Source organism: Engystomops pustulosus, chromosome 7, assembly GCF_040894005.1.
Source record: "Engystomops pustulosus chromosome 7, aEngPut4.maternal, whole genome shotgun sequence".
Classification (NCBI taxonomy): Eukaryota; Metazoa; Chordata; class Amphibia; order Anura; family Leptodactylidae; genus Engystomops; species Engystomops pustulosus.
The window spans coordinates 70,100,676-70,229,504 of NC_092417.1; the positions used below are offsets into that span (position 1 = coordinate 70,100,676).

General features: G+C 42.5%; 3 protein-coding genes across 6 annotated transcripts; all 3 read left to right on the top strand.

The window, feature by feature from the left end:
* Window positions 1-10,293: 10,293 nt before the first annotated feature.
* Window positions 10,294-21,420, top strand: ATXN3 (ataxin 3). 4 transcript variants are annotated; one of them, XM_072116581.1, is made up of 11 exons: window positions 10,294-10,450; window positions 12,102-12,266; window positions 12,675-12,719; window positions 14,582-14,667; window positions 14,813-14,879; window positions 16,736-16,823; window positions 17,239-17,368; window positions 17,654-17,823; window positions 18,961-19,084; window positions 19,192-19,265; window positions 20,370-21,420. In XM_072116581.1, exons 1-11 carry the CDS (start codon window positions 10,427-10,429, stop codon window positions 20,459-20,461), a joined length of 1,065 nt encoding a protein of 354 aa, XP_071972682.1. In that variant the 5' UTR covers window positions 10,294-10,426; the 3' UTR covers window positions 20,462-21,420. The 4 variants fall into 4 exon arrangements, with proteins under 4 accessions (XP_071972682.1, XP_071972684.1, XP_071972685.1 ...); XM_072116583.1 differs by lacking the exon at window positions 10,294-10,450 and adding an exon at window positions 10,455-10,505; XM_072116584.1 differs by lacking the exon at window positions 10,294-10,450 and adding an exon at window positions 10,613-10,768.
* An 8,057-nt stretch (window positions 21,421-29,477) lies between these two features.
* Window positions 29,478-70,806, top strand: TRIP11 (thyroid hormone receptor interactor 11). Its single transcript, XM_072116605.1, has 21 exons — window positions 29,478-29,697; window positions 32,871-32,935; window positions 33,017-33,127; window positions 34,785-35,051; window positions 36,038-36,106; window positions 37,228-37,393; window positions 37,931-38,266; window positions 42,641-42,681; window positions 42,752-42,850; window positions 43,978-44,157; window positions 45,137-48,121; window positions 48,758-48,898; window positions 50,594-50,787; window positions 51,368-51,531; window positions 52,468-52,571; window positions 55,219-55,318; window positions 66,368-66,449; window positions 67,642-67,756; window positions 67,835-67,960; window positions 68,045-68,183; window positions 68,757-70,806. Exons 1-21 carry the CDS (start codon window positions 29,559-29,561, stop codon window positions 68,966-68,968), a joined length of 5,835 nt encoding a protein of 1,944 aa, XP_071972706.1. The 5' UTR covers window positions 29,478-29,558; the 3' UTR covers window positions 68,969-70,806.
* A 2,336-nt stretch (window positions 70,807-73,142) lies between these two features.
* Window positions 73,143-110,312, top strand: FBLN5 (fibulin 5). Its single transcript, XM_072116610.1, has 11 exons — window positions 73,143-73,446; window positions 85,923-85,977; window positions 87,032-87,083; window positions 90,110-90,355; window positions 94,575-94,697; window positions 101,672-101,788; window positions 102,110-102,229; window positions 104,339-104,461; window positions 105,777-105,903; window positions 107,694-107,889; window positions 109,621-110,312. Exons 1-11 carry the CDS (start codon window positions 73,433-73,435, stop codon window positions 109,780-109,782), a joined length of 1,335 nt encoding a protein of 444 aa, XP_071972711.1. The 5' UTR covers window positions 73,143-73,432; the 3' UTR covers window positions 109,783-110,312.
* Window positions 110,313-128,829: the final 18,517 nt, after the last annotated feature.

Genomic DNA, 128,829 nt, shown 5'->3' on the forward strand with positions numbered 1-128,829 from the left:
CCCCTACCAGGAAGAGAGCTCCCCGAAGTCCTTATTATATACTGAAGGGAAATGAGTCAGTAATGCCCTCTGTTCCCTATATAAAAGAATAGAGCGGAGCTGTCACTATTCTAGTCTGTACAGAGGGATAGAGCAGAGCTGTCACTATTGTAGTCTGTACAGAGGGATAGAGCAGAGCTGTCACTATTCTAGTCTGTACAGAGGGATAGAGCAGAGCTGTCACTATTGTAGTCTGTACAGAGGGATAGAGCAGAGCTGTCCCTATTCTAGTCTGTACAGAGGGATAGAGCAGAGCTGTCACTATTGTAGTCTGTACAGAGGGATAGAGCAGAGCTGTCACTATTCTAGTCTGTACAGAGGGATAGAGCAGAGCTGTCACTATTCTAGTCTGTACAGAGGGATAGAGCAGAGCTGTCACTATTCTAGTCTGTACAGAGAGGGATAGAGCAGAGCTGTCACTATTGTAGTCTGTACAGAGGGATAGAGCAGAGCTGTCACTATTCTAGTCTGTACAGAGGGATAGAGCAGAGCTGTCACTATTGTAGTCTGTACAGAGGGATAGAGCAGAGCTGTCACTATTCTAGTCTGTACAGAGGGATAGAGCAGAGCTGTCACTATTCTAGTCTGTACAGAAGGATAGAGAGGAGCTGTCACTATTCTAGTCTGTACAGACGGATAGAGCAGAGCTGTCACTATTCTAGTCTGTACAGAGGGATAGAGCAGAGCTGTCACTATTCTAGTCTGTACAGAGAGGGATAGAGCAGAGCTGTCACTATTCTAGTCTGTACAGAGGGATAGAGCAGAGCTGTCACTATTCTAGTCTGTACAGAGGGATAGAGAGGAGCTGTCACTATTCTAGTCTGTACAGAGGGATAGAGAGGAGCTGTCACTATTCTAGGCTGTACAGAGGGATAGAGCGGAGCTGTCACTATTCTAGTCTGTACAGAGAAGGATAGAGCAGAGCTGTCACTATTCTAGGCTGTACAGAGAGGGATAGAGAGGAGCTGTCACTATTCTAGTCTGTACAGAGAGGTATAGAGAGGAGCTGTCACTCTTCGAGTCTGTACAGAGAGGGATAGAGAGGAGATGTCACTCTTCTAGGCTGTACAGAGAGGGATAGAGAGGAGCTGTCACTATTCTAGTCTGTACCGAGAGGGATAGAGCAGAGCTGTCACTATTCTAGTCTGTACAGGACAGAGAGGGATAGAGAGGAGATGTCACTATTCTAGTCTGTACAGAAGGATAGAGAGGAGCTGTCACTATTCTAGTCTGTACAGAGGGATAGAGCAGAGCTGTCACTATTCTAGTCTGTACAGAGGGATAGAGAGGAGCAGTCACTATTCTAGTCTGTACAGAGGGATAGAGAGGAGCAGTCACTATTCTAGTCTGTACAGAGAGGGATAGAGCAGAGCTGTCACTATTGTAGTCTGTACAGAGGGATAGAGCAGAGCTGTCACTATTCTAGTCTGTACAGAGGGATAGAGAGGAGCAGTCACTTTTCTAGTCTGTACAGAGAGGGATAGAGCAGAGCTGTCACTATTGTAATCTGTACAGAAGGATAGAGCAGAGCTGTCACTATTCTAGTCTGTACAGAGGGATAGAGAGGAGCAGTCACTATTCTAGTCTGTACAGAGGGATAGAGAGGAGCTGTCACTATTCTAGTCTGTACAGAGGGATAGAGAGGAGCTGTCACTATTCTAGTCTGTACAGAGGGATAGAGAGGAGCTGTCACTATTCTAGTCTGTACAGGGGGATAGAGCAGAGCTGTCACTATTCTAGTCTGTACAGAGGGATAGAGCAGAGCTGTCACTATTCTGGGCTGTACAGGACAAAGAAGGATAGAGCAGAGCTGTCACTATTCTAGTCTGTACAGAGGGATAGAGAGGAGCTGTCACTATTCTAGTCTGTACAGAGAAGGATAGAGCAGAGCCGTGACTATTCTAGGCTGTACAGAGAGGGATAGAGAGGAGCTGTCACTATTCTAGTCTGTGCAGGACAGAGAGGGATAGAGCGGAGCTGTCAACTATTGTAGTCTGTACAGGACAGAGAGGGATAGAGCGGAGCTGTTACTATTCTAGTCTGTACAGAGGGATAGAGCAGAGCTGTCACTATTCTAGTCTGTACAGAGAGGGATAGAGAGGAGCCGTCACTATTCTAGTCTGTACAGGACAGAGCGGAGCCGTCATTATTTTAGTCTGTACAGGACAGAGAGGGATAGAGTGGAGCTGTCACTATTCTAGGCTGTACATAGAGGGATAGAATGTTCAAAAACTGAAGTGAGAAAAAAGATAAAAGGACATCTTTTATTTTTTAATATACATTTATTCAACTTTTTTTTTTAATGTGGCACAAACCTAACACTCGAAACGCGTAGGAAAATCCTCTGCCATGTCTCCTGTAATTTTAATATGAAGAAATAAAGAATATAATGCTTTTTAAGAAGTGCCGCGACCCTTGCTTACTTTGGATTACTTCCACCTGCAGTCCTGGCAGGCCACGCATACAACACTCTGCAGGATTGAGGATTTCCTTATGGTTTGTCATCCATGTGGTAGGTTTCCTTTAAAGAAGACTTATTACCATGTTAAATATGCTTTACTAAACTTCCAGTCATGTAGAAGGCAGTGTGGTCATATTGGCTGTAGCACAGCGAGATGACACTGCATAAACCACGGCTTCAGTATCTTCAATGACACTGTCTGCTGCTGATGGCACAGTGAAGAGAAGTGCCCCTGAAGCAAGCCCTCACATGGTGGGAAGTTCCATTAAACAAGTTTACCATGGTGATTTTAAGCACTTTTTGCAATCTTCTCTGACTTTCTCCCTTTGCTGTCACATGCTGCCTTCAGGATCCCATATGGAATAGAATCTAAGGGAAAGACAAAAACACACACAATATTACCAGCAGGCATAGAAGTAGATTGTTGGATGGGAAAAATGAAAGGGGTGTTTCAGTGTATCCATGGCTGTATTAAGACTTGATGCCGCCGTAGGCACTTACAGAACTTAGGCCCCTATTGGTCTAATCAGGTCATGGCTTTTTTCTAGTAGAGGCCTCCCATAAAGGACATCTACCACAAGGATGAAGGATCTTAAACCAAGCACACTAACATGATGGCATGTGCTCCCTCTGCCAGGATCTGTTCTTTAAGCTTATTATGCTCTTAGGCTTTAAGAATTATGCAAATGAGCCTGAGGGGCTCCAGTCTTCATTAGCACTGAGCCACTCAGGTTCATTAGCATAATTGTAAAAGTTTTTTTGGGTAAAAAACAGGGAATAAGAAGCTAAAAGAGCAGATCTTGCCAGAGGGAGCACACAACAGTATGTCATGTGCTTGGTTTACAATACTTCAACCTGGTGGTATATGTCCTTTAAAGGAAACCTACCATTTGATTTGATGCAGTATGAAGCAAACATACCTTGAGACTGCTGTAGCTACACTGATGCAGGATCATATCTTGGTTAATCCCTGTGCTGAGTGGTTTTGCTGATAAAACATATATAACATTATAATTAAGCTCTGTGGCTTCTATATCTGCTCTGGCACTTGCTTTGCCGCTTCTCATAGCAGTAGAGTTTCTCTCTGATTGCATCATCTCCTGCACTTCTCTTCCTGCCAGACAGAATAATCAATTGCTGCACCATCCCCCAGCTGCTGCGTATGGGTCATTCAACTCAGGTTGATTAGTGCTTGACTAGTCATGCTTTACTTAGCAGCCATTTGCCATGCCAAGCTCCCATGTCTGTCCCAGCTTTCCCAAGGTGCTGAATGGTATAATAGTTTTTTCAGCAAAATCACTCAGCTCCGGGATTAACCAAGATATGATTCTGCATCAGTGTAGCTACAGCATTCTCAAGGTGTGTTTGCTTCATAATGCATTAAATCAAATGGTAGGTTTCCTTTAATTGAGCGTAGCCCAATTCTTGTTTTATTAAAAACTTTTGCCCCCCCTCAGATTGTTAGATAAAAGTTTTATAACCACTTATGCAAATTTTCTTGACGTGCTACTGGCGATACCGCGCTCAGCATATAGTCAGTGCATTCGATCGGGACAGGCGAGTATTTCAGCTTTGCTCCCACATATAACACAAACCAAACCACTGTTGTTTGGGGCATGGTTTCTTTTTTTTGTCTTTCATAGTTAATGATGACCAACATTTTATAATAGAAATAAAATGGTTAACGAGGGCGTGTCTGCATTTTTATTTCAATAAAAATATTACAATAAATGTGTAATGGGTCACTTAATATAGTTTGCCATAGTAGTGGTGCTGTCTAGTTGACAGTGCTCATTAGTAAGGGGTGATTGTCGTGTAAATCCGCCAATAAAATGATGGCAAACGGTATTGCCCATACCATTCCTCCAGTACCCATCGCCACCAGGGGTGCTGGGAAGATTCAGTTACAAACCAACACCTGGCCATCTTAAGACGATCAGGTAGTGGGGTGGCTGCAGTCTGTCATTATTGTGCTGGAATAGCCCCCTAACAGTGGGCTATTCCAGCTCAGTAATGGCAGGCTGCTGCTTTCTTGTATTGGATGGACCAGGACAGAGGGACAGGAATCCTAGAGAGTGCTCATTAAAAAAAAAAAAAAATCTTTTGGAATGCAGACCAGCACCCTCTTAGACTCCACCCCCGTATCTGGGGGTTAGAGAAGATGACACGCCCTACCATTTTTCAGTGGCGGCCATCTTAAGACAGTATATTTCCTTCAAGTCCCTGACAGTTAATTGCCTATGATTCTACACTGTAGGCTGGTTGTAGGATAGCAGCTGAGTCACCCTTGAGGCGTCTTTGCGGATGTTCGAGATAAATGCCGGCAGGTGAATATTTTCACCAATTTCAAACATTTGCTAAGAGTCTTGAGTGTGCAACGCTGTTTGTTTATTTTATTTTATTGTAAAACTTATTTGATCTTGACAATTGCAGAAAAATTACTAGAAAAAGTGTTGCAATGTCTCTGGTACCTGCTTTCTGGAGTTGAAAGAGTTAACCAGGGTGAGATCTGTGGGCTGCTGTGCAGCTGGGCTTTGCCTTATCTATGTCTGTGAGAAGTGGCCTTGAAGCACACAGAAAGCATCTGTGTTGAGTGGGGAAGACAGAGCTGACAATCTAAAAAGACGTAAAGGAATTTGCTTGTGATAAGAATACAAAAAGACAGTATGATGTGACGTCCTCCTGTGTACCCCACTAAGCAAGACTAAGCAAGAACAAACCCCTAACTGTATTACAGAGCCTATGACTGACTTTTGTTCCTTTTTGATTAAAAACCAACACAATTGTACCTGACTTCTGTTTGAGACTTGGAGTCTGGCCAGCACTTTATAGAGAGCACAGAACACTGAACTAGAGATGGTTGAGAGAATCTTATATGTCTAGATGAGATAAAGCGGAGACCGGTGTTAGCAGACTAGAGACGTCTCTGGCAGACTTGTAACGGAAAGCCAGGAAGAACAGAGACTAGTTTCATAGACCACGTGAAAGTGAGACTGAGAGAAAGTTGGGTTCCGTCGACACCCAGACCCAAGTGGGCGTTACGGGGAGGAGACATTACTGAAGTGACTTCCCACACTCTAGGAAACGTAGATGGCCCCAACAGGGCGGGACAAGGGGGGTGGTAACGGACAAGGATGTCAGCAAGAATAGTCCCCCTCTTCCCCCGGGGACTATTCTAAGCCGGGGAGACTCGGCGAAACATGTGTCGGGACACTATCTATGCCCGCAGCCACAACTTAGGGAAAGATCGATAAAGGGACAGATGTAGTAGCGATACTCACAAGTAGTGAGATCGCGGTTCAAGCTTATATCAGGACCTACCATCAGCCTTGTTCCTGTGCACGCATGTCACTGTAGATCAGACAAGCTGTGCAGTGCTAGAAGAGAGGAGACGCGGTGTATCGCTCCACCGCGATCCCCTCATACCTGACAGCTGACACACGCACACAGCGGTGTCACGCTTGTTATAATAAAGATTCTTAAACATCACCCGTTACGAGAGAATTATACAACACTGTCCTAGATTCCCACTACCGAATTTAAGTGGGATTCAGCTATTTCACAGAAGGGATTAAAGCAAATATAAGGGGACTCCCACCTGTATCTATATCCCTAGGAGTTATTCTGTAAAAATTGTGGCTGGGGCAACAGCGTAGCAATGAGACACATGCTTCGCTTGTTAGGTTATGAATATTGAATAAGAGTATAGACTCTAGATTTTAATATAACAATAAAAGTTAATTTTTATCACACTCACAACTTTTCTTTCTCCTATAACCTCCCCTCCCCTTTTTCTTTTCTGAGATTATGCTATTAGGTGGTGCACACCGTGAGTGCTTGATCATTTGAACACATTCGTGTATTCAAGTAAAAGTTAAACCACACACAATTTGGTAACTCTACAAGCCAAGGGCAAGTATGTGGCTGACGGGATGGCGAAGGCAGCTGCACAGATGGAGCCCAGAGACTGTCCTGAAGTCTCAGCGGTGAGTTCTGAGTTAAAAGTTTGATCCACAGGTGTTCCAGTCCCCGGTGGCCCGAGAGTCATCAGAAGTGAAGGGAGTGTGGAGGAAAGCTGGAGCGCAGATGCCTATGGGACCTGGATGCTGGAAGAGAGGGTGTGCCTGCCCAGAGCCCTGCACCCGACAGTAAGTCAAGTAGCCCACGGACACACACACACATCCAAAATGGCCATGCTAGTGCTCAGAAACCATAAGTGGTTTGCCCCGGGCATTACTACCCCTGTCACTAGACTAGTGAAAGCCTGTATAGTCTGTGCCCGCCACAACTCGGGTAAGGTGGTAAAGACCCCACAGAAGGTGACACCCAAGCCGCTGTATCCCTTCCAGAGACTGCAGATGGATTTTATCCAGCTACCAATAGTGGCACGTAGGAGTATGTGCCTGTGTGCATTGATCTCTTTCCAGGGTGGCCAGAAGCTTTTCTCATGACCAAGGCTACTGCCAGAGCCGCAGCCAAGAAGGTGGTGAGTGAGATTTTTCTGCAGGTTTGGACTTCCGGAGACCATAGAGTCCAGTCGCAGAACCCACTTCACTGGACAGGTAAAGACCCGAAACCTTGTCCCTCCTGGGTGTAGAACAGGCCCTGCACACCCTTGCCCTTCCCATGTTAGTGGTGGGTTTGAGAGACTAAACGGCACTTTTAAAGGAAACCTACCATTTCAAATGGTAGGTTTAAGCTGTAAACACCGAGCACCAGCTCAGGGTGAGCTGGTGCCGGTGCTTAGTTTCGTTAGTGTTAAAACCGCGGTATCGCGGTTTTAACACTTTTTAAACTTTATAGCATAAACTGCTTCGGCGCTGCGTGCGCACGATCGTGCACGCGCCTACATAGGAAATGCCGCAGGTGTTGCGTGCGCACGGTCGCGCGCAGCGCCGAAGCGGCTTCTGCTATAAAGTTTAAAAAGTGTTAAAACCGAGATACCGCGGTTTTAACACTAACGAAACTAAGCACCGGCACCAGCTCACCCTGAGCTGGTGCTCGGTGTTTACAGCTTAAACCTACCATTTGAAATGGTAGGTTTCCTTTAAGTTAGAGATCCGGGAGGCCATGGAAGTAATAGGGAAACCATGGTGCGAGTGCCTTCCTGCTGCCCACCATTCAGTTAGGACCACCCCCAACAAAAAGATGGGATTGTCCCCCTTTGAAGTATTTTTTGGCTATGCACCCAGACTAGGCCCCTACTTCCCACAGACCCTATAGCTGATGGCAGGAAACCAGGTGGAACATGCCATACAGTTGAACCAGGCCTTGGAAAAGGTCCGCAAAGTGTTTCTGATTCCTTTTTCAGATCCAGACAGAGACCTCAGGACGCATAACCTGAAGCCTGGAGACTACGTGGTGGTAAAGAGACACCAGAGAGAGAGTCTGGAGCCTCGCTATGACGGTCCTTTCCAAGTCCTGCTGACCAGTGCCACTTCTGGAAGCTAGAGGGAAGTCAGCACGCTTCCATGCTTTCTATTGTAAACTTACTCTTCTTGCTAGCTGGTCTCTTCTGACTGACTGTATGCTCAGGGACACCCCAACCATGACTATCACTGTATCTATAGGGCTGACCAGGATGCCCCCAGGGTAGGAGACTTTACCTACGGTTGGTGCAACAAGACAATGACCTTCTATAACACTGACAGCACAGGTAACCCTGTATTAGCAATGTCTGATGTGTACTGGATTTGTGGGGATAGGAGAGTCAGGTCAGGCCTAGAGGCTGGGAAGGTGAGTGTACTGCGATAACACTTGTGCATTCCTTCCTCGTGATCCCCAGGGATAAGTTTGATCAGACACATAAAGAAAAGGTAGAGAATCCCAAAGGATTCAGGAGGTCTGAGAGAAGCACCTAGATGACAACGTTTATATAGATACAGTGGGAGCACCAAGGGGGGTCCCAGATGAGTACAAGGCCCACAATCAGATATGGGCAGGTCTAGAGTCCATTATTCCCCAGAGAGCTATGAGCAAAGATATTGGTTGGGTTAACTGGTTGTATTGCAATCAACAGAGATTTGTGATTGTATCCGAGATGCTTTCCAGAACCGCACGGCTTTGGACATGATCCTTGCTGAGAAGGGAGGAGTCTGTAAGATGGTGGGAGTGGCTTGTCGCATATACATCCCGGATGACATCGCCCCCTATGGATCCATTACCCATGCTCATGAAGAGATTGAAGGACTGTCCAGGGAACTCGAGAGAAACTCTGGGGTGGACACTTTGTCCTTCACTTTGTGGTTGGGGGATTGGAAGGGTTTCCTTTAAGTGGGGGTGATATTGGGGATTGTGATTTTGCTCTCGTCACTTATTGCGTGTTGTGTGGTCCCCCTCATCAAGTCCACCATGTCCCAGATGGCCGTCCCGGTGTGGAGGATACCGTCTTGTTGAAGAACTAGCCTGTTAATAAACCCATAAACTATGGAAACACAATTATGTAATTTGAGTATGCAGGCCTGTAACCCCCAAGTGACTGGCCTCCAGGGGATCTGGTGAAGAGTTAACAAGTCCAGCAGGTAAGGGTTTAGCCTACCTGTGGGTACCTGGAGTTTGAGGAGGTCACCCTGGACAAAGTTACAGGCCATGCAAAGCTCAAAAGGGGGGAAATGTTAAAGATATTACACTGGACTCAGACGCCATCTTACGTATTGTCGGACATTTTAAAGACTCAGCATTCATTTCATATAACTTTGTGTAGTGATAACTAAGTTTGGGTGTTCCCCTCAGCACACAAAGACTTAGTGCTCGCTAGCACCACCTAGTGGAAGGTATCCAGGTGAACGTCTGGACATTTGGTTTATGTGAAGACAGCCAATGGTTCTACATTCCTTTGTGTGCTTACATCCAATAGTGTTACATTTCCTGGGTGAGAACACCCAATTATAGTTGCTGCTTTCCTAATTACACGCCTTATGTAAAGTGCCTTATGGTTTTCTATAAATGTCGGTCCCTCAATAAACTTATCAGTCTTGTTTGCTAACTTCCTGCAAGGACAGGTCTTGTCTTTTCTTTCAAGTTAGTCAAATTCCAGCGCTGGACACAGACTCATTTAATTTGAAAGTCACCTTACAATGATTAGGGGTTTGAGCCCCAGATAAAAATCTATAAGAATACTTACCTGCCCCAATTAACTGTTATGGCCTCAAGAAAATTTGCATAAATGTTAGATAAAAGCTTTATAACAATCTGGGGGACAGAATAATTGGATTATACGAGATGAAAAGAACATGCCACCTTAGTATGTAGATCCGTGATGGCAGGTTTCCTTTAATAACAACAACATGTCCCAGCAGCAGCCTCCCCTGAGAGAAGACACCGCGCCGGGGGTTGGGGGACACACTTGCACCCTGCAGCCATCGTTGCCCCCCCCCCCCCCTCACCAAGCCCCCTGCAGCCATCGTTGCCCCCTCTCACCAAGCCCTCTGCAGCCATCTTTGCCCCCCCCTCACCATGGCCCCCGCTGCCATCATCACTCTTCTCATCATCCACCTGTACCCACTATCCACCCACCATAGCTAACTGAACCGTCCCAAGCTTTGTATGTGCAGCCAGCATCACCCCACCACAGCATTTAGGCTAAATACGTGCTGTAAGCCTTAGACTCGATCGGACATTACTCAGCAAAACAGAGGCTGAGAGAGAGCTCCTCAGGAGCATTTGGCGCCACCATGTGGTCACATGGCTCATTGACGTCACTGGGTCCCTCTAAATTATAGGATTTAGCCGCTACCAATTATTCAACTCGCTGACGTCAGACGCAATAATCGTCGTTGTGTCATGTGATGAAAAGCCGGTCATGTGATCATCTCCGAGGCGAGCGTTCCACGTGTCCCGAGTCTTGATCTACGATTGGACAGTGCGTTGCCGGCACTTCCGTGACCTAAGCAGGAGGGGTGTGGCCGGCAGCTGAGACAAATAAACATGGAGGTGATCTTTCATGAAAAAGTAAGTTGAAATCTGTGGGTGTCGGTAGCTGTGGGGGAGGGGAGGAGTGATTCAGGTGAGTGATAGAGGACTATCATACCAGTAGTCTCGTCCCGGGTGTCACTGGAAACCAAGAATAGCAACAATCACTGGAGGCAGAGAAGGCAATGGAATATTATGGAGCCATAGTGTTATCCTATAGGAGACGTGTGACATCACAGCCATAGAGATGGTTATCCAGGAGACATGTGACATCATAGACATCTATATATTCGGTTTCTATACGGGAGAAGTAGGACATCACAGCCATGTAATGTATATCAGCACTATACTGGAGAGGTATACATATATCATTATATAGATGTTACATCAATCATTTATAGTTATACAATTCTATATTATATATATAGTAGTAGTATGGCACCACAGCCATGTACTGTATATCAGCACTATACTGGAAAGGTATACATATATATCATTATATATATATGTTACATCAATCATATATAGTTATACAATTCTATATTTTATATAGTAGTAGTATGGCACCACAGCCATGTACTGTATATCAGCACTATACTGGAAAGGTATACATATATATCATTATATATATATGTTACATCAATCATATATAGTTATACAATTCTATATTTTATATAGTAGTAGTATGGCACCACAGCCATGTACTGTATATCAGCACTATACTGGAAAGGTATACATATATATCATTATATAGACGTTACATCAGTCATATATACAATTCTATATTATATATAGTAGTACTATGACACCACAGACATGTTCTGTATATCAGCACTATACTGGGAAGGTATACATGTATTTATCATTATATAGATGTTACATCAGTCATATATAGTTATACAATCATATATATAGTAGTAGTACTATGGCACCACATCCATGTACTTTACATCAGCACTATACTGGAGAGGTATACATGTATATATCATTATATAGATGTTACATCAGTCATATATAACTATACAATCATATATTATATATAGTAGAAGTATGGCACCACAGCCATGTACTGTATATCAGCACTATACTGGAGAGGTATACATGTATATATCATTATATGGACGTTATATCAGTCATATATAGTTATGCAATCATATATTATATATAGTAGTAGTATAGAGTACATGGCTGTGGTCCCATATAAGCACTATACTGGAGAGGTATACATGTGTGTGTGTGTGTATATATATATATATATATATATGACATTACATCAGTCATATATAGTTATGCAATTATATATATTAGTAGTATGACACCACAGCCATGTGTGTGTTTCAGTCATATATATTGTTTATACAAGACATGTGAGACCTCACAGCCGTACAAGAGATGTGTTATATTTGCATGTCTAATAGTATCATACAGAAGAGTGATATGCCAAAATATACAGAGACTTACTGGAGGTGCGTGACCTCACAGCCATGATTAGTGTATACTATATTTTATTATGTGTAGCGTTAGTGTTACTATACAATATTATTATTAGAAGTAGTAGTTTAATGTATTATTATTTTTACGTTGTTTAGTGTTGCTGTATACATTGTTATCATTGATTTCCTGCTGCTCTGCCTCTGGGTTCCCTTAATAACTTTTACACCCCTGATGTAATCTTCAAAATGTTTTTCAGCAAGAGGGCTCCCTTTGCGCCCAGCACTGCCTAAATAACCTCTTGCAAGGGGAGTACTTCAGCCCTGTGGAGTTATCGTCCATTGCAATGCAGCTGGATGAACAGGAGAGAATGAGGATGGCAGAGGGTGGGTTGACCACCAGCGAATACAGGACCTTTATGCAGGTAAAGACTTAGCCATCTGTACAGATACCAGGGGAGGCCTCTTGATCAGCCCACACAAAAATTATTTTGTGTCTCAAATCCTACTTAGACCAAATACTTCTGACATCTGGGATTTCGTTACAGTGTTAGAGAATATAGGAACATCTGTAGGGGAAGTGTATTTAGTGAGGGCATTATACTTTTTGGGGACCTCAGTGGGGCAATGTACTGTGTAGGTTCATGTGCTTTTCTCTCAGGTTGCGAGGTAGAAATGGGCCTAATACATGGATTCCCTCTGATATATTATCATTACTATTAATATATAGTCATATTATTTTTTAAGTGGAGTGGAGGGATCCAAGGTCTTTCTAAATGTGTCTAGATGAATACCATGTTTATACTGATCATTACATGTTTTCGTTATTGCAGCAGCCATCTGGAAACATGGACGACAGTGGATTTTTCTCCATCCAGGTGAATTTTTTGTGCGGGTGATCATAGTAGTTCTGTCTTTCATAACATTCCAAGTTTCTTATATCCCTTTCCCAAACCTTCCATATACCACCTGTGATAGTGAGTGCAAGTCTGGAGTGTAATACACAATGTTATTTGGGATAAATGCAGAATAGATAATATATTTTGTGTATACAGTGGCTCCACCATAAGAATACCAGTAGTGAGTGCAGCTCTGGAGTATAATACAGGATGTAACTCAGGATAAGTAATGTAATGTACTTACACAGTGACTCCACGAGCAGTATAGTGAGTACAGCTCTGAAATATAATACAGGATGTCATTCAGGTTCAGTACAGAATTAGTAATGCATGTACTTTGCATGTAATGCATGTACTTTGACACCACCAGTGGATTAGTGAGTGCAGCTCGGGAGTATGATACATGATGTAACTCCATATCGGTACAGGATAAGTATGTATATACTTATTGTGACTGCACCAGCAGAATAGTGAGTCCAACTCTGGAGTATAATACATGATGTAACTCAGGATCAGTACACAATGGGGCACATTTACTAAGGGCGTTGTGCCTGTTTTCTGATGGACTTCTTTTAGGTTTAAACTGCTTGCACAGGTATTTAACAAGTACCTGCACCACGTGACCTTTTGTGGTGCAGCTGCACAAGGCACCATGCGACACAAATTAGGGGGTGTTCCGGTGCTCAGTCGGACCGGTGTTCCGGTGCTCAGTCCGGTGCACCGGATTTAAAGAGAACCTGTCAGGCAAAATAACCCCCCTAATCTAAATAGATTTTCATAAACTGCCATTAGAAAGCATTGTCCCTATCCCTTCATTGTCCCTCTACATGCCTGTAAACTTAAGCAATGAGGTCCTAAAGCTGTATGCAAATGACCTGTGAGATGTCCAATGAGTCATTATCATATTCAAGCTGTCTGGCTTATTCATGAGTGGGAGGCACAGCCACACCCCCAGTGCTTGTATAATGGTGTAATGGCTCCTCCATGTGCTTGTTGGTGGCCACGCCCCCTGCCGCCTGTGCATGTGTATAGGAGAGATACAACAGCTCCGGGCAGCCATGTTGTAGCAGAACATGTCAGGTATTTGTGTAGCTAATGTCTGTGTCTCTGTGTATTAGGAGGATCCAGCATGTCAGCAGATGCAGCACACACACTAGCAATGCCTTACTATACATTACACACAGACATGAGCAGGGGGAGGAGAGGGGAGGGGGAACAGGGGTGACATCACTGCCTTTGACCATGTGACCAGCCTCATTTACATAATGAAGAATAGATTATTTTATAATGATTAATGTATGAAATAACTAGATTAAGGCTGGGCTGGATCCTTGTGAGCTGCTCCAACAGGTAGAGGTGACAGGACAAGTGACACAGACCTGATGACAGGTGTCCTTTAACATGCAAAGTCTGTTGCACGCCCTATGTTAAATGTGCTCCACAAGAAAGTTGGTGAACTCTGTCGGGCCAGTGCGGGGAAGTGACAGATTCATGATTTCTAGCGCACGTTCTTAATGAATCTGTCGCACCGAGCATTATACATCGGCAGGGCACTTTTAGTGCATTTTCCCATATTCTTAGTAAATGTGCCCCAATAGTGCAGAATAGTGAATGCATCTCCGTAGTATAATACAGGATGTAATTCAGGATCAGTACAGGATAGGTAATGTAGTGCAATGCAGTTAAATGGGGCTATTCTATATATTTTTGCATTGCGAAGGGGGGAAATATTAATGCAGACCCTTTGTCATGAAGGAATTGACAGTAAGCATTAGGGTTAGGGAATTGTTACAATTTTTTCTTCTGTGCACATAAGATCTATTGCTTTGCTCTTTCCACAGGTCATAAGTAATGCACTAAGAGTCTGGGGCCTAGAACTGATTCTCTTCAATAGTCCTGAATATCAGACCCTTGATATAGATCCTATGTAAGGCTCCCATTTTATTTTTATGTATTTACTTTACAAATTTCAATTACTGGTGATTGTTGCATGTTTATGGTGAATGTGATGTACATGGTTAATTTTATAATAAAATTCTCAGTTGTATATTTTTTTACATTTTTTTTTTCAGAAACGAACGGGCCTTTATTTGTAATTATAAAGAGCATTGGTTTACTGTACGGAAGTTGGGTAAGCAGGTACGTCACTATATAAAAGTAAATAATGTACAGAAAATATTATGGAGTATAATGGTAGTATAAATTTTGTCCATAAAACTATTTAATTATGAAATAAAAATAGAAGTCACTTGTCCATGTATGTAACAATAACAGCTGATATGAGAACCTTCTGAACCAAACCCTAGCTATTTACATGCCATTACTTGCAGGTCCCACTGTAATGAGTAGGGTTTCCTAATACATCTGCATATATCTGTGGGTAGCTGTAGAGCCAAGGATGCAGATCAGATAAAGTTTATGATAATGATTGCAGGTCAGCGGATGGTGCTAATCTCTAGGTACAATTACCCATATATGTACACATAAGAAATATCTGATTTGTGATTATATTGTGGTGCCTGCAAACTAATTAACACCTTACAAAGGATTTTTTGTGCAGAAACTGCAGAAAGATAGACACAGGACACTTCTATTTACAACATGCTGTAAAAGAAACCTCCATCAATGCTTCCGACTGAAAAAATAAAAGGCATGCCATTCTCGCACCAGCCTGCACAAAAATTAGCCTTAAAAAGAACCTACCATGCAAATTAACCCACCCAAAAAGCATTGCCTTTATCACTAAATGGTTCCTTTCTTTGGCCGCAATGTTAAAAAATTCAGTTTGTAAACTTAAAAACAAATTGCCTGATGTAAATCAGTCCAATATAGCCCTGTATATTCCTGGGTTACTTTCATTGTCCCTCTTCCGTGTTCCTGATTGACAGATCTTGGGCTGTATTCACACGACCTCAAGCTTGTGGCCATGGTAATGGGCGCACGGAGCAATATGGTGTGGCACTTTCCCCGTGTTATAGCGTTGTGCGCCAAGCATCGCTATGGAGAGGAGTCACCACTCCTCCTCTCCACCGTCGCGAACGTTTGCGCTGCCGAGCATACGTTCGTGTCAATGTAGCCTTACTGCTACAGAACATGCTGCTATGTGAAACGATGAGAGAGAGAGCTCTGTTACATCATTAACCACTTCTTGTCATCTGACCAGGGTGACGTCATTTAAGGTCCTTTTACATTTCCACAGTATGCCCCATGTATGGATATGATTACATAAAATCCCAACAGCCTTTATGGAAGTAAGGGGAAGAGTAAGAATCCATGGAGGCATGCTGTTATCATGCTGTGATACTGCCATGTTATCAGATACGGTACATACAAGGGGTAGACTGGGTAAAGGACCTTAGATGACATCCCCTGGTCACATGACAAGCTGAGAAAAGGCATGGGACACGATGAGGTGCAGATGTGAGGAGCTGGCAGGGCACGACCCCTCTAATACCAGGTAATAAAACCTAAAGTTGATTTATGGGGATGTGAGGGAAACTATTTTTAGCTAAAAGTAGGGTGTCAGTTAGGTAATAGGGCTTTATAGGAACCTGTCACTGGCTGTATTTGTGAAAATCTGGGGACAGGTTCCCTTTAATAAATTTTCTAAACATGCCCAAATATAGTCCCTGGGTGAGATTTGTCAATACTATTGCTTCCTGTATCTCTCTGATATTCATTAAGAGTTGTACCCCTCTTCATGAAATTTCTGCTCCAGAATCTAGCAGCTGGCATACATTCAAGATTTCATTTTGCTACTTTTATAGCTAAATTATCATGAATTTTTCGGTCCACTGGAGGGTACTCCCCCGCCCCTTTTTTTTGCCCCAACAAGCCCACTCTGTAAAGTGCCTTGAGGGGTACAAATGTGACAAAATTCATATGCAATAAACTTTTGTGATACAATTTAAACTCAAAATTGGACTAAAATATATGCTAGATGCCCCATAGTATTATTATTAATTTCAATACTTTTTACTTTTTTATTTTTGCAGTGGTTTAACTTGAATTCATTGCTAACAGGTCCCGAGCTGATATCAGACACTTACCTTGCACTCTTCTTAGCTCAGTTGCAACAGGAAGGTAATTTTTCATGTTTTTATTTCTCTGTTTCACATTAAATGAATTCTTTTTTTATTGATTTGTGTAAAACCCACCATACACCAAGCAATTCAGTCTAATTCCAGTCTTTTCCCAAATCCTAAGTTAATTGCCTCCTTTGCTGCAAGCTGTCAGTGGTCCCTGTTGCGTGCTGGTTAGAAACTGGGAAGATGGCGGGATGTCTTATAGGTTCCAGTATTCAGTACCACAACCTTTTGCTGATGCTCTGTTTCACTTCTTTGCTTTAGAAAACGGTATCTGTCTTTTTTATTTTACATCTGTCAGCCTATCGATCCATTGCACCATGTGGTGCTATATAAACAGAAGCTTTATTCCACTGCGCGAGGACATGACTTGTGGGATGAATTGCTTACACTCATTGCCAACCCTTTTCTAGGCTACTCCATATTTGTGGTAAAGGGAGATCTTCCTGACTGTGAAGCTGACCAGATCCTACAGATGATTCAAGTCCAGCAAATGCAGCGGCCACGGCTCATAGGAGAGGATGCAGCACTAAGGGACCAAAGGTAGTGCAGGCTGTATCCAACCAGAGCAGAAGTGTAGTTACAGGGCAGCACTTCTCAGCTCTGGAGGTGGCATGCATGCCAACAGTAACCCACTGGCTGCCTGGGTATAACATGGCGATATAAAACATTACTTGCTATAGATTGCACAGTCTATAATCTTTTAGGGATATTATTAGCCTACCCTGACTTTTGGGTCGCAGGTGTCATTGCCCATTTTTAAGTATTTAGCATATGGAGTTTTGGAGTTGAAGGGCACTGATGAAATAACCTGTAATTCTTGTCTAGTTCACAGAGACGTGGTCCTGACATGGAGGGATCTCAGTTGTACGATGAGTCGCCTATGATGGATGAGGATGAAGAGAACCTACGGAAGGCTCTTGCTCTAAGCAGGCAACAAATAGACATGGAGGATGAGGAGGCAGATCTCCGTAGAGCAATACAACTTAGCATGCAAGGTACTTTACAGTGATGCAACTTTATGATGGAGTGATTCATTTCCTCAATTCTTCAATTTCTCTGCTTTTTACAAGTGAAATGTATTGAGGTGTGAAAAAAGTGCCAATAGTACTAGTTATTGCACTGCTCAGGTAAGAGTGGATGTTAGCGAACACCTGTGATTGGGCCGGCAGATGTTGGTGAAGCAATGCGTGTCACCATAGTGGATTACATAAGCTCCCCCAATGTGGTCTCCTTGGGTGTGACAATCAGTTATTATGACAGTTGGCATCTTCTCTGAGGCTCCCATGGCTGTCATTGTATGATCTGTATTACACAGGGTAAGACTCCTGAGGCTGGTTAAACACCATAGGGAGACTAAAAAGTGTAAAAAGTAAAAAACTAAAAATGTTAATGGAAATCTACCATTAAAATCAGGCATAATAACCCAGGGGCACTTTTCCATAGGTCCTGGCACCGTGACTGTGGTAATCTTCCTATATTTGTTATTCATGGCCTTAGGGTGATGCCACATCTTAGCGATTTGAATCCATTTTGTAACGGAATCAAAGCGCAATGGGGTGGCCCGCAAAGCACCCAGTGTCTTGCATTTACACAATACAAGGCACCAGTTGCTGATTGCCGATCGCATTCGTTTGCATTGAAATGCATATGCGATCGGCCATGGGCCGCCCCAGTGCACTTTGATTCTGTTACATCACCCTTATTGCTTTTAAAATCAACTTTTATATAATTTATGTTAATGATTGGCTAGCCTGATGGGGTACCCTAGCCCTAACTTTACAGGCTGTTACTGTGTCTCACCCTCCCCTTGCTCCCCCGGGATAACAAATATAAGATTACCAGAGTCACAGTGTCTAAGAATAAGTGTTGCTGGTTTATCATGATGGATTAGATGGTAGATTTCCTGTTTATAAAAAAATAACCCCCTCCCTAGAACACAAACAAAAATAACTAATTCATAAACCTGTTAGGTATCCCATGTACCAAAATGCCCAATGTCCTAGCTTTGAGAAGAATATCATCACAACAATTTCTAAGGCTTTTGTTGATGATTATGTGTATGGGGACCAGTCATTACTACCCAGACTAGCCCCCCACCCCATCCATTATCCTAGGTTTGTGTTTACTTGCAGGAGGACATCGAACTGAACTTACAGAAACATCACCACCCAGTGTGCCACAAACATCAGGGACCTCTAAAAAAGAATCACTTACACAGGAAGAACTGCGCCAAAGAAGACAGATGTATTTTGAAAAGTAACAATTCACATTCATTTTATATTGCATGAATCTGCCTTCAGTGCAGTTTTATATAAAGAACATTATTATTGCAGTTTTAAGATTGTTATTATTTTTTTTAATAGACAACAGCAGGTAAAACATGAACAGTGCTGTGATGGAAACAATGCAACAACAGATTCTGTAAATGCGGAAGCAGGTAACTAGTATGTTTTTGACAAGGTTTTATAAGCTGTCTCTATGTTCTCAGTGATGTCACTGCTGCTCTCTAGTGAATGGATAGGCTGTATTCTCACTGATGTCACTGCTGCTCTCTAGTGAATGGATAGGCTGGATTCTCAGTGATGGCACTGCTGCTCTCTAGTGAATGGATAGGCTGGATTCTCAGTGATGGCACTGCTGCTCTCTAGTGATGGATAGGCTGAATGCTGAGTGATGTCACTGCTGCTCTCTAGTGAATGGATAGGCTGTATTCTCAGTGATGTCACTGCTGCTCTCTAGTGATGGATAGGCTGGATTCTCAGTGATGGCACTGCTGCTCTCTAGTGAATGGATAGGCTGAATGCTGAGTGATGTCACTGCTGCTCTCTAGTGAATGGATAGGCTGTATTCTCAGTGATGTCACTGCTGCTCTCTAGTGATGGATAGGCTGTATTCTCAGTAATGGCACTGCTGCTCTCTAGTGAATGGATAGGTTGTATTCTCAGTGATGTCACTGCTACACTCTAGTGATGGATAGGCTGTATTCTCAGTGATGTCACTGCTGCTCTCTAGTGAATGGATAGGCTGGATTCTCAGTGATGGCACTGCTGCTCTCTAGTGAATGGATAGGCTGAATGCTGAGTGATGTCACTGCTGCTCTCTAGTGAATGGATAGGCTGTATTCTCAGTGATGTCACTGCTGCTCTCTAGTGATGGATAGGCTGTATTCTCAGTAATGGCACTGCTGCTCTCTAGTGAATGGATAGGTTGTATTCTCAGTGATGTCACTGCTACACTCTAGTGATGGATAGGCTGTATTCTCAGTGATGGCACTGCTGTTCTCTAGTGATGGATAGGCTGTATTCTCAGTGATGTCACTGCTGCTCTCTAGTGAATGGATAGGCTGGACTGTAGGCAATGTCTACTGCTGCTCTCTAGTGTATATAGGATGCATTCTTGGTGATTTACCCACTGTCCTCTATTTAATGGAAAGGATGAATAATTACTTTTTATGTTTTTACTATTTTGTATTCTTTTGTTACTGTTTATTTTTACTATTATGTAACGTGGTACAGGAAAATTCATTTTAACTTTCCTGCAGATTCTGGAATGAGTGAAGAAGACATGCTTAAAGCAGCAATGAAAATGTCACTGGATACAGGCGGGACCAAGTCAGCTCAACAGGATAAATGACCACTGGGCGCCGGCCTGTCCACTGTAAACTGTTCTGTGTGACCCGTCACAGTTGCCATGCAGAGAGCAAGGATGTACATATTGAATATATTGTCTGGACAGGCGTCAGCACTGGATTTATTTTGATTCTTTTATGAATGTCTTTTTAAACATGTCCTTGTGTGTACATTATTCTTCTCTTTACACTACCGGAGCAGTGTCAGATCATGCAGCCTCTTTCTTCTGTTCATTTTACACATTTATTCAGAAAATCTAATTATCGCATGACCAAAGCACAAGCCAGCCACTAAATATTCCCCATATCTGGAAAATTTGGTCCTTAAAGGGCTTCATCAAACAGGACTGAGTGAAGCTTCTTTTGTATAAGCTGTTCCCAGTCTCTCCCTGCTCTAGCTACAGGGGCACATTGGGGCTGAGGCAGGGGCATATGTACTGACCCACCAACCATATCAGTTGCTGAACAGTGAGTATAGAAACATGTACCTATACCCAATTTTTATAACCTGTTACACATGTACTTAACCAATTATACACCATGTGCTCCCATTCACCACAGTCCATGCACTAACCTGAAGTAATGGCCATAATAAAACTATCATATTGTAAGTCTTACTTTGCAGTCAGGATGTAATTGATATTTTGCTGTTATTGTACATTCTCCATGTTACTTTGTTTTTTGCATTGCTTTATGGCTGATTATTATTTCAGACTCTGATCGTATGGTAACAAGTTTATTACATCAACCACTCATTGGCCTTGTTAATTTTGTGTCTATGGCTTCTGTAAATTATATGTCCCATCTCTATCAGGACCATGTGCTCACAAGAGGGGGTCCTCTCCCTGGTTATGGTGCTCTATCCCTACCACAAACACATTGCTTGTAGAGATTTTGTTTTGTTTTATGGGTTTTTTTGTGTTCTCTTGCAAAGCACTCTACATAAAATAAAGAGCTAATTTTATCTTTTTAGTAATATGTGATGGTATATTTTGGAGATAAACCTGGTAGGATTTATCACGTGCTTACTTCGTACAGGATTGTTGTATGACAATGATGGCTGTTCCCACAGAAATGAACCTTTACCCAGTTACCTACACAAATGTATTAATAAGTTACCGGTGTGAGAATATAATGATATGTTTGTGTGAGATTTTCATTTTTTTAGGTATTTAAAACACAATTATACAAAATCTAGCGGCCGCATGGAACGGATGCACATCCGAGTGGCTCTTGGCATCTTTGCTATATCTAATGTCATCCAGCCACTATAAAGCCCCATATTACAACTGATGTCCGCGTGTACACTGTGGTGCCTGCTCTGATGTGTCAAATGTGCCGAGTTAGGCCCATGGGCTTGTTGTCTGACGATCCCCTGGGGGTTCTCTGATAATCTCTGTCTGCCTCTGCATTAGTTCCTCCCAGTTGACACACTGATCCGGTGCCGGCTGCTGACCGGGGCCTGCTTGTTGCCTGGAGACACGGCCTCGATTTCAGTGCACATCCGGCACTGGTATTGGCAGCCGATTTGGAGCCTCAGATGTCAGCCTGCTGAGGTACTTCCCCCAGCTCTGCAATCCCTCCAGCAATGTTTAACTCCTTCTGCAGCGTTGTAGCACATTCTGGGGCACAGATTATACAAGTGGTCGGCCCTCTGTAACTCCTCCTGGCACTATCTGCACTCCTCTAAGTCCTGCCGGGGGCTACTGCAGTGTGCTTCTTCTATTTGCCTGGACTATTGTGCTGAAGCCCTGGACCGCTTATAATATACACGAGGTCAGTGGGCCCAGGGCACCTATCACCAATTTCAGCCACTCAACTCACTGGGGCAGATTTACTTACCTGTCCCTCTACAAACCCCGAGGTGCCTTCCCCGACTCCAATGCACAGCTGCCGCGATTCACTACCAACGTGCGCAGATATCCTGCATCTGTCGCTTCCCTGCTCAGGTCCGCCGCAGTTCACCTTCTTCTTCCCGGTGCATGTAAATGCTTGGCTTGCTACACAATTTAAATGTTAAATCCCGCGGTTTGTCCGAATCCGTCACTCATCCAACGGCCTGTTCCCCCCCTCCCTGTTTTCATGTCGCATGAAAGCCGGCGCCGATGCGCCAAAATTCGATCGCATGTGACACAATCTCCAGCGTGATCCCTGCGGGACCCTTAGTAAATGAGCCCCAGTGTCTCTGGGCTACCAATGCACCACCACCAGGTTGGAAAGCCCAGACTAACCAGTGCCCCAGAAAACTGCAGTCCTCCATTATTCCTTCTCAACCTGCTGGCCAATAACACAGCACACCAGTATTATCTGCCTCCATCCACATACTGAAGCCCCAGGCCTCTGATACTCAAACATCATGTCAGCAGGCTTGGGGTTCTTATCACTAACTTCAGACACCTCCTGTACCTTATACATCATCTCTGGGTCCCCAATACTCCACCACCAGGTTGGAGGACTGACCTGCATCCCACTAATTTGATGGGTCATCACCAGGATATGCATGGACGCTCCTAAAAGCACCATTCTGCACTCTTGATTTTACTATTATCTCTTTATACACATACTGCATCACATGCCTGGATCACAAGCCAGACGCTCCTCCAGGAGTGGAGCGACAAAGAACATGCACACGCCCAGCCTCCCACAATGGTGCTGCTGGAGCCTCTGCCTCACATGGCCCCTGCCCTCGCCAGCCTACCTCCCTGCTGGCTTCTGAAGAAACTGCCAAGGAAACCTCTCTGAGGGTCTACAACCTCCTTGTTGACCAAAATAGAGGAGGTAAAGTTTGGCTTTTACAGCACGACATGCATTAGCTGTGTGCTAGGGTGAGTGAGGCCAAAGACTAAATCTCTTATCTGGAGGATACTTCGGCTCATGGTCCTAATAAGTTTTGTTCACTAGAAAGAATGAGGTGAGCAGGCCCGGCGCCAGCACCCGGCTAACCCGGGCAAGTGCCGGGGCCCACACGGGCCCCCAGATCAATTGTGGCAGTGTCGGGCGTCTCTCATAGCGATCTGTGTCTTCCGGACCACAGATCGCTATGAGAACATTTGCAGTCACTCACTGCTTTCCCCGGCAGGAGCTGCTGCATCAGAGGCTGAAGGACCTGCGATGACGTCATTGTCACATGACCTGCCGGGGAGAGCAGTGACCACACAGAGACCTGCATCAGTGAGGTGAGGGTGGAGACATGGGGGGCAGTGTGTATACAGAGGGAGAGGGTAGCAGTGTGTATACAGGGGGAGGAGGGGGGGCAGTGTGTATACAGAGGGAGAGGGTAGCAGTGTGTATACAGGGGAGAGGGTAGCAGTGTGTATTCAGGAGGGAGAGGGTAGCAGTGTGTATACAGGAGGGAGAGGGTAGCAGTGTGTATACAGGAGGGAGAGGGTAGCAGTGTGTATACAGGAGGGAGAGGGTAGCAGTGTGTATACAGGAGGGGGGAGGATGTGTCCACGCGCGGGAGGGGGGCAGTGCGACTACTGAAGGGGGGGGGGGCCCATAAAGGGGCCCACTAGGGCTCTGTCGCCCAGGGGCCCACTAAAACCTGGAGCCGGCCCTGGAGGTGAGCACAATCACCTGCGGATTCCACCGATATCTATGAGGTAAAAGAGGCCCTGGATATGAAATCGGTCAGAGGGAAGGGGTTCTTTCTTGACGACTGGAAGGGGTTCGGGCCGAAGGAGAGGTCTTGAGAGCCCGATGACAACATCCTGGATTATGGTCTTCTACAGTCCAAGAAGGGGAAGCGAAGAAGGGGTACTGTCAGGCGGTAAAGTGGTGAGGCTGTAAAAACAAGGAAGCAGTTGTACTCCAGATCCCCTCTGATACTCAATTACAGCACTATGCTTCCCATCACCCCAGGTCTCTGTATGTATACAGAGATGGAGCGGTGACGTCATGACCACAGCACGCTTCCTCTGCTGCCCGCTCTGGTCATGACATCACTGCTGTGCCTCTGTATACATGGGAGACACATCAATGGACTGGAGCACCTAAGGCAGTGGTGGCAAACCTTTGGCACGGATGAAAGAGGTGGCTCTCAGAGCCCTCTTTATGGGCACCCTTGCCATCACCTCAGGGTAGAGTTTGACAGACAGGACTCAAGACCTCTTCCAGTCCCAGGCAGCCCAGGACCCCAGAAGGAAGCTACAATGATAATCCAAACTTCTTCTTTCTACTGTATTGGTGTCCTCGGGTGCCTATACAATTTAAACATATGAAAGAGCAGGTAGTAATGAGTTACTGCTTAAAATGTCGCATTGGCATTTTGCAAAAAATATGTGGGTTTGGGCACTCTGTGTCTAAAAGGTTTGCCATCACGGACCTAAGGCAACCCCTTTAACTATAAAGGGCACTGTATATATTAGTGGCTCAGTAGTTCAGGGTTGGTGGGGCTAGGTTTAGTTACCACATTTAGGTTCTCAGCTGAGCTTGAATTATATTTAGGAATGCAAATCATGCACAGTGGAGAGGATTGTCACCAGGTTGCATGTGCACAGTGTAAAACACGAGTTGCACATTCCTGATCGCAAGTGTGAACACAGCCGGAGGCCACATGCACTAGGTTAAACGCATCCCCAAATGCATAAGTGTTTTGTAAGTAGTAACATGTGTTTTAACATTAACCCCTTTGTGACTGATTCATTGGTGCCTTAATCGACATCTATCACCAGATCAAGGATTGTAGAACAAACATGCAGACATAATGGTGTGTGCCTCTCTGGCAGGATCTGCTCTTATTTTAGCTTCTTATGCCCTGGTTTTTAAGAAAAAAAAAGGCCTTTGAAATTATGCAAATGAGCCTAAGGGGCTCAAGGTTGCATTAACTCCAATGGAGCCTGGAGCCCCTCAGGCTCATTTGCTTGATTTCAAAGGCCTTTTGTTCTTAAAAACCAGGGCATAAGAATCTAAAATAAGAGCAGATCCTGCCAGTGTGGCCCCATGCCAGTATGTTGGTGTGCTTGGTTTACAATCCTTGATCTGGTGATAGATGTCCTTTAATGTCCAGGTCAATTTTTGACGTTATGCTATGTACTTCTTTAACCCCTTAATGACCAAGCACATGATGATGAAGGCCTATTTTTCAAAACCAGCATGTGTCACTATAACTTTAGAATGCTTTAACTTACTCAAGTGTTTTTGAGGGTTTTTTTTCTGTTACATTTTGTACTTCAAAATAGTATGAAATTTAGGTTAACATTTATTTATGAAAAAAAGGTGAATTTGGTAAAATTTTGAAAAAAATGTGCTATTTTCAAACTGATAGTTCTAATACCCCAATTAGTTACTAACATTTACCATATCTCAGCTTTGTGTTAGCGTCATTTTAGAAGTGTCCTTTTGTTTTATTACGCCACTAGAAAGATCACAAATCCTACAGCATTCTCTAAAATTTTCAAGAAAATTTTAGAACTTTCAGAGTGTCACAGTTCGCTTAGGGACTAACTGTCTGAGTCTCTTAGGGAAGAGTGTGTGGACCCGCTGGAGCACCGCAGGAGATGGAGATGGTTCTAGCCGACAAACAGGACCGGAGTCTAAGTGGCACCCACCGCAGAGAGGGATGGTCTTGCTGCAGCGGGGTGCCACCAGGTCGTTTCACGGGGGCGACTAGGCCTGGGGTGGCAGCCAAGGTAACAGGGAGCAGGAGGACATGCAGGCCACAGTCCGAGCCTGAGGGTGACAGCAGGAGTACGGCTTGGAAGCAGGAGCTGGCACACAACACAGGCAGAACGGAACGGACTGGCCCACGGAGGAGAGCTGGTGGCTTGGAGGAGTCTGGGAACGCTGGGAACAGAGGAGCCACCAGTAGTGTCTGGGAACGCTGGAGAGACAGGACACAGGAGCGTATGGGAATGCTGAAGACACAGGAGCGTCTGGGAATGCTGGGGACTATCCCACACCTCTTCTGGAACAGCTTAGGGAAGCTTAGTACGGAAACCATGGAAGTTCCGTTGGGCACAGAAGATAGGGCTCTCACTTACAGGAAACAATGCTGAAGATCCGGTGAGGCAGGAAGTGAGGTGCTGGATCATAAGAGCTGAGCCGGATTAGCCAGCGCCAATCAGGAGGACGCCGGCTCTTTAAGGCTAGGGGAGCCGGCGCATGCGCGCCCTAGTGAGCGGGGATGCGTGGCCTAGTCGGGAAGCAGGAGTGTTGGAGAGGTGAGTCCAGGCCAGGGGGTTGGGAACACATGGGAGGGAACGGGTGTACCTGCTATCCGTACCGAGGATCGTGGGTGTGGCCGTGACAGTACCCCCCCCCCCCTTTAGGGCCCCTCTTCCTTTCTTCTTCAGCCTCTTCTTTCACCTCCTCCACTTCTTCTTGGTGACAGGACACCTGAGGAGGAGAGCAGGAACTGTTATACTTGGAGACACTGTAATGACACCACGAGAGGTCACTCCCAGGACCCCAAGGTGTTGGCGTCTCCTGGACAATAAAGAAAGAACAGGACAAACCCAGATGAGGTGCTTGGAACTGGCACGAGATAGGCTGGGGTAATCCTGGGGACGTCTGGAACGTCCTCTGGACATGAGTAGAACTCTGTTAACTTGCATTGATTCCCTGCAGTAAGCCGCTACCTGGGAGTGGAGTCTAAGTGGCACCCGGTTTTCACCAGAACCAGCCACAAAGCGGGATGGATTTGCTGCAGCGTGGCACCTTCAGGTCTATCCACAGGCACAAATTTGTCTGCGATGGTGGCTAAGGCAAAGTAGAGTTGTGAGGCAGAATCGTGGTCAGGGACAGTCAGGAGGTCGAGACAGGCAGCACAGGATTGAGGTAGGAGGCAGAAGGGGAGGTCAGGGCAGGCAGCGGAGAAGCATAGTCAGGAATAGAACCAAGGTCAGAACAGGAATTCACCAAACAATTGCCGGTTACAAGGAACAAGTTCACTAAGGCACAAGGAACAAAGATCCGGAAGATGAGTACACTTTTGTTTTTTTTTTCCCTTGACTCGAGTATAAGCCGAGTAAGGGTTTTTCAGCACATTTTTTGGCTTATACTACTCGAGTATATACAGTATCACATTATCATTGTCCATTCCTGTATTGGTGCAAGAAACCGTATAATCCAGACAAAACGGGACTTGGACATGATAAGACATTTCTACTGCAGCTGGGGGAATATCTGCAACATCCTTGGATACTATTCTGTCCAAATCCAGTACCACATCAAGATTCTTTGGACATATCACAAAGTCATCATCATCATCACCACACAGGCTAAGCTCAGTACCATCAAGTGGGACCCCAAAATAAAACTATTTTATGACCAGTCACAGGCTCCCTTTAGTATGGCAAAACAAACTGTAATGTGGGAGAATTTTATAGGAGATAGATAGATGATGGGCAGCACAGTGGCTTAGTGGGTAGCATTACAGCCTTGTAGCGCTGGGGATCTGTGTTCAAGTCACAGGTCAACATCTGCAAAGAGATTGTATGTTCTCTCTGTGTTTGCGTGGGTTTCCTCTGGGTTCTCCAGTTTCCTCCCAGACTCCAAAACATACTGGTAGTTGTATTAGATTGTGAGCCCCATTGGACTGATTTGGCAAGCTCTCTGTGTGCTATATAAATAAAGGATTTATTAATTATTATTATAATAGAAGATAAATATGAAATATGATTTCTAGAAGCAGAACTTTAGTGGATGATATATACAATAGATAGATATGAGAGATAAAAACAGTAGAAGAGAGAAGATTGATTCATAAATAGAGAAAAAGCAAGATATGTAAATGGTCAGATTATAGGAGATAGATAACTAGACTGATAGATGATAACATTCAAAAATATATTGGGGGTAGAAGTATGGGGCTATGAATTCAAACTAATGGGGAGCCCACAAATTCTAGCTAGTGCTACTGACATACTATTACAGGAGGTTCCTGGGTCACAGACTGTTATTATGTATTATACTAACACAGCAAAGGTTGGGTTCACATCACGTTTTATGTATACACTAAGGCTGCATCCACACAGGGCCACATCTACCATAAGGCGAGATGGAAATCTCGCCTCAGGCGGCAGAATGTGGAGCCCTTTAAAGAGCGGCATTTTGCCGCTCTAATGTGGATGATTCGGGCGTCAACAGGCATTTTATATATAAAATGAAGGAATGTTTAATATGTGTGGAGCGTGTGGTCAGTTGTGTTGTGAGGGGTGATACGTCATGGATTGGAGAACCTGGAATAATGTCCTCCTGATGGAAGAGATTGTCATCTATAAGGTACTAGATGCCACTAATGATTCTCAGCACCTGTAATCAGTCACACAGTTTCAGTGCGCTGCCTGTAGGGACGTTAATTCTTAGTAAAGTCTTCAACATTTACAGAACAGGGAGCAGGCAATTCGCCTTAGGCACAAATATGCTAGATTCGGCCCTGCACTACCGTATGGGGGACGTATGTAAGGCCACAAGCTTGCGGCTGTAAATACGTCCTCAATAGACGGCAATGGCCGCAAGGAGCGATACGATGCATCATACCGCTCTGTACACAGTAAAAAGATACTGCCTTCTGAGTCGTGGTATCTAAGCTTGTCATATACAATACTACCTGCTGAGCTGCTGTATCTAAACTTGTCAGAAGCGATACTGACTGCTGAGCCTCTGTATCTAAGCCTGGTAGATGCGATACTGCCTGTTGAGACACTGTATCTAAGCTTGTAAGATGTGATACAGTCTTAACTGCTGAATCTAAGCAGCTTCCCCCATGTGCAGCAGCACTGCACTCTCCTCTGTTTTGATTCTGCTTTGCACATGTGGTCTTGAACTTAGGGTCTTCCCCTTGGCTCCGCCCCTTTGTTTGGAGGACCTCCAGATGTCCCAGCATGCACTGCGCTATGGACACGTCGCTCCGCTCCAATCATAGATCGCTGACTATTATGGCTGCTGTCGAGTTGGCGGAGACCGGGCCGGCAATGTAAAGCCGGAGCTGGACATGAGGTTATCACCCGTCACAAGAAGAGCCGAGCATTGAGGCGTCATCGGTCGGTGATTGTCCTGCACTTCCGCTCTCCCCCCGGCTTGGTGTACCGCGCGGCTCCGGTGTGAAGTTCCGGCTGTGTAGAAGATTCTCCAGGATCTCCTCCAGGTCTTCCCGCAGCCATGGCTTCCTGGTTCGGTGGTATTGGCTCAGGCCTGGGCCAGTCACTGGGACAAGTGGGGGGCAGCCTATCCTCCCTGACAGGACAGATCTCCAGCTTCACCAAGGACATGTTACTGGAGGGGGCCGAGGAGCTGCCAGGTGAGGGCTGGGTATCCCTGTCACCTAAAGGGTGTGTGTCATTCCCAGAGCTGCCCCGCAGTACTGGGGTCTGCGGTGACCCGGGCTACTGGGGTCTGCGGTGACTCCTGTCAAGTTGGATGTAATTTGACTCGTTATAAACTGTCTCGTGTGTCTTAATATGCTTGAGGTTTTTTTCAACTCTCCTTCATATTGATTGGTACCCCACTATTGCTAATGCTGTGTCTATCCTTCCAAATATTACCTTTTGAATGTTAGGGGGCTTTTATTATCAATAAGTTGACAGCGGGTTGCTCAGTTTGGTTGCCAGGAACTTGTCCAGTCCATACTTAGCCAGAGCTTCCCTATCTAGCAGGAGATACGTTTTTACCAGTTAGCATATAGCAATGTTGGCTGACCTTTTGGGGACAGAGTGCCCAAGCTACAACCAAAACCCACTTATATGTTGCAAAGTGCCGACATGACAATTTAAGCCGTAACTTATTGTTCCCTGCTGTATCACAGGTTTTAATTGCTTAGGGATCCTGAGTTCACCAATACAAGAGAATGATGATGGAGAAATTTGGATTGTATCTTCCCTCCAGGGTCCCTTGAAGAGGAAGGATCAGGGGACCCAGAGCAGGAGCTCCAATGACAATCCATCTCTATCCATACCTTCTGGCTCCTCCTGTAGTCCTGGCAGCCAAGGATGTCGCTTTAAAATAGGTCTGAGCATGGCATGTCCTGGGCTGTCTTGGATCACAGGAGAAAGCCTTGAGTCCTATCTGGCAAACTCTGTGTTGGAGTGAAGACCTGGGTGCCAACAGAAAGGGTTCTGAGTGCCACCTCTGGCACCCGTGCCCTAGGTTCGCCACCACTGGCATATAGTAAGTGCCATAACTATTTGTTTAGTACTATATGTATAAGAATTAGGTCCCTCACATTACTGATTTCAGATATGTTTTTGTCATTGTGTCACAAGATAAAAGATACATTTTACATTCCCTCCATTTACTATTTATGCATGGAAAATAGTTATAGTAATGGTGTCCCTGTATTAATAGCCACTTCTTAACATTATGTACAGTATTACTTCAAATGTCAGTCTTGCTTGGTAAAATACTAGTATTTCTAATTTAATTATCTTCCTTAGTTATATCTTGTATTATACTTCAAAGCTGTTCTCACTATTCTGCTGGAGGAGATTCATCAAGATTTGTTTGTTATTTTCTGCTGTACAAGCCTTGAAATCGCTGTTTCCCCTTATGGCACTTCCTCGCCAAGTGGGTGTGGAGGATTGTGAGGTGCGCCCTGCCAGGCAACAAAGTGGCTCCACACCCACAAATTAGCTATAGCCTTCAGCCGTAGGTTATGGCACATTTCTATGTCAGGCAGGACCTGGTGTAGAATTGTCTGTCCTCCCACCAGAGCTGGAGCCGCCTCATGTATCTGGCAGGTCAGGGAGGGTTGGTCTGCAATCATAAGCTGGTGCACAATGAGAAAGATAAATGACCCCCATTACTTATCTTGTACTGATCCAGAGTTATATTCTGTATTATACTCCAGAGCTGCATGCATCATTCTGCCGGAGGATGCACTGTGTACGCACATTACAATACGTATTATGTATTAGGCCTCTTGCCCGCGAGTGAGTACAGTCAGTGGAAATCACTCTGTGCGCAGAAAGGATCTCCTGACCCAAACTTCGGATCACTGGCCTGAGTCATTAAAATCATATGTTGCTGGTCACAGGTGGATCTGACATGAAGTAAATGGTGATGGGTGGACACTGTAATAGCAGATCTCCTTGGCTGCTTTGCCACTATGGAAGAGTGAGAATTATCGTAATACGTTTGTAGTGGACATCATGTGCCTTTTATTATAAACTACAGACAAGTAATTTTTTTTTCATTATTGGGGCACAGATTTAAAGAGGACCTGTCGCCTAGAAATTTGGCACTAGGATCTGCTTACTAAAGTTAGTAGCTCCCAGTGCTAAAACAAACGCTGCAATGTTAGAGTGATAGCGTTATCGGAAACCTCTGATAACGCTATCTAACACTGTGGCGGATTGCAATGTAAACGCCAAACCGCTCTCAAAGCTGTTCGTGTATTCATGAGTGAGCGGTCCGAGACACTGCCCTGCCCGCTCCATAGGCCGCCTGTGACTGCCCACGTCACCGCCCACGTCACCGCCCACAAACCCGCCCCCTCATGAATACACCAGACAGCTTTGAGGGTGGTCCGGCGTTTACATTGTACTCTGCCGCATTGTTGGAGGTTCTATCGTTCTAACATTGCGTCATTTGTTTTAGTACTAGGCGCTGCTTACTTTAGTAAGTGCCAAATTTCTGGGTGACAGGTCCTCTTTAAGTTTTGTGTGGTAGCAAAAAAAAACTAACGTCTAAAATTTTGTAAGCACTGTGTTGCAGACAGTAGGAAAAAATACTCATTTTTAATTTTTGTTATTTAACATAAATTTGTCTAAACCCTAATAATGTCACCATATAATCTCCACACTTACCTGTGCTCTTTGCCCTGCTGACATCATCACAATCCCTAGAACAAGGGCCTTTTTTTTTTTTTTTTTTTCTTTTTTTTCCTTTTATCATTTTGTGGCCTTTGGGTGATGTATTTGGTTTCAGCATATTTTATGACCAGTTGTTGATTTCAGCTCATTGTCACTTAACCCCTTCGAGCTCTATGACAGATCACAGCTCTCCGTACACCAAAGTATGAAAAAGTTATTAGCATCAGAAGATGACAAATTTTTTTTTCTTTTTCGTACCCATTGGTTTCATTTTTGAAAATGTTTTAAAACTCAATAAAATGTATATAAATTTGGTATCGCTGTGATCGGAACGAACCAAAGGGAGAGGTGTTATTTGGAGCATAAAAAGTCTTAAAAACTGAACCCACAAGATAGTGACACACATTCCAAAAACGGCTCCTCTCCTGACCCTAAGTAGTGCTTGATATTGCAAACTAAGCTCTATTAATGTATGTACAGTTGTGCTATAAAACCCACACCAGGTATGGTGCTATTTTTGGAAATTGTACAGTATATATGTTGAATTACACAGACGATAATTGTTGTGGTATTTAGATCTGTTGTATATGTCACCTGTAATTTGAGGGTCATGGAACACGATATGGGAAAGTCATGCATATCATCTTAATATGCTTGGTTACAGAGGGGAGTCCAGAGCTCCACACATCCAGAGACATAGAGAGTATACAGGCTCTGCTGAGGTCAGAGGTAAGTGTCATCGCTAACTCATTGCTCTTACAAGTGTCTGTGTAGATGATGTTGCTCATAACTTCTCTGTCTGGATTACAGAATGAGAGGCTGAAGAAGTTGTGTTCAGAGCTGGAAGATAAACTGGAAGCAGCTGAACTGCAAGTGAAGCAACAATCTGTGGACTACAGGAACCGGCTGCAGCAGAAAGAGGTGCAGTGCTTGTTGTTAAAGGGAACCTACCACCACAAATCTACCTATAAAGGTAGATCGGGTGGTAGGTGGATCAATGGGACGTGAGAAGAGCCCTTTTAAGGGCTAATCCTCACGTCCCCGTAGTTTTTTAGTAACTTTTATTTGAGTTTTATGCTAATTTTCTTATGCGGCTACTGGGGCGTGGAGTAGCCGCATCTGAGGTTACACGAGGTGGCTACTCCACGCCCCGGTAGCCACTTTACCGCTCCTACTCACCATCTTCGGCGCGCAGCTGCTCGTAGCTGCGCACCCTCGTCCGACGATCCTGCAGTCTGCGCATGCAGCCCCGGGTTCAGAGCAGTGACCGCGCAGACTCCACGCCCCAGTAGCCGCATAAGAAAATTAGCATAAAAGTCAAATAAAAGTTACTAAAAAAGTGCGGGGACGTGAGCATTAGCCCTTAAAAGGGCTATCCTCACGTCCCATTGATCCACCTACCACCCAATCTACCTTTATAGGTAGATTTGTGGTGGTAGGTTCCCTTTAAATGTTTCATACGGAGTAATATCAAGAGGTTGCATTAACGCCTGTACAAGTGTCATAGATGCTTGTTTAGGCGGTTTTACTCCAACAGAAAAACTCTCATGCACAGAAGTTTGTATGAGTGTTTTCTCTTCTCTCCCTCAGTCTTGGCTGTGAGCTGCAGCTAATTCATGCACCGTTGCTGCTGCAGCTCACGGTCTCAATAGAAGATCATGTGAACGGAACACAGTTACTCATTACAGGCAACAGATGCCTGGATTCTTCTGGCCACTGATGACCTTTTACAGCAGCTGCTAGCTTCAGCCGTGAGGAACCCTGGCCATCTACATGGCACTGTGTGCCCCTGCCATCCGATACTATGACTGATCTAATTAGTTTCCTGTCAAAGCAGCCCCCAAATGCAACATTCACTGATATGACACCTCAGGGATTCCCTAAGCATGCAGAGAAGGTGTCATGTGCCTGTGTATACAGATTACTGATAACAGTGATCCAATGGGATGTTAACATAAGATCACTGTTATATGTGGTCTGTAGCAGGGGACAAATATTACCGTAATCAAATACAAATTCAATAAAATAAATTATTAAAAAATGTAAAAAAAAGTTATTGAGTTATTATTCAGTCATTGATTTTAATCATTAGGGCCTTTATAATAGGCTGGAACTTGTAAATTTAGATAATTGATGCATAGAAAACGTCTACAGAATTAACATCACCTACAGGCTTAGAACAGAAGGTTTTATAGAAAACGCCATTGTTGCCTAAAAAGTCACATGTTATGTGACACAGGGTATGTCTGGAAAACTCTCCATAAACCTCAATGAGTCCAGAGCGTTGTTCTGTACAGCCGTAAGGCTTCTGTAATGCAGATCACTAAATGCTGTTCCTATGGATCACGGAAGCTGCAGCCCCTTTAGTCTTGGACAGACAATAGTAGAAAATTCTAATGAGAAAAAAGTCAAAGATTTTATATATTATTTATTATACAGACATGTTGGTGCTGCCATGACCTTGCACAATGTGATTATTTTTTCTAATGGAGGCAGTAGGCTTTAGCTAAACATGGTTGATTAAAATCTTAAAGGTGAGATATCTGAGATCTCAACAGATTATGTTCCTGGCACCTAGGTGGAAATAAGCCATCTCAAAGCCAAGCTGAACTCTCTCCAGGATGAGATGCAGAAATCCCAAGTCTCCGCACAGCTATCCAGTGTGCCTTTGCAAGCAGCTGACTCTTCTGCCTTCATGTCTAGCATCCAGCCACCACTTTCTGGCTTCCAAGGGGATGATATGGACTTTGGGGATGTTATCTGGTCTCAGCAAGAAATCAACACATTGTCCAATGAGGTATCCAGGCTAAAATCGGAGATGTCCCACTGGAAGCACCTAGCACAGGTGGGCAACTAGATTTAAGTGTGATGCCCCCTATACTCTTAGAAAGGGGATTAGCTATGAAGAGCACCTTGGTAAGATGTATAGCTGCACAGCATTTGAATATTTCAGTGATAGTTACTGATTTGGGGGAGTTGTCACATACTTTAGTCATGTTGTTTTGAGTAGATAAAGTAAAAATTCCTCTTTGCTTTGTCTTCTTGCTGAAAACTGAGGAAGGACCTGTCTGAATATTTTAAATGCACAATCAAATAAAGCTTGTGATTCTCTGAACCTATAAAACTTTTATTACAGATGGTCCAGTGACAAAAACAAAGAGGAATTTTCATTTTCTTTTTTCTTTTTTTCTGATCTGTTATTTTGAAGGTTCCCATCCATACATTACATTAACTGCTCATTGATTTATACTATACTTTATTAACCCTGGGGTTCAGAGTATCTGAACACCTGTTGCTCACTACCCAAGTTCCAGGAGGAGAACACAATGGGCACATTTACTAAGAATGAAGGAAACTGCACTAAAAGTGCTCTGCCTGTGTATATTGCTGGGTGCAATAGATTCATTAAGAACATGCACCAGAAATCATGAATCTGTCGCATCCCTGCACTGGCCTGACAGAGTTCACAAACTTTTTTTTGTGGTTCACCTTTTAATATAGGGAGTGCGACAGACTTTGCATATTAAAAATTGGGGACAGTCGGACTGTGCGCCAAAACGCCCCCTAATTTGTGTTACATGGTACCTGTGGTACAGACACTTCTTAAATACCTGTGCAAGCAGTTTCCTCTAGAAAGATTGTGAAAAGTTTGACAGAAAACTGGCGCACTGCCCTTAGTAAATGTGCCCCAATGTGATTTGCCTTTTTTGTGGGACCCAGAGGACATACCGATTATGTACCTTGGACTTGGATCAGTGTTCCAAAAATGCACTTAACTGACAGCTTATGAAATGTACACACTTATAGCGACTTGTTTTGCCTTCTTTTTAGTCTTCGAAAATTCAAGGGACCCAGAATGTTGACAGTAACGAGATCTGCACGCTGCAAAATACCATTAAGGTGCAAAAAAATTTCATTATGTAGCTTTACCCCTATAAAGGACTTTTTGGTTTTGTTTTCCTAGTTACTTGAGTTAATGTGTCAGGAAATCACCTGTTAATGTTTATTCGGCAGGGGCTGCTGTGGCACCCGTGGCAAGTTTTTACCGTAGAAGGAATAGGATCATCATGCGTTTTCCTGTTTAAAACCTGTTATAATGTTTTAAAATAATACTTTCCGATCACCTTCCAGTCTTTATTTACTGGTCTGCATGATTACATCCAACACCTATTGTAACATTTGCAGCCATTCACATATACAGTCGGTGACTGTGGTTACCTTTGTCAGGTTTTCATTGCACAGTTATAAATATTTATATGAATGAAACTTTTAGCAGATTGTCGGCTCTGCAATGTCGGAAAAAAAAAGAAAACGTAACACCTTCTCTTAACTGAAATCTACTATCAAAATCGAGCATGATGAACCAGGGGTAGTAACTCATAGATCCTGGCACTGTGACTGTGGTAATCCATGGACTCGATCCTCCTAAAAATCTACTTTTTAAATTATACTAATGAGTGTGTGTGTGTGTCTAGAGCCACTCTGTTCTCTAGCTTCATTAGCGGTTACACTAAATTCCTTTCTGCTTCACAGTGTAAGAGCCTGTGAAGCTGGAACAAGGAGGGCCTCTGAGAACAGCTCCTGAGCCCTTCTGTCTCATTAGAATAATTTTAAAAGTTTATTTTGGAAGTAATGAGGCCATTGATTACAAATATAAAAAGATTGTGTCAGTCACTGTGTATCTGATAAGTGTACCTGGTTTATCATGATGGATTTTATAGTAGATTTCCTAACATATCTGTTAACTCCTTACTTAGAACTGACCCATAGACCAGACCATGCAATGTTTTTATGTTGAAAACAACATCCATAAACATCAAGCAAAAACAAGAAAAACAAAAAGAAAAAACTGAACAGTGTAAGAATAGAAGGGTGGTTGACAAAGACATTATGTAGAATGGAGGATTGCTATACAATATGTTGCATTACTTGAGCCATGGTGCATTGTAGGGTCTACCTAATAGTGTCCCATGCTATGTTTTTAGTCCTTTTGACCGGTTGATTCTATCCCCTGCTTGCAGGATCTGAAGCAGAAATTGAGCCAAGAAATAGATGACCACCAGCATGAGCTGTCCGTGCTCCAAGATGCTCATCGCCAGAAACTATCAGAGATCACAAGGAGGCATCGAGAGGAGTTGGGAGAATATGAGGAGCGGATTGAGGAGCTGGAAGAGCAGCTGAACACTGGTTAGTAGCCTCTTGCTTTTAGAGGTGTCAATAGCTGTTCCCTGATATAAAAGTATCGTCCTAATTGCCACCTTTTGCATTTGTTAAGTGGCCCTGCATTTTATTTGAATATAAGATTGGCCGTTCCAATTCCTCATTAGGTCCGCATTGATGTAACCCTGTTCAGTCCTGCCAGAGACCTGGATAAATAGAAAACTATCTCTTCTTGTAAACAAAACAATCCCCCACACGTCTTAATTAATGTGTTGTGGAGAACTTAAATGTGTTTTTCACATTTTAACATTTAATGTGAGAAACATAAAAATTTATGTATGTGTTATCACAACTATCTGAAGATTAAAGTTAGTTAATTTAGCCCCTTCCCACCCCAAAAATAAAAAACATTTGAAAAGTTAATACATTTCACTACACTTAGTGGACTTCTAAACAATTTCATTTGAGATCACTTTCAGAAAAATTGTTTTATATGGCTTTGTAGGCAGAAAAATGTAAAAGTTATTGCCTTTGGAGATGATAAATAAATGCTTCTGTGTTTAGGGGCGGCAGAAGGAACCTCTGACAATTCCAAAGTATTTGAACTACAGAAAAACATTCTCTCATTGGAAGCTGAAAACTCTGAACGCACCCAGAAGATTCAGGAACTAGAGCAGAATATAAGTGAGCTGGGTTCCCTGGTCTCATCCTTAGAAGACGAGAAAAGTGGCCTGCGTGTGGAGAAGGAGCTGGCAATAAATGAGAGGAACGCTTTGTCTTTGGACTACCAGAAGCTGATGTCTGATTTCTCTGAGCTGCAGAAATTGGGAGAGGCAAAGGGTACGGGAGACGTCAACAACTTGAAGCATGAGGTTCTTCGCTTACAGGGAGCACTGTTTGGTAATAACTCATATGCTGTTTATTTTCTGTTTGCCTACATTTTGTGCCACTAGTCACTATTTCCTTTCAAATATTTTTATTGAGTCATAGATGAAAGTTTACAAATGTACAGTTCGTATATGTCATAAACTCATTTTATATATTTTTTAAAGTTACAATGAAATTGTTGAACTTAACATAAAGAAAAGTGCAGTATTAAACTACTGCAGTAACTGTAACAATAGGATAAGACGTGCCAGGGATGTTACAGAGAGTCCTATATGTTTTATTGTGTTCCAGGGTGAGGGCATTAAATGAGGGGAATGCCCGTACTATTTCCCAAATTCTAGACCCCATTAACTACTTTAGCATTGTCTTTTGCGATAAGAAACAAATATTTCCTCCAGTCTCTTAGAGGCTTCCGCCATGTAACATGTTTAACTTTTTAAAAACCTCTTCACGTAAATAAATGGCAGCTGTCACTGTGAGAGTTTACAGAGCTGCTGTATATTTATGGTCTCTTTTCCATCCGCATTATGGAATTCCAGCTTAAGGTTAGGGGGATTTTGACCGTAAAATAACAGGTGAGAGGAAGCATTCAAAGTAATTAAAGTGAAAGTTTGTTGCAACCACAGCTTCCATAGGGCTGCTGTGCGTGTGTGTACAGTAAAGTTTGGACACACCTTCTCATTCAAAGAGCTTTTTGTGTTTTCCTGACAATAAAAAGCGTAGATTCACACTGAAGGCATCAAAACTTTGAATAGACACATGTGGAATTATATACTTAACAAAAAAGTGTGAAACAACTGGAAATATGTCTTATATTCTAAGTTCTTTAAAGTAGCCACCTTTTGCTTTGATTACTGCTTTGCACACGCTTTGCATTCTCGTGATGAGCTTCAAGAGGTAGTCGCCTGAAATGGTCTTGAAAGAGTTCCCAGCGATGGATAGAACTTGTTGGCCCTTTTCCCCTCACTCTGTGATCCAGCTCACCCCAAACCATCTTGATTGGGTTTAGGTCTGGTGACTGTGGAGACCAGGTCATCTGGCGTAGCACCCCATCACTCTCCTTTTTGGTCAAATAGCCCTTGCACAGCCTGGAGGTGTGTTTTGTGGTTATTGTCCTGTTGAATAATTATTGATGGTCCAACTAAACGCAAATCTGATGAAATAGCATGCCGATGCATGATGCTGTGGTAACCATGCTGGTTCACTATACTTTCAATTTTGAATAAATCTCCAACAGTATCACCAGCAAAGCTCCCCGCCCCCCCCCCCCCATCAGTCCTCCCCCATGTTTCGCGATGGGAAGCAGGTATGTAGAGCCCATTCATTCATGTTTTCCACGTCACACAAAGACACTATGGTTGGAATCAAAGATCTCAAATTTTGATTCATCAGACCAAAGCTCAGATTTCCACGTCTCTTGTGCTTGTTGCCTAGTGGTTTCCTAGCAGTTATTTTACCATGAAGGCTGCTGCACACAGTTCCCGGTTACCAGTTGTTGTAGAGATGTGTCTGCTGCTAAAACTCTGTGTGGCATTGACCTGGTCTATAATCTGAGCTGCTGTTAACTTTCAATTTCTGAGGCTGGTGACTCGGATGTACCTATCCTCCGCAGCAGAGGTGACTCTTGGTCTACTTTTCCTTTGGCTGTCCTCGTATGAGCCAGTTTCTTTGTAGCACTTTTGCAACTACACTTGAGGACACTTGCAAAGTTTTCAGAATTTTTTGGACTGACCTTCATTTCTTAAAGTAATGATGGCCACTTGTTTTTCTTTAATTAGCTGCTTTTTCCTAGCCATAATACAAATACTCAGTCTATCCAGGAGCATTATCAGCTGTGAATCCACCTGACTTCTGCACAACACAACTAATGGTCCCAACCCCATTTATAAGGCAAGAAATCCCACTTATTATATTTGGCAGGGCACCTGTGATGTGATAACCTTTTCTGGTGACTACTGCTTTGCCCACTCTTGATGAGCTTCAAGAGGTAATCAATGCAAAAGGTGGCTACTTCATAGAACCTAGAATATAAGACATAATTTTAGTTGTTTCACATTTTTTTGTTACGTATATAATTCTACATGTGTTAATTCATAGTTTTGATGCCTTCAGTGTGAATCTTCAATTTTTATAGTCATGAAAGCTCTTTGTGTGAGAGATATACCATATATATATATATATATATATAATATTTATAATCCTAAGGCCTCTTTCACATGGAAGTATGCTCGCCAGTCCATAGCCACGCGCTAGAGAGGCGGAGAGTTGAGTGCTGATCCACTGTGGCGCAGTCAGGCGCCAAATGCGTCTATGGAGACATATTTCCTGCCCCACAACGTCCATGTGAAAGGATCTAATATGCTCTCTGCCTCCTGCCCTTCTTGCATTACAAGACACAGGCACTTCCTGCCAGCAAGCAGCAATGTGCAGAGACTTAATCTACAAGCTACAGACAAAGTGATATCATTGAGTGATAGGAGCTAAGACAGAAATAAAAGTGAGTAAAATTGTAAAGTAAGGAGGTGAAAATGATCTTTTATTGTGTAAATATCACTAGGGGTTTAAAATTTTAGAACATTCTTTCATGGGCAAACCCATTTAATAACTATTGGCCATGAAGGGCCGATTGGCAGATGGTAGACTAGTCCTCCCATGCTCCCAAGGATTTTCTTTTGTTCGGAACTTTGTAAACTTAATGTAAGACAGAACAGCGCAATTTTGCCATTAAGAGTTTAAAGGGAACCTACCACCACAAATCTACCTATAAAGGTAGATCGGGTGGTAGGTGGATGTAAGGGACGTGAGGATAGCTCTTTTTAGAGCTAATCCTCACGTCCCCGCTAACTTTTGGGAAACTTTATTAACCTAATATGTAAATTTAGTTATGCAGCTACTGGGCCGTGGAGTAGCCGGCACGAGGCTACACAGCGCGGCTACTCCACGCTCCAGTAGCCACATTACTCCTCCTACCCTGTTGTGTCCGGCGCGCAGCTACGAGGACACTCGACTGACAAGCCGACTACTGCGCATGCGCAGAACGCCATCATATCGGACGAGGGCGCGCAGCTACGAGGAGCTGCGCGCCGGACACAACAGGGTAGGAGGTGTAATGTGGCTACTGGGGCGTGGAGTAGCCGCGCTGTGTAACCTCGTGCCGGCTACTCCACGCCCCAGTAGCCGCATAACTAAATTTACATATTAGGTTAATAAAGTTTCCCAAAAGTTAGCGGGGACGTGAGGATTAGCTCTAAAAAGAGCTCTCCTCACGTCCCTTACATCCACCTACCACCCGATCTACCTTTATAGGTAGATTCGTGGTGGTAGGTTCTCTTTAAGCTCCGTAGATCCACTGAGGCACCTCTGAGCACCTCGCTTATGATTTATTCACTTTGCCTCACTGGTCCCTAATGTAACTGATTCTCTGAAATCCGAAACAGGTGAAACTAGAAGAGTGAGGGGGAGCAAATAAATTATAAGCCGAGGCACTCTGGTGATGTAAGCCTCATGAGTGCCTTATTTTGAAGAATTTGTAAAACTCTTTTTTTTGTAATTATCATCGTTATTATTATTATCCATAAGTCATTTCTATGGAATATGTCCTTTAATTGGCAGTGACATAAACTTGAAGGACACCTGTCATCAGGTCTCTGTCACTACTACCTTTTGGAGCAGCTCACAAGGATCCATCCCAGCCTTTATCTAGTCAATTCATACATTATTCATTGTAAAATCCTCTATTCTTTATTATGTAAATGAGGATGGTCACATGGTCAGAGGCAGTGATGTCACCCCTGTTACCCCTCCCCTCTCCTCCCCCTGCTCATGTCTGTGTGTAATGTATAGTAAAGCATGGCTAGTGTGTGTGCTGCATCTGCTGACATGCTGCATCCTCCTAATACACAGAGACGCAGACATCAGCTACACAAGTACCTGACATGTTCTGCTATAACATGGCTGCCTGGAGCCGTTGTATCTCTCCTATACACATACAGGCTGCAGGGGGTGCCAGCACCAGGAAGCTCATCATTATACAGCCTCACATCATTATACAGGCTGTCAGTCATGCACTGGGGGTGTGGCTGTACCTCCCACTCATAAATAAACTGGACAGCTTGAATATGCTAATGATTCATTGGACATCTCACAGGTCATTTGCATACAGCTTTAGGACCTCATTGCTTAGGTTTACAGGCATGTAGAGGGACAATGAAGGGATAGAGGCAATGCTTTCTAATGGCAGTTTATGAAAATATATTTAGATTAGGAGTCTATTTTGTCTGACGGGTTCTCTTTAAATAGAAGTTATACATATAAAGCTGTTGTCTGCTACAGTTAGGTGAGACTGTGGCAATGCTGTTTTTTAATTTTATTTTTTTAATCTTTTAGATGCTGAAAAAGAATTAAACAGAATTCGTCGGTCTGAACAGGTAACTGAAATGCAATATATTTGGTAGATGCTGTTAGCTAAGTTATTGAGAATGGAATTAAATTTTTCAGGCAGCTGGCGATTTGGTACCAGAGGCGAAAGACACGATTGAACTACAGAACAAAACGCTGTTCTTGGAGGAGGAGGTAAAGCGCTTGGAGAAAGAAAAGGTAATTATATAAAGGTAATCTCTTTAAAGGACACCTGTCATCAGGTTTCTGTCACTAGTCCTGTCACTACTACCTGTTGGAGCAGCTCACAAGGATCCCATCCCAGCCTTTATTTAGTTATTTCATACATTAATCATTATAAAATCATGTATTCTTTATTATGTAAATGAGGCTGGCCACATGGTCACAGGCAGTGATGTCACCCCTGTTCCCCCTCCCCTCTCCTCCCCCTGCTCATGTCTGTGTGTATATAGTAAAGCATTGCTAGTGTGTGTGCTGTATCTGCTGACATGCTGCATCCTCCTAATACACAGAGACAGACATCAGGTACACAAGTACCTGACATGTTCTGCTATAACATGGCTGCAGCCTGGAGCTGTTGTATCTCTCCTATACACACACAGGCTGCAGGAGGCGCAAGCACCAGGAAGCACAACCTTATACAGCCTCACATCATTATACAGACTGTCAGTCAAGCACTGGGGGTGTGGCTGTACCTCCCACTCATGAATAAGCTGGACAGCTTGAATATGCTAATGACTCATTGGACATCTCACAGGTCATTTGCATACAGCTTTAGGACCTCATTGCTTAAGTTTACAGGCATGTAGCGGAACAATGAAGGGATAGAGGCAATGCTCTCTAATGGCAGTTTATGAAAGTATATTTAGTTTAGGCGGTTATTTTGCCTGACGGGTTCTCTTTAAATAAGAAAGCAACCATGTTTTTTTTATATTCCTTAATAAATCACGGAAGTCTACCAGCCTTTAAATCGCCACAAATATAGGCAGCATTGTATGGGGCACTCTATGCCTTTTTCAAAAAAACTTTACTGGTTTTCAAGTGATCTCTTGTTTTAAAGAATTTTTTTGTCTTTTATCTAAGAATATGATTGGTGGAATAACTAATTTCCATCTATCTGCAGCCTATCCTTTCACTACTAAGTGTTGCAGCAGCTTGCTGACATTGTACTCTCACCACCTAGTAACATGTTTAGAGGGGTTAGTGATCTACTTCATGCTATTGTTTAACATCTTCAGTGGTTTAGACTTTGATGAACAAAGATGATTTGTGTTCATTTCCACTTCCACAACCTTGATGCTTGATGCCAGTTTTCTACCTTTCAGGATGCACTTAGAACGGAATTGGGCTTTCTTTTGTCGTCTTCTGTCAAAGAATCTGACGTCAAGCAACTGGGCAAAGATCTGGAAGAAAAAGAGCGAACCATACAGGAAAGTATTGCAGAAAAGGAAATGCTTACAGCTGAACTTGAAGAACTTGATAAACAGAACCAGGACACTATGCAGGTAGATCCACTTGTGTACTGGCCATGTCAAAGCAGATTGGGACACATTTACTAAGATTGTTGGAAACTTCACTAAAAGTGCTCTGCCTGTGTATAAGGCTACATTCACACTGCCATTGCCCGCCGTACTGCAGCGGTATTATGGCGCACGGCGCCGTAATACGGGAAAAGATAGGACATGTCCTATCTTTTTCCCGGGTACGGAGCGGTACAGTGCCGCACGTGTGCTGCACCGTACCGTTCCCGTAGGGGCGCCGTGCGCCCATTGCCGTCTATGGGGGACGTATGTCGGCCGTATATACGTCCCCCTTGCGGCAGTGTGAATGCAGCCTAATGCTGGGTGTGACCGATTCATTATGATCGTGCCCTAGAAATCATGACTCTGTCACTTCCCTGCACTGGCATGTGTTGCATAGGGCATGCAACACAATTTGCATGTTAAATACATCACTTGGTCTGACTGGGCACCGGAATGCCCCCTAATTTGAATGCATGGAGGCTAGCACAGCTGCTCCACAAAAGGGTCACGTGCAACACAATAGCAGACACTTCTTACTTGTACAAACCTCTTTTAATCTAAAAGAACATGAAAAGGCCATCATAAATGCGGCTCAAACCCCTTAGTAAATGTGCCCCATTGTTTTTCCATTTTCTTTGTTTCTGATGGGAGTGGAAGTAAAGGGGAGCTTTGTTTGAATTTGTAGTGGAAGTATGAAAAAATCTAACGTTTGACTTTATTTTCCCACTGCAAATTTGGAATGTTCTGTTAATCTCAAAGGAGATTTGGAAAGTCATTCAACTGCTTCCAAAATAAAACATCCATGGCAATGCTTTTAACCCCTTAGCGCTCTGCGGCGTAGCTGTACTGCGCTGAGTCCCGCGAACTTGTCAGTGGGATATTTGTTTGATAAATCCTTCTTAAACAATTAGTGTGTCAACTTTCGAATGTCTTTCAACATCTTACATACCATGTCTTTCAGCACTTGATGCTTGTAAAGGAACAATTATCGAAACAGAAAATTGAGGCAGAATCCCAAATTGCCAAACTAACAGAGGAATTGCAAAGTGAAAAGGAAAAAACTATGAAGTCTTTTTCTGAAAACAACCGCTTATTGCAAGAACTAAAATCCGAAAAAGAAGATCACTGTAACTTGCAGAGAAGCAAACAGCAGCTGGAGGCTCATGTACACGACATGCAGGAGAAGCTGAAGCAGTTGGAAGCCACCAATTCAGACATCATCACGGAGAATAAGGAACTTGAGGAAACTCTGCATCAAGTCAAACAAGAATTGGCTACAGCCAAAGAGGACTCTACAATGAGATATGAAAATCAGAGTGAATTTGAGACTGAATCCCAGATTTCAGAACTCTCTAACCAGCTATCGGACGCAAAGCAGTTAAATGATGATCTTGAGAAAGAAATCTGTGACCTCAGGATGGAAAATGAGATGCTGCTGTCAACCCAAGAACAGGCCAAACAGGAGCTACAAGATGTGACCACTCAGAGCTGCAAAGAAACTTTGGAAAAGCAGACCGTGATTGAGGCTTTGAGAATGGAGAAAGGGAGACTTGAGGTGGAATTGAATCAGATGGAGAACCGACTGCTTGAGCAGGCTCAAAAGTACGAACACACCATTAATGAACTTTCCAATGCCCAAAGGTTGGATACCTCCACTCTGCAGCGCGAGCATGAGCGTCTCATCAAGCTCAATCAGGAGAAAGACTTCCAAATAGCAGAAAGCAAAAGGTGTTTGCAGCAGTTGGAAAATGATTATCTAGAAACAAAGGAAATGCTGACAAGTACATTAGATGGACAGAAACAGCTTACCGAACTGATCCGGGAAAAGGAGAGCTATGTACAAGAACTTAAAGAGAAGGACCTTGAGATGCAAGCTGAAGTAGACCTGTACAGGGACACATTAAAAGAGTGTGAGTTCTTAAAACAAACAATCGAGGAAAAGGAAAAACTGTTGTCCTCTATGAAGGAGGACAACAGCCATCTTAAGGAAGAGATGGAGAGACTGAAAGATCAGCAGAGCCGACCACAGCCAGTGGTTGAACCCAAGACCCTAGATATCATTACAGAACTAGAAACTGAGATAACTCAACTGACTAAAGTACGCAATAGCTATGAGGAAGAGTTAAAACTTCAGAAGAAAGCAGTGGAGAAACAGAATCAAAACTCTCTTCAGTTCCAGAATTCTTTACAGGAAAAGATCAAGGAAATGGATGATATTAAAATGCAACATAAGGAGATGGTGGATACATATGAAAAGCTCCTGTCAGAGAAAGACGGTGAGATCTCCAGCCTGCAACAGACAAATGAATTGATCAGCTCCCAACTACAGAACGAGCATCTTATCCACACGGACTCCTCAGTCATTCTCCATGATACAAAGACCCAGAATATTAATAACAGCGACAATGGTACAGAGAAACATGACTTGTCTAAAGTGGAGATTGAAAGGCTGGTAAAGGGAATCAAAGAGAAAGAGATGGAGATAAAAATGCTCAATGAAAAGAACATTACTTTGACAAAGCAGATAGACCAAATATCCAAAGATGAAGTTGGAAAGCTCACTCAGATTATCCAGCAGAAAGACCTTGAGATACAAAATCTTCATGCTCGAGTGTCATCAGTCAATTATATGCAAGATGTAGTTTATCTCCAGCAGCAGATACAAGCTTATGCTATGGAGAGGGAGCAGGTTCTGGCTGTCTTGAGCGAGAAGACCAGGGAGAACAGTCAACTAAGGACAGAATACCACAAAATGATGGATGTGGTGGCAGCCAAAGAGTCTGCTCTCTTAAAACTCCAAGAGGAAAACCAGAGATTCTCTCGCAGCCAAGAAGGTAGCACCCAGGACATGTTCAGAGAGACTATCCAAAATCTGTCTCGGATCATTCGAGAAAAAGACATAGAGATAGATGCCTTAAGCCAGAAATGTCAGACTTTGTTGACTGTCCTTCAGGCATCCAGCTCAGAGAATGGCAGTGAAATGGGAAGCGTCAACAGCAATCAGTTTGAGGAGCTGCTACAGGAACGAGATAAGCTCAAGCAACAGGTTAAGAAGATGGAGGAATGGAAGCAACAGGTGATGACCACTGTTCAGAACATGCAGCATGAATCTGCTCACCTGCACGAAGAACTACACAAGCTCCAGGGTCAGATAAGTCTTGATAGTGATTCCAACTCTCGCCTGCAAGTAGATTATAACAACCTGATTCAGAGCTACGACCACAATGAGAAGAAGCTGAAGAGTCTTGGCCTAGAGTTGAGCAATGTGCAGAGCAGTATTGGGCACCTCAACAACACAAAAGAACGAATTCTTGATCAGCTTGACACCGTCAAACTTCAGGCAACCATGAGTGCCGCTTTTCCGGAAATGGAGCATCCTTTAGCAACATCTTCTGAAATGAAAGATGATAACTTCACCAAGGTTCTCGAGGAATATGAGCAATTAAAAATCCAAATCCAACACAAAGACTCAACTATCAGGACACTTCAAGAAAACAACCAGCGTTTGTCTGACTCCATAGCTCTTACATCTGAAGAGGGGCGCAAGAGCCAGGAAGGGGCCATCCTGGAGCTGAAACAGCTCAAGGAGAGAAGTGAACTCTTACAGAAGTCACTTAAAGAAAAAGACCTCCTAATAAAGACCAAAGGAGACAAATTAAACTCCGCCACTGAAAACCTGAGAAACAAGGAGAGTGAGAATGAGCTCCTGAAGCAGGCAGTTACTAACCTGAAAGAGAGGACGCTGATCCTGGAGATGGACATTAACAAGTTGAAGGAAGAGAATGAGAAGGTAATGGCCAAAGAGAAAGAAAAAGAAAGTGAATTCCGAGCTCTTCATGAGACCAACATGCAGTTCTCAATGCTGCTGAGGGAGAAGGAATTTGAGTCCAGCTCCATGAGGGAAAAGGCTTCAGCCCTTGAGAACCTTCTTAAGGAAAAGGAGCAGGTAGGTTTTTCAAAGTATTCTGTTAAGTTTGTTCTAAAATGTTGAGTTTTCTCTGATATAATATAGTTGTAGGGGAATATATGTTTTACACGTAACCCTGAGCTTCAGGAAAGGGGATGAGTGTTTGATGTTTAGAAGTCCAACTGCCAAGACCCCTCACAATCTGTAGAAAGGGGCACCGTAACTCTGCTGACCTGGTGCATGCAGATTTTGGAAACCCATCCTGTCATTGATGGAATTCTATGGAACATCTAAATCGGCGTACTAGACGGCCAAAACCCCGTTGGCAAGGATCGGGTTAGAAGACTTGTGGTTCCACATTCTGCGCATTGCAGAGGGTCTTGGCACTTGAACCCCAACATTTTTTCCCATGTCTTCTACCCTTCAAATTTATAAATCTGGAACTTGCTCTAAAAATTTGGCACCTCTGTAGTACTTATTTTATTTTTTTAAACCTCCCAATTGTATAATGCTTGGACAGAAATGCAGAACTAAGTATTCTAAAGGGGGGTTCCCTGTCTCTGAGTTATACACATCACAAGGCCTTGTCCGACCACTTTGAAGCATATATGGACAGAATGAATCTGAATTACTGACCCGATTCCTTTTTTTTTAATTGCTTTTTTTTATATGCAGGGGAAAGCTGGTGAATTGAACCATTTGCTGAATGAGGTGAAGTCTATGCAGGAAAAAGCCATTCTATTTCAGCACGAGAGAGACCAGGTGATGCTAGCGCTTAAACAGAAGCAGATGGAAAGTGTTGCCCTTCAAAATGAGGTTTGTGAAGTTATCTTTCCATTCTGTTAAGGTCTTCTTTCCAGGCATTATGTACATATCTACCTTCCTCCTGCACAGGACCCAATTTCCATTATATGCAGATACCCCAAATGCACAGTGCACTGGTCACATTATAGACAGAACTACAGAAACAATGGGGGAGATTTATCAAGTGTCTCAGACAGGGTACAGTTAGAAAATGCAGACATGTTTAGATCTCTCCAGTATTCACTGCACACATTGGTGGCATATTTATCAAAAGTGTCTGGTTCTGGATGATCATTTGACTATGTTTAGCTTTGCCAAAATTCTGCTTCCTATGTATCCATATTGGTGCATGTTCCCTGTCCTGCAGTTTTTAAATTTCTAAAGACCCCTTATGATTTATGTTACATAAATTGTCACAAATTTGCTTTTGTTTACTTGAACACACTGCCTGTGGTCGGTATTTATTATTTATTTATTGTCCCCTTATTCATGATCCATATGTACAGTATATTCCACCTTCACTGTGAGGTGAGTGCAATGCTTTATTGGTGTGGTAGCCTTTTCTAGCCTCCACTCCCTTGAACACTACCAGTTATCGAGGGGACAACATAATCACTACCCGATTAGCACCTAGGCAGTGTGTGTTGTTTTATCTGTATGTGGTTCCAATAAAATTTGTCATTTTATTATTATTTTTTGTCCACACAATAAAGATTATTTATAATTACTATTTGCTGTTGTATGGATTTACCTTGTGTGACTACTAATGGTTTAATTGAACATAAGGCAAGGGAGGTTTTTTTTTTTTTTTTATACGATGCATCAGAGTGCCCCCCCCCCCCAACCCAATTGGTGGGCAACAGAGGTGCCATGTCAGACATAGTGGCGATTTCTGCTACAACCGCTGCCTTTATCGTAAATGCAACAGACCAAGGGATATCTACCCTTCTCCCCACCTCTCAATGACTTTTCTTTTCAGAAAAGTGGCATAAGGGGCGGTAATCCCTAAAAAAAAAAAAAAAGTAGCTTTTTTTTTTACTGTGCATGAGGAATTGCGAAAACTAATCTACAGGGCATGTTAAATCTGCCCCAAAAGTTGTTGAAATTGCTCGTCATTGCATTTTCAGTTTGACATTTTTTGGGGGCAAAGTTCTCATCTGGGCATTCACATTTAATTAAATTCATGGATGTTGGATGTTATTAAAAAAAATGTTCCTGTGTGAAAATTTCTCATAAATGTAGCCATGTTGTCCCTTAGAAACCAGATAGCTTCCCCGGATACGACCACGTCACACTCTGGCAGTGGTGGTCAGACTTGCGCTATGGAGTCCTGCCTGACCTCCTGGCTTCAGCAATCATTACCACAGGACGGCTGTGTGACATGTAGCAACATCCGGACATTTCATACACAAAAACTTTTTTTCTTTGTGCAATCCCTCCAGCAGACGTGGCCGTAACCAAGGACACAGACTAGTTTCTAAGGGACCATATGACTACATTATCTTTTTTTTTTTTTTAATAAAAAACATTTTTTTTTAATAACATCCAATTGAAGAAATGTTTGGATATGGCAGATTAATGAAACTGAAAGTGAATGCCCAGTCGAGAATACCCCTTTAAGTATGCAATGTAAAACTTAGATTCTGGTGTGAACTGTGAAGTTGTGTCCACCTTGATCTATGGAATCGTATTTGTCATCTTTTCCAGGCCCAACATTTAAGGGAAAAGGAGCAGCGTTTGAATCAGGAACTGGAGAGGCTGCGCAACCATTTGCTGGAGATGGAAGACTCGTACACCCGGGAGGCGCTGGCAGCTGAGGACCGAGAAACTGAGCTAAAAAAGAAAGTAACCATCCTTGAGGAGAGATTGCTGTCCTCATCCACTGCTGTTGAAACAGCCTGGTAATAGTCAGACTTTGTGTCTTGATGTGCATGTTACAAAATATTTGAAAAGGCCAAGAAAGATGATGCGTGGCTAACGCAAAATATCAATTTTATTTCAATACAACATTAAAAAGATGAATAAAACAATGTAAGGACAAAAATATTTAACAATTGGTGAAATGTGTAGACCACACAAAGGAATAAAAAACATGTAGGTCACCAGGTAACGCCCTTATGGGCTTCCGGCAGGTTATATGGTCAGATAAGGTGCAAACAATGTAAACAACAAATATGCAGCTGAATGCTGCTGTACAAAAATGCAAAGTGAGCAAACCAGAGACCAATACCATACCAATGAGTAGGACCCCACACTCATTGGTACATCTTTTTAATGTTGTATTGAAATAAAATTGATATTTTGCGATAGCCACGCATCATCTTTCTTGGCCTTTTCAAATATTTTGTGTCATTGACTTTGACGGATGGCGAGCTGGCCCACGCTTATTTGTCATACTTCCTTTTTTGGTAATTTGATGTGCATGTTGTTGAACGTACTTGCCAGCCACTGTTAATATATCTATCTACATTGATTCTACAGCCATCAGGCTACGATGCAGGTGGAATCTTTGCAGGAGCAGCTGAACCATGTCTCTAGGCAAAGAGATGAAGCCATGCTACAATTTAACATGTCTCAGGAGCAAGTTAAGCAGTATGCACTATCACTCAGCAACCTGCAGATGGTGCTAGAGCAGTTCCAGCAAGGTGAGGCAATCTGTACAAACTATAGAAATGTGAATGATGAACTAAATAGCAGGGAAGGACTCACTGTGAGCTGATCTCTTACCAAGTTTCTACATAACAGCCGCAGAAAGGACCACCAGCTGCCTAAAAATGCCAATAAAATGGTTATTAGGCCATCCCTTGACAGAACTTTAGAGCTGACTTATTATATAATGAAAACTTCTTTCCAAATCTTCTGTCTATTTCCTTGAATCCTGCTTGCTGTCATCGAATGGATGATTTTTTTTTTTCTATCCAGCTTGTCTGGAAATACTGCCATTTTTAGCTGGTAGGTTGTGTTAAGGAGATCGCACTGGTTTCGGACGCCATCTTGACTTAAGAAATCCCAGAATAAGCGACTGTCCTCCATCTTGGATACAGCGGCCATGTTCCCCGACCATTGTCAAGTTAATGTCATGATTCAAACTTCATTTTATGTAACCTGTTTGCTTGCCTGTCAGCTAATACCCTTTGACATTTAATGAGAAGCCAGTCTGTCCTTGATGCTACATTATATTATGATTCTGGAGCCCACTTATCTTCTTCTTCTCAGGAAATTAGTATAAACAATATCTGTGTACAAGGTCCCTGAGAACTGAGCACAATTAATTAATTCTTGATATTATGCATTTGAGATATTAAACGAGAGAAGATCTTTACATACACTAAGAGACTGATGTGTGTCTTGGTTTTTATGTTCAAGTTCCTGGTACCAGGACAACCATGAAAGGGTTAATTTCGACTTGCCTTACAAAAGTCAAGAGGGCTGTTGGGGTCCTGCATAAAAATCCCTATCAGTTGTAACTGACTTCTTTGTGCAAAAAAATCTATGTGCACTAGTTTTATTTTTAGGAACCTCTTTATACTGAAGGATAACATGGGGTTTGTACAGTAACCACTCTCTTTGTCATGTTTTAGAGGAGAAGGCAATGTATACAGCAGAGCTAGAGAGGTACAAAAAGCAGAACACAGAGTTCAGACAGAAGATGGAACAACTTGAAGATAAGGCTCTATCGCTACAGGTAAACATTTAAGGCTATACAATGTGTATGGACCAAATAGCAAGATATTATATCAACAGGTTTTTCAGTGTGATACCCCAGTGCTGATGCACTTCCTACCTTCGGGTATATAGTAAAATGGTTTCTTGGGCTTCTGAAAGAGAAAGCCAGAGATGAATGCTCTGGGGCAAATAGCTCAGTAAGACTAGATAAATCACTCATTGTACAAGGCTGTCTAGTCATACTTTGAATTTCTTATCTGTTTATTTAGTTAACGTCCAAACACTGAACCAAAATGTGGGTTCATTCACAGTATTTTTGGTGCATGCTTGTTCATTTTTGCAAACCAAGTCCCCTTCCTCATACTATCTAAAGCCAGTTTTTTTAAAGGACATCTACCACCAGGATGAATGATTGTAAAACAAGCACACAAACATACTGGTGTGTTCCCCCTCTGACAGGATCAGCTCTGCGCTCCATGGGTGTTAAAGGCTTTTTTTTTTTTACACTTAAAGTGTAACCGTCATTCTGAGCAAAAAAAAAACTAAAATACATAATTCTGCCCCAGGTGTCCCTGGGAATCATTCCTCAAAATATTTTGCCTCTCGGTCCTCATTTAGTACCTTTTTTGGCCCATAGCAACCAGGGTTTCCAGCTCTCAAAAAACCTACAATCAGCAAGATGGAGGGGCGGAGCCTGCCACCTCATCACAAGCACAGGCTGCTGACCAATGACACCAGAGCTATCCCCTATTTATCTATCTTCTATCTATCTAACACTCCAGCACAGCACATGAGGACACAGCTTGTAGACTTGGAGATTGTCTCCTGCCACTTCCTTGTGTCAGGTGATGGGGGAGGGGGGGCTGCAGTTTCTGTCTGTGTGGATTATTTGTTTACAAGTGAAGGGAAAGCTGAGGTTAGATAAGTAAAGGTGTTTTGTCACTGCATTAGTTAGGGCTTCTCCCTGCACATGACTGAGTGCTGGAGACATGAGGTGATCAGCTGATTGCAGGCGGAGGGGGGCTTGTCTCCGGAATGTCCATAGTAACAGCTATCTGAGCAGTCACTGCCATCTAGGGCAAGTCTGCAGAATACAAGAGGAAGGAGCAAGATTTGGGTAACTAATCCAATTGCAAAAGGGGTTAAAATTACCTGCCCTACAACATATCAAAAGTTTTTTTTTTTAAATGACAGTTACACTTTAAGGGCATAAGAAGCTTAAAGAAGATCAGATCCTGCCAGAGGGGGCGCACACCATTGTGTCAGTGTGCTTGGTTTACAATCCTTGATCTTGGTGGTAGATGTCCTTTTAAGGCTTTAATAAGCGTGGCACAAGGTATTTTAAGTTTTTTGGTGCGAATTGTGACAAAATTCTGTAAACAGATAAATATGTCCCCCCTGATATCCCTTCTTATTCATTACGATTCAGACCTTAGTAGGACTGAGTTACAACCACACATTATGTTAGCCTCTGTTTACGAGGTTGCAGGTTCAACTAGGAGTATGTTCCCTTATAGTGTAAAGACTCCTGTTTGTGTCTACATGATTAAATATAATGTAATGACCCTGTATACCTCTAGTGAGTAGTGGGAGCCAAGCATGGCCTCTGGGAGGTATATAGAACACTGCTCTCTTCCAGCAGGGAGCGGTGCACAGGGCGATACTGTGTGCCATATGCATAACCTGATATTGAATCTCATTGTACAGGTGGAGACTATGGGAAGGATACTATTCTTGTAAAGTATACATCCTCAGTGCTCTTTGTTAATATAAGCACACACTGTGCAGTGACTGCTAGCTAAAGAGCTCTCCTATGGTTCTCCGTCATACTCACAGCTGGCCCCCCTGTGCAGTGTGGGGCAGAGGATGACACCGGGGCTTGTGTCTGTAGGGCAATGTGCCTGCTAGTCTGTGTGATGCTCAGTTGGGAACACAGCTGCTCAGTTCAGTGAGGCGCAAGTACGTTGTGATGTTGAGGAGCGGAGAGTGAAGTTGCAGCATATTTTGGCTATGGGGTCTATGGGGTCTCTAGCGGTGATTTGTTATGATTAATTCATCTGATTGATTCAGCTAAGCTAAAATTGCCTGTCTAGCTAAACGTCGGTAAGCTTGTCCCAGCACAGCATTTTTGCTTCTTCTGAGGCAGAGCGTTGTCTGGTGGTTTGCATTCTGTTTTTTGTCTTTTCTCAATGTTTTGCACACCTACATATCTTATAGGAAAAACTAAGTGCACTCCTATGTTGGGGGAGTGAAGATAAGGTCCACTTCGCCCCTCTGTCTGGGCTTTCTGTTACAATCTCCTTTTCAGGAAAGTGCAACGGAAACTAAAAAAGGAATGGATGTTCCAAAAACTTTTCTTCAAACTAGGAATAAATCAGGAGAGCTATATTTTAATAATAATAATATATGAGGGCATAACCTTGAGAAACTCTGCACCTACAAAGTATATAGACCCACTGAGACCTCCAAAAAGTAAAATGCCCCTCTTAATAGAGTTTCCCAACAAATGCTGCTACACACCCTTACATTGTAACAAACTCTCAGCTGTGAGAACTCCAGAGGTAAACAAGAATGTTACTATTCAGATGGCAGAGTTCTGGAAGAGTTAGCCAGAAACGTTTCCGATCTTTGTGTGGAAAGGTTATAATCTTTCTACTTTTCTTTAGGAAAGTTTGGATGAAGCAAACAGTGCACTGGAGGCAGCCTCACGACTTACTGAACAACTGGACCTGAAAGAGGAGCTGATAGAGGAACTGAAGCGGCAAAGTGAGTGACTGCATTATGTTATAAGTTTCTGATTGTATATCTGAGATGCTTAGCATGGGTGTCTTTCAGCTTGAAGAGCTTTCTGTTCTCTTCACTGCTCCACAGCCTCTTCCCTTCTGATAGAACTGGAAGCTGTGTGAGAGTTTTGGTTGTATGGTTACTGCAGTTACTTAGAGCAGAGGGGAGGGGCTGTGTAACAGTTCATGGCAAAGAGTAGAAATCTCTTCAGGCTGAAAGACCCACCCAGAGTGTTTTCAGCTGCTGCAGACCTATATTAACCCCTTAACGCTCTGCGGCGTAGCTCTACGGCGCAGAGGTATAAGGAGTGTATGAAGAGGGCTCATGGGCTGAGTCCTCTTCATACAAAGGTGGGGGTTTTTGCATTTTGCAGAAAACCCCCACCGCTAATAACTGCGGTCAGTGCCTGCACCGATTGTGGCATCAACCCTGTCATTGCCGCCGCCGGCGTTTAAAAGACGGCGGCGCGCAGGCGGCGCCATCTTTTTTGCGATCGCCGCGCCCCCGAATGTCATCGGGGGGGTGGCGATCGGTTGCCAAGGTAGCCTCGGGTCTTCTTTTGACACGAGGCTACATGGCTTCTGCAGATTCGTTACAATGAGCAAAAATGCCATATATTGCAATACAGAAGTATTTCAGTATATGGTAGGAGCGATCTGACCATCTAGGGTAAATGTACCCTAGATGGTCTAAGAAATAGTGGAAAAAAAAAAAGTTAAAAAAATAAAAAATTTTAATAAAATATAAAAAATTCAAATCACCCCCCCTTTCCCTAGAACTGATATAAAACATAATAAACAGTAAAAATCACAAACATATTAGGTATCGCCGCGTCCCAAAATGCCCGATCTATCAAAATATAAAAACGGTTATGGCCGGCGGTGACCTCCGAGACGGGAAATGGGACCCAAATGTCCGAAATGCGACTTTTACACCTTTTTACATCACATAAAAAATGAAATAAAAAATGATCAAAATGTCGCACAGACCTCAAAATGGTAGCAATGAAAACGTTGCCTCATTTTTTTTTTTTGTACACATTCGTTTAATTTTTGAAAATGTATTAAAACACAATAAAACCTATATAAATTTGGTATCACCGCGATCGCACCGAACCAAAGAATAAAGCTGAGGTGTTATTTTGAGTGCACAGTCAAAGTCGAAAAAACTGAGCCCACAAGAACGTGACGTTTTTTTTCAATTTTTCCACATTTGGAATTTTTTTTCAGCTTCGCAGTACACGGCATGTTAAAATAAATAACATTACGGGAAAGTAAAATTTGTTACGCACAAAATAAGCCCTCACACAGGTCTGTACATGTAAAAATGAAAAAGTTATGGATTTTTGAAGTTGGAGAGCGAGAAATGAGCGGAAAAACCCAGCGTCCTTAAGGGGTTAAAAGTTTACTTTTCACATTCCTGTTTCTACTTGCTAAACACAAGGTTATGGTTACACAGATATCCAAGGCCTATACCCAATACTGTGTCTGTTTATTATGATCAAAACTGATGATGGATTTCCTTTAACACCTTAATGCTCTATGATGTACATGTATTGTATGGATCACTATAACTTGGTGTTCCATGCAGTACATGGATCCATAACTCATGGACCAAATGGCGATGCAGCTCATCACTGGATCTGAACTGGCGTCAGGAAAAACTGGATGTAAGCTGTAACCTACGGGTTAGCCCATGATTGGCACCCACCACCGCATTCAGAGGGTGCTGATCATTGCAATGGCCTGTACAGGCACTGTGTCAACCTATAAAATTGCATAGGCTGATAGTTTTAATATCCTGCAATAGATTAGTATTGCAGAGTATTCTAAAGAAAAAACTGGATGGCACTTGCCTAGTTGCTTCAGTGTTTCTCTTCTTTATTCAAAAATACATACTTAAAGGGAACCTACCACCACGAAACTACCTATAAAGGTAGATCGGGTGGTAGGTGGATCAATAGGACGTGAGGATAGCCCTTTTAAGGGCTAATCCTCACGTCCCCGCAATGATTTGAAAACTTTTATTGCCCCAATATTAAAATTTTCTTATGCGGCTACTGGGGCGTGGAGTAGCCGCATCTGAGGTTACACGAGGCGGCTACTCCACGCCCCGGTAGCCTCTTTTCTCCTCCTACCAAAAATCTTCGGCGCGCAGCAACGAGGAGCTGCGCGCCCTCGTCCGGCACATCTGCGCATGCGCAGAACAGCAGGCCCGCGCCTGCGCGGTCACTGCTACGGAGTCGGAGCTGCACAGGTGCGGGCCTGCTGTTCTGCGCAGACAGCAGATGTGCCGGACGAGGGCGCGCAGCTCCTCGTAGCTGCGCACCGAAGATTTTTGGTAGGAGGAGAAAAGAGGCTACCGGGGCGTGGAGTAGCCGCCTCGTGTAACCTCAGATGCAGCTACTCCACGCCCCAGTAGCCGCATAAGAAAATTTTAATATTGGGGCAATAAAAGTTTTCAAATCATTGCGGGGACGTGAGGATTAGCCCTTAAAAGGGCTATCCTCACGTCCTATTGATCCACCTACCACCCGATCTACCTTTATAGGTAGATTTGTGGTGGTAGGTGCCCTTTAAAGGGGGGGTGGATACAAGTGGGAGAGATGACGTGTGAGGAGTTTCGCCTGTAGGCAGCGGCCGTTCGCACGTTAACCTGTGGTTTATCCGGCTTCTTCAGTTTGATGATTTCTTGTTCATGTCCCATATTGGAACAAATAACAGTAAAAAAAAAAATTGTTCAAATAAAAAACTAATAAATTAATTAAAATGCCCCCTAAGCCTTTATACATATAAAAGTGACTTATAACAGTGAAAATCGACATACAAACCGAACATATATGGTATCCATATTGAATCTGCCAACCCCCCTCCCCCCAAAAAAATTATGCTTTTACCTATCAAGTCCCACATAAAATGCAAAAAGTGATCAAAAAACATATCTATACCAAAATTGTAGCGTTGTAAAGTACATCATGTCCTGCCCTGCAAAAATCAAACTCCACCGGCTCTACAGACAAAAAATAAATGCTGCAAAATGATGCTGCAAAAATTATAGATTTTTTTTTTTCCCTCACGAGAAAAAATTAAAGAAATTTGGTATTTCAGCAATCGTACTGACCTAATCGTACTGACATTTAAGAAATGATGTAAACATAATGCAGACATATGGGAAATGTTAGCATCAATCGAGTCAGTTACAATCTGTCTGAAAAGGATATCATTTAGAATTTTGAAGATGGCACTTTTTTTTAATTTCTCCAATTTTTTTAGTTACATTTTTTTTATAAAAAAAAAAGTGCAAAATGTATCAACAAAGTTAGTGTTCAGAAGTTATAATCCTATAAAGAGACACCTGTCAGATTACAAAAGCTACAAAATGGCCACGAGTTCTTCATTTCTTTATGGATTTCCTGTTTTCCTTTCCATTCTTCTGATCATAATTCTTTCTCCAGATTGTGACAAACTATCTTCACTGATACATAGTAATAAGAAATGATCACAACAGGAGTTTTTTTTAAGTATGATTTTGTGCCAGTGCTTTACTCATGATTATTTGGACTACTATGTCATCACAAGTTTCTTAGGCACAGTGGGGGACATTTATCATCTGTAAACTAATGGATTTTTGTTAGTAAAAAAGTCACACAGGACAATTTTAGCCACTTGCGTATAGGAGCACTGACGGCATTATCATTCTGACAACAAGTTTAAGGCCAAATTTATAAACTGAGCCTTTTTTTATTTCAAAGCTACTCCATTCCCCTCTTGGCATTTTGAGTAGTTCAAAACTTCAAACTGGTCAAATCATCTGGTGACATTTGACTCGCGTTCATATCTGGACTGTGACTGGACCATTGCTGCAGCTTGATGCTCTTCTTTTTCAGCCAATCTGTTGTAGATGTGTGGTTGGAATTGGAGTCATTGTCTGGTTGCATCACCCAGCTTCTTCTAAGCTCCAGCTTTTGATGTGTGCTTCAACTGCTGCTGTGTGCTTGGTGCCCATACTTGTTTAGTCTTAATAATTGTGCTGTCATAAAGATTAACATTTAGCATGCTGAGGCCTGTATAATCTGATATGTACCTCTGATTATTGCAATTTCTGAGAATTGTATGGTCTGATTAGAGTTAATTATTTGAGATGCCCACTACTGAATAACTGTCTTCAAAGTTTTCCATCTGTGAATAATCTTTCTCATTGAAAAATGCTGGACTTATTGGAAATGGCCTAGAGAGAGGCATTGACAGCAATTTCAATGATACCTGTATCATGTTTCTGGTTTCTTCCTATGCTGAGATATAGAGCTAATAGATAGATGAGGCTATCTGTAAAATCCTCTCGGCTTTTTCTGAAGTGGGTGGGACTTCCTGGTTATGACATCAGCTAAGGGCAATGAGGCCAAAGCACTGAGGGCATTCACATGAACAAGCACAAGTCCCTCAGCCAGTAAGGGCACATAATCGGTGTTACTGCTTATATGGAGATCTAGTACAGTGCAAGGCAGGGAAGACACCGAGGTGACAACACAGAGCACTGGTTATATAATATTCATAGTGAAACCTTACCAGAGGACCCCTCTCTAAAAGAATGTTTTTGTTTTGTTTTTCTCCTTTCCTCCTATCCCTCACAACAAGATTCAACCACACTCTTCTTATCGCAAGCTACAGGTATGGATTCCTATAGAAACCAATCCAAACAAAGCAGCAACACTGCTAGCAGGCAAACGGCTGCAGATAACTAATGAGAGTAAATTTGAGTATTGCTTATATTAGCTTAGTGCAGAGTTTGGCAAAAGTTTTTATACTTTTACTGTTTTTCTTTCATACCCTTCCTAGAGCTTTTCTGAGATCAGTGCTCCAGCTCAGCAACTTTCCAAAGTTTCTATTATATAGGTGGTCACACTTGTTGTTGAACAAGGGAATTTAGTTAGCGACATCTGACTTGCTTAGCCTTGCTTGCTTTAGCCAATTCTTATGAAAGCTGTAAGAGTTTGCCTAAATGGTCACTAACTTTTCAGCAAACTTTGCATAAATCAAAACGATAAGTGAGTACAAGAAACATTATAAATCAATGAAACCTCTCGGAGCCGTCCACCAAATGGAAAAATATACAGAATGCAGGATAAAGTGTCTAACGGAGTCAATATGACTAGGCATATCTTCTCTCAAAAACTTAATCCTACACGTGTTCTACTACTTATTCCTGGTCCCCTGAATGGTATCCCTTTAATGGATTCCCAATTAAATTATTAAATTTAAAGACTTCTGTCTGTTTTTGTTATTCAGTCTCTGCTCTGCTCTTCAGGATCGATGACACTTGCTCCATTCATTAGATCCCATGCAGGCTCTATTGTATTGGACAGTAGTCACATGGTAGAGGTTTCCCCCTGACAAATCACAGCCATAGTTGCTAGGGGAGTCCATTTGGTGGATTAGCTATTTGGCCCCCAACCCGGAATTATGTCTGCACGCCGTGTCCGCTCATCTCTAGACGTGAGTTCTCATGAGTGACATTCTGTAGGGGTTTTTACAAAATTTTACATATTTTCACAAACGCATGCACAATACAAGGATGGGTGATAAGGTGGTGACGCATTATATAAATGTGAGATTATAACTGACTTCAGCCAGACGTTCAGCATTCAGATCACCTGCTGCTGGCACTGATCGTGGGTATAAACTCTTTAAATACTGATGTCTATGCGCCGCCTTTCAAATGCAGGCAGGGTGCGCTTCCATTTACACGTGGAGTGGTGTTACAAAGCGTAACATCTTTGATTGTAGCCAGATCGGAGGTTAACTGTGCTGAACCTGAACTGGAATGACACCGCTCATCCTTAACCTCTTCATAGGAATGGCTGTCACCCACATGTGTAGTAGATAACATACTACAACATGACTACCTGGGAAGGATAGAATACAACATGTTTTGTTACTTAACTTAAAAATGGCACATCCAAAATTCTGAAAAAAGTTTAATGTGTGGTTTTCTCAAAGATTTAAAAAAAAAAAATATATATATATATATATTTGCGTCATTCTTTAGAATTCTATGAGGTCTAATATGTGTGTTAGAAAGGAGAATAACTTTCCTTCTAAAACCCTTTCATGGTGTAGATGCAGCTATCTTTGCACATGTTGATTCAGGGGGCACATCCATTGTTTGAGTGGTTTATCTGCGCACTATGCAGCTGGCAGTGTGCCATGGTAACGGGCGATATTATATTTTGCAACCCCCCCTCCCCCACACAACACTTCCTGCTGTTTTTTTTGTATGAAAAATTTGCAAAGATTAGATTAGATGCGACTTTTCGTTCTGGTTGGGCACGAATTGTTTTCTTGTGGAGATTATTACTACAAGTGCTGACATTACCATTAAACATTCCCATATTCGAAACCCATTAGGTTGACTAGACGGGAAATTCCATAATATAAATAATGTTTGTTCTGTGAGCAGATTAATGAATGCCCAGGCACACGCTGGACGCTTTTACTGTGGGGGGCCCCCCAAAAAACCTCAGTGTTTTAAGAGAGAGGAGAATAATCCTGATTGTGTTAACCCTTTGTGTTGCCTCATTTCCCAGTTACGGGATTGAAGATGAATTCACAAATCTGCTTCTTTTCTCTGAAGTTTAAAGTGAAATAGCTTCCCCCCTTATTCTTTACTTAATCTCTCAGCTCAGTGTTGGATGACGAGATCCTGTAATTTCTTTTCAAGGTGCAGGATTAATGGTGTGTATGAGTTGGAATAGCCCAGGAGCCAGACACGTGTTGGTAGTATATAATTTATAACCCTTCCACAAGCAGTAAAGTTAGGGGCACTGTTTTATTGGGTTTGTGTGAGTTTGGATGAAAGGGTATTTTCCAGGAATGGTGCATCCCTTGCCAGTTTCTATGTCTGGGTATTATAGACCTTCGTCAAGTGAGTACCGAGCACAGCTCATAAATAGTATTTCTAGGAAAATGATTTCTTCGCCATTGCATCATATGACCTGTGAAATGATGTGCTGATAATGTAGCAGCAACTACTAGTAGTGGTAGTAACCATGGTAGCATGAAATGTAGGAGCTTGGTAATAGTAGCGGCACCAATAATAGCGGATGCTGCAGTAGTAGAAACCACTGAAGCCCAGAATTGAATGGCAGCAATAATAATAATAATAATTGTAGCAGCTGTAATAGTAACCAGTGAAGCACAGATGTTAGTGGCAGTAATAATGACAGTTGTTGTTGTGATCTGTCCATCTACCTTGTAGTAGCAGCAGCAATAGTTTGCTTGGGAGCAGCAAGATTTTGCTTTCAATCTACTTTTACTAATAGATCCAGAACCGCTCCATGGACCATCTTATTCTAGGATTTATAAATGATGTGGAGCTGTGCTAGTTAGCCATTGCAGGAGGTGCAGAGATCAGCTAAAGGAGTTCAAGCTTGCTTTGCAGGCCTGTTGATCTGATTTGGCAGTGAAAGTGTTAATATTTTTTGCTAAAGACTCTTCAAAATTAAAAAAAAAAACCTAGTGAAATCAGTCCCAAACGCATTCTCAGACACAGGCACAGCCAATTCTCGTGAAGGATTTCTTTATGGACGTGCTGGCAGTCGGCTGGATTCACACACAGGCCCAGCTTTGCCAGTTGCACTTTTCTGAATTGCCTTAAATGGTTAACAAATTGATCCTGGCCATTCCCAATCTTGGAGATCTGTCCAGACCACATCTCCAGCCAAGAATTTTTTTTTTCTTCACTTTTTTAGTTAAAAGCTTTACCTGGTGCCAATATATGACTTGGAACCTGTGGTGTACAGAACAGTGTGAGGGCATGGTAGACTGGTGCTGGGTGGTGACCGTCTAGGCTCCTTCCTGCTCTTTTATATATTCAAGTGATAATTAGTAAAAAGTCTAAATAAATCTAAAGGGTGTCCCCTTGGTCTCTGTTGGCCCAGTATACTTTTTGGCTGGCACAACAGTATATATTCTTCTATGCTGTTCTATGCTAGACAAGTAACGGAGTAGCTTACATTCATTACATCGCTGACATGTACCTCCAGCTCCGACGTACCGTAAAATGTCACTGTGTATAGACTGTTAGTACTTGTCAGGGTATATGAAGCAACACAACTAAGGAAAGCTCCCAGACCCCACTCATCTCATTATCCCACCCATCTGTAGTTATAAAGGATCCTTTAGAATCTATTAATCTGTTCTATAGTATTGGTGGTTGCCCTGTAATACATGATTCTCCAGAATGGCAATCGTTTTACACAGCACATTATATCCTTTTGTAGGGTAAATAGAAGAATCCTGGAGAAATATGCTCCAAAGTGATATTTGTAGGAACGGCGACTAATGTGTATGGAGTTATCGCATCACTTTTCCAATGGCAAATATTATGCGAAAACTGCATTGGGCATGTTGGAATCCATGAATCTTTTTTTTTTTTTTCCCTTGATATCAGAGAGGAGATAACCCACCTCTCGCAGTACTGTATGTGAAAGTGACAGCAGTGTTAGGCTTAGAGTCATCCGAGTTGTCAGATTTTTCACATTTGATTCGCTGCTCTGAGATGCTTTCTTTTCTTCTTTTTTTAATTCTTTATTTATATAACAAAATATAAACATTCGGCCAAAATAATCAGTAATTGTAAGATATAATATGCACATATTAATTGACATATACTTAAGAGGCAGAGAACTGTTTGAGTATCAATTCCATTAGCAGTATCACACAGTAACCCCTATAGGAGTGACAAGAAAGGGAATGGCAGACTGGGAAAGTTCGGGGAGGAGGAGGGCAGCGGGAAGCCGAGAGAAGAGAGAAAAAAATTTAAGGAGAGGGGCAGGGAGGAGAGAAGAACCATAGATCAACCGGAGAGGATGTTCTTGGAGTTCTGGAATACTATCCAGGGGGCCCATGCAGTCACACATTTTTCATGGGTATCCTGTAGAGAGACAGTAATATCCTCCATTGCACCAGGGTCAGTGGGCTCAAAGATCTCCAGAGAGCTGGTATACTGGAGCATGCAGCATTTACCAAATGTTGCAGGATAGCCTTGCGGTTGGCTGCAGTAGTGAACTCCGAGTAATGTAGCAAGGAGAAGGCCAGGATGTAGGGTACTTGAACCCCCATTATCGACATTATGTTGTTTACTACCCCCCAAAACTCTTTCAAATTCCGTCAATCCCAGAAAATGTCAAGGAACGTACCTGTTGTCTCTACATCGCCAACACAGGGGGGAGGTAGATTGGAACATTTTGTGTAATCTTGTCGGAACTATGTACCATCTTGTCAGGATTTTATATCCCAATTCCTGAAACCTACTAGAGTTCGAGGTCTTGTGGGTTAATTCAAAAAGTCTATTCTTATCCTTCACTGAAAAAGTCATCCCCACATCTGTTTCCCATTTGCTCAAGAAGGTAGGAACAAAATAGGAGGTAAAATGAGAAGAGCGTAGCACACAGATAATGAGTGGAACAAGACATCTGTACCTGTGCGTGCCTGTTCAAAGGGTGTGAGATATCTGTTGCGGCCCTCCCCACCAGGTGTAGTCGAGAGGAAGTGGGAGAGTTGCAAAGTACGCCATGGGCCTAGTCCTACCGTTGCTAGTAATGTCGCGTTTGTCATCCAAGTCCCTTGATGTTTGAAATGTGTTTCCCGGAAGTGGACAGACTCTCCATCCACCCTCTAAAGCGTCCCAGAGCTAAACCCTCTGAAAAGACCTAGGATGGGTTGGAGAGGGGACGGGGAGATGCCCCTTTTGCCAAACCTCCTCCTGGCCATTGTCAGCGTCAGACCTATAGTTGGGCGAGAAGACACCATGCTAGGGAGTGGCTTCTGAATCCATGGAGCCGCTGCCAATGGGATCTGTGAGAAGGTTTGTTCTCGCCCAAACCATTGCTTAAATTGCCCGTGCCTGCACCAATCCACTATTCTTGCTAGTAAAGAGGCCTTATAGCACCACTTCATGTTTGAGGGGCCCACTCTCCCCTAGGATATAGGCAGGAACATGATAGATCTGGCCAGCCTGACCTTGTATCCCTTCCAGATAAACCTTCTCAATGCTCGATTTGAGTTGTTTAAAAAACCTAGGGGTTAAGCGAATTGGCAATGTCTGAAATGGGTACAAAAAGCGGGGAAGATCATTTCATCTTAAACGCTGCACATCTACCAGGTATACAGCCCCTTGGACCAGCCCTCCAGACCCCACCCCATTGTCCCTAGAAAGGGGGCATAATTCCTCTTGTATAATTCTCCCAGGTTCTGTGGTATCCAGACCCCCAAATATTACAGAACCTGCATTGCCCATCGGAAAGGGGCCTCAGACTCAGTTACTTTCTTATAACATTTGCTTGGAAATCTGAGCAATCTCAGATGATAACCTAATGCCGCCCATTTTTATTTTTGCGATTCTATTGAGTTCAGCAGGCAGTTTGAGAAATGTATGCTGCATTTTTCTCTGATGGGATTGGATCCTCAGACTGTGAAAAACATCTGACATATATAATGCATCAGAGGAATTGTGCTGTCAGATGTAGGCTAGGACTGCACCCGTACAAGAAAATCATGGCAGAGACCTTGGTCCCTGCTAAACCTGCATTTGTAATGGGAGAGGCAGGAAAATATTGGTTGAGCTGACAGCTATGTGAAGTGTATTGCCAACATAACATACTTCAGCACCTATTTATTTTACTCGTACCTCTAGCCCCCCTTATTCTGTGGGTTCGTCTAGACTCTCATATCTACATATAAGGAGCAGTCCTCTGCCTTCATACATTCTCATGTTCTCACACTTTGGGTGGAGAATCCACGAGGGAACATTTACTAATCAGAGGAACAACATTCCACTTCTTGTGAAAAATCAAGATAGAGAAACAATGCAGCCCGCTATACCCCCTCCCCCGATATGCCAAATATCCCTTTGGAACACAGCCACAATACTTGGAGATGTGGAAAATGGATATCCCTTAATGTGAGCAGGTCTTGATCTACCCCCCCAAATTTGCTTTTCAATAACATTGTCACTCTTGTGTTTTATTATCAGGTGACCTGAAGCAGGAGATGCTGGAAGATGCTCAAAATAAGCTGATGAATCTACTAAACAGTACAGAGGGGAAGGTGGACAAGTAAGTAACTTTATGGCAAAGTGACTAACCACAGGCACAGTGTGATGTATGTACCTACATATCAAGGGTTCCTATGGTAATGTTATACAATCAGAGAACTCCAAGGTCCTGGGTTATAGTCATCTGTATAATTTTTACACTTATTTTTGTACAGTTGGGGTCTTACAGACAGTAAGGTTTACGTAAAATAAGTAAAATTTTCTTCTTTCACACTGTGCTTACATCTACGGATGAGCCAAGGTACAAGACGCATTTATTTTCCTTTTCTCAGCCTTTAATAGAAACATTAGACACTGGGACACTTATAGATACAGGCAACGTGTAGTGATCTTCTTATATTTGTTATCCATCGTCTCCTTCCTATTACTTTTAACAGTATGCAAATGAGCCAGAAAGGCTCTGGGCGGTGTTACTAGAGCCCCTCCATCCCTGGATCTATGTGTATGTTATGATGGTAGATGTATTTGGAGGCTGAGCACAGGATACTGTGACTGTAGCAGCTAAGTGTATGATTAAGTATAAGATATGACGTAATTCTAAAGCTAAGTTTCTTAGATTTTCATGTTACGCAGAGCCAGAACCCGAATGTAAATGTATGATATGTCTTTTGTACATGTGTTGCCTCCAGAGTTCAGATCCTGACGTTATCACTGTGGACTTTTCTGTAAATTTGATGTCTTTATTTCCTTGTAGTAAGATCAGAGAGCTGGAGATTAGACAGATCTCATAAGACCTCCATAGCTGTAGGCGCTCACAACTACTTCCACATGTGGAGCTGGAGGTTTTTGTAAAGTGCAGTGAAAATATGTTTAAAAATGCAATTGAGATTGTGGTTATCTGTGCCCTCCTGAGTCCTAGTAGGTAACTGGGCTTTGGTTCTGAGACGTCTTATCTTGCTGTAGGATAAGCTGACATATACTATCCCTTGGTACTCCTCACATCATCCTGTTTTCCTATGTTGTCGTAGTATACCTTGTATATTTCTGATGCTTATTGGTGCTGCATTGTTGATGCATTTCTGTTTTTAACTTTTCTTCTTGTTTTATTATAAAATGTTTAATAAACTTGATTGAACATAGAAAGACAGCAGATTTATCACCCTGCATAAATTATTTTGATCCATTTGCTGCTTTCTCAAACTGTCTAATAATGACACAGTATAAGTAAATCCTATATTTTTTTTTTTTTCCAGGGTGCTGATGAGAAATCTGTTTGTTGGCCATTTCCACACTCCAAAGAATAAGCGCCATGAGGTCCTTCGTTTGATGGGGAGCATTCTCGGTCTGAAGAAATTGGAGATGGATGAAGTAAGTCACTGCAGAATTTGTTATCTATAGACACTGGAGCTTCTGCCACTTACCTGTTAAACCCTGCCCCACACACAGCTCCTCATGGAAGAGAATCGTGGTGTGACCCGATGGGTGAGTGGCTGGTTTGGAGGAGGAGGAATTCATCCTAAGAGTGTCCCCAATACTCCGCAAAGACCCAGTCATCAGTCGCTACTCAATAATGTATGTGGACATTATTATTTTATCTATTTTTCCATTATTAGCCCAGATGTTGTAATGTTTACATTGTGTGATGTTTCTTTTAAGTCTTTCTCAGAGCTCTTTGTGAAGTTTTTGGAGACAGAATCACTACCCAAACTTCCCCCGCTGAAGCTGACGATGCAAGACATGGCACCACTGGGTGCATCCACTAGCGGCAGCCTGAGCACCACTGCGGCCATTCAAGGTACAGTGTAGCATACTGGTGGTATGTCTGATAGCAGCAGACATAATATTTCTGTTAGAGCACGGTGCAGCTGGCAGACATGATGTCATACTTATCAGTGCATCCATCATCACAGTGAGACAAAATAATATCTCTAGCCGTCATATTAATGGATGTAGCCTCCCTAACCCCATCCCAGTAATTGCTTCCACACCAGGGTTCATAAGTTGTAAGATGATGGCTTCACTACAGGGGAAATACTTGAAGTGTCATATTTAAGATTTCTAGTAAAATGTCCGAGACTTCAAAAACTGACATTTAAGTCTGTTTTTCACGGCTGATTTTATCCAGGTTCATGTGCAGGTAGCAGGTTGCATTACTCAATGGCGCCAGTGATGGTAGCCATGATGCCAGGGAGCACAGCATCTGGACACTGATAGTCTTTGCCGGTCTCTTGCTGGCCAGTAAACCAAGGAGAAAAGATATTGAACTTCTGAACATACCCTTTTAGATCGAGTTGGTTCAGCTGGCTAAACATTGCTGGTTTTTCTTAAATTACTTTCCATTTATAACAAATTTGCTTTTGTACTGCAGGATCAGGATCAAGTCGACGTCAGGAGTCTAATCCCTTCCTGGCCCCTCGCTCAGCTGCTGTTCCCCTTATCTCCACCTCTTCGCTGGGAGGCAGCACACCGGGGCACCTCCTCATGAAGCCGATATCAGAAGCCCTGCCCACGTTCACACCTCTACCCGTCTCCTCTGATGCCAGTGCTGGGGCAGTGCTGAAGGACCTCTTAAAGCAATAGACTGGTCTGTATCCGAGACCTCTGCAATGTAGCACTTTATGAAGAAGACAAAACACTATTGTATATAAGAAAAGCCAAAGAGGCCTTCACTGTACAATATGAAGACTGTTTATTTAAGGAAAAACTCTGCCCAGAGCCTTCTGGACACATAATTTGATTTGCTATAGGAGACTTAATTGGGGGGAAGAGTAGCCATTTGCCCCATTTAAGTGGTTATTGGGATGTAAGTATTTAAACAAATGGAATCCCCTATAATATAATGAGGATTACAGGACATTTGCACTTAAAAGTCTGAAATTGTGCGAAAGTGGGGCTGTGGGTGTACTGTTGGCTATTAAACGGCAACATGTATCTTCCTATCCCATGTATATAAAACCTACTGTATATCTGGGTTGATGCCACATCACATGATCCTGCCGCATCTCTGCCAAAGTTCACGCAGTGTTATTTTCTTCCTTGCTCGCAGTACATGGCCACATGAAGTTTTACAGTTGAAGGCGACATCTATATTTATTTTTCATACTGAATATTTGATGATTGGACACAGTTCTATATTTGTGGGAAAGCTGTAAACCACATTTACTTTTTATGGCATTGTGAAGACAAAAATTTGTAATGTTTTCCAGAAATCGGTTGTAGTGTAGAGGCATATTATAGGGGAATTCTGAGCATGCAGGTTTTATTGCCTTTTTAGATTTTTACATTGATTGTTATGTCTAATGCCTGAGGGGGCAGAACCTGACACATACACTTTACCCTTCTCAAGATCTCTGCTCGCTATCAGTAAATTCAGGGTCTAAACCACCATATGGGTAATGGCCAACTGAAAGCAGGAAACCTCTGACCACTGGATGTGAAGCACAATGGGGACATTTATCATACTCCAGTGTATCATAAGCTCCGCTGTGCTGGATACATGTGGAGGTTCTGGCCTCCTGATGTATTCGGTGGGTGGCTGCTCTGACACACAATAATCATATTTTAAGGAATATTGATTATTTCAGGGCTTGTTTATCAGAAAACTGATGTACAAGTCTTGATAGCTGTCCCCCAATCTTTTCATACATTGGCAGAAGATTGAAGCCAACACACAAATCTTTGAAAATGACGCAGAACTTTTTATTTACTCTTTACCTTTTCTTCGTCACCAGTTCTGCCTGTTGTCAGCTTATAAGGCACCGGTCACCAGCATTAGTCTTATTATGTTACAGCACCAGCTCTGTGTCCTGTTAGAGATGAAATAGCAGGGAGTTAAAGGGGTCCGGTTTGTGAATTTGGCAGAGTATTATTTGCATTTTGCTTAGTTACACAGATTTCCAATATACCGGTACTTTATGTATCAGCTTCTTGTGGGTTTCTAGATCTCTGCTTGCTGTGATTCTAGGGGAAGCTTTGTCATGTGATGTCACACAGGTGCACGGCTCGTTATAACACACAGCTCTGATTACACCCTATGATACTAACGAGCCGTACACCTGTGTGACATCACGTGACCGGAGACAATGAATGCAGAGATCTTGGAAACTGAAGAATTGATGTAAAACTATATGAGAAAATGTAACAACTTTAGAGTAACAAAAATATTTTCTGAAATGTATTTACATTTATATTCTGCCTAGACGCTGCTTACAGACTAGAACCTGTTTTATTTCCAGATTACAGTATTTCTGTAATATCCCCCCAACATGACACGTCAGGAGTTTTTACCACCACTTTTTATACACTCATTGCTCCTGTAAATTATTTTTATTGTTACATAGAGTTCTGGATATATTGTATTATTGCTGGGCTATAGTGTGAATATAATGTATAGACAATAAATTAACAGATCTCATTCATGTCCTGTGTGTTGTATCCTGAATACTTGACTCATGGCTGTAGCGACGGCAATGAATGAAGATAAAATACTATTCATCTCCTATATTATTGTTGTATAAGTTATCAATTCTTAGTTGAAAGAATTTATTATATTGTGTATGGGAGGGTGTAGTGAACATTTTTCTAATACACTTTATTAACAAATTTTACTTTGTTTGTAAAAAAAAAAAAAAAAAAAAAAAAAACAAGTTGCTCCCTCCCATAAAGATGCATATTTCAGCCTGTACAGTGTGTGTCTATGGAGGCTGTATGAGCTCACATCTAATCATGCTGTATTTGGTTAAACAACTCTGGTAGTGAGGATGAGCATTAAAAATTATGCTCAAAGCATACTACAGCCAGGGAGAGAGAAGAAAGGGTTAACACTCACAGCTGTGTAGAAAACAGGAGAGAAGAGATAGATCTGTCTTAGACCCTGTAGACATATTTTCCCTAGCAACGTAGAAGTACAATTGTAACTAGGGGGCACTTTACAGCCTGTTACTTTACAAACTAAGGCTAAATTCACACTGCCGTGAGCCCGCCGCACCGTAGTACGGCGGGCACACGGCAGCGCGGGGAGAGGAGGAGGAGGAGGTGAGCGCAGCTCACCCCCGCCCCTCTCCATAGGAATTAATGGCGCACGGCGCCGTAATACGGGGAAAGATATGACATGTCCTATCTTTCCTCGGGCTACGGAGCGGTACCGCTCCCGTACAGGGCCATGAGCCCATAGAAGTGTATAGGGGACGTATATCGGCCGTATATACGTCCCCCATACTGTAGTGTGAATGTAGCCTAAGGGTTCATTCACACAGCTGTCTGCTGGGACATACTTGCGGCCGCAAATACGTCCCCATAGACTGCAATGGTGGCACGGCGCCACACATGTGTGGCACCATTCTGAGCCGCACACCAGGAAAAGATAGAACATGCTCCATCTCTTCCCTGGTGTGCGCCCGTGCGGAGCTATTTCCTATGGAGGGAGGAGGGGCCACCTCCTCCTCTTATCCCGCACGGCGGGCATACCGGGTATGAATGCACCCTAAGGGAAATTTGTTAATGAAGTATATTAGAAAAATGTTCACAATTGCCCCCTCCCCACAATATCGGAAATGACAGTTACACTTTAACCCATTTAACTTGTTAAAGTCTGGTCCTTGCAGTTTAGACTTAACATCGCATGTGGCAGATTTATCACGCCTTGTATGTCAATTTTATGCCATAAGTTTTGTAAAACGTTAATTCCTGGCCTGACTACTTTTGGGTTTCCGCACAACTTTTCTTAAAAAATAGGTGTGACAGGACGAGGAATCGGGCATGTGGATTTACTATACCCTCCACCGGAAACTGGGGACAATATAGCTGAAATCCATGTCTGACCTGGTGGCGTTTTAATCCCGCCACTGTGCTGGATTTGCTGAGAGGCTGGAGACTCTTAATAGATGATTGTTAAGACAGTGGACTGTGTACCAGCTATTAATAAAGTCCATTGTGAGTTATGGGGCTGTGCAGTTATAATGTACAGTACTAGACACAATTAGAATCTGGGCTCCTGAACATGCAAATCTACAGTAGAACCAGCGTTCTGATCCACCTATCAACAAATTATAGCTTGGAATCATATATGAAGTGTTTGACGCAGTTATCCCTGGGGGAAGTATATAGGATAACATGGCAGCTGTACCTGGGTATTGGTGGCTTTTCAAGGGAAGTCCTGAGCGCAGCTATCCCTCTAAAATGTCCTTAGGCACCTATTTGGACAAATGTCCTCATTTTCCTGGATGTTTAGATCTATCAAATGTAATCCATCCTCAATGGAGAAGAGGAGACATTGAAGTCATGGAATGGGAACAACAATGCATAACAATGTTCCTTTTTAATATTTATAACTTTTTGATTCAAAACTCCTACAACTGACTTTTTTTTAACCCTTGTCAACAGAATATTTCAGCAGGTTTTTTTATTGCCAGACTATTACATTATGTCAGGGGTGACCTGTGATGCTATCCAGGGGCTGAACCTTACATGCTTCTTCTCCATCTCTGGCAGTGTCCGTCATTACTGGAATTCCCATAGATCACAAGAAATCACTTCATACTCCTCTCATTGAGTAATGAGCATTCCTCTTCATGTAATCTACACAATTACTGAAGGATGGCAGCTGAGGGTGGTTACAGTAATTTTTCTTTCCACATTTTTACAGTTTTGTTAACGTGGAAAAATCCAAAACTGTATCTGTTCACTGCAGGCAAGGGTTAATTTGTGTAACCTTACCCCCTCCTTTCCTTTTTCTTTGGCAGTCACCCCAAGATTGTTGTGAGGAGTCTGGCCAGTTGGTGAACTGACTAATCAGAACCATCTGTCTCCGACGAGGCCCCTATTTGCATTGTTTAGCATACTCTGAAAATGAAGAGCTCATTTCTTACATTCCTCCTGCAATTGGTCTAATGTAGAACTACAGTCCGGGGCTAAGCTGAACCAGGTGCACCCCCAGAGCTCACTCCAGTGTGGACGGAGCCGACTGCAGAGCTCTCCCTCCTCCTGACATCACCCTCCACTCACACACAGAGACTGAAGGGACTCTGGGCACCCACATCCCTCACCATGCTCAACTGCAGGTACAGTTATTGCTGATAATACCCAGGTCTGCTTTTATTGTAATGTCTTCTGAGTTTAGTCACCTGCACCCCCAGGAAAGAGGGTAATTCTATCATTTATTTATTTCTTAATTTTGTGATATGAATGTTATCCTTCGGCATGAAGAATGGCAAATAACATGGCCTGGAATAGAAGCTGTCTTTTGGTTTTTCTAAAGATGGATAGATATATATATATTACATTTTTAAAGGTGGCTATGAACGGTGTCCATTCTAGGTTACCAGGATACATAGTCACTCTGAGGAGTGCTGCTGCTGCACTTCTAAAATGTATTTGTTATATTTCATGTACATCAATGGTTGATAGATTATGCTGGTTCATAATTTTATGTATGTTCCGCTTATGGTCAGAGGTACCAGCCTAACAGATTATACCTGTCAAAGATGCTCCCCAATTACTACAACTTGCATCAGAGGAAGTGCAGCTTTGGACGTGACTGTAGTACAAAACTGGCTTGGTACAGAATAAATGAAATGCTGTTATTTTTGAAGTGAATGAAGAGTCTATGGAGGCAGAAATTTAAGTTGAAGGTGTGGGTCCCAAGTCAGGAGCCTACACTGTAAGCCAAAGCTTATAAAACTGTTTTCTCCTCTCAAGGACCATTAGACTTTCTGAAGGACTTGAAGTGTCACAGCAGACAACCACGCTGCCACTCCTCCCTGTATGTATCCCTGATGCTCAAACTGAATATCTTTAAAGCACATTGCTTGTCCCCTTCATCAGCCAAAGTTACAATTTACGCACATTCTGCAGATGATCTCCATCATCCCACACATCCCTAGCATAATCCAAATGTCCCTTCCACTGAGCCCCTCACAAATACTATGTCAGAGCCCTGCATTCTTCCAAGAAAACGTAAAATTGTCAGATCATAAAAAAAGTTAACTTTTTTTTTATTTTTAACTTTGCATTTTCGTTCCTGCTTGCTGTCGGTTTGAGAGCATCAAACAAATGGCTAGTTAGCTGGTTTATCAGAGATCTCTCCATCTCAGTTGTACAAGGTTTGGCTTTCATATGTGAATCCCAACTTGCACATTCTTTTATAGCAGTAATCTTGAAGACGGCAAAACAAAACGCTATTTAGGTACAGGTCATTCTTGCTTTAATTTACGCTATCTCAAATCTTGTATGCACCATGTTATTGAATTGTCTCTAGCCGATGGGAGAACTGTACTGGTGCAGGAGGTGCCGGCCATAAGAAATGTTATAAAGTTACAGAACTTTTCATTCTTTTTTTTTTTTCTATAATCAATCAATGACGGCAACTTCCCCCATAGCCTGAAATTGCTGAAAACAAGTAGCAGTAGTCAAGGGCCATAATTAGGAAAGATTAGGCCTCATTGAAAACTTTTGACTTTGTATAATTACCGGACAGTATTGGAACCTCTTACCCAGGATGATGCCCACCAATCCCACAAGCATAGTCAAAATCCCTACCCTTAGCAGGTCCTCTATGGTTTCTTGGAATGTTGGTTGTTCTGTTCACAAGATGAAATGTTGAAACTGAACATTAATGGCCCAGGAACCAGCATTGGCACAGGTCTCCTCCTCCTACCAGCCCCATAATGGCTACTTTGACTGCTATAGTAATAGTTCCACCAATGCCATATATTGAAGTTACTGGCCCTATGCTTAATCTCTCCTCAGTATGAACGGACTGATAACAGGAAACAACAGAAGTGATTAGATGCCGTAAGTGTAGCATTGTAAGGCTAAGTCAGACAAATCGTAGTCTATAAAATATTGGCCCACATTTATTAAAGTGTTTGCACCAGTTTTCTGTCTGACTTTGCCCTAGAAAGAAAGAAAGAACTGCTTGCACGTGTATTACTAAAGTACCTGCGCTAGACAGAAAAAATGTTCACCATAAGGGGAGTTTTCGTGCCAAGTCGAACCGCGCGCCACAATTGTGCAACATGAACCAAGTGCACCAAAAAAGAAAATGATGCCAGAGCAGTGCAGGGGGCGCGAGATTCATGAATCACACTTCACAGGCAAACTCCACATACTGCACTGTTTTTGATAAATGTGCGCCATTGTCTGTGTGATGGCTGCAGTCACTAGTTTTACCAACCGTGGCTTGCCTGAGCCAAAATCCCAGCAAAATAGGGATTTCTCTTGCTTAGAATTCCCATTAGTATGCCGGCAGGTATACTTTTCCATGCTCTAATGATGTGCCATCATACTGGTTCTCACACCATCACAGGTCACCATTATGCAGCGAGTTCAGTTCAGCTGAGCATGTAGAAAGTGTGACCATCTCAATGAGCATGTTTCTTGAACCATATGTAACCATCTGGATTTGGCTATGACCCCACCTGCTCACGAAACCTATGTCGTATGTGGGCCACAAACAATGGAACCACAGCCCATGTAAGGTCCACTGACACGCTGACAATAGAATAGACTGCCTGAGCCGCACACAGGGGCAAGGATAAATCTGCTTGATAATTTTCAGCTCTGGCAATGGATTCCAAAGTCATGTGCATAAGGCCATAGAAATGCATTGAACCAATGAATAGCACAACTACTGCCTGCAGGAAGCCTAAGCCTGTGGAGAGTGTGAATTTAGGATAGGAAGAGCAATCTCTCCTTGCATGCACGGTCATTTCCATTCAACTCTATGTGAGCTCTGACAAGAGCCAAGACTATATACTATACACTACATTTGGTGCTCCAATAGAGCACACATGCACTCTCTACATTCATCCCAGATTCGGGAAGGAAGTCAGCGGACCTATATTCCAGAGATTGGTGTGGGTCCCAGTGTGGAGAATATGCCATAAACACCTAAGATGGGAAAATAATTTAAAATGGCTGAAAATAGAGAGCAATAAAATGAATTAATGTACACAGTAATGAAGATTAACCTGTGATCTACAGTCTGTGGCAATGCCCAATGTGCCTACTGCAGTGGAGAAATGAGGTTCATACTATATAACTAGATAAATATTTGAGAGCCTGTAATGAAGAAGACTGCAAGATAAACTCTCAGCGGAATGAAAATTGTTGTGTTCTCACTGTAGAAAGTTTACAATACATACATACATACAAGTTTACATAATGGCACGCTGTGTGCGTTTTATACTACATGGTGGTACACTGTATGCATTTTATACTACATGGCGGGACACTGTAGGCATTTTATACTACATGGCGGTATGCTGTATGCATTTTATTCAATATGGCGGTATGCTGTATGCATTTTATTCAAAATGGTGGTACGCTGTATGCATTTTAAACTACATGGCGGTACGCTGTATGCATTTTATACTACGTGGCGGGATGCTGTATCTATCTTATACTACATGGCAGTACGCTGTATGCTTCTTGTACTACATGGCAGTACACTGTATGAATTTTATAATACATGTCAGTACGCTGTATGCATTTTTATACATGGCAGTACGCTGTATGCATTTTTATACATGGCAGCATGCTGTATGCATTTTATACTACATGGCACACTGTATGCATTTTATACTACATGGTGGTATTCTGTATGCATTTTATACTACATGGTGGTACGCTGTATACATTTTATACTACATGGCAGCACTTTGTATGCATTTTATACTACATGGTGGCACATTGTATGCATTTTACACTACATGGCGGTACACTGTATGCATTTTATACTACATGGCGGTATGCTTTATGCATTTTGCATTGCTTTATTTTCACACCAAACCAATATGATGGATCTGGTCCTGACACTACCTGATATATTACATATATGGGGGCGGGGGGTCTCTCTATGGCTCGCCTCAGGCAGCAGACGGGCTTGGTTCACCCCTGCCCCTAAGTACATGAATATGACCACTATAATAATGCTGCTTTGTAAAAGGATATAATAATTATATTTCTACACATAGAGGACAATATTACAGTAATTTAGGGGGTAATCATTAAGCAGCCTTCTTGCTCCAGTTTTTCATACTGTCTTAGGAGCTTTTTGTAAGTCCGTTTTATCATAGTGGTTTAGACTGCTGGATAAATGTGGCACATAAGGTGTGAATGTCTGTAGTAGATTTTAGACTTGTTGGTGTAAAGTCGGGTATAGCTCTTCTTACGGAGAATTTGCCAATTAAGGCCGCCTTGTAGGTGTGTGGAGACTTATAATGCTCCACAAGGGTATTCTGGGAAATGCAAATAAGTTTTCCAGGATGGGAAAAGGAAAACAATGCCTCTATTACAATGCACATTTTTCCATGAGTTGAGACATTTGTGCCCCAGAAGATGGAAGGAACTACAATAATAAATTCCCCCCTGAATTTACTGTACAATAATCCTTATGGAAAACTCTAGCAAGAAATCTCTTGTTGACTTCAGTGGATAATCACCATCTGTTTAATAGGTCAAAAAAAGACTTAACCTCCACCAATAATACGCAGGTCATGTGTGGAGTCCAATGTATGCCTGAAAAACTGTAAAATTGGTTCTAAATCTATGTGTGAACTATAAAAGCTATAGTATTGTAGTTGATGTGCCTATTTCCATATTTCGGAGTAAAGTTATTCCAATTCATGTTCTTTTTAGATTTTTGGACAAAAGCTGGAATTTTATGCTATAAGACAGTCACCCTCAATGGTGTCACACCTCGTATTACTGTTACCCCTGTGTCCTCTGATACTAAAAGTATAAGCCTGTATCTGCTGTAGGCAACTGGGAACCTCTGAAAGGTTTAATGAATTGAAAGGAAAAACCCATTGGTAATTTTCCTGTGGTTTTTCCACACATTAATGTAACATAACTTGAGGCCGTGCCTCTCCCAGAGACCCCGTCACTAGCCGCCAAGAATAATGTTTCATTAAGCGTGAGCTGGCAGAACAATCTGCATCCAGTCCATTGCTGGCACTGGCGTGGTCCAGGGCTGCTCTGTGATCAGGGAGGGGATATGTACCAACGATTCAGAGCTCTCCCATTGTCTGATGGGTGGGGATTCCATTAATTTCCATAAGTTTTGGTCTATATTCAACACCTATTACAGATTATGGATGGTTGATGGGGGTCCTAGCAGAAGGATACATTATGATCAGTTTATTATCAGGGTCCTTTGTGGCCAGAAAGGATACCCCCATTGATGTAGTACCCAATCTATAACACTGCCATTCTTGTAGCTTATAGTGGCCCTTTTCTGTTAACCCCACTACTGACCCTCCGTCTTTTCTTTTTGCTGTGAAAATAAAATAAAAATCACCCTCCTTTCTACACTTTGCCCCCACAGTCCTCTTCCTGCCCCTGTCACTGCTGTGTGTGGCTGTGAAGCAGGCAGGTGCAGTGGTGTCATCACATCCCGCCTGTCGGCCTCTGCATTCAGCTCACGTGGGCAGGAGAATAAAGATTTAAAGTGCTCCACACACAGCCAACAAGTGAAATAGCTGACGGAGATATATAGAACTAGAACTGTGGGCTGTACATTTTCCTGTGTACAGAACTGTGTGAGGGCTTATCTTTTGTGTTACAAATTTTAATTCTCAGTGAAGTTATTTAATATTCTATGCCATGTACTGGGAAGCTGGAAAAAAATCTAAATGTGGTCAAATTGCCAAAAAAAACCCTGAATTTGAGTCACTTTCTTGTGGGCTCAGTTTTTACGACTTTCACCGTACGCTCCAAAAATGTTGAAGTGTGATTTATAATATTCTAACATTTCTGGATGTATAATTTTTGTGCTCTATTCGCAATGTGCTTGTGAATTTTTATTTTTGTCATCTTCAATAAATGATTTAAGAAAAGAATGCCCTCAAAGGATGAGACAAAATAAATTTTTAGCAATTAACAGAATTTCATGTAAACGAACAAAAGTGAAACTTAGGCTACTTTCTCACGACTGTAGGGGGGGGGGGGGGACACATATGTACGGCCGCACACACGTTGCTATAGACAGCAATAGGCGCACAGAGCGATACAGTGCCGCACACGTGTGGCACAGTACTGCTCCGTACACGGCAAAAAGATAGGACATGTCCTACCTTTCCCCGTGTGCACAGCCATGCGCCGTGCATCTCTGTGGAGAGGGGAGGGATCAACCCTCCTCTTCTCCAGCATGCTGGACATACGTCCGTGTGAATGTAGCCTTAATGTAATACTCACCACCAGATGACTTTTGGATGCCATATCGGGCCATATCGTCACCTCCAGAACTGGTTTGTGTTGATGGTAATTCATAATAACATTGGGGGAGATTTATCAGAAGTGCCTTAGGTTAAACTGTTCTAGTTGCTTAAAGAAACCAGTCAGGGCTTAGCTGTCATTTTGCCACAGCTGTTTAAAAAACTGAAAGCTGAGCTCAGATTGGTTTCCATAAGCAACTGGAACAGTTTTACCTCAGGCACTTCTGATAAATCTCCCCCATTGGCTGTATATTGGGGGTCATAGTCCCACTGTGGAAAGTACTGACCGATTTGGCAAACCCTGTGCAGTGCTGTGTAATCTGTGTTCACTATATAAATAAAGGAATTATTATTATTATTATTTATTAAGTTCTTGAAGCCAATCAGATGTCTATGTGATGGCTTTGAGTGAATATATTCTCTGCATTACACTCAAAAGAAACCTTAAAGTATATGTGAGTTGATAAATACATGCATTGAATTCTGTGTAAAACAGATGAAGTGGTCAGGGGCGAACTGGGAATATAAAATGGCCCTGGAAAAAACTATAAAAGTGGCCCCATTTTATAGGCGGAGTCAAAACAAGTGGGTGTGGTCAGATAATGTGGGTGGGGTTACTACAGACAAATTGTTGGTAGATGGCCTTAATGCAAAACAAGAACATCTTTTGCTAGTAAGTGAATCTAATGCGCAAAGAATGTGACCTGTGGATCAGTAAATGATGCAAAAACACAACCCGATAAGCCTTAAATACCTTTCCCCTGTGCCATACATGTACAATTCAGAGAAACAATATATTGATACTGCCTCCTATGTTCAGGAATAATGCTACAAAAACACATTCACTCCTGTCTTCTATATACAAAATAAAACTACTACAATACCTTCTCCCATAAACAAGCCAACTACTATAATACTGCCCCCTATGTACAAGAATATAACTACTATAATACTGCCTCCTATGTACAGGAATATAACTACTATAATACTGCCCCCTATGTACAAGAATATAACTACTATAATACTGTCCCCTATGTACAAGAATATAACTACTATAATACTGCCCCTATGTACAAGACTATAACTACTATAATACTGCCCCCTATGTACAAGACTATAACTACTATAATACTGCCCACTATGTACAAGAATATAACTACTATAATACTGCCCCCTATGTACAAGAATATAACTACTTTAATACTGCCCCCTATGTACAGGAATATAACTACTATAATACTGCCCCCTCTGTACAAGAATATAACTACTATAATACTGCCCCCTCTGTACAAGAATATAACTACTATAATACTGCCCCCTATGTACAAGAATATAACTACTATAATACTGCCCCCTATGTACAAGAATATAACTACTATAATACTGCCCCTATGTACAAGAATATAACTACTATAATACTGCCCCCTCTGTACAAGAATATAACTTCTATAATACTGCCCCCTATGTACAGGAATATAACTACTATAATACTGCCCCCTATGTACAAGAATAAAACTACTATAATACTGCCCCCTATGTACAAGAATATAACTACTATAATACTTATAATACTGCCCCCTATGTACAAGAATATAACTACTATAATACTGCCCCTATGTACAGGAATATAACTACTATAATACTGCCCCCTATGTACAAGAATAAAACTACTATAATACTGCCCCCTATGTACAAGAATATAACTACTATAATACTTATAATACTGCCCCCTATGTACAAGAATATAACTACTATAATACTGCCCCTATGTACAGGAATATAACTACTATAATACTATATATATATATATATATATATATATATACACACAGAAGCGAACATGAAAAAAAAATCAGTATTTATCATATACAGCTACAGAAAACACATGAGATCCTCACCTATTGCATCCAGTGACATCAGGTGACGTCTCCTCGGATTGTACTCCTTCCTCTTCTCCATTAGTTCCACCATCACCTTGTCTCTTCCTCCAGGTACACTGCTTTCCTGCAGAGTTTACCACACAGACGTCTTATGTTCTGCACTTTCCCATTGTCCCTTCTTCTGCTACCACCACTACTGTGCCCCAAATACTGTAATAGAGCCCCCTACAATATTAGTACCACACAAATAGTGCCCCATAATGTAACATACTGTAATGGTAAGGATAATTTATTTCTTCTTTCTCTCCTTTAACCCCCTTAACCCCCGACCCCACCCCAGTATTGATAGAGCTCCTACTATGACCCTGATGTAATAATAATGGCCCCAGCCTACCCAAGACATAGAAATTATGCCCCCAGCCTACCCCAGACATTGGGGTAGGCTGGGGCCATTAAATTCAGACATCAAATTAATTGCCCCAGCCTACCGCAGAAATAGAATTAATGCCCCCTGCCTGCCCCAGACATAGAATAATCCCCCCCCCGCCCCAGATATACAATAATCCCCCCCCCCTCTGCCCCGGATATACAATAATCCCCCCCCCAGCCCCAGACATATAATAATGCCCCCTGCCAGCCCCAGATATTTAATAAGGCCCCCGCCTGCCCCAGATATAGAATAATCCCCCCCCCCTGCCCCAGACATATAATAATGCCCCCTGGCTGCCCCGGATATAGAATAATGCCGCCCCCGCCCCTGCCATATAATAATGCCCCTTGCCAGCCCCAGATATACAATAATTCCCTCCCCGCCCCAGATATACAATAATCCCCCCCCCCTCTGCCCCAGATATACAATAATCCCCCCCCCCCAGCCCCAGACATATAATAATGCCCCCTGCCAGCCCCAGATATAGAATAATCCGCCCCAGATATTTAATAATGCCCCCTGCCTGCCCCAGATATAGAATAATCCCCCCCCCCCCGCCCCAGACATATAATAATGCCCCCTGGCTGCCCCGGATATAGAATAATGCCGCCCCCGCCCCAGACATATAATAATGCCCCTGCCAGCCCCAGATATAGAATAATCCCCCCCCCCTCTGCCCCAGACATAATAATCCCCCCCTTCCCCAGACATATAATAATAATTCCCCCCCCAGCCCCAGACATATAATAATGCCCCCTGCCAGCCCCAGATATTTAATAAGGCCCCCGCCTGCCCCAGATATAGAATAATCCCCCCCCCCTGCCCCAGACATATAATAATGCCCCCTGGCTGCCCCGGATATAGAATAATGCCGCCCTCGCCCCTGCCATATAATAATGCCCCTTGCCAGCCCCAGATATACAATAATTCCCTCCCCGCCCCAGATATACAATAATCCCCCCCCCCTCTGCCCCAGATATACAATAATCCCCCCCCCCCCAGCCCCAGACATATAATAATGCCCCCTGCCAGCCCCAGATATAGAATAATCCGCCCCAGATATTTAATAATGCCCCCTGCCTGCCCCAGATATAGAATAATCCCCCCCCCCCCGCCCCAGACATATAATAATGCCCCCTGGCTGCCCCGGATATAGAATAATGCCGCCCCCGCCCCAGACATATAATAATGCCCCTGCCAGCCCCAGATATAGAATAATCCCCCCCCCCTCTGCCCCAGACATAATAATCCCCCCCTTCCCCAGACATATAATAATAATTCCCCCCTGCCAGCCCCAGATATAGAATAATCCACCCCCCCACACGCCCCAGACATATAATTATGCCCCCTGCCCCAGTTAGATAGAACAATGCAATCCCCCGCCCCAGGCATAATTAATGCTACCCATTCTATAATTTAAAAAAAAACAAAGCAAACATAATACTCACCTCTGGCGCAGGTTTTTTCCTGTCTCCGGTCTTCTGTAGCTTGGTGTAGAGGCGCGGGATAGTGACGTCACTGCTCCGCGCCTCTTACACCAAGCCGCGGAGCTACGGAGGGCCGGACAGCTGACATGGTAAGTGCCAGCCTCCTCCACGCTACACAGGTCGCGCAATGACGTCAGTTGCGCGACCTGTGTAGCTGCCTGTATACACAGACGCAGAAGCAGCGGTGCTGCGCTGCGTCTGTGTACTAATCAATAGTACCTGCATCGTACGATCGTACGATGCAGGTACTATAGATTAAATCAAAAGTTGTAGGAAGTGCGGACCGGCCCAGGACCGACCGGCCCACCGGCAAATTCCCGGTGGGTACAATGGCCAGTCCGCCCCTGGGAGTGGTGCATTCACATTTCACACGTTTTTGGCTTCTTGGTGTTGGTTATTGTGCCTTTGCTGAACTGTTCAGAGAATAGGCTGCACTCACTTCTCTATACAAAAAAAATTAATGTTAAACCTGCCGTTTGCCAACAACCTGCCTTCTGTTACGGCCAAACATTGTTGTCACTGGGTACATACATACATACATTACATTACTTATCCTGTACTGATCCTAAGTTACATCCTGAATTATTTTCCAAAGATGGACTCACTATTCTCCTGGGGCATTCACTATGTACATACATTACATAATTTATCCTGTACTGATCCTGAATTACACATCTTGCATTATACTCCAGAGCTGCACTCACTCTTCTGCCATGCCTTGTACTGGAAAGCTGGAAAACTGTACGGCGTACAGAGCTTTGTAAGGTGTCATTTTTTTGTGAGATGACGTTTTCATTGCTACGATTTTGAGGACTTTGCGATCTTTTGATCACATGAAACATTTAATAAAAAGTAATGTAAATGTGGCATTTCAGACACTATATTCCGTTATAGGATTACTGTTTATTTAGTTTTATATTAGTTCTAGGGAAAGGGGGAGATTTGAATTGTTAGGTTTGCCTGGCTATTACGATGGTGCCTCCTGAATTACAGAACCCGGCTAATTTAAATACACAACGGTTTTTATTTATATACAGTTTCCCTATATATCCCCCATAAACATACTCCCAATTTAAACGATACACAGTACTCCATATAAGGCCACGCAGTTGAATTAAAATACAGCCCCTATATACAGATCCCCCATAGACACTATATAGAGCCACGCCTTACCCAGCATTACACACCCTCTTCCCAGTATTGCACAGCCCCCCCCCCCCCCCCCAGAGGTTGCGATAACACCTCTACAAGCATCTGTGTCGCACGTAGAGGCTGATTTACTCCCTCATATATAAATATGCTTGGTGATATTTGCTTAGGCACTGGCTGGCGGCTCCAAGTGCTGCTGGCACTCACGGCGATCCGGATCACAGTGCACGCCATTACCAGGACATGTAATGCAGAGCCGCCCCTCCTCCCCCGCCGGGCCAGCTTGCGGCTCCAATAGAAGATCGTGAGACACTCTACAGTGGCCGCGGACTGGAGCGGTGAGGAGCTCTGCCCATCCCCATGGCAGTGTGGGCTTGTGTGCATACAGTGCCAGTAACATGATCAAACTGACTATGTGACAGCCCGATCCTGTACTGTTACAGGGGACCGATATTATCAGTCCTCTGTCACACCTGCTTCTGTAGAGGATGCTATGTGCACCCTTTCTGCATGTCTCTGTATACAGATCACTAATAACAATCCAATGGGCTATTATATATAGATCACAGATAACAGTGATCTAATGGTAAGAATAGCAGGGAGCACACATGTGAGTTAAAAACACACATTTATACATTCATGAGCACACATGTAGAGCATATACTCACATACAGTGCCATATACAAAGATACAGCATATATAAACACATACAGCATATGCACATCATAGCAACACATTTACATAATATATCTGTTATATACATAATATGCTGTACAATGTGCTGCATAATATGCATATACTACATTCACCGCTGTGTATGACCGCTGGGGGACATATATATAAGGCTGTAAGCTTGTGGCCTTCTATACATCCCCCATAGGCCGGTAAGAAGCGATACAGTGCAGCACACTTGCGGCACCATACCACTCCATACCCGGGGAAAAGATAGGACATGTCCTATATTTCCCCGTATTATGGCGCCGTGTGCCATGTATCTCTATGGAGAGGGGTGGGAAGCGAGCAGCGCTCACCCCCTCCTCCTCCTCTCACGTGCGCCAACGTGTGGCTGCCGTGCTATGGTACAGCGGGCACACGTTCATGTGAATATAGCCTTAGTGTGTCAGGTCGAATGATGGGGCGCCCTGACACTGCGGGCCCCATAGCAGCTGCTACCACTGTAGTTATGCCCCTGCTGTATTATACTCCAGAGCTGCACTCACTATTCTAGAATGTGTGCATAGATTAATTATTCCTGTACTGATTCTGAGTTTTCATCAACAATTTAGTTGAACACTGATAGTAAACCTAATTTGCATTATCTGAGCTTCAGCCACATATCAGGACAAGTGAACATGTCTTATTTTTATGTTTCAGAATATTGGCCCTGATCACACTCAGCCTCTGCCTCCCAGATGCAGCACATGGACAGGTGAGCATAAGTCATGTTACAGTATAGGGTAAATACTGCTCCATGTATGTGTGGGGGACGAAAAATGATCATTATGGGCAGAAACAAAATGTTTTTGTATATTTCTGTTACCGTAAAGACTCTATGTGGTTTCGGAAAAAAGACCTGATGTCTAACTCAAACGCACCATGGGCCTGTCCAAGCATTCTTTAAGATTTCAGATTGCTAGTTTGATATTTCGGCCGCTTAAGGCAGTTTCAAATATAAGAAATTTATCATGCATGATTTTGATGGTAGATTTCCTCTGAACTCTATCTTTCTTGTATACAGCGGCTCAGAACAGTACATGGTACCTATCTCACATGTGGCCCATTTAGTCATTTGTGCTCATGGTGTACACCAAGGCCTCTTTTGCACCTCATGATCTTCTTTGCTTCACCACCACCCCTCTGACATTAGTTGTTACAGTTAAAGTTCTTTTCCATTAGCCCTCCCTATAACTATGTAACGGGGGCATTTATTGCCCCTTCTCATTTACCAGGCGCTCAAGTAGCTGTTCTTAGAGCAGTTTTACATCTCTTCTGTACTACCTTGGAAAATTCAGATTTTGGTTTTGAAATAATCCCAGAAACGTGTATCCGATGTCAATTCCCAAACCGTTATGTTCTGCGGCCAGCAAGCACAGCTGGCTCAGCGTGGGATCTCATTGGCCGGCTGCACTCCAGGTTCCCTTAAAGGAAATCTGACACCGTAATTCTGCGTAATTTGTCACTTAAAACTGCATTTTCCCCTTACAGTTTATAATTAAAATAACTTAAAATGTTTTTTCAATTATTCCATGTATCAACATTCTAAATGTATCAATCTGCAGCAAGGTGACGGGAGACAGATGCATCCTGGATAATATAAAATCACAACTGAATTCCCTTTATATGGCTGTTACAGATCTACAGTTGTTCACATCCAAACCTGTGCATGAATGCACTTATATGCTACACCTCACACCTTACTTTGAAAAAGAACACGCTACAGAGTAAGGTTCATTCATCTTTGAATTTCTTTTGTATTTTTCCAGCGCCAGTGCTCTAATGGCTTTGAAATGGACAGAGCGACTGGCGAGTGTTTAGGTAAGTAGGATGTCTAATTGATGGGGAAAGATTTGATACTTCTTGGGCCCCAAACAAACCTATGTGTGGATGCCCTTCAAATCCATAATTTATCCTGCAGCACTTTATAAATCATGGGGTACATATATAAATAAGACATTACAGAATGATAACCTTCATTGTTATATACAGGATAGGGGCCCTAATGCTGGGAATTCTACCAATCATGAGAACAGATCCCTGCACAAGAACAGGGTTCCCATTCTCAATAACTGAATGAAGCTGTAGATAGACATGTTTCCTGTCGCTCCATTTAATATTACAGGAATGCCAGGAATTGACGAGTATAATACTTGGGTATTGCACTGTTACTTTATTTTCTACAATAGCGGCACTGTTACTATATTGGCCACCCACTAGGGGTGTCCTGTTACTATTTTGGTTACTGAGGGAGTCATAGCCTGGTTACTATATTGTCTACTGTGGGGACAGTATTACTACATTGGTTACTCTGGCACTGTTACGATATTGACTACTTTTATTGCTACAATATATTGGCTTTTCTGGGGCCCTTTGACTATATTGGCTTCTGTGGGGCAGAATTACTATATTGACTACTGTGGAGGCCCTACTACTATATAAACTACTGTGGAGGCCCTATTACTATATAAACTACTGTGGAGGCCCTATTACTATACTGACTACAGTGGGGCCCTGTTACGGTGGCTACTGTGGAGCAACGGTTACTATATTGGCTACTGTAGGGACACTATCAAAATATTGCATACTGTGGGGCTCTGTTACTATATTGGCTACCATGGGACACTGTTACTATATTGCATTATGTGGGACCTGTCACTCTATTGCAGTGATGGCAAACCTTTTAGACACCAAGTGCCCAAACTACAACCAAAACCCGCATATTTTTTTGCAAAGTGCCAATGCGACAATTTAACCAGTAACTTATTACTCCCTGCTCTGTCACAGGTTTAAATTGTATAGGCACCTGAGGACACCAATACAGTAGAAAGAAGGAGAAGAAGTTTAGATAATCATTGTAGCTTCCTTCTAGGGTTCTGGGCTGTCTGGGACTACAAGAGACCGTTAGTCCTGTTTGGCAAACTCTACCCTGGGGTGATGCCAAGGGTGCCCATATGGAGGGCTCTGAGTGCCACCTCTGGCACCCGTGCCATAGGTTCACCATCACTGCTCTATTGTATACAGAGAGGCCATATTACTATGTCGGCTACTGTGGGGGCCCAGTGACTTTATCATCCACTGAAGGTGTCCAGTGACTATATTGGGGCTCTGTGAAAAAATTTTTCACAGTGAGGCCGATTTTACTATATTGGGTACTGTGGGCAACTAGTTTGTGACGATATTGGCTACTATGGTGAAAATGTTACTATATTGGCTACTGTGAGGCCTTTTTAATATAATGGCTACTGTGGGGCCCATTTACTATATTGTCTACAATAAGTGCCCTGTTACAATATTGTCTACAGTAAGGGCCCTGTTACAATATTGTCTACAGTAAGGGCCCTGTTACAATATTGTCTACAGTAAGGGCCCTGTTACAATATTGTCTACAGTAAGGGCCCTGTTACAATATTGTCTACAGTAAGGGCCCTGTTACAATATTGTCTACAGTAAGGGCCCTGTTACAATATTGTCTACAGTAAGGGCCCTGTTACAATATTGTCTACAGTTTGGTCCCTGTTACAATATTGTCTACAGTTTGGTCCCTGTTACAATATTGTCTACAGTTTGGTCCCTGTTACAATATTGTCTACAGTTTGGTCCCTGTTACAATATTGGCTACTGTTGGGGCACTGTTACTCAAATGGTTACTCTAAAGTGCACTATTACTATATTGACTATTGTGGGGGCATAATACTGACCACTAGGGGGGCAAGAAAACAGTATTACGTTTGTGATAAGAAGGTGCGGAAGATAATGATGAAAGGAAGAACCTAAAATGTTTGTGTTGAAAAACACATTAATGCATTAATTTATTAATTAAAACACTTTTGGATACAAAATACTTAATTTAAATATTCTATTAATATAAAGTAATCTTAAATATTGTAATTCTTTATTAGAGTAGGTATCATTTTTACGCGCCACGCTACACAGCAGACTTGTTGCTCCCAAAGTAGAGAGCCTACTGTTAAAAATTGCAATTTCTCCCCTGGTTGTAAGTCTTATTATTATACCTTATTTCTGTATAGTCATATCAACTGGTTTTGGCTCATAACCGATGCAAATAACCAATGCAAATGTGTGGCTCCGTTTATATCATGATTACACTGGATTTACATGACTTTAACAATGTGTTACCATTGCGTTAATATTACATTTACGTAAACACAATGTAAATACAATGTGTGAATACAGCCTAAGGTTGTGAAACGAAAAGACAAATAATAAACTTTTACAATCAATCCAGCTCACCTGGCGTTGCATGGTTCCAAAAGGCTGAAGTGCTGGCAGCACATGTAGGAGAAGCTTGTTGAAATGAACCAGCAAGTCCACCGGGATGAATTCTCAGTAAAACTTTTTCTTTATTTCTTCCTCATAAAACCAGTAACAGACAAATTGGCAACATCAGAGAGTACACATCTTAGGCAAGGCCTGGAAACGCATAAGATGTGTGGATCTACTACTCTCTGATGTTGGCAATTTGTCTGTTACTGGTTTTATGAGGAAGAAATAAAGAAAAAGTTTTGAGAATTCATCCCTGTGGACTGGTTCATTTCAACAAGCTTCTCCAAATGATAAACTTTGGTGTAGCAGGACCTCAAGTACACAGGTCATTAACGGGTAACTAATAGGCTTCAGTGATTGATATTGAAATAAAGAAAGAAAGATGCACAACGTACAAAATATATACCGTAGTCACATTTGTAGATGTCCACTTACTTTCATATATGGACAGTGGGCTGGTGATACATCTAAAGTATATGACCAGCCCCTCTTTCCCTGATTTTAAGTTTAAAGCATATTGTTAAATACAAACTTGCAACTCACTGCAATTCTGTCTCTAGACATAGATGAATGCCGGACAATCGCGGATGCCTGCCGTGGTGATATGATGTGTGTGAACCAAAATGGAGGCTACCTCTGTATTCCAAGGACAAACACATTTTACAGAACACCCTACCGAAACCCTTTTCTACCTGCTGCTGCCTCCCCTTTGTCTCCACCTCTTACAGCACCCAACTTTCCATCACCATCAAGACCACTTGTCTGTCGCTTTGGGTATACAATGGATGAAAACAGTCAGTGTGTTGGTAAGTAACAATTTGTAATGACAAAATGAAACCTTTAATTGTCCTGAAATCCTCTTCCCCATGATGTTTAACCTCTTTTCTGTGTTCAGCCCATGTGAAGAATGACCAAGTGGACGGTGCTGTCCCACAAATTCAGGTTAAAAGTAGTAGAAGGAGTAGTTCTGTTCATTGTCTATATGCACAGGATGAGAGCAGTAGTACTGAGCAGCATAATAAAACAGTGCACATCTTCCACAGTACACAGCATGAATCGAATAGCTCCAATAAATATTGGAGTAGAGGGAGGATACAGCAGAACGACAGGACTAGGGTTCTGTGACTACACATCCATATCCATAGAGAAGCGACAGGCCGAAGCTGTAACATGGTGTGGTGAGACAGTGTAGGCTCATCTCATCGTGACCGGCCGCCATAGGTGTCTATGGGGACTGATATACTGCCCCAAATTGTGTTTGTGAGCATTGGGGCTAAGGGTGCGTTCACACATTCAGTTTTTCAGAAACCAGGAATGGAGTAAAAGTAGAAGGAGGAGCAGCACCTTTCAATTTTTTGTCTCAACACATTTTGATCCATATCTGCTTTTGGCTTCAAAAACTGCATAAAAAACGCACCCTCAGGGCGTCACTTTTTTTTTATGCGTTTTTGACGCATTCAGCCTTGCTCCCATGCTGAGGATACACTGCACTATAGCAGATGCAGTGGAAACGCAATTTAACCTTAGCATGTGATCAAGGCTGAAGCCTTTAAAATGCATCAAAAACGCATTGTGTGAACGCGCCCTCAGAGTGTATAAATGTGTGAGTATACAAATGTGTATGGGGTAGGGGGCCCCATTCAGAAGTCTGCTATGGGGCCCTGCCTCTCCTAGTTACGCCCTAGCTCTCCAGGTGTCTCTAGAGTTTCCTAAAGTACTTGCAGTTCTTGCAGGGCTCAGCCATCATTAAGACTGACAGAGGACTGATTGTTTTGGCTAGAGCTGGCACATTTTCTCTGTCCAGTTCTTTCAGCATAGTAAAAATAAAATGCAGACAGATATGTGACTAAATATATGCCTGTGCCCGTGAGATCCAATGCTAATATATTTCTATTAGTACTACCTGCAGGTCAGAACAGTCACCTCACACATGCTTAGGTAACGTCTATATGGACATGAAAAAGTCTATACTAACAGAGTACAAGGGATTTAGCAAACACTGTATAATTCTGCCATGGAAATACCAGGTTCTCAACAGAGTTTTACCACTACAAATAAAACTGGCAATTTACATTTACAGCACATCCTAATGTTACATAACAAACCCATAGATCTAAGTGACAGTCGGCTTTAGACAGTCAGTATTATCACTGTGGGTTTAACCTACGCTTTTCTGTTATTTGGGGTTTTTGTTGTATCAATCTGCAAGATAAAACTTTTTAGAGATCAAACAAAGAGTCCTCCACTTAATTTCATATTTTGACTTAAAGAAAATCTACCATCAAAATCCATAGATAAACCAGGGGCACTTACTCATAGATCCGGGCACTGTGACTGTGGTAATCTTCTTCTATTTGTTTTCTATGGCATCCTTCCTTCTAAAATTAACAATGATTATGCTAATGAGACAGAAGAGATTTAGGGAGGAGGTGTTATCAGAGGTCCTCAGTGAAACAGCCCGCAAAGCTGCAGCACTGTCGCCCCCTGTACCCTCTGCACTCCCCCTCCCTTTCCCTGATGTAATCTCAGGAAGTTTTACACATAATGGAAGGGGGGAAGTGCTCAGGCCCTTCAGGCTTATTAACTTAATTTTAAAAGTTGATTTTAGTTGGACCATGGGTAACAAATATAAGAAGATTACCACAGTCACAGTACCTGGATCTATGAGTATGTGATTCTGGTTTATCATGCTTGATCCTGATGGTAGATTTCCTTCAAACCCCACTTTACTGCCCACTTTACTGCATAGCAACATAATTCAGGAATGTGACTGAACACCCGGGGACTGCCTATATATCTTTCAGATGACTTTATCAGGATATTATATCTGATATTCAAATATTTATTAGACAAAAATATGCATCTCATGACTGATTTATCGTATCTCTCTTTTTCTATGTGTCAGATACTAGTACACTGTTCAGAAGCTGAATAAAAGTGTAGATAAACCTTGTACCCTGATAAGCTAAGCACATTGTCAGCTCATTGTTCATCTCTGGTTAGAGAGTCCCCGCCCACACTTACACTGACCATGACTGGGTAATAAGACAAAAAATGGCAATAAATCTGAGTAAAATTTGTAATGTAAGGGGGTTAAAAATGATCTTTATTGCCTAAACATCACTAGGGGATTAAAATTTGAGAACTTTCTTTCATGGGCAAACCCCTTTAAGAAACAAATGATTTCATATTGAAGGCATCTATTCCCTGAGTGCTGAAAACCTCCCCCTTCTGCTCCCAGAATCGCTGGGGACTGTAGGGAGGTTTGAAGCCAGGAAATTTTTGGAATGTGTTAGACCCCAGAGTTTGATTTTTATATGTTGCACAAGAAATACTATTTGCTGTTGCAACATCAATTGGCAGGAATGTAGCAAGTAAGCAGTATTATATAGAAATACAATGTAATGAGTTGTGTTGTGGAACTGTTTAACAGCTGGATAACAAATCGGAGTTATTCTGCTCTTCATTCGTATCCCGGTAAGCAGAATTATGAATACCGCTCTGGCTGTGAATGCAGCAGAAAACTATTGGTCCTTAAATGGAATTTGGCACCATAAACCTGCATTTTAAACCTCACACAATACATTGGAGACAGGGATACAGGCAATTCATCGATTCTATTGATGTTTCTGTACGATTCCACTGTAAAAATATATTTTATTTTTCCTCAGTTGACTTCTGTATCCAGTAATGGAGATGGGGAGAACTCTTGGATGCAGTGAAGCTCTCCCCTCCTCCTCTGTGCCATCCAGACAGCTAAACCCCCCACCACATTGCCCCTCCGCCTTGCCCTCGGCGTCACTATCCTTTTCCGTTACCAATGGGGGCGCATGTGCGGTGCCCCTGTGCTGTTGAAGTCGGCCTGCTCGTCTCCAGCTACAATGCGGCCGTGCATCAATGTGAACGTGCCTGAGGAGGTATCCGGGAATCAGCAGGCTGGCTCCAAAAATACAGGTGCACTGTGCGTGCGCCGACATCGGGGACAGACGGGTAGTGATGTGGAGAAGAGAGCAGGGAGGAAGGGCAATGTGGTGGGACATTTTGGTAGCTAGGTGGCAGAGAGGAGGAGGGGAGAGCTGGATCCAAAAGCTCTCCCAACCTCCCTGACTGGATTAAGAAATCAACTGAGGAAGAATAAAAGATGTTTTTACAGTACAGCGAAATTGTACAGAAATCCCTGTCTCTGAGGTATTGTGTGAGGTTTATAATGCAGGTTTGTGGTGACAGTTTCCCTTTAAATCACAAAAGATATTGTGGAAGTAAACAGGGTATCTCCCAAGTGGTAATGCTTTAACTATAATTGTGCAGACTTTAGTGGGACACCAAATCAACATGAAATGAATGTCTCTGATGGAGTAACCTGTATTAAAGGAAATCTACCATTTGATTTGCTGAAGCAAACATACCTTGAGAATACTGTAGCTACACTGATGCAGAATCATATCTTGGTTAATCCCTGTGCTAAGTGGTTTTGCTGATAAAAGAATTGTAAAATTATGATAATGACGCTCTGTTGCTTCTATAGCTTATTCAGCCCTTCTCCTAGCACATTCTAGCACATTAGTTATTCACTGCATGAGAGAATTATGTAATCACTGGGTTGTTCCTGAAGGCAGAATAATCAATTGCTGCACCATCCCCCAGCTGCTATGTATGAGTGATCCAGCTCAGGTTGATTAGTCATGTCTTGACTAACCTTCATGTCTAATGAAAAGCTCAGTGTGTAATGTGTTTATGTAGGCAGTCCTGAATGTTATAATTGTTTTTTCAGCAAAACCACTTAGCTCAGGGATAAACAAAGATATGATCCTGCATCAGTGTAGCTACGGCATTCTCAAGGTATGTTTGCTTCATAATGTATGAAATCAAATGGTAGGTTTCCTTTAAGGGAAGCTAATGCCAGTTCAGTCTATAGATCAGGAGGAGTTGATAAGAACGTCATATAGTTTGTGCACCAACTTCATTTCAACCAACATATTTTTGTCTCGCTTTACAGTCTTTTTTTTTTTTGATTCTCTGATGCAGATATTGATGAATGTGCAAGCGACTCGCACCAGTGTAACCCCACCCAGGTGTGTATAAACACAGAGGGCGGATACACCTGCTCCTGTACAGAGGGATACTGGTTACTGGAGGGGCAATGTCTTGGTGAGTCCACTTTTCCCATTGGCTTTTCTACTGTAGTTGTCATTTATGTAAATTCTGTATATGATTTTTCTACATCTAATGACCCTAATAAGATCTAAAACATGGCAATATGAGGAAGTTACCTCATTGGTTAAAGTCTAGCTACAATTCTGGAACATAATTGCATTTTCCACAGTCCTACTGCTACCGACACACACAATGGTATGGTAACACAGATCTCCAGGGCGGCTGCCGTTTTGAGTGTTCAAAACTGATTGTAGACTTAAAGCGTCTAAAGTGATCCTAACAGGTTAACTTTGCCCATTTAGAGGTGGGGTTGACCATGTAGGGGATGGGGTTAACTGAGCCAACAAACACCAACTATGATGCCAAAATTAAGTTTATTTTTAAAACATCACCAAGACTGTTCATGGCCTGTGCCTGGTATTGCTTCCATATTATTTGAATGGGGTAGAGATGACTTGCAATACTATGAATTACCTAGTGGGTGCCTTTTTGTGATCTGACATATCAGACACATTTTTTTCAGCAATGTTTAACCCTTTTGAAGAAGGAAATAGAGATTCCTCAGTAATTTTACTGTAAACCAGAAACATATGCAGAATAGTGACGGATGTAAAGTCCATGGATACATATAGTTCATGGGATACATAGGGGCACATTTACTTACCCATCCTGACGTGAGTTCACCTTCTTCTTCCCGGTGTATGTAAGTGCTTGATCATGTGACACAATTTGAATCCTGCGCTCAGGCCTAATCAGTCACAGCGGCGCAAATCCCGAAAATGTTGGAAAATCGGACGAAAGTGTTTCTGCGGACTCTCAGTAAATAAGCCCCATTGTGTTCATGGAACATGTAAAGACCAGCGGGTGCCTCTTCCTCCTCAGCTTTATCTTCTTTAGGACTTTCTCTGTAAGACTGTCATCTGGCTTTAGACCTCAGAGTCTTCAACAAAGTCTTCAGCTATAAATAAGATTTACTGCTTGTTTATTCCAGGCTGTGGCTTCAGATTAAACAGAACTTTCCTCCTCTTAGATGCTTCTCTCATTCTTTCTTTCTCTCTTTGAAGATAAGAGGATGAATTTGGGTCTAGTAATCATATATTGACTCTTTAGATTTAAGATATGGCATAAAGAGAGGGCCTATTTCACTGCAAAAAGTGCAAATTGGTGCAGAATAACGTACAGTTCTTTTTTTGAACAGCAAACAGCAGGCAACGGTCTTAATCATCAGCAGACTTCAGGTGGTTATAGGTAGCTTGTTGGAGCAGGTCCACAGGAAGGTGGTTGCTCACAGCCTGGTAAAGTATCTGCAGACTGGGCTGGTTGTGTAGGGACAGAGTCCTGATGTGGACCTCTGTTCCTGGCCTGGTCTCTTCTGACTGGCCAAGGTGTCAGGCAGCTTGCCTGAGACACCTCTGCTCCCTAGGGGATAGAGAGTGGCAAGGAAGAATAGGGAGAGAGCGCTAATAGAGTGACACCTTTTTAGGAATAATCTTGGTGTGAAGAAAGAGATGTGCTCACCGTGTGTGGTTGTGCTGAGGGTAGGCACAACGCTACGTTCAGGTTTCGAGAATGATTGTTTATCTATACAGGTGCTGCCTTCGGATAGAAATCTCCTGTCTGTCGTTTGCCAAACGATACAGGGGATATAGGAGTATTTGGAAGGGGTGGTCTAATCGATTGGCGCACTCTGAGATATTGGTAAAAAGATTTTTATTGACGGTCTTCAAGTCACAACGCGTTTCGGGGCACAAGGACCCCTTTATCAAGTGAAAAAGACTGATGCCACAGGAAATAGAGGATCTCTGAAGGCATTGCCTTTTTCAGTCTTTTTCACTTGATAAAGGGGTCCTTGTCCCCCGAAACGCGTCGTGACTTGAAGACCGTCAATAAAAATCTTTTTACCAATATCTCAGAGTGCGCCAATCGATTAGACCACCCCTTCCAAATACCTCTGCTCCCTAGGCTTAGACCAACTCCTCTACGCAAAAACCTCCTGGCCAAGACTGGAGCAAAGACTGACTTCTTCATCTGGACCATAGACTATGTATGACCTCTGGAATACTATGACCATGTGCTCCCACCGACAAGGGGTTTTATAACCTCCCCTTGTAAGCACTTATCCAACCATCTTACTCCTTCCTTCACAGCAATTACAGAGCATTTAATTGGACAGTATAATTAACAGTTAGTCTCAAAGGCAGAGGATAACAGCTGCATGTACGCAGTTTTCCATGCTAGAAACCTCCTAGTGAGGTGATCAGTCTCACCAGGCACCTCCTGGCATAGAGAGGGGGAAGTCTGGAATACCTTTTTCTAGAGATGCAATGAGGGTCCGCATGGAACCTGCATTGTGAGCGGGTGTGGGCCCATCTCTGTCTCCAGGGGCCTGGTCGCGGTCGCAGGGGAAGCCAATATGTTTAAGTTACTTTTTCACAACAATTTTTAAAGTGTCTTGTGATCAAGATTTTTTTTTTTGGGGGGGGGGGGAACTGGTAGGACTGAAGGGGGAAGGGGGGGGGGTGGAGCCAAAAGGTGTTAGGGCCCACCAGTGTTTTCATCAGTACATTAGTGGGCCCTGACACCGTTGATTAAGATGATGGTCAGAGAGCTATCCACTGCTGCAGTTATGAGTAGAAGCCGCCAGGCGCCATGAGATAAATTAAGTTAAGTTTAAACAAGGAAAGGAAGAGGAGAGGGGGCCCACAAGATGATGGTGCCTACAGGTTGAGGGAGGGGTGAACAATATAAAGTGGAGATAATGGAGGCCCACAAGATGAAGGGACCACTATAGGGGGGGTGAGCATGGCATAAAATGAAGAGGGGGCACACAGGGTGAGGGGTTGATGAGAGGCCACAAAAGGGGCTGAGGGTAGCCTGCAACAGAAAGCCACAATATGAGGGGGAGATGAGAGGTCACAATATCAGGGGGAGATACCAATATTTACCACAGGGAAATCTCTTTACCCAGTCCATCCCTTTTTGAACTTCAGCCACACCCAAAGCTGCTGTAAAATCAGTATCTGAAAAACAAAAAAATTAAAAAAGCGTAGTTTACAGGATGTTTCCCGTTACAGACAATGGCCTCCACCATGACCTACGTGGGCCTAGCGCTCTGTGTCTGGACTTTTCATCTCTGTTCAGGATAAGAGATTTAAAACTAATTAAGGAGATGACAGGAAGCTAAAAGAGGATCTGGAGACCAGAGCAGGAGATAAAACGCGTCTGCCTGGTGTTGGCATAGTATTCAAAGAAAACTCTAATTGCGTTTTAAACTGGGGTATAAGCATGATAGAGATTAACATGTGATTTTCTGCTGGGGTGAGATGTCTGAGTGAAATAACAGCAGAGCTAGGAAACATCTGAGCTTTTATTCCACAGACAGTTTTAATGGAGACTTGGCTAGGATTATAAAATCATTGTATGATGAAAAGTTGTACAACTTTTAAAATGACTTTGCACAGCACCTCCCCTAAGCATTATAATCTGCTGGCAGCATGCTGTGCACTATTATTTGAAAAATATATTTATTATTTTTTCAGAGAAATTCTTATTTATTCTGTATGCTAATGAGGCAGTTGTCACACCAAGGCCATGTCCTTTGCACCATGAGCTTTATTATTCCTGCCTAGACCACTACCCTCTCCATCAGAGAGATTTGTCTTGCGTGGAGTATGGAGCCACATTGGAAGTGATTTAGGTAGGAATAGCAGTGGTCTGGGCCCTGTCTCATTAGCATATGGATTAAAATAGGAATATCTCAGGAATGGCATAATCCACAGTAATAATAAAATGATATAGGAATAAGCAGTTCATTTCTCTACAACATGCTGTTAGAAGATTATAACACTTGGTGGATGCTGTAAAGTCCCTTTTTAAACTGCTATGTGTAAGAGAAGACTTTAAAATTAACCCCAAAACAAAACCTTTTCTCTGATATGGATTTTGAGAAAATAATACATTTTCAGAGCACCAATACAGTATACTGCTACATTTCAATATGTGGAAATAAACACAATTAGATGCCTAGATCTGTATACCGTAATTATGATACTTTTCGAGTAAAGTGTTTTGGGTTGTAAGAAAGTTTTTGCCAATAATAAGACAGAGTCGCATCTGTAATAATACATGTGAATTCCAGGGATTACACTGTCATACAACGTTCCAGCTTCTGAGATTCATGTCCCCACCTACACTTCTGTTCCAGTGATCTCCTGCACAGATCATCATTGTCCACCTTAATTTATACAACTGCTACATATGGTGAAGTGTGCTACAGAGAAATTATAACAATACTTTATTCATATTAAATCAGTTTTCTAGAATTATGTTTAAGCTTAGTCTCTGTATTAATGAAAAAAAAAAGTTTTAATAAATCTACAATTTTGAGCATGTAGTGGTGGATTTGCCTTTTCTGGTACCTCAAGCGAAGATATATTTAGGGGGATGATTTAATGCACAGATCTGACGTATAGCATGTATTGTGAAGGACAGTTTAAAGGGAACCTGTCACCAGGAGACCCATTTTTAGCACCCCCCCAGTCCCCACAGAGCATACTACATACACTGCCAAAGTGTTTTTGTATAGAAAAATAGGTTTTACAGAAAAAAAAGATATGTTATATTGTACTTTTCATTAGAATCTGCTGTGTGACTAGGCAGTTGCCCAACAGGAGGGGCTAGAAAGGAGCAGTTCCCCCCCACCCTTGGGAAACTTGTGACCTTTTCAAATATATGAATAACTCCCAACACTCGGGATTGGCTGTAGAGGAGCAGGGGGCGTCGCTAAGCCAAGTGATGGGTGTTTTCATATATTTGAAAAGGCCACATGGAGTACCTGTTCCCCAAGGGTGGGGGTGGGGGGACTGCTCCTTTCCAGCCCCTCCCATTTGGCAACTGCCTAGTCACACAGCAGATGCTAATGAAAGGTACAATATAACATCTTTTTTTCTGTAGAACCAATTTTTAATACAAACACTTGGCAGTGTATGTACTATGCTCTGTGGGGACTGGGGGAGTGCTAAAAATGGGTGACAGGTTCCCTTTAAGTCACACATGGAGCATGCTCATAACTTTCCCATTTATTTTAACAACTGGTTTGTAAGAATCGTCTCTAAGGAATTTGTAAATTAGGCAGCAGCTTGAGGAAAGATCCTCCTTATCCGGACTTAAAAAATAATTTCCCAACTTTTGCAATGCATAGTATTCACACGCAGTATAATGCTCTTTTCCCCATTGTCTAACGCCTCTTGTCCTGTGGCCATCCCGACAAAATGTAGAATGCCCCATGTGAAGCCCATGTATAACACTTCCTAATGTGGCCCACCAACATATAATGCCCCCCTCTGGCACTGAATTTATATACCAAGCTATGTTCTGGTGTTATATTTCTGTATAGAGCTCAGTTTTGATGCTGAATTTTGTAATGAGCTTGGTTCTGGTGCTGTATTTCTGTACTGAGATTGGTAATGGTTTCAATTACTTCAATGGGGGGGGGGGTGGAGCTCCATTTTTTGCGTTTTGCCTTGTTGAGTAAATTTCCTTGATACTGCTCTGTATGTACTTTACTTATCCTGTACTGATCCTAAGTTACATCCTGTATTATACTTCAGAGCTGCACTCACTATTCTCCTGATGTAATCACTGTATACATGTATTACATTACTTATCCTGTACTCATTCTAGGTTTCATCGTGTATTATACACCAAAGCTGCACTCACCCTTACTTGTCCTGTACTGAAACTGAGTTATATTATGTATTATACTCCAGAGCCACACTCTCAATTCTGCAGGTGGTGTCACTGTGTATATACATGTCATCACTTTTCCTGTAGTGGACCTGAGTTATTCCTCTGGAGGCTACATAGCTTGATTCTCTTATCTCCTGTGAATATATGTAGAACGAACCGTTCTAGTTTTGTACATATTTTATATCAATTGTGGAGATTCATGTCTATTGCAAATCCCATGCTCTTTTACACTCTGTCCACTGGGTGGTGCTTTATATCATTCATTATATGCAAAACATACAGTATATTTATTCTTTTGTAAGTCTAAAAATACTTATGTAAAATACTGACCAGGATACTTGTATTTATTGAAAATGTGTTTTTTTTTTTTTGCTATGCATAAATTAACACTTTTAAAAAAAAAAAAGAAAATATTTTTTTTAATGCTACTTTTGTTGTTGTTTTTTATTATTATTTTCAATGTAAAGTAAATTCAACATAATCCCTTTGTCCTTTTTAAGCAGTCATGTGCCTAATTGCATAAAGGAACTGTGACTTCTGCATTCAAGCAACAATGTGGTTGAGTCGGTTTTCTTGCTATATTTAAATAAAATGTAATTTCTGATTGTCAGTAAATCATAACAATTTAGTTTACACATGCTAGTACCTGTACTCATGGGTGTCACTTGAGGAGGTGCAGAGGGTGTGGTCGTAAGCGGGCACAAGAGGTTTAGGGGGGCCATAAAGTGTCACTTTCCCACAAGAGAAGACTAGTACTATAAACTATACATTATAGTTGGGGGCCTGGCACAGACTTTGCACTGGGGCCCATCAGCTTCAAGTAACGCCACTGCCTGTAGTGCTAATCCTTCTTCTACCTAAGGATTTGTTACAGTCGTCTCTGAGCTAAATGGTATAGTTTGATATATTTTACTTATAATGATACACTGTAACAAACCGAGACAAGAGAGAGATTAGTGCTACAGATTTGTTTAGGACACCGAGGATTCTGTGGTTTTCTAGATTATATCAAAATGTCACCTGGAATAGGGGAGGATATAAACAAGAATTTTCACATTCACTGAACTCAAGCTGAGTAATCCTTCCTAAGTAAGGCCCATGCCTCAGCACTTGTAATCATATACAAGCAGTCTCTCAACACTCAACGGCACAGAGGAGCTTACAATCTATAGGAAAATTTGATTTCTTGAGATAATGTTATTTCATGTCTTATTCTTTAGACATAGATGAATGTCGTTATGGATACTGCCAGCAACTATGTGCCAATGTGCCAGGATCCTATTCTTGTACTTGTAACCCTGGATTTTTGCTAAATCCTGATGGAAGATCGTGCCAAGGTATGTGATAAGTAGTGAGGGCTACTGACATGAGCCATTATAGTGTTGGATATAGGAGCTTGTTCTATTCTAGAATTACTGAGGTCCAACAAACACTTCACAACTTGTATATTGTGAAACTTACTTGTGTCCATGAAGATGTGATATGGATCTGCAGGGTTGTCACACTACGGAGCTACATTGTCAGTGGTGATGTTTCAGCATAATATAGCTTCTGCGTTATCAAGCAGTCATTGACCTTTCTGTTTCATTGTCGGTAAGAGAGTGTTGGGGGCCTTGTTTCCAAATATGTATATTCATAAAAATTCTATTTGATTTCAGATGTGGATGAATGCACCACAGAGAACCCATGTGTTCAGAGCTGTGTGAACACCTATGGATCTTACCTGTGTCGCTGTGACCCAGGCTATGAGCTGGAAGATGATGGCATCAATTGCAGCGGTAAATACTGCACTAACAACTGTACATGAGGGTGGGGGAAGGCCTTGTGATAAATATAATGCAACCAGGCTGCCACCGTAAAAGTCGATTTTCCCAGTAGCAACATCAATACCAATACAACATATTGCAAGACAGGCGCACTGTCTACATACCTCCCAACTTTCAAGAGATACTAATCTTTTTTTGCCCTAAGCCAGTGATGGCGAACCTTTTAGAGACCGAGTGCCCAAACTACAACAAAGACCTGCCTATTTATCACAAAGTGCCAACACAGAAATTTAATTTGTGATTTATACTCCCATCTCTGTCACAGTTTTCATTGATACCAGCACTCTGAGGACACCAATAAAGCAGAAAATAGTCCCAGGATGAGCTGTCACTTTAAAATACCTCTGTACACAGCAAGTCCTGGGCTGTCTGGGACTGCAGGAAGATACCTGGAGTCATCTCTGGTGATGGCCTGAGTGCCCACAGAAAGGCCTCTGAGTGCCACCTCTGGCACCCGTGCCATAGGTTAGCCATCACTGCCCTAAGCCATGCCTTTTGCTCTGCTCCCCTACTTTCTCCATTAGTACCCTTTATTTCTCTCTTTCATAGTGTGCCACTAGTTCCCCCTCATATTAAAGCCCCCTCTTATTTTGTCCACCTCAGCAGCTCATCCACTAATTTTGCTCCCCCAGCAACTCCCCCTGTTATTTTGCCCCAACAGCAGCGCTCCCTCTTATTGTGAACCTAACAACTCCCCTATTATTTTTCGCTCCCCAGCAACATTCCCTCTTATGGTGCTACCCCAACAGATCCCCCTCTTATTGTGCCCCCCAACAGCCCCCTGTTATTTTGCACCCCCCCCCACAACAGCTCCCTCCTTCATTGTGCCCCCACAGTAAAATAAGAAACAGATATTCACCTTTCCCCATTCTCCCACAGCAGCTCCTCCTCTCTTTCTGCTGTATGTAATCTTTATTTAAACAAACATATCCATAGCCAGAGACCAGACATAAAGATTAAAACCACCTAAAAAGTGTCAATGGGGCACATTTACTTACCTGGTCCCTGCACGATCCCCAAGGTATGTTGTCCGCCAGAATGCCCATCTGTCGCGTTTCATGAAGATCGTGCGCCCGATTTCCTGCACGTGTCGCTTCCCCGATCAGGTCCGCGGGAGTTCACCATCTACCTCCCGGTGTATGTAAGTGCATTGGATGCGACACAATTTGATATGTTAAATCCCGTGCATTGTCCGAATCCCTCAGACCGTCCGTCTGCCTGCCCCCCAATTTGTATTGCGTGAAAGCCGGCGTGATTGCGACACAATCAGATCACGTGCAACACAATCCCGGCTCGATCCCTGAAAAGGTCGGAAAACCGGACAGAAATACGGCAATGGGACCTTAGTAAATAATATGCTGCCTAAGTTGCAATCTCTGCCTGGAATAGGACCTGCTCTATCTTATGTGGCTCAGGCAGTCGGCTCATTCACATGACCATGGAATCCACAGACGTTCTCAGGGGTATAACTAGGAGAGGCAGGGCCCCATAGCAGACTACTGAATAGGGCCCTCACCCCCTCAGAAAATATTTGCATATGCACTTATACACACACATTCATGCACTGATATATACATTTATATGCTTACACAGATCTGTCCCAGTAATCATGACCACATGGTGGAAGTACACAGCACTTCCCCCGACATTTCTTATCTAAGCTGACGATTCATTCTGTTTACTGTGGATGATGTGCAGTGTTATATACATATTATATTGTACAATGTGCGGTATGAACTCTGGCTAAGGTTGCTGCTGTGTTGGGATTGATTGGTGGTGCACATCCTCCATTCTTTAGTGTGTGAGGTCGGATGCTGGGGCCCTCTGACACTGCATGCCCCACAACAGCTGCTATGACTACTACCGCTATAGTTGCGCCACTGGCCATTTGATTAAATCCCTTGCAAGTTGCCCTTTTTCACCCATGTTTGTTGAGTCAAAGGGTCACTACATGCTGCTATAATATGGGTATAATATGGGTATTCCAGCTCTCACTATCTGGGACTGTTACATCATTGTATAAAACTTCAGTGCAATCTGATTAGGTCTCTTTACTTTCAGATATGGATGAGTGCAGTGTCTCTGAATTTCTCTGTCAGGACCAATGTGTTAATCAGCCCGGCTCATACCATTGCAGCTGCCCCTCTGGTTACACCTTGCTGGATGATGGCAGAACGTGTCAAGGTGAGTTCTTAGGAATATTAGGACAATATGTAAAGGAAAAGAAAAGAAATGTTCAAGGGCCTGATACTGCAGAACTCTTTAGGGGTCTCATGTATCGAAAGAGTTACTATATTATTTACAAAATAATAGGGATTAGAAATCCATTGGATAAATTGGATGAAATAAAAAAATATCTAATTATTATTATATAACTAAATATTATTAATATACATAGAAAAATTATAATTTCACATTTTGTAAAATTCAATTATTGTAATATACTACTGCAAACACACTAGTAGTGCTAATGGATCAAATACACATAACCCAATATTTTATATAAAATTCATTATCAGGAATCATAAGCATATAAACCAATAAATTGTAGAAAATTGAATTCTTAATTAAGTTTCAATGAATTATTGGTTCGTGCGCTTATGATGGCTATGAAAGTTTAAACATACAGAACACCCAGGACACCTATGAACTTTGTCCAAAAAGAAAACAAATGGCAAAAATAGGTCGCTAGCAGACATGAAGATAACAAGTCTGATATATTTCCAGTACAGGAGGAATGTATCTAACAAGTAGAGTGGTATCACTACTTTTCTGTTTTTATTTTTCTATCATTATAAAAGGAAGTCATTTTATTTCTACTTCTTTGAATATAAAGGTATATATTTTTATTTAGTTTTATACAATTTATTTTTTTATTCATCACTTAACTAGCTATGCCGACCCATCTATTCATCTATACCGCAACCTGTAACCATAGAGGTACCAAGGTTTATATGAGAGATGTACATACTAAATAGTGGTAGATGTAAAATATATAAAACATGTATCTGTTTACAAGGTTTTTTTCACTTTACAATTTATTGGAGTGCTATAAAAGTGAGCTGCAAAAGTCTTCAGGAGAATAGGGTCTGCAGGTGCCCCATGTAAATGCTTGGGCAGTGCTCCATTCACTTTTAAGAGAGTTCCAAGAAGGCAATCTCCATCAGTCCAATAATTGTGAATAATTGCACCACCACTCCATTCGCATAGGGCACCTGAGGATCCTTGTTCCTGTGATCGCTTGTTGTCCCAGTTTTCAGATCTGCAAGTGATCAAACATATATCCGCTATTCCGAGAATAGGACATAGAGTTAATTCATAGGAACATCCTATAGTCCTGTGGACTCTTCCATTTAGAGAAAATTGAGGGGTTCAAACTGTCTCTCACAGCTCCTTCATTCAGGTCATCATTTTTGGAGGATGGTCCTCTGCTCATGACTAGTACATTAGTAACACTGTGCACCTTTTCTTTGTGTTATATAAAACTCCTGTCTTTTAGACATTGCTGAGTGTGAAACGGGGAACAACACCTGCACCGCGCAGCAAACCTGCTTTAATATCCCAGGGAGCTATCAGTGCTTAGATCCAGTGCGCTGTGATGAGCCATATATCCAACTCAGTGACAAGTAAGTATATAAAATATATGAACCATAAATGGGTTGTTTTATTTATTTTTTTAAATAAAAAGTAGCCCCAAAATGCTTATATTCTCAGATATTCCAGGAATAACATTAGTATTGCAACACCTGTTGTCTCTTCTGAGCAACCCCTCTGTCTAGCCACAATAAATGTATTAATGTGAAAAGAAGGTATGGTAGTGCAAATACTGTAATTCTGTATTGGTCTCATCACTTGAAAGGCCGGTAAGATGCTGTAGCTTCAGATAATTTACCAAGCAAGGGAGGAGACAAGAGTCTGCATGCTTACTAGATTGGAAACAGAAAGTCAGTTCAAATTGAACTGCAGGGGGCGCTATTATAAAAGTTGTTCCTGGAATCTCCAGGGATAGGAAAATACAAAAAATGGGCTGGATTTTTCACTCATTAGCCTATGTGAATAATTAGTGAATAGGAAATTACATATTACAATTTTTAGGGCTCACCTTTTGTCTCGTGTTGTTCCAGTGTTGTTCTTGTCAGTTGCTTTTTACCCTTCAAATTGTCTTTTGTATAACCTCTTAAGTGAGCAGCCATCTCAAAACTGAATGGGGTTGAATTTTTTTTTTAGGCAGTTACACATTAAAGGTTTTAACCAAGCTGTGCTCGGGCTGTTTCCTGGTCCAAACATTTTAAAAAGCTCTGATAATATATTATTATTTTCATCTATATCCACAGGATAGGCTTAAAAGTCAGATTGGTCAATGTCCAAATTCTGGGACCTGCACTAAGCATAGCATGAGATTGGGGTATAGTGAACCTGCTACTTTATTCAATGTCTATGAGAAAGGCAGACAGAAAAAAAACGTGTGCTTGGTTGTTTCTTGTGCACAATTAGTGGAGCTGCAGGGTGCATGTTTCATTATCAAGAGGGGTAAATAGTCAGATAGTGGATAACATTTATACAAAGGATGACTCATAAACAGGCACCAGGCACCTAAGCCTATGCAACTAATTTTACCAAAGAAAAACTGGTAAAATTTATTGACTTGAGTATAAGCCTAAGGTGGGAAATACAGCTGCTACTCTTTAAGAAAATGTCCACAGCCTCCCCTCATCAATTAAATGTCCACCAGCAGCCTCTCCTCACTAATAAAATGTCCAGCAGCATCCTCTCCTCATTAATAACATGTCCACAGTAGCCCCTTCATTAATGAAATATCCACACCAGAGCCCCCTTAATAATAAAATGTCCAGCAGCAGCCTCCCCTCATCGATACAATGTCCGGCAGCAGCCTGTCCTCATTAACAAAATGTCCACAGCAGCCCCCTCATTAATAAAATGCCCATCAGAGCTCCCTTAATAATGAAATGTTCAGAAGAGCCCCCTCATCATATTGAAAAGAAGATACACAAAAAAAACCCATACATCCCGCGCTCCAGCTTCTCCTTCTCACTTCCTGTGCAGCAGTGCAGGCAGAAAGATGTCCATGCGCTTTGCCCACACATACTGTATGAGGTAGTGGTGGTGCCACCTTTTGAAATCATACAGTGTGCGCAGAAAGAATGCATGGATCTGTCTTTGTCTGTAACACTGTGGTAATCCATTCTATGCATGTCTAACATGCCTAGTCATAGCCTCTTCCATCCCCATGCTCTTCTGACTTATGTATAAGCCGAATTTTTCCGCACAAAAATTTAATTGAAGATCTTGCAGTTATAGGAGCCCAGGCACCTGAACCTTCCATGCAGCTTGCTATAAATTTATTTTATCCCAAACAACTCCTTTAAATTCTCACTGTAATTCTTGTGTGCTGTAGTCGATGTATGTGTCCTGTGGAGAACCCAACCTGCCGGGACCAGCCCTTCACAATTGTCCACAGACACATGGACATTGTGTCCAACAGCAGAGTCCCTGCAGACATCTTCCAGATGCAAGCTACCAGCCGCTACCCTGGAGTCTACTACATCTTTCAAATAAAGTCTGGCAATGAGGGAAGAGAATTCTACATGAGGGTAAGAAGGAAATCGAAGCGGAAATCTAAAAGGCACAGTTACTATCAGTGCCTGGAAATGACCATAATGCTACAACTCCCAACATGATCTGGCCTTTGGACATGACCTACTTGTACTATTATACTTTATAGTGTATATGTTGGGAGAGTATATCTCCCAACATGATGTGAAGACTAGGCATGGACATTATAATACATATGCTATCATACTACATATGTATAACAACATCTACAGACATGATGTGACCACTGGACATGAGTATAACACGTGTACTATTATACTCAACCAGATCTTGGCATTGTACGGCCGACGTGTCACATCCAGCCGAAATCCATCTCTGGCCTACACACAGAACACTACATCTCCCAACATGACCTGGCTACTAGACATGACCAACATGTAGAACAGTACATCTCCCAACATGACCCAGCCACTAGACGTGACCAGCATGTAGAACAGTACATCTCCCAACATGACCCAGCCACTAGACATGACCAGCATGTAGAACAGTACATCTCCCAACATGACCCAGCCACTAGACATGACCAACATGTAGAACAGTACATCTCCCAACATGACCCAGCCACTAGACATGACCAACATGTAGAACAGTACATCTCCAAACATGATCAGGCCACTAGACGTGACCAACATGTAGAACAGTACATCTCCCAACTAGACTTGGCTGTAATAATACATGTACAATTATACTCTACACACAGGACACTACACCTCCCAACATAACCTGACCACTGGACATGGCCATACTATATTTAGTACTATACTCTGTATTTAGGATACTACAACTTACAATATAACATACTACTAGATATGGCCATTATAATGCATCGGCTATTATACGCTGTACATAGAGCATTACACCTCAAATTGGGACCTGACCTCTGGACATGATCAAAGTAAAATTATTTTATAATCAATACATAAAATACTACAACTAACAACCTGGCCTGTTCACTATGCATAAGCATAACACAATTCTGTAATACCACAACATAACCCAACCAATGGATGTGACCATGTTACATTTCTTTATACTTCATAGTTAATGTATGACAGCAGTGTGTGTCTATGTCTCATATGTTATCTGTACTTTTTCCATTGCTTGTGTTACTAATGCGTTTTCCATACATTTCACACTGTATAACTCTAGCCGGAACATACAGTTGTGATGTAAGTTTGTTCTTATATTTATAGTCAAGCAGATATGGAATGTCTCAGGTGATTTGTTTCCCTTGGACCCTTTTAGGGTGTTGCCACACTAGACATTTTTGGTCCATTTTTTAATGTTTACCGGCTGTTTTTAATCTGTTTCACAGCTGCCTACACTTCTAGAAATGAAGATAAACAGGTAAAGCAGCGAAATGGATGGTAAACATTCAAAAACGCATGCGTTTTTAAACGGACTGAAAACGCATGTTTTAAAATGGTCTAAAAATGGGACATGTGGCATCACCCTTAGGCTGCACACATTGCATAATGACTGTAAAATGTATCCAGCAGTATTTCTTTAGCCATTCCACAATCACTTGGTTTATCATGATCGGGTTTTATACTGTGATTTTGTAGTGCCAAGGGGGTGGAGCTCAACACCCAACCTACGTAGAACAACAATTGTAAAGCCAAACTTTTGAGACTACCATTATAGAATGACATCTCTGCCAGAGATTGGGGACAACGACTCACTAAATCCTTTTTTTCTCATTTTATCAGCAAACTGGACCCATTAGTGCCACTCTGGTTCTGACACGACCAATTAAAGGGCCCCGCGATCTGACTCTGGACCTGGAAATGGTATCTGTGAACACTGTGGTTAATTTCCGAGGCAGCTCTATCATTAGATTGAGGTTATTTGTATCTCCGCACTCCTTCTGAGACAGCACTTAATAGTGTAACCATATCCTCCCTTTCCTGATGCACAGACCTACATCAGAGAATGCACAATCACGTATATATTCTGTACATTAATGGAGGGAATCGTAAAATACTCCAGTTAAATTGTTACATGTAAAGAAATAAAACAAATCTGTGATCAATCCTACTGCTATACTAGATGGTATGTCAATAGGCTGCATCACCACATCGCCACCTGCTGGCAGAGAGATTGTACACACCTCAGAAGTGACAATGGATATCTGTCAATTGTCTGCCAATTGTTATAGTCAATTATAACAGACACTCGCCAACTACATTCATAGAGATCTCATAATATAATTTCATCACATCTACCAGATCGGCATTGTGGCACTTGAGTCGCCAAGGGCTCTGTCACATCAGTAAAGGGGATTTATTTAAGCAATACACATTTTGAATGTTTTGTTTATTTTGATAAAGAAAATGAAATTTTAACATTTGCTCTTTTTTTGTGTTGAGGAATTAGATTAAAAATGTTTTGGAAAAACAAACGTGTAGCAAGTGTTTTAATAATGATATTCATAAAATACATGGCGCCTCATAGTGCTGCAACAATATCCTGTCCCCTAAACACACTCACACTTGAAGGTAATCTACCACCAAGTCCTATGTAGAGGTTAAAAAGCTTAAGCCCTGCATACCCTTATTATCCATAATTGTCGTCTGGAAAAACTTTTATCTGTATGTAAATTAGGCTGAAGGGCTCTGTTGGCGTTACCAGGGCGCCCTCGGGATCTGACATCACGTCCCCTGCAGTTCTTCCAACCCACCCGCTGCCTCCTCTTCGTCCTCCCATTGACGTCAGCCGCCTTTCAATACAGATGGGATTGGTTGTCTGGGAGAAGGCAGCAGGCATGGTAATTCCCCTGGACCCTTCAGCCTAATTTACAAATAATAAGTCTTTTTCAATAGGAACAAGCTGGCAATTATCTAAATTAAAGCTTAAATAAAGTGTAAATGTATGTACTCAGGTTTGCTTGGTGCCTTGTTCTAGGTTCTAGTGAATGAAACTGTAAACCATCATGTCATGTGCATGTTGGGTACCTACCTCACAATAGTGATGAGTCGCTCGCGAACAAGTCGGCACTTTCGTGTGAATAACAGGAGTTGGCTCACTTAACCCCGCCCCTAATCATTTAACCTCGCCCCCTCTAACCTGTTCAAAAGTGGGTTCAAAGTGGTGTTGAGAGGAGTGACTGACTGGCCTGAGGCTCGCTATTATACGTTTAATGGGTAGCCGCTCAGGAGCAAGTAGAGACGTTTCTTATTAGTGAGCTGAACCTAATGAGCCAGTTCACTAATAAGAGCCGGACTTATAAATAGGGGATTTTTGCAAACAGACAATACTAGCTGCCCATGAGTCAGTTTCGATAAACTCGTTTCGTGTGTGCACAAAAAATCACTCAAGCCGAAAATTACTTAACTAATTCCACGTTTAGTCCAGTAAATCTCACACATATATGGAGTAAGTGGGGACATACTCACCTATGGGCAACGGGCTATAGAAAAGTGTGCCAGAACAGGGATTGTGGAGAATAGATCATTATGGGCCAGGTGTGTTGCTATGCTGTAAAAATATCTGGGACATAATGTGGGTGTGATATTAAAGGCCATCGGCCACCAGGATGAAGGACTGTATGCAAATGAGCCTAGGTGTTAGTGGAGCCTGAAGCCCCTCAGGCTCATTTGCATATGCAGTATCCCCCTTCGGGACCCAGCCTCTCCCTGGGGCCTGGCGGCAGCCGGGGCCCTGGATACTGGACTGGCTAGCGATTGTGGCCTAGACACGCTGTTGTCACGATGCTTGGTATGGGGAGCAAGGGCCGACCTACAGCCTGGCAGGTCTCCAGCATGTGGTGTGTGGAAGAAATAAGAGGTTGATGCAACGGTTTCTCCCTGGGGCAACCCCTGAGGTGTCTGTAGGATGAATCCCTGGATAATGGATGGGGAAACTCGTGGTGGTAAGCAGCCATATCCAGGGATCAGACAAAGGCAACGCTGTGCAAATCATCTTACAGTTCTTTATTGTACAGCAGAGAACGGCTGGAAGGAGATAGCTGGTCTCATCTGATTCCTCAGTATTATGGGCCCACAGCCTGTCAAGGTGGCTTCAAGTTGGAGGATGGTGGGCTGCTACAGCAGCAAGGTTGAGGCAGATGTCTAGCGATGGAGGTCTGCAGGCCTCATGTCTTCAGGTCATCTTCTGAGGGCTGCTGTGCCTCAGCACTCTGGAGAGACCTCAGGGGAAAGAACCTAGAACCTTCCAAACCCAAGGTTTATATAACCTTGGGGTGTGTCCAGCTCAGGTGGATCATCCAACCAGCTTACTCCTTCCTTACAGCAATTACTGAGCATATCATTGGCTAACAACATTCACATTGTTAACTGTTGCCTTGCCAGGAAGTTTCTACAGCTGCAATTACACAATGCCCGGGTTCTAGAACCTTCCTACAGAGGTGATCAGTCTCCCTAACAGCTCCTGACCTGGACAGGGCGCTATTCGCAACTTACAACCTGTCTATGCATTGGCAGGGGCGTTGCACATACAGTCTTTCATCCTGGTGGTAGATGTCCTTTAAGAACAGATGTAATTGACAGTGGTGAAAACTGCCATGTAGGCAAGCGCCCCCAGACCTGGGACCCAGACCAAGTCTTTATCAACTGATGAAATTGAAAACTGTATAGCTTTTACTATACAAATAATTACTTTCATCAAAAACTGTTTGTGTGCCCTGCCAGAAAAGTCACCATAAAGCTGTACTTTTCCATCTAAAATATTTTACCTAAATCTTCATGTTTGAAAGAAAGGTGACATTAGCTGCCACTTCCTTCTGAGCATCTAAACCTTATATTCTGGATAGTTTTATACTTGATTTGTTACCTGATACTTTGTTATTTTCAGAAGGAGAATTATCCCTTCCTATGGGGTATAAGACCCCCCCCCCCCTCCCCTTGTTATACATGTTATTACCCGGGGGACAGAGCTCAGATACAATCCGGAGCGGGGCCTGGGATATTTGATACAACAATGCAAGTACAGAACTTACTTCAGGAGATTGTAACAGAATACACAATGTGATACACAGACACTGTTCTGGACAAATTCTTACACGTACAAAGGGTGAAATAAGTATTGCACTCTTCACCAATTTCCTAAGTAAATATATTTGTAAAGGTGCTATTGACAGGAAATTTTCACCAGACGCCAGACCATAAATGTTCACAGATGTCCATATATGATACTGTATGTACTCGAGTATAAGCCAAGTTTTTCATTACAGAAATGGCTGAAAAACCCTTACTCACATTATACTTGAGTCAATGAAAATGAAAATTCTGTACTCACCTTTCCAACACTCCCCGTAGGTCCTCTTCTGTCTCAAGCTCCATTTCCAGCTCCATCTTCGGGTCCCCGCGGCTGCATCACACACACCATGACGTCAGCCGCTGACATCATGGTGTATGCGACGGGACCGCGCGGGGAACCAAAGACAGAGCCAGAGCTGAAATCAAAAGAGGACCTGCGGGGGCCGTTGAAAAGGTGAGTACAGAATTTTTTTTCATTGACTCGAGAATAAGCCCTGTTAAGGTTAGGCGCTGTCTATATACAAATTTAAAAATCTTGTTTCTGGGTATTGGAACCCAAAACCCAAACAGTAACATTTGCGGGTATTATCTATTTAAATGCCACTGACAAAGTTGCCCCTACAGAATTTAAATGAATGCACACGCACCACCTGTGATGCCGATGTACACCCAATATATGCACCGTGGCTGGTAGGAGCTGGTCCATGTCCAACATTAATTTAAAAACAGCTGGAAGCTTTGCCATAACCATTTAAATGGATAACTCCCGTAATTGGCACCAGCACTGATCACAGGTGTTCATAGTGGCAGCATTGGTAGTTCAACCCCTTAACTACTCTACGGCACAGAGGTATAAGGAGTGTATGAAGAGGGCTCACGGGCTGAGTCCTCTTCATACAAAGGTGGGGTGCTTGCACCGATCGCGGCTATTAACCCTCTCAACGCCGCCGGCGCACGGGCGCCGCCATCTTTATTACGATCGCCGCGTCCCCGAACGTCATCGGGGGGCGGCGATCGGTTGCCATGGTAGCCTCGGGTCTTCTTTTGACACGAGGCTACATGGCTTCTGCAGATTCGTTACAATGAGCCAGTGGCTCATTGTAATGAATGTGCTGCAAAAATGCCATATATTGCAATACAGAAGTATTGAAGTATATGGTAGGAGCTATCTGACTATCTAGGGTTAATGTACCCTAGATGGTCTAAGAAATAGTGGAAAAAAAAAGAAAAAAAAAGTTTAAAAAATAAAAAAAATTAATTAAATATTAAAAATTCAAATCACCTCCCTTTCCCTAGAACTGATATAAAACATAATAAACAGTAAAAATCACAAACATATTAGGTATCGCCGCGTCCCAAAATGCCCGATCTATCAAAATATAAAAACGGTTAGAGCCGGCGGTGACTTTTACACCTTTTTACATCACATAAACAATGAAATAAAAAATGATCAAAATGTCGCACAGACCTCAAAATGGCAGCAATGAAAACTTTGGCTCATTTCGCAAAAAATGACACCTCAAACAGCTCCGTGCGCCAGAGTATGAAAAAGTTATTAGCGTCAGAAGATGGCAAAAAATTTTTTTTCTTTTTTGTACACATTCGTTTCATTTTTGAAAATGTATTAAAACACAATAAAACCTATATATATTTGGTATCACCGCGATCGCACCGAACCAAAGAATAAAGTAGGCGTGTTATTTGGAGCGAAGAGTGAAAGTCGTAAAAACTGAGCCCACAAAACGTGACGGTTTTTTTTCAATTTTTCCACATTTGGAATTTTTTTTCAGCTTCGCAGTACACGGCATGTTAAAATAAATAACATTACAGGAAAGTAAAATTTGTTACACACAAAATAAGCCCTCACACAGGTCTGTACACGTAAAAATTAAAAAGTTATGGATTTTTGAAGTTGGAGAGCGAGAAATGAGCGGAAAAACCCTGCGTCCTTAAGGGGTTAAAGAAGGCTGTACACCTTTATTCACATGTCATGCTTGACGAAGATTCATGGTGAATTGAAACATTGCTGCTTTTTTCATGCCCATGTGAATAAAGGCATACAGCCTTCTTTAAACTGCATCGGATGCTGTGGCCTTTCCTTATTTTATGAGTACCGTATTTTCCGGGCCATTAGGCGCACCGGAATATAAGGCGCAACAGTCCTTATATATGTAATAATTCCATATATAAGGCTCATCGGACTATAAGGCGCAGGGTCAGGGGCGTGGCGGAGGTCCGGGGGCGGAGCGGAGACCCGACGGGACGCGACGCCGAGAAGAGACGCAGAACGCGAGGAAGGTGAGGGGGAGGTGGAGAATAGCATACTTACATAGGTCCCCGCTACCGGAGACAGCAGATCTCCAGCGGGAACTGCAGACCGACGCGGCAGAAGCTGTTCGTGCCGCGTGGTCTGCAGTTCCCGCTGGAGATCTGCGGTCTCCGGTAGCGGGGACCTATGTAAGTAGAGTCCGCTGCCCTCATATAGGGCGCACCGGACTATAAGGCGCACTTTGGATTTCCAAGGAAATCCAAGGCTTTTAAGTGCGCCTTATAGTCCGCAAAATACGGTATTTGGATCCCATACACCAGGATCTACAGCTGCGTGCATCATCCACATCAGAGTCCAGAAACTATTTCAGTTGCTTCTTTTTTTCTACTTTTTGACAGCATTGAGCCGGACTCAAGACACAAACTGACCGTAGGTTAGGAATCTAAGAATTAGATGAAAGCGATCCTACCCAATAAAAGAGTCCTATAAAACATGTGTCTCATTATCAAGGCATATGAAAAAAAGGATAGATAATCCTAAGATTTCTGCAAAAAAGAAGGTCCTTTGACCAATTAAAAATAGCTTTTATTGGTATCAATCTACAAAATTAGATCTACATAAGGATCTGTATTTGACAAGGATACATATACAAAGCAACTATTAAAAGTCAGAAATGCAATTCATGTGAATTTATCACGGTGCCACACATAAGAACTCACAATGAGTATAATCAGTGAGCTGTTACAAGACCCTTCAACCTTATTGTTGCTAAATGTACTGATGGCACTGGTTACAGAAGAATTTGTAAAAAAAAAAAAATCATCAGAAGAGTTGTTTAAGAGCCAAGGACCACCCATGGCGAGCTACAATAGGACCTGGAATCAGGTACAGTTGATGGCCTGTAAAGATTCTCAGCCCGCAAGTGCACCGGGGCCTAGCCTTTTCTTGGGGCCTGGAGGCAGCCGAGGCCCAGAATACCGGAGTGGCTGGCGGTTGTTGCCTAGGCACGCTAGTGTCACGGTGCTTGGTATGGGGACCGAGGGCTGTCCTACAGCCTGGCAAGAAATGATATAGAGGGAGAGGCTGAGGTACTGGTTCTCCCTGGGGCAGCCCTTAGCGTCTGTAGTATGTGTCGCTGGTAGATGGAGGGGGCGCCCTTGATGGTGGTACAGCCGTAACAGGGGCCAGACGGAGGCAATGTTGTGCATAGAAGTAACTTACAGTTCTTTATTCAACCAACGGTAACAACACGCCAAACGATTCTGTACAAATGCAGTACTGGAGTGATCTTGGAGAAGAACCTCAGGAGTTGGGTCACCAGCCTGGATACAGGGGCAGGCTGGGATGTAGCTGTGTCCAATGCTGGAAGCTGCAGCTTTAATCCTGAGTATATTTAGTATCAGTCCTGAAGGTGGACTGACACCCTGTAGCTCTGTAGTGAGAGCTGAGGCCTAGGAGGCCTGCAGTAAGAGTAGGTGCTCTAAGAGATGATTCTCCTCGGTCAGAAGCTGGGTCCTAAGAGATCTGCTCTCTAGGACAGCTGGGTCCAAGAGAACTGCTCTCTAGGAGAGCTGGGTCCAAGAGATCTGCTCTCTAGGAGAGCTGGGTCCAAGAGATCTGCTCTCTAGGAGAGCTGGGTCCAAGAGAGCTAACACCTCCCCTGATTAAGGGTTAGTTAATCCCTGGTCAGGTGGTCTCCTTCTCCAATCACACTCCAGTTCACAATTAAGTGCATTGAGGCATATCATTGGATGAGAACATTAACATTCTTAATCCTTGCCTATCCAGGCAGAATCTACCGCTGCTCAATTACCTCTATATGTACTAGCTAGTAAAAGGGCTTATTTGCAACTACTCCTCTGCCATGCGCATTGGCAGGGATGTTGCACAAGACTCTATTGTTGAAGAAAAAGCATGTTCAAATGTGTTTAAAGGGAACCTGTTTTCGGGAGCCCTTTTCTGGCTTCCCCATGTCCCCATAGAGAATAGTGTACACATTGCCAAAGAGTTTTTATAGTAAAACTGTGTTTTTCCCAAAAAAAAAGATAAGATAGATTAAATTAACCTTTCTGTATGCAGAGCTGTGTCCCTAGTTCCATGGGAGGGGCCAGTGAGGAGTGGGAAAGACATGTATGACATTCTGAGGGGGCAAAAGATGGAGAGGGGATATTGTGGACATGATGTATGACGGAACAGATTTCAAAGGGGGAAACCCACTCCTCACTGGCCACTCCCATAGGACTAGATTAGGGACACACCGCTGCATACAGGAAGGTAAATTGTGATATAACTTATCTTTTTTTGGAAAAAGACACTTTTACTTTAAAAACTCTTTGGCAATGTGTACGCTATTCTCTATTGGGACAAAGGGGAAGCCAGAAAAAGAGCTCCTCATGACTGGTTCCCTTTAGAGTTTTCTCAACAACATTTAGAAGCCTGAGATGATTTCAGGACTTGTACAACAGAAAACTGGACTACAATCTTCCCCCAAGTCTGGATGCCAAAAGGCTCTGCAAAACACCCAAAAAAACAGTTAGGCTATTACTGCATTAATTGATTATTGTCTTACCACAAGGGGGATAGTGGGACTCATCACCCCATAAGGCTCCAACTGTGCCCAGGGTTTGACTCTTGAGAGAACTGTTAGAGACTTTTACTTATACCATGAAACAATTTTGCACTTAACTGTTTGCACTAAAACGGTATGCAACATCGATTTCAGATTTTAACTCATTGTGCTTCTACTGCCACTACTTCTATGTGTCTTACTTTACACAAATGACATATATATATATATGTACTTAAGAAAAATTGGGGTAACAGTGTACCATAGAGAAGTGTAGTCACACATCCAAAAAGTAACAATGCAAAACTAAAGAAAGAGGAGATGTGTATAAATGACACAAGATAAACTTTATTGTTATAAGCATTAAAACATACTTAAAAACCCAAAAGAAAGTTGGGTACATATCACACGATTTCCCCAGAGGAACCACATGTATAGATGGTAAAAACCACCATATAAAACACAATAAAGGTAAGTAGATATGAAAAGTACACAAAAAATACATATGTATATATAGGACCAAAAAAGTTTTTTTGTATTAATAAGGCATTGTGTCCTCAAATGTAATCAGTGAGAGGCCAGGTCCAAAGTGTGCAAATAACAAAAAAAGTAAGGTGCAGCGCTACATTACCAGGTAGTAGGGTTCGGTCTGGGAGAAGAAAAGACGCCCCACGCGTATCGCCCGACTCGGCGGGCTTTGTCAGGGGATAACAACACAATGCATGGGGTATGTTTAAATACCCTGGCCGCTCCGTCGCGGCACAACCCACTTCCGCCCCATCATGATGTCATATCCGGTGTCATACCTCACGGAACGAAAAAAACATGGCCGTGCGTTCCAAAGAGTCACAAAGGAACTAGGCAAGTATTCAAATAGCGTGTTTATACTAAACAAAGTGTACAGGTAGAAGAAATGTATAAATAAAAAATACTATATATATAAATACCGACCGGCGATTATCAAGAGCCTGTAAATGCAAAATAATAAATATATCAAATATACGAAATAAGGAATTTTGCACCATGTGGCACCGAAAAGCAAAGGGTGTAAATATAGATATCAATGCAGTATGACGAGGAAAGGCCATAGGTCGGCGGAGAATGGAGCGTATAGGCAACATACAAGGACATAAAGTATATCCAATGACGGTGCATAGATATAAATGAATGAGGGTGTATCATTAGTCGGTGATTATGAGAGAGAAGTGGTATACTCAACAAATAATCTAGGTAAGTATCGGCGCGATAACCTATGAAGTGTAAACCTATGAATACGAGAAGATATACGTAAGGCGGTGATGAAACACCCAAATGTGTAATAGAGAAGTAGAAACGTATAAGAATGCAGATCCACAAAGCAGATCTAACGTGCAAATAAAATGATTTATTGTGTGCTAAAAAGGCAATGTAGAGCCAATAAATAAAGTGATAACGTAGAAGAACCGCCTACAGAGAATTCTAACACAATCTGATAATCGCATACACAAGATTCTAACTCAAACCGGCGAATACATAAGTATAAAAGTAGTATAAATACATATTTCAAAGACTACAATACACTACAGATTCAACCAATTAGTATCCATCGTATTGATTGTCAAAGGAAAACATCGGTGAGAGCACCAAGGATCGACGGAGGCGGAAAAAAGGGTGGGCTGAGCCACAGCGGAGCAGCCAGGGCGCAAAAAATATTAAATTAATACAAAAAGGAATGTACAAAATACATTTACCGCAAAGTGATCAAAAACCACTATAAATATACAGTAAATCAAGCGATCACAATATTATCACAATGAAAGGACCCAACCAGCAGGTACTACAAGAGGTCGGACCAGGACTACAGGACAATTGTGGTGCAAATATTACATCGGGATATATAGACTTAGAGTAGATGCATAGCAGATAAACTATTAGAGATAGTGAGTCCAAAACTGAAGTTCACTCAAAGGTTCCCAGGTAGGAGGAGGCCAGAGTGGAGGTCAAAAGGTCCTAGGCAGCTGTAGATTGCTAAAATATATAAGTTCCCAAGTGGAAGAGGGGGGGAGAGGTGGAGATCGTAGGTCCTAGCCAGTTGTTGGTCACTTGGACATAGACGTTAGTGATACACAAATTCTTCAGTTGGTGGGTAACTTCGACTGTATCGACGGATGCTTCACCAATAATAGAATCAGATAAATCAGTAACTTTGAAAAAATATAATAAAGAATTAAAAATTTGAAAGACAATAAGTCAAAAGAATAAGAGAAAGAAAATAGGAAAAACACAACAAAACAACTCAAGTGTGAATGATGATAAGGGGCCCAAGACAAATTGAAATAAACACCGTAAGGGGTCCAGAAAAAAAGGTGTGGAAGGTGTGAATAAAGAAATAGCTAAATGAGTGAGTGTAAAAAAAGGTGAATGGAATGGTGAATAGCCAGTGAACGAAAAAATTAATATACACAAGGCTGGAATATAAGCCTCTAGAAATGATTAACGTGCAACCAACCGATTGTGACAAGGTGGAAAAGTGGACAGATTCCGATATTTATATGTTACATGTCTAAAACAGAAAGCCATACATAAGGGTGACATACCGTTGGTACAGTTTGCAGATCTATGTTCTGTAATGGCCAGTGAAGAGAAGTTCTTCATTCAATCCATTGGGTGCAGTAGTGTTCAATGTGTAAATCCACCTAGATTCCTGGCGCAATAAAAAAGGAACAATATCCCCACCCCTATTGTTGAGTGTAGCTTTTTCCAGGCCAACGATCTGGAGCCCTCGTGGGCTACCCCCATGGTACTGTAAGAAATGAAGTGCGACCGAGGTAAGTTTTTTGCCCTTTTGTTGGTCAGAGGGGGCCGTCCGAATAGTTGAAAGGTGTTGCTGGCACCTCTTCCGAAGCTCCTGTGTGGTCTGTCCCACGTAAAGTTTGCGGCAGGGGCATACCAAGATGTAAATCACTCCTCTAGTTTTGCAATTGATGTAGCTCCTGATTTTGTATTTTTTCTTCAGTACCTGATCCTCAAAAAACTCAGAACGTAGGATAAAAGGGCAAACGGAACATCCCCCACATGGGAAAGAACCCTGTAGTCGTATCCCATGTCCAAGCAGAGTAGAGGGGCGTTGGAAGTGACTGGAAGTGACAGAGCATCCTTCAGATTCTTCGAGCGCCTAGGCCTTGTGTATATTAATTTTTTCGTTCACTGGCTATTCACCATTCCATTCACCTTTTTTTACACTCACTCATTTAGCTATTTCTTTATTCACACCTTCCACACCTTTTTTTCTGGACCCCTTACGGTGTTTATTTCAATTTGTCTTGGGCCCCTTATCATCATTCACACTTGAGTTGTTTTGTTGTGTTTTTCCTATTTTCTTTCTCTTATTCTTTTGACTTATTGTCTTTCAAATTTTTAATTCTTTATTATATTTTTTCAAAGTTACTGATTTATCTGATTCTATTATTGGTGAAGCATCCGTCGATACAGTCGAAGTTACCCGCCAACTGAAGAATTTGTGTATCACTAACGTCTATGTCCAAGTGACCAACAACTGGCTAGGACCTACGATCTCCACCTCTCCCCCCCTTTCTTCCACTTGGGAACTTATATATTTTAGCAATCTACAGCTGCCTAGGACCTTTTGACCTCCACTCTGGCCTCCTCCTACCTGGGATCCTTTGAGTGAACTTCAGTTTTGGACTCACTATCTCTAATAGTTTATCTGCTATGCATCTACTCTAAGTCTATATATCCCGATGTAATATTTGCACCACAATTGTCCTGTAGTCCTGGTCCGACCTCTTGTAGTACCTGCTGGTTGGGTTCTTTCATTGTGATAATATTGTGATCGCTTGATTTACTGTATATTTATAGTGGTTTTTGATCACTTTGCGGTAAATGTATTTTGTACATTCCTTTTTGTATTAATTTAATATTTTTTGCGCCCTGGCTGCTCCGCTGTGGCTCAGCCCACCCTTTTTTCCGCCTCCGTCGATCCTTGGTGCTCTCACCGATGTTTTCCTTTGACAATCAATACGATGGATACTAATTGGTTGAATCTGTAGTGTATTGTAGTCTTTGAAATATGTATTTATACTACTTCTATACTTATGTATTCGCCGGTTTGAGTTAGAATCTTGTGTATGCGATTATCAGATTGTGTTAGAATTCTCTGTAGGCGGTTCTTCTACGTTATCACTTTATGTATTGGCTCTACATTGCCTTTTTAGCACACAATAAATCATTTTATTTGCACGTTAGATCTGCTTTGTGGATCTGCATTCTTATACGTTTCTACTTCTCTATTACACATTTGGGTGTTTAATCACCGCCTTACGTATATCTTCTCGTATTCATAGGTTTACACTTCATAGGTTATCGCGCCGATACTTACCTAGATTATTTGTTGAGTATACCACTTCTCTCTCATAATCGCCGACTAATGATACACCCTCATTCCTTTATATCTATGCGCCGTCATTGGATATACTTTATGTCCTTGTATGTTGCCTATACGCTCCATTCTCCGCCGACCTATGGCCTTTCCTCGTCATACTGCATTGATATCTATATTTACACCCTTTGCTTTTCGGTGCCACATGGTGCAAAATTCCTTATTTCGTATATTTGATATATTTATTATTTTGCATTTACAGGCTCTTGATAATCGCCGGTCGGTATTTATATATATATAGTATTTTTTATTTATACATTTCTTCTACCTGTACACTTTGTTTAGTATAAACACGCTATTTGAATACTTGCCTAGTTCCTTTGTGACTCTTTGGAACGCACGGCCATGTTTTTTTCGTTCCGTGAGGTATGACACCGGATATGACATCATGATGGGGCGGAAGTGGGTTGTGCCGCGACGGAGCGGAGCGACGGACGGAGCGTTGTTGCTATCCCCTGACGAAGCCCGCCGAGTCGGGCGATACGCGTGGGGCGTCTTTTCTTCTCCCAGACCGAACCCTACTACCTGGTAATGTAGCGCTGCACCTTACTTTTTTGTGATTTGCACACTTTGGACCTGGCCTCTCACTGATTACATTTGAGGACACAATGCCTTATTAATACAAAAAAAACTTTTTTGGTCCTATATATACATATATATTTTTTGTGTACTTTTCATATCTACTTACCTTTATTGTGTTTTGTATGGTGGTTTTTACCATCTATACATGTGGTTCCTCTGGGGAAATCGTGTGATATGTACCCAACTTTCTTTTGGGTTTTTAAGTAGTATGTTTTAATGCTTATAACAATAAAGTTTATCTTGTGTCATTTATACACATCTCCTCTTTCTTTAGTTTTGCATATATATATATATATATATATATATATATATATATATATGCCCCTAAGGGCAATGTAAAGCCTACCTTTTCTTTTCCATGGGCCCATATACATGTTCTTTGCATGGGATCTCAAGCCGCAAGTCCCTCAAATGAAAACAGGGGTGCATGTACTTGTATCCAGATGTCCCCAAGTGTAGTTGCAAAAACCATCCAGTGGTACAAAGAAACTGGCTCACTTGAGGACCGCCACAGGAAAGGGCAACATCCCCCACCGGGGCGTAGCCTTTCTTTGGTGGCTGAAGATAGCCAGGGCCAAGAATACCGGAATTGGGCACACTGTGGTCACGGTGCTTGGTATTGGGACCTGAGGACGGGCATACAGCCAGGCAGGTCTCCACCAGGTGGTGTGTGCAAGAAATATGGAGGGAGAGGCCAGGGGTGAACTGGAAATTTAAAGTGGCCCTGGAAAAAAATGTAAAAGTGGCCACATTCTACTATAGCTACTATAAAACTGCTCCCTATGTAAAGGAATATAACTACTATAATACTGCCCCTATATACAAGAATATAACTACTATAATACTGCCCCCTATGTACAAGAGTATAATTAGTATAATACTGCCCCCTATGTACAAGAATATAACTACTATAACACTGCCCCCTATATACAAGAATATAACTACTATAATACTGCCCCCTATGTACAAGAATATAACTACTATAATACTGCCCCCTATGTACAAGAATATAATTAGTATAATACTGCCCCCCCCGGGGGGGGGGGGAGGCTTTGCTGGTGATACTGTTGGGGATTTATTCAAAATTAAAGGTATAGTGAACCAGCATGGTTAGCACAGCATCTTTCAGCGGCATGCTATTCCATCCGGTTTGCATTTAGTTGGACCATCATTTACCAGCCACAGGACAATGACCAGGAAGGAGAGTGATGGGGTGCTATGCCAGATGACCTGGCCTCCACAGTCACCAGACCTGAACCCAATCAATATGGTTTGGGGGGAGCTGCACTGCAGATTGAAGGCACAAGGGCCAGCAAGTGCTAAGCATCTCTGGGAACTCCTTCAAGACAGTTGGAAGACCATTTGAGGTGACTACCTCTTGAAGCTCATCAAGAGAATGCCAAGAGTGTTCAAATCAGTAATCAAAGCAAAAGGTGGCTACTTTGAAAACCCTAGAATATAAGACATATTGGGGGTTATTTACTTAGGTTCCGCAGCCGCACTTTAGTCGAATTTTCCGTCATTTTCGGGGATTGCACGACTGTGACAGGTATTTAGCAGGGGATTGTGTTGCACGCGATCAGATTTTGGTGCAGCTGCACTGGCTTCTATGCTCGCTGGACCGGGTAAGTAAATGTGCCCCATTTTCAGTTGATTCACACTTTTTTGTTAAATATTTAATTCCACATGTGTTAATTCATAGTTTTGATGCCTTCAGTGTGAATCTACAATATTTATAGTCATGAAAATAAAGAAAACTCTTTGAATGAGAGGGTGTGTCAAACTTTTAGACTTTACTGTATATGTTTGTGTATTATTGTACATTCATCTAGGCCACATGCCTAATGGAAAATATTCAAGTCTTGATGCAGGAGGAGGACTACAGAGTCAAGCCACCTTTTTCGCGGCTAAATTGGTGTGTCGAGGGTGGTTTGTGTTCCCACCTACAGGGTGAGTAATGTCTTGGAGTTGGGCCATTTCCAAATTAACTGTTTATAGTCTGACCCCAAGGATAAATGTTTATGTCAGGATTCAGGGGTAGTGTACCCACTGTACCCACTGAGCGGAGTTGCACAATTGCTGCAACATGGCAGTGACCTGTTAGAGTTGCTGATCCTGCATGGCAATCTGCTGGGACTGCTGGGTTACGATGGTGGAGAGATCAGCCAGGTTGGACTAGCTGCGACGGGATACCGCCAGGTCTCTCCACAGGGGCGACTTTGCTCTCAGTTGCGACCAAGGCGAGGTACAGAATCGTGAGGCAGAATCGTGGTCGGGGACAGGCAGGGGGTCACGACAGGCAGCATGGGATCAAAGTCAATGGCAGAACAGAAGGTCAGGGCTGGCAGCAGAGGAACATAGTCAGGAACGGAACCGGGGTCACAACAGGAAATCAGGATAAACGCACAGGGAATCAAATACAGCTTTTGACTAAGGCACAAGGCACAAAGATCCAGCGGGGGACATAGGAAGAGGCCGGGAATATAACTGGGAAGGTGGCCGGCTAGTGCCAATCATCGGCGTGCTGGCCCTTTAAATCTTAAAAAGCCAGAGAAAATGCCCTAGGAGGCGGGGACGAGCACACCGGAGCAAGGGGACCACTGTAGCCGAGGAAGGTAAGCGCTGGTGCTGCGTGGAGGGGCAGAGAGAGGAACACAGGTGCGCCTGCGACCCGAGGCATGGGTCGCAGGAGCACCCGTGACAGTTTATTTATGTTTATTCTATCTTCTAGTTATCGGGTTAATGGTTGGCTGGCACCCTGGAAAGTCCCAGAAGAGATTATAAATTCACTCCCTGTCTGGGCTTCAGGATCCCTCCCAGTGAAGCTGACCCCTGATCCATGCTGACGTTCCTGCAAGCCAATGAGAGACACCTTCACCAGGAGTGTCCATGGGGGATGTCTCCTACACATACGGCCTCCCTTTCTTCTTGCTTTTTACCTGCAGGCCCAGGCTGGCGCAGATGAGGCCCACAATGGAATGCAAGGCTTCTGTGACACCTGTGGCCTAGCCGGCGTGAAGCCAATCACTCTGGGTTCTAGTTCCTGCTGCTTCCGCATGCTGTCGGCCCTGGTGGGGATGTTGCACATGTGACTAGTTTCTCAATAACTGAGTCATCTCCACCAAAAACTTTTTTTTAAAAGCATTAAATACATTTCACCAAGTGTGTTCAGTACTTTTTTCCTGTGTCTCATTATTACATAACTTTAATTTATGGACATCTTTGCTCTGATTTATTTGGATTGGATGGATTGTTACCAACATCTGGTGAGGATTTCAAATCAAAAGTATAGATACTTACAAAATGTGTGACTTCTTCCATACTTATTTTACCCTGGTGTTTTTAAAAGTAGTTAAATATAAGTTGAAATGATTTAGTTAAATATAATTAGATCCAGTACTGTAGCAAAAAATGTAAATGATCTGCCTGCTAGAAGTGCAATCATTTAGACTTTCTGACAATTTGGTGTTCTTTAGTACTCCAGACAATGGTATACTTATTTTTAAAAGTACTAAATTGTACTGGACCATCAGATACCAGCCTGCGACCCACCTACCCAGTGCTTTGATAAACACTGGGTGCCCTGATCATCACATTCTCTCCCCCAGACTTATTCTTGTTCCCTAGGAAACATCAATGAACCCTTAAAGGCAAATATTAGTAAAAAACCTTTCAAGGCAAGAAACTTTTTTAAAGTTAATGAAAGGGATCTGGAATCCTGTGACCCAGCTATGAGAGGAGCTTAGCCTCCATTCACATGTGGCTACAGAGAAGACTAGCACTCTATGCATTGTATCCGGGATCACCAGCCTGTTACTATTTATCAGTCGTCAGAAATGACAGAACAGATCAGCACAATGGACAAGATGTGACCATGTGAAATGACAGTGAATACGCACAATTGACAAGTACTTAATGTAGTATTGTACACTTAGTAGGTCATTGTAATTGTCCCAGGATTTTCCTAGACAGAGAGATTTTGTTGCTGTGGTCAAATCCATGCAGTCATATGGCCTAAGCCTTGGGGTCTTTTCTCTCTGTGCTGTCAATCTTGCATCACAAGTTGTTTACTTATTCTAATGTGGATCTCTAAATGAACCTACACCAAAGAATGGTTCTTGTTCTTAGTTTCAGTTTGTGGGTCAGGGTCCAATATAACCTTGTACAGATGTTGCTTGTTGACTACTTATTTGCTCTGCTAACAGAACCTGCACTTGCAGTTTTCAGAAGCATAAATGTCCCATGAATTTCGCCTGTGGACCACATGATGTCTACTGAAGACAAAAGTGCCATACACTATGCCCTGTATGGCAAGACTCCTTACACTAGATAAACTACAGAGTTAGAAAACATGTGAAAGAGGAATTAACACCAGAATGTGTCTTGACACTCTGCCCAATATGGTCTGTTTAGGGTTGCTGGACTTCACTTGTGGGTGAGGATGGGTTTTACTTAGGTATGCAAGGGTTAGGCTTTCTGTTAGTTCCTTTTCCAATCCCCATAGGAACTGGCACATTTGTAAACGTATAATAGGTCCATATCCATCTCAATGCTGGCGCCATAGATAATAACACAACAAAAGTTCACATGACTCTGCAGGTGCTTTCCACTTATAACAGTTTAGAGCTTGTAGCTCACAATAGATCTAAACAATAGTTGTTGGACTTTGAAATAAAACCAATAATACACTTCTTGTATCTTTTTCATTGTGAGTAACCATTGCTGAAAAGAAGTCCAGTCACTACAATATTATCCTGTAATTGGAGATGGGGCTGTAGGTGATACTTGAGATCAGACCTCTTGTGGAGGCAAACAAAAACCCTGACCGCATGGGCTAGCTTGGGAGTCTGTACCACCCTGTATTATAACATCCACTTTCATTGTTTGTAACTACAGTAACACAATAACTATTGTACAAATGTCCTGGAGACAATATAATGGAGAGAACAAAAAATAGAAATCACATTTTGGCTCTGCATTGGGGGATACGTCGGATGGATTCCAGACATGTCCTTACAACGAAGGACCCACACAAATCCCATTGTATGGACGTACAGTGAGATTGTTGTCTTGTCCTGAGTTAACAACGGCAGAAGCCAATGATTGTTGTGTTGAGTAATCTAAATGTCCTTATGTGGACAATGACATCTCTGGGGACCTTCCTGCGTGTATGCTCAAGGGAAGCTGTCTGACGGATGCCATACTCTGCATCTGTCCCCCATGGCCTCCACAAAGTGTATACATAGCTAAGCAGGAGCAACCAGGATGGAAAATCGTGGATTGCTTTCAATCCTGTGTTTTCAACAGCATATTACATATACAGATGGAGGCAAAAACATTACCTTCACCTGCTGGCTTGTGTCTATGGATACATTCAGTGTACACTCACCGGCCACTTTATTAGGTACACCATGCTAGTAACGGGTTGGACCCCCTTTTGCCTTCAGAACTGCCTCAATTCTTCGTGGCATAGATTCAACAAGGTGCTGGAAGCATTCCTCAGAGATTTTGGTCCATATTGACATGATGGCATCACACAGTTGCTGCAGATTTGTCGGCTGCACATCCATGATACGAATCTCCCGTTCCACCACATCCCAAAGATGCTCTATTGGATTGAGATCTGGTGACTGTGGAGGCCATTTGAGTACAGTGACCGCATTGTCATGTTCAAGAAACCAGTCTGAGATGATTCCAGCTTTATGACATGGCGCATTATCCTGCTGAAAGTAGCCATCAGATGTTGGGTACATTGTGGTCATAAAGGGATAGACATGGTCAGCAACAATACTCAGGTAGGCTGTGGCGTTGCAACGATGCTCAATTGGTACCAAGGGGCCCAAAGAGTGCCAAGAAAATATTCCCCACACCATGTTACCCCCACCACCAGCCTGAACCGTTGATACAAGGCAGGATGGATCCATGCTTTCATGTTGTTGACGCCAAATTCTGACCCTACCATCCGAATGTCGCAGCAGAAATCGAGACTCATCAGACCAGGCAACGTTTTTCCAATCTTCTACTGTCCAATTTCGATGAGCTTGTGCAAATTGTAGCCTCAGTTTC

What these genes read in the sequence shown, in the direction of transcription:
- ATXN3 (XM_072116581.1), top strand. Translation starts at nt 10,427, where the DNA reads ATGGAGGTGATCTTTCATGAAAAA. An exon ending in AATACAACTTAGCATGCAAG is followed by an intron (nt 17,824 to 18,960) that starts GTACTTTACAGT and finishes GTTTACTTGCAG; the next exon opens with GAGGACATCGAACTGAACTT. An exon ending in AGACAGATGTATTTTGAAAA is followed by an intron (nt 19,085 to 19,191) that starts GTAACAATTCAC and finishes TTTTTTTAATAG; the next exon opens with ACAACAGCAGGTAAAACATG.
- FBLN5 (XM_072116610.1), top strand. An exon ending in CAGATGCAGCACATGGACAG is followed by an intron (nt 85,978 to 87,031) that starts GTGAGCATAAGT and finishes GTATTTTTCCAG; the next exon opens with CGCCAGTGCTCTAATGGCTT. An exon ending in TGAAAACAGTCAGTGTGTTG is followed by an intron (nt 90,356 to 94,574) that starts GTAAGTAACAAT and finishes TCTCTGATGCAG; the next exon opens with ATATTGATGAATGTGCAAGC.
- TRIP11 (XM_072116605.1), top strand. Translation starts at nt 29,559, where the DNA reads ATGGCTTCCTGGTTCGGTGGTATTGGCTCAGGCCTGGGCCAGTCACTG. An exon ending in ACTGGAAGCACCTAGCACAG is followed by an intron (nt 35,052 to 36,037) that starts GTGGGCAACTAG and finishes CCTTCTTTTTAG; the next exon opens with TCTTCGAAAATTCAAGGGAC. An exon ending in CGCTGCAAAATACCATTAAG is followed by an intron (nt 36,107 to 37,227) that starts GTGCAAAAAAAT and finishes CCCTGCTTGCAG; the next exon opens with GATCTGAAGCAGAAATTGAG.